At 43.8% G+C, this 108,419-nt stretch overlaps 3 protein-coding genes and 2 long non-coding RNA genes across 5 annotated transcripts; 3 read left to right on the forward strand and 2 right to left on the reverse strand.

The window, feature by feature from the left end:
- Window positions 1-6,163: 6,163 nt before the first annotated feature.
- Window positions 6,164-13,726, forward strand: LOC102456554 (uncharacterized). Its single transcript, XM_089780335.1, has 4 exons — window positions 6,164-6,554; window positions 10,202-10,273; window positions 11,766-11,837; window positions 13,659-13,726. The coding sequence occupies exons 1-4, from the start codon at window positions 6,392-6,394 to the stop codon at window positions 13,724-13,726; spliced, it is 375 nt and encodes a 124-aa protein (XP_089636461.1). The 5' UTR covers window positions 6,164-6,391.
- A 9,645-nt stretch (window positions 13,727-23,371) lies between these two features.
- Window positions 23,372-44,993, forward strand: LOC149523976 (uncharacterized). Its single transcript, XR_016350161.1, has 2 exons — window positions 23,372-23,557; window positions 40,093-44,993. It is a non-coding gene; the product is annotated as an uncharacterized LOC149523976 (long non-coding RNA).
- On the reverse strand, window positions 44,706-56,841 carry LOC149523977 (uncharacterized). The gene is made up of 5 exons (XM_089780058.1): window positions 56,682-56,841; window positions 53,038-53,097; window positions 50,206-50,318; window positions 48,771-48,885; window positions 44,706-47,775 (listed from the first exon to the last, which is right to left on the reverse strand). Exons 1-5 carry the CDS (start codon window positions 56,758-56,760, stop codon window positions 47,585-47,587), a joined length of 558 nt encoding a protein of 185 aa, XP_089636184.1. The 5' UTR covers window positions 56,761-56,841; the 3' UTR covers window positions 44,706-47,584.
- A 7,032-nt stretch (window positions 56,842-63,873) lies between these two features.
- Window positions 63,874-89,407, reverse strand: MAT1A (methionine adenosyltransferase 1A). The gene is made up of 9 exons (XM_006129927.5): window positions 89,060-89,407; window positions 81,458-81,535; window positions 80,844-80,966; window positions 78,022-78,134; window positions 74,812-74,955; window positions 72,974-73,192; window positions 68,318-68,500; window positions 67,410-67,543; window positions 63,874-66,054 (listed from the first exon to the last, which is right to left on the reverse strand). The coding sequence occupies exons 1-9, from the start codon at window positions 89,151-89,153 to the stop codon at window positions 65,952-65,954; spliced, it is 1,191 nt and encodes a 396-aa protein (XP_006129989.1). The 5' UTR covers window positions 89,154-89,407; the 3' UTR covers window positions 63,874-65,951.
- A 74-nt stretch (window positions 89,408-89,481) lies between these two features.
- Window positions 89,482-91,467, forward strand: LOC142830375 (uncharacterized). The gene is made up of 2 exons (XR_012905562.2): window positions 89,482-89,752; window positions 90,156-91,467. It is a non-coding gene; the product is annotated as an uncharacterized LOC142830375 (long non-coding RNA).
- The last annotated feature ends 16,952 nt before the right edge of the window (window positions 91,468-108,419 follow it).

The following is a 108,419-nucleotide window of genomic DNA, read 5'->3' on the forward strand; positions in this document are numbered from 1 at the left end:
AAGTCCTGTGGCCAGGGGATTAGGACAAGTATTTCTTATATTGTGTTCACCAGTCATTTCTAAACCCATTTGAAATATCAGAATCAATGGGGCCTCCACTTCTCTTGGGAGCCTATACACATTCAAATAGATTTCATCATTAATGAATGTTCCCTGATATTTAGCCTAAATTTCCTCCCTGTTCTAGACTCCATCCCATTACTTCCAGCTGGACCAGTGCTAAACAACTCTTCTTCCTCTTTGGGATAAACACCCCATCACTGATGTGATTGGAGGTCTGGGATGGGCCACTCTGAAAATGCCACATTCGGGGGAGACACTCCCCCCAAACTGGTGGTTTATTCTATTATTAGATCCATCAAACCAACACAACACATCAAACCAACAAGCTGCTTTGTCAACATGGTAGTGTAGATGCAAAGGACAGTTTACATGCAATAACACCTTCTGTCGACAGAAACTCTGTCGACAGAAGGCATTATGCCTCGTAAAATGAGGTTTACCAGCGTCGACAAAACTGCTGAGTTCTGTCGACGTTATGTCGACAGAACTCAGCGGTAGTGTAGACGCAGGTATAGTTTTGTCGACCAAAAGTCCACTTTTGTCGACAAAACTCTGTAGTCTAGACACACCCGTGGTTAGGGAAATCAAATGACTCTGCCACTCTGTTCTTCCCTCTGCCAATGGTACTGAGCAAGTCACTTACATTTAGTGGACAGCTATGAAAAGTTTAGTTTGTGTGCCTTTTGGTGTGTCCAATGGGGGATGTTTGCAGCCAGAATTGCTGAGTGATCAAAACTGCAACCAGGAGTCAATTGATACTGTGCTTTCAGCATATAAAGTTCTATAAAATCATGGCCTACTTGCACCAAGCTGGGCACTCAAATTTGACAAGCCCTTTGGAAAAGTTTAGCTTTAGTCACTCAGCATTTCATGTCCCCATCTGTAAAATAGGGAGAGCGCCAACACTTCAAGTCCATAGATGTTTGTAATAAGAGCCCCACTACAGTTTATGAAGTGCCTATATACTGTGGTGAGAGCACCATAGAAATGCCCAGTTGAAAATTAGAGGTACAAGCATAGTTCCTTTTAAGGTGCATGCCTGCGCAGCCACGGCACAAAAAGAAATCTTCCCTGGCTCACCTCCTCTGCAGAGCTGTGCAGCAGCACTCACGCAGCAGGCGGCTGCTCTGGTGGGTGGATCCGAGACATGCCAGATGGCCAGAGTTGGGAGGTAGGGTCAGCTCTGGCAGCTGTGAGTGGGATATGCTGCATGGCAGGGGACAGGGGGCATCTGCTCCAGTGTCTGGGATGTGTTTGAGGGCGGCACACATCCAAACCAGCACACATGACCTCAATATTGGTACATAAGCCAAAACGCACTCCACTCATGGTTGGAAAATCTTAAGCTATGTCTACACTGCAGCATTTGGCGCAAGAGCATATGAAAATGAAGCGCGGATTAGCATATTGCCATGCTTCATTTGCATAACTTATTAAAGCCGTTTTGAGCAAAAAATGGCTTGATTAAATTATGCAAATGAAGCATGGCAATATGCTAATCCATACTTCATTTGCATATGTTCTTGCGGAAAATGCCGCAGCGTAGTTGTAGCCTTAGAGGGAACACTGGAGACAAAGTGGGTGAGGTAATATCTTTTACTGGAGCAACTTTCAATTTGAAGAAGCATTCTGTGGCACTCAAAAGTTTGCTCGCTCACCAACAGAAGGTGGCCCAGTAAAAGAGATTACCTCACCTATGTTTTGTGTCTCACACTCTGAGACTCAGATGGCTATAAGAACACTGCAAATGGGAAATGTAACACACTTAGACCTCTTTAATCCAGCAACCTTGGGGAATACACTATACTGGATTATGAAGTTTTCTGGACCATGGGTGTTCATCTATATTTTTTGTTTTGAAGGGAAAAATTAAACATTTTTGCAAAGTAGTGAATTATGATTTCACATGTAACCTAGACAGCAATACAGACCGGTACTCGGAGGAAGGCAGGAGCCGAATTATTCTAGGAGCCTGCTGGGGGTGGGATCTGAGAGGAAAGGAGGAAGGGAGTGTGTGTGAGGCGATGGGGGTGTGGAGTCTGGGCATCAGGTGGATGGGGATGGGGTGTCCCACTCCTGGGGGCACACATGGCTCCACACCCTCTGCCATTCTTAGGCACTGTGCCCCCCACCACCACTGTGTGGGGGGGGGGATAGCGCTGGGCAAGTGCTTTGCTGTACTGCCATTCCCCCAGCATCGCCACCCTGATTAGGGAGGTTCCAGGGTATAATAAGTCAGTCGGTATCCATGGTTGGAACGACGTGTCCAAAATAAGGCCTGGAGCACACATTGACTATGGAGCATAAAAAGAAATATTGAACAAATACTCATCCCCTGAAAGGGACATGGTCGTTCAGAAAAAAAATTAGTGTCTGATCAAGTAAGCAAAGGTATAATGTATATTCACAAAGGAGCTGAATTAAGATTATACTGGCGGCATTGTATGGTACTCAGGGGTGGGCAATAATTTTTGAAAGGGGTCACTTCACAAATGTGTGAAGTGGCCCCCAGCTGCCCTAGAAGGGGCGGGACCTTGGGCGAAAGGGGTAGGGCCAGGACACATCCCATATTCTCCCTCCCACAGACCCTGATTGGCCAGCGGTGGGGAAGCACGTGAAGTCTTTGCCCTCCAACTCCTGGCACCTAGAGAGAACCGCCCGCTATTTGAACAGCTGATGGTTCCCTCTAGGAGGTGCGTACCCCTGGCAGTGGGAGGACACTTCACGTGCTTTAGGCCTGGGGGCGGGAGAGCAGAAGGGTGGCCACAGGCCAAATCAACCAGTTTGGTGGGCCAGATCCAGTCCATGGAGGCTCTCTTGCAAAGCCCTGTCCTAACTTGTGAGAGGAGGACTTTTTCTTAACATAAGACTAACCATACAGGACCAGAACAAAAGTCCATCTCTCCCAGTACCCTGTCTTCTGAAAGTGGCCAATGTCAGGTGCCCCAGAGGAAACGAAGAGAACAGGTCATCATCATGTGATCCATTCCCTGTAGAGAAAAGTCAGGGACACCAGTCTTGCCCTTCCTAGCCAGTAGCCATTGATGGATCTATCCTTCATGAATTTATCTAATTCTTATTTGAAGCCTGTTATAGTCTTGACCTTCACAACGTAGAATCATAGAACATTAAAACTGGAAGGGACCTTGACAGGTCATCAGTCCCCTACCCCCACGGCAGAACCGAGCACCTTCTAGATCACTCCTGACAAATGTCTGGCTAACCTGCTCTTAAATATCTCCAGAGATGGAGATTCCACAACCTCCCTCAGCAATTTATTCCAGTGTTGAAACACCCTTACAGTTGGTAAGTTTTTCCTAATGTCCAACTTAAACCTTCTTTGCTGCAGTTTAAGCCCATTTCTTCTTGTCCTATCATCAGAGGCCAAGGAGAACAGTTTTTCTTCCCACTCCTTGTAACATCCTTTTAGATACTTGAAAGCAGCTACATTGTCCTCTCTCAGTCTTCTCTTTTCCAAACTAAACAAGCCCAATTCTTTCAGTCTTCCTTCATAGGTCATGTTCTCTAGACCTTTCATCATTTTTGTCGCTCTTCTCTGGACCTTCTCCAATTTCTCCACATCTTTCTTGAAATGTGGTACCCAGAACTGGACACAGTACTCCAACTGAGGCCTAATCCACCTAGAGCAGAAGAATGACTTCACGTGTCTTGCTTACAATACACCTGTTAATGCATCCCAGAATCATGATTGCTTTTCTCCTTCAAGTGTCACACTGTGACCCCTAGATCCGTTTCTGCAGCACTCCTTCCTAGACAATAACTTCCCATTCTGTGTGTGTGAAACTGATTGCTCCTTCTTAAGTGGAGTACTTTGCATTTATCTTTATTAACCTTCATCCTATTTACCTCAGACCATTTCTTCAGTTTGTCCAGATCATTTTGAATTATGACCCTATCCTCCAAAGCAATTGCAACCCCCTTGGTATCATCCCAAAACTTAATAAGTGTACTCTCTATTCCAATATCTAAATCATTGATGAAGATATTGGACAGAACTGGTTCCAAAACAGACCTCTGTGGAACCCCACTTGTTATGTCTTTCCATCATGACTGCGAACCATTTTTTTATTTTAACTTCTAAACCTACCCCTTTTCCACTAGCATTCACTATGTTGGGCATCCTGTCACCATCAATCTTGTTGACGAATACCAAAACAAAATAGTCATTAAGTACCTCTGCCATTTCCAAGTTTCCTGTTATTGTTTCTCCCTCTTCACTGAGCAATGGGCCTACCCTGTCCTTGCTTCTAATATAGTTGTAGAATGTCTTCTTGTTTCCCTTTATGTTTCTAGCTAGATTGAGCTCATTCTGTACCTTTGCTTTTCTAATCTTGCCCCTGCATACTTGCGTTATTTGCTTATATTCATCCTTTGTAATTTGACTTAGTTTCCACTTGTTATATGACTCCTGGAAAAGAGTTCCACAGGATGACTGGGCAATTGTGAATATATACTTTCTTTTGTTTGCTTTAAATCTACTGCCTGGGGGGTTAAACCTCCTTGTTTCCACCACTTATAAGACCTCTTTAAATTTCTTTTACAAAGCTCTGGCAATGAAATCTCACTGAGAATCTGTCTTATTATTCATGGGTGATATTATCCTCCCCTCATATTTTCATGTTAATTGGGGGATTATGTTCTTAGTCAGATATGGAATTCCCCTTACAATATTTTGAGAAGCATACATTTTTACATTAGTGCATCAGCTAAATTCTTGCCTGGGACTTACTCTGAATAGGGTAGATGTAGAGACAGTGTTTCCTGTTTTGTATGCTTTGTCACAATTATGTAGGATTGTATTTACCCATACGCTTTCAGCTCCAATCACTGATGGGCATATAGTGCTTTTACACTATGGTATGTGAGAAAATAATATGTAGGTAATAAAAGCTGTGTTCTGGGTTGTTTGTCTTCTGTGACATTTACAATCACAATAGAGATATAATTATTTAATAGAGCGCTATGGACATGTTATATCCTGCAAACAGCTCATGATAGGCATCTCGGCAATCATCTATTCTTCTGCACCAAGACTGTTCTACCCAATTAAAATGTAATGTCTTAGTTCAACAAAATGGGAAAGCATCGGCGCATGCGGACTTTCAAGTATTCTTGTGCAATGCTTTCAACATGTAAAGAAAAAAAATGTTTTAAATCATTCAAGGTAACTTATCAAATGACTATGATGCTAGCCAAATGTATATCTAATTACACACACAATGCATTTCAATCAACACAAAAATTCATCTCAAATTATACAACCTATAAATTGGACCTGAATCACAGTCCTGTTTTCATTTCCTCTTGGAGCTGACAGGTAAGCTGAATGTCTTTATTAAAAAAAATAAATCTAGCTAAAGTATAACATAAAGTCTCGATGTCAATTTTCCATGTAGGTGTTTTTTCAGAGTTCATTTTTTTCTTCTGTGGCTGATCACCAGTCTATTTTTGCTGAGGAAATCATCACTGAAACAGAGATGTTTATAAAATGCTAAATTTATGACAATGAAGTAGGAACGGAGCAAAGGAAGAATAAAGTCTGGTTGCTTTTTCTTTCAAAATACTGTAAAACCTGTGTTATCCAGCACGCTCGGGTAGTAGGGTGTTCCGGTTATCTAAAAGTTCCAGGTATCGGAGGGTCCATCAACCTAGGAAAAACCAATGGACAATAATAGTAAAACTCAAGTTTTTAATATTGATAGTTTTGTAGTGTGAGGCAGTTGGTCTCACATTTCTATTTTGAGTTAAAGATGATTAGTACTTCTTAAATAAAAAATTGTTAAGCCAATCATGGTAAACCAAGACAGGCCTGTGCGCCTGAAGATGTGACAGTATTGTGGCTGGGGCCAATGCCGGTTAACAAAGTTTTCTGGTCAGCAGAGTGCCAGATAACAAAGGTTTCACTGTAGATTGATGGTGTACCCAGTGGATTTGTGATTGTTTTTTTCTCACTGTAGTGGATCTGCCTACCCATTGCCACATAAGTAATACAGGAGTTACACTTGCCATGCAAGAAAAAATGAGATCAGTCAATCAACAGCCTTATAAAAAGTTTTTTCTCTCTCTCTAGGCAGATGAGTATATTGTAAAACATGAATGTTTTGGTTTTGGTGCGGTCATTCAGAATCCAACCACTTTATAGCTACACTAATTATGTTAGTATCGAGGAAGCCGAAGAGATTAAGTTAAAAAGATTTTAATCCCAAGCAAAACATAAAGAATTAACAATTATCAATTGATTTTTATGTTGAAAAAAGCACTCAGCACTGGGTAGTAAATATCTTTGTTTTACAGCTGGCCTCCAACGATGTTGTCGCCCAAACAGTTCCACATTGCCGCTGCAATAGCCTTTTTGCTGGTGGTATGCTATGCTGAGCACCATACTGAAAGCAACACTGGCAAACCTGGAGTCACTGAATTTCCTGCTAAAGGAGCAAAGCCTACTGTTAAAGCAGGCCCAGGACCTCAAGGTAACTATGACATTTAACCACCCAGATTTGTCAGATGTTTGTGGCTTTTTCATTATTTGTATCTGAAAGACTGAATTCTAATTTGTTACACTTTCTGGCCCATTTTCAGGAGTGACTGACACTTAAAAGCCCAAGTCCCATTGAAAGTTAAGGGTGCTTGGGAATGTAGGTGTTCTTCAGAATGTCACTCCACCTCCTAGGTGGGCCACCAACTAATAGGATTCCAAAGGAGTCAAACTGTGTCTACAGAGTTGCTGCGGAGAAGGGATTGTTCCAAATATACTGAATTCATTTTAAAAAGTCCCACTCCTGTCGTTTAGACACAATCTTTGCATATCATACAGAAGAATGATGATCTGGAATTGTTTTCTATGTGATGTGAATCCTATAATTCCAGCTGATAAGCAGTGGTGGAAAAAGTACCCCCAAAAAGTTACTTGAGTAACAGTACTGCTACTTGGAAAAGAATGTAATTAAGTAAAAGTCAAATTATCCTTCTGGAAAACTACTTGAGTAAAAGTACAAAAGTATCTCATCTTAATTGTACTCAGGTATCCAAGAGAAAAAAATAGCTGCCCTATTGAGATCTATGGTTAACCACTTGAATTATCATAGGGCACCATTATTTGAGTCGGAGACCACTGATCTACAGAAAAATCAGTCAGGGGACACACAAGTGAGAGGCATTCCCTCCCCTCCCCCCAAAAAACCCAACAAACAAACAAAAACCCTCACTGATGTAGCTCCCAACTGAGATACCTCCCTTCCCTTGTTGCGCCAGCCCCATAGCGGGGGAAGGTGGGGAAAGGAGGCAGGAAGGACTAAGCTTCAGAACTTCCCACAGGCCAGATTAACTCTTTTGGGGTCCCAGGGTTGGTAGATTTTGTGAGCACCGTTCAGGCTCTGGGTTGAGAAAAAATGAGGGATTCAGTGTGCAGTGGCGAGGGGTTGCCAGGCAGTGGGATAGGGATGGAGGTGAGGTTCTGGTCGGGAGGGAGGTGCAGGAGAGAGCTGAGGGTGGGGTGTCTGGAAGGGTGGAAGGGTACAGAAGTGGACCGGTACTGGGAGAGCTGGGCAGGAGGAGGAGCACAGGAGAGAGATGGGGAAAAGGCTGGCCATGAAGGGAGTGGGGAGGAGCTTACCTAGCTCCATGCTTACTGCCACTCCCCGCTACTCCCACTGGCCGAAATCTGGCCAATGGGAGCAGCAGGGAAACCCTCCCACGAGTGCTTTCTGGCACCGCATTCCCCCCAAACAGGGGGAGGGTGGGCAGCATCGCTCAGCACTGTGCTTCTCCCCAGCATGCCGGATCCGGCCTGAGAGGCGCAGGGCTTCACACCCCTGCTCAGATACTGTTTTTAAACCAAAGGTGTTGATGTGGCTATTAAAAGGTTTCTTCATTGGCAGGGTCATTGAGCTTGTTGATTGTTTTTTTAATCCTCATTGCATGATGATTGGATGCTTTGCACATGCAGCTGTGCTTTAGCTAATCAGAATGCTGGCTTGCGCAACTGTCAGTGGGGTGTGGAAAGTAATGAGTAACGAAGCACTTCTGGAAATGTCAGTGGTGTAAAAAGTACAATAGTTTCTTTAAAAAGCACTTGAGTAAAACTCTAAGGCTACGTCTACACTGGCCCCTTTTCCGGAAGGGGCATGTAAATTTCACTAGTCGTCGTAGGGAAATGCGCGGGGGATTTAAATATCCCCCGCGGCATTTAAATAAAAATGTCCGCCGCTTTTTTCCGGCTTTTAAAAAAGCCGGAAAAGAGCATCTAGACTGGCCCCGATCCTCCGGAAAAAGTGCCCTTTTCCGGAGGCTCTTATTCTTACTTTGAAGTAAGAATAAGAGCCTCCGGAAAAGGGCACTTTTTCCGGAGGATCGGGGCCAGTCTAGACGCTCTTTTCCGGCTTTTTTAAAAGCCGGAAAAAAGCGGCGGACATTTTTATTTAAATGCCGCGGGGGATATTTAAATCCCCCGCGCATTTCCCTACGACGACTAGTGAAATTTACATGCCCCTTCCGGAAAAGGGGCCAGTGTAGACGTAGCCTAAGGGTATGTCTACACTGCCACCCTAGCTCGAACTAGGGTGGCTAATGTAGGCATTCGAAGTTGCAAATGAAGCCCGGGATTTAAATATCCCGGGCTTCATTTGCATCTTGCCGGGAGCCGCCATTTTTAAATCCCTGTTAGTGAGGACTCCGTGCCCGCGGCTACACGTGGCATGGAGTAGGTAGTTCGAATTAGACTCTCTAATTCGAACTACCGATACTCCTCATGGAACGAGGTATACCAGTAGTTCGAATTAGAGAGCCTAATTCGAACTACCTACTCCGTGCTGTGTGTAGCCGCTGGCACGGAGTCCTCACTAACAGGGATTTAAAAATGGCGGCGCCCGGCAAGATGCAAATGAAGCCCGGGATATTTAAATCCCGGGCTTCATTTGCAACTTCGAATGCCTACATTAGCCACCCTAGTTCGAACTAGGGTGGCAGTGTAGACGTACCCTCTGATCACAAAAATAAATTACTTGAGTAAAGTACAAATACCTCCAAAAAAGTATTGGGTAGGATAACCAAGTATTTCTACTTATTTTCCACTTCTGCTTATAGTGAACTGCACTTGCAATGCCAAATCCAACTTGCCTATAAGTTGATGGGTCTACTAGGAAAAGGGAAGTTGCGCTGTCATGCCTTAATTTCATTATAAAAGTAACTACAAGTTAGAGACTCTAGATGCCTTCTAGCCTGGTCTCTGGTGCTGGAAGTACCCATCACACATGCGTGGGGTTCATTGTTGGGAGTAAATGTTCTACGTATGACATACATCCAATCATGCTTCATCTCAATCATGCTTGGTAAGGAAAAGTTGAGGTCATGCAGTCTGTGGTTATTCTGAATTAAGTGCATCAGTTGCAAAGATGCTCAGGAAGGAGTGCGGCAAATTTTCACTCAGCCTAAGCTGCTGCCCGTGTCACTGCAGCCATACATCTATTTTCAGCACGCTAACTGGAACAGAGCTAGTGTATGCTGTCTGTGTATGCACCTTCCCAGCTGCTGCTAGGCTTACACTGAGATCAAATTATTTCACATGAAAAATGAAACCAATGCAACTCAATCAATAGCTTTTTGAAAAGCTGCTATGAATGCTACACAATGTTACCCTAATGTGGGTCTCATGTTCAACTCTGCAGGAACTCTGTCAGCAACCACGTCTCTCAGTATGTGTGTTGCCCCTCTTGTGATCCTTGTGGGGAGTTGAAAAATGGAAGGATTGCTGACAACCTTCCCAGGATCCCTCTCCACTTAGCTCTGTTGGCCTTTGTGCACTATTCCTTTGAAATTAAAGGGCAGAGGACCAACTTCCTCCTATGCAAACTCCAAGGATGCTGCAGCAGGTCAGATTTCTAGGCACTGAAAGTGCATTTGCTCTTTCAATGTAGGCAGTGCATGTTCTGTCTTTGACATGTGCCCAAACGTCATCTCAACCACTTTCAATCATGTCTGGTAAGGAAAAGCCATGGAGCTCAGGAAAGGCAATCTGTGTGCCTTTGAAGCAGTAGCGGTTATTCTGAATTCAATTGACCATTTGGGAAGAAACTCAGAGACAAGTGTAGCAAGTTTTTACTTGTGTGTTTCCCTTCAACAGCCCCACCAAAACCCATGACAACTCCAGGAAAAAATAAGATTCTTGCGACAGTGAAGCAAGTGGCTGGACAAGGTAAGATTAGACAGCCTGGGAAGTCAAGTAAAAATGAACTATCGGTGTTATTTTTATTGTGCGTGTGCAGGGTCAGCCCACAACATTTTGGCACCTGGGATAGGGAGCTCAAATCATGCTCCCATGTCCCCTTTCTTCTGCCTGCCTGTTATGTCTCTTGTGCCCTCCTTCCTCCAGCACAGCACTCCACCACCTCTGTGCGTCTAGAGCAGAGAGAATACATATGCACCAGCAGCAGACAATTTTCTACACTCTGGGTCCTAGTGGTTCCCCCCTCCTCTCCACAGTCTGGCACCTGAGGCGGCCACCTCAGTTCACCTCATGGTAAGGCCAGCCCTGTGCGCGTGTCTCCCTGCACAGAGATGCACTTTCCCAGCTGCCGGTAGGCTTACACTGAGATCGAATTATTGTCCCTAAAAAATGGAAGCAATGTAACGCAATCAAAAGCCACTACAGGTTGGACCTCTCTGGTGTGGCACCCTTGGGACCTGACCCAGACCCAGATGAGGAGATTTGCCGTACCAAGGGAGATCGCTCTCCCCATAGTCTGTCCTGAACTGCCGCCTTTTCCCACCCCCTTGCCACTTGCTAGGATTCCAGCCTGGCCATGCTACTGTCTGGGCGGCTGTAGCTGCAAGGCTGGAGCTCTGCAGCCAGGGCCAGAGCTCCCTGGCTGCTTCTGGGAGCTGGAGAGCCAGAACTGGGGGCAGACCTGGAGGTCCCTGGCTGGCTCCGGGGGCCAGACTCCACAAACGGAGCCAGAGCTGCCTGGCTGCGGCCTGGGCTTGGGCCAAAGCTCCCAGTTGTGCCACCTATCCCCTCTCCTATCGACGTGAGGCTCCTCGCTGAGTCACCAGCCCCCTCTGCCATGCTCCTGCCCCATCGCCAGACCTCCCTAGATGTGGGCTCTTTGGTCCAGGAAAATCCATGGTCCTGCTGTACCAGGGATGTTGCCAGATGGGAGAGTCCTGGGTAAGGGAGGCACAACGTACATTAATATTATACCATGTTACCAATCACATGGGTCTGTTCAACTCTTCAGGAATTCTGTCAGTGAACTCTTCTCTCTGTATGTGTATTGCCTCTCTCGTAATCCTTGTGGGGAATTGGGAACTGGCCTTTCTGACAATTTTCCCAGGCTCCCTCTCCGCTTAGCTCTGTTGGCCTTTGGGCACTATTCCTTTGAAATTAAAGGGCAGAGGACCAACTTCCTCCTATGCAAACTCCAAGGATGCTGCAGCGGGCCAGACTTCTCGGCACTGAAAGTGCATTTGCTCTTTCAATGTAGGCAGTGCATGTTCTGTCTATGACATGTGCCCAAACTTCATCTCAACCACTTTCAATCACGTCTGGTAAGGAAAAGCCATGGAGCTCAGGAAAGGCAATCTGTGCCTTTGAAGCAGTAGTGGTTGTTCTGAATTCAATGTACCATTTGGGAAGAAGCTCAGAGACAAGTGTGGCAAGTTTTTACTTGTGTGTTTCCCTTCAACAGGCCCAGCAAAACCCATGACAACTCCAGGAAAAAATAAGATTCTTGCGACAGTGAAGCAAATGGCTGGAGAAGGTGAGAGGCAGGACAGCCTGGGCAACCAAGAAACAGAACAATCAGTGTAGATTTAATCTCTGTCTGTCTGTCTTACCCTAGAGAAAAATGGCCAGAGCTGAATTTGAAAATTTCACTTAAACTCCTAACAGTGACTCAGCTGATCTGATCCCTGGGTCTATTCAGTCGTGGCTGCTGGCTTTACAGAGTAAGATAAGGTTTTGCTGTGGTTTAATCCTGGCATTGCCGCAGAAGCGACATAGAGGAAAATGAGGGAGCTGGGGCACCACTGATGTCTCTGGGTGGGTTTCAAAATCTGCAGCCATGAACTCCAGGTCAATAGACCATTGAGCTCTGACTCTGACGTTGCACGGCCTTTCTTAGCAGGCCTGTCAGAGCCTGAGCTCCAGCCAGAGCCTGAACGTCAACAGAGCTTTTATTAGCACCATAACATGAGACCCACCAGCTTCTGGGCTCTGAGATTTCCTGCTGTAGGTTTTAAAATACGGTGCAGACATATCCAACGCCAGCTACTCAGGGCTGCAGAGCCTTCACACTGAAGACAGGTCTACACCAACTCAGGTAGACAAATGTGACCCCCTCAGAACTCCTACATGCCCCCGAGATGGGTAGCCCAAGCTGCTGCTCATCTCACCACAGCCCTGCTTCTGTTTTCAGCCTGCTGACTTGAAAAGAGCTAAAGAGTCTCAGAGCGGTAGCCATGTTAGTCTGTAATTTAAAAACCTTAAATAGATAACAAGTAATCCTGTAGCACCTTAGAGACAAACAACAAATTGTACATAATGCCATGAGCTGTCGTAGGCACAACCCTGAAGAAGTGGGTTGTGTCCACAAAAGCTCGTGATCTTTTATACCTTTTTTGTTAGTCTCTAAGGCGCATCAGGGCTACTTGCTGTTTTTAAAGTTTTTTTCAACAGAGCTAGCGAGTGCTGTCTCCTGCACGGAGATGCACCTTCCCAGCTGCCGGTAGGCTTACACTGAGACTGAATTATTTTCCCTAAAAAATGGAAGCAATGTAACGCAATCAAAAGCCACGACAGGTTGGACCTCCCTGGTGTGGCACCCTCGGATCCTGACCAGTCGCAAATGAGGGGATTTACCGGACCAAGGGAGATCACTCCCCTCATAGCCTGTCATGGACTGCTGGTCTTTCTACTCCTCGCCACTTGCTAGGACTACAGCCTGGCCCTGCTGCTGCCTGGATGACTATGGTTCCAGGCCTGGAGCTACAGAGCTGGAGCTCCCTGGCTTCCTCCAGTGTTCGGAGCTCCACAAAGGGAGCCAGAGCTCCCGGGCTGCAGCCGGGGCCGTAGCTCCCCATTGTTCCACCCACCCCCTCTCCTATAGACATGGGGCTTCTGGCTGAGTCACCAGCCCCCTCTGTCATACTCCTGCCCCGTGGCCAGATCTCCCTATACGTGGGCTCTTTTGTCCAGCCACATCAGGTCCAGCCAGGTCAGGGATGTTGCTGGACCAGAGAGTCCTGGTTAAGGAAGGTACAACCTATATTAATTGGTTACACAATGTTACCAATCACATGGGTCTCGGTGTTCACCCCTGCCGGAATTCTGTCAGCGAACCCTTCTTTCTGTATGTGTGTTGACTCTCTCATGATCATTAGGGGAGTTGGAAAATGGAAAGTGTGCCACCGTTCTGACAGTTTTCCCAGGGTCCCTCTCCACTTAGCGCTGTTGGCCTTTGTGCACTATTCCCTTGTAATTAAAGGAAATTAAACAGCTATTTCCTCCTGTCCAAACTGCAAGGATGCTGCAGCAGGCCAGGTTTCTATGCACTAAACGTGCATTTGCTCTTTCAATGTAGGCAGTGCATGTTCTGCCTATGACATGCATCCAACCTTCATCTCAGCCATTTTCAGTCATGACTGGTAAAGAAAAGCTTTGAGCTCAGGAAATGCAATCTGTGCCCTGGAAACAGTAGTGGTTATTCTGAATTCTTTGCATCATTTGGGAAGAAGCTCAGGGAGAAGTGTAGGAAGATTTTTATTCATGTGTTTCTCTTCAACAGGCCCATCAAAACCCATCACAAATCCTCCTGGAAAAAATGAGATAAATGAGCCAATGTGGCCAATGGCCGGACAAGGTGAGATCAGAGAGCCAGAACATCCTGGACAGCCAAGTAAAAAAGAACAATCTGTGTTGATTTAATTGTGTGTGTGTGTGTGTGTGTGTGTGTGTGTGTGTGTGTGTGTGTGTGTGTGTGTGTCTGTCTGTGTCTGTCTGTCTGTCTGTCTAACCCTAGAGAAAAATGACCATAGTTGAGTTTGAAAATTTCACTTTTACTCTTGAAAGTGACTGAGCTGATCTTGGTCGCTGGGTCTATTCAGTCGTGGCTGCTGGCTTTACTGACTAAGAAAAGTTTTGCTGTAGGTTACTCCTGGCACTGCCACAGAAGCAACAGAGAGGAAAATGAGAGACCTGGGGCTGCACTGGTATCACTGGGGGTATGTCTATACTACAAAGTTTTGTCAGAAAAATGGCCGTTTTTCTGACAAGACTTGAGGAACATCCACACTGCCATTGCAGTCTTCCACAAGAAAATTGAAAGAACAGATGGGCTTTTCCATCACTGGTAAATCTCATTCTACAAGGAAGAAGCCTTTTTGCCAAAGAGCTCTTTCACCAAAAGGCGTGTGTGGATGGGGAAGAGGGAGTTCTTTCAGAAGAAGAGGAAAGAGGAAAAAGTACAGGTGCTCTGGTGTTTATTCCGTCCAATGCAATCACAGCTTACATGCGAGAGAGCGTCCATTCAGTCTGGATCTCTTCCAAAAAACCTTCTTCCGAAACAAGCCTGTAGTCCTGACATAGCTTACTAGGACTGCAGCCTGGCCCTGCTTTCTGCCTGGATGGCCTTGGCTTTCTCCAGGTTCTGGAGCTCCACACATGGAGAAAGAGCTCCCTGGCTGCACTTGGGGCCGGGGCCATAGCTCCCCGTTGTGTCACCCACCCCCTCTCCTACAGACATGGGGCTCCTGGCTGAGTCACCGGCCCCTTCTGCCATGCTCCTGCCCCATGGCCAGACCTCCCTACACATGGGCTCTTTGGTCCAGCAACATCCATGGTCCTGCCAGGCCAGGGATGTTGCCAGACCAGAGAGTCCTGTTAAGGAAGGTACAACCTATATTAATGTTACACAGTGTTACCAATCACGTGGGTCTCGGTGTTCACCCCTGCAGGAATTCTGTCAGCAAACCCTTCTCTCTGTATGTGTGTTGACTCTCTAGTGAGCCTTGTGGGGAGTTGGAAAATGGAAGGGGTACGGCCTTTCTCACAGTCTTCCCAGATTCCTGCACCACACAGCTCTGTTGGCCTTTGAACAACATTCCATTGTACTCAGAGGAATAAAGAGCAGCTTCCTCCTGCCCTAACTCCAAGGATATAACAGGGGGCCAGGTTTCTATGACATGCCCCAACCTTCATCTCTATCATTTCCAATCATTTCTGGCAAGGAAAAGCTATTGAGCTGAGGTAATGCAATCTGTGCCCTTGAAGGCCAGCAGCAGGGGTTATTCTGAGTTAAATACATCTCTTGGGAAGCTCAGAGAGGCAAGTTTTCACTCTTGTTTTTCCTTTCCACAGGTCCCCCAGAGCTACTAAATTTCCTTAAAAACCTTTTTGGAAAAGATGGGCCTATGGGGGCAATGGGGCCAATGGGTATACCAGGTGAGATAAGAGAGCCAACGCAGCCTGGACAACCAAGTAAAAAAGAACAATCGGTGTTGATTTAGTTGTGTCCGTCTGTCTGTCTGTCTCCCTCTAGACAAAATTGACCATAACTGAATTTTAAGAATTTCATTCCACTCCAAAAGTGACTCTGTGAAAAAGGCATCTTCTGGCTCTGCTGATCTGCTCGCTGTGCCTATTCGGTCATGTCTGCTGGCTTTACTGCCCAAGATAAGGTTTTGTTGTGGCTTACTCCTGCCATTGCAGCAGAATCAACAGAGCAGAAAATGAGAGAGCTGGGGCAGCACTAGTGTCCCTGGGTGTGTTTCAAAACCTGTAGCCATGAGGCTCAGAACCCCAGGTCAACAGACATTCGGACCCGGGTTCTGATGCCTAGGAACAGGTCTGAGCTTCAGGGCCTGAACCCCAGCCTGAGCCTGAATCGCTACAAAACTCATTTTAGCAACATAACATGAGCCCCCACAAGCCTTTGTCTGTAGACCAGGGCTCTGAGACTTCCTGCCGTAGGTTTTAAAACACAGTGTAGGCATTCCCATTGCAGGCATCTCTGGGGCTGCAGAACCTTCACGCTTCAGGTATGGCTACACCAATTCGGGTAGATACATCTGAACCCATCTGAGGCCCTAGGAACCCCCTAGACACATAGCCAAAGCTACTTTCAATGTCACAACAGCCACACTTCTATTTGTAGTATGCTAACCTGGGCAGAGCTGGTGTGGGTTGTCTGCCTGCATCGAGACGCACCCTCCTAGAGGCTGGTCAGCTCACCTTTAGAGATGATGTACCAGCAGGAAAGAAGGGGGTTGTGCCCACAAAAACCCACGGTATCACTACATGTTTTGTTAGTCTTTAAGGTGCTGCTAGACTATTCATTGTTTTTTAAGTTTTTCCATCAGGAAAGAGCTTGACTTTCAGGGCTACATCTAGTTTCCAGCACTGGAAGTGAGAAAAAAAATAGCTCTCTCTCTCTCTCTCTTTGAAAACATTTTCAGTTAATACAAACATCCCAGAGAGACTATAAACCTGAATCTCGAAAATGTCTTTGTTACAGAGTCATGAACTGTGATCACAAAAGCTCATGATATCATCTAGAGGTTTTGTTAGTCTTTAAAGGGCTACCAGATTATTTGTTGTTTTTTTAACTTTATCACAATTGTATTATGAAACTGCTGTTAATGTTACACAAATTCCACTTTGTTGGTGAAGCCTGGTTCTAACACTTTAACTCAAGTTCATAATTTTTTGGGGTCCACAGGCCTACCTCTTCCTTGCGTTCAGTTACTAGAAGCCTTCAAACAATCAATAAACAAAACTGACAAAGTGGCAAAAGGTAATCTCTCTGCTTATGCTTTCTGTCCCATTGATAACAAGTGCTGAAAAAAAAAACCCTGCTCCATAAGAATACTGTTTGTTCCATTTAGTTTTACATTCTCTATATGCAAAGGAAAACGGATCTCTGTGGATGGGCAATGATAAATTTTGTGTGGTGGTAAAGAGGATAACCTGGGTATTCTTATCGCCTCTCAATACCTGAGATGTGTTGAAATTGATGAAAACCAACCAGCGCTGGCAAACTGCAGCGACCCCTTTCTGTGCAGAAGTGCTTTCAGGGGTATCTGTCTGGGCCGCCAGTACTATGTGACTGAGATTGTTGGCCTTCAGTTAAACTGTGGCTACAAAAGTATCAGATCAAATAAGACCCACAAAGATTTATGCATATGCTTAACTTTATGCACTGTGAGTTATTCCCTTGAAGTCAGTCCTATTACTCAGTGTGGGCAAAGTGAAGCAGTCTTTAAAAGATAAGAGCCCAAGTAGCAAATTTTTCTCTTCTGTCCTTCATTTCTTCCTTTTCCTTCCACATTCCCTATCTGTCTCCTACATTTTAATTTCTCTTTCCACCTCTCTGCTCTCATCTTCATCTATTTCTCCTCCCTTTTCCATCTCTTTCCCCTTTCTCCTAACCCCTTGCAGTAATATAACAATCTACTGGATAAACATTTCTCCCCCTCACCCTTTCTCTTCCCTTTCAGCTGCCCCCATCCCTCCTTCTCTCTTCTAGAGTTCATATTCTGTTCCTTCTGAGGTCACTGGACAGGAGCAGTAGCCTGCTCAATGTCATTGATGTTCCATCCAGCAGAGGGCAGTGTTTGGAAGGATTGAATAACGTAGCCCAGGCTCATTTTGTTTTGTTGTAATTTGTTTTTCTTCTTTCATTCGGAAGAGTAATACGGGAAGTTCTGGTAGAGTAGCAATCATGAGAGCATAAAATGGTTCAAAATGGTTTAACAAGATCGTTTGCTTTACTTTGTAGCTCTTGCTTTTCTTGGAGTCTTAACAACATCTGGAGGAAAAATTTATTCAACCAATGGAGAAGAAGCTGATTTTATCACCACTGTGGAAGTGTGCAAACAGGCGGGTGGGCACATTGCAACTCCCAAGAGTAAGGGAGAAAATGATGCTATTTTAAAAATTCTGGAGGAGCATGAACAGGAATGTTCCTATCTGGGCTTTCAGGTGGATCCAATTCCAGGCAAAATCACTTGCCTGACGGGAAATCCCCTAAATTATACAAATTGGCTTCCAGATGAGCCCAGCTACAATGAGGAAGAAAAATGTGTGCAGATGTGCACTGGTGGTACCTGGAATACCACAATTTGCAACCAGCACAAATTCGTTATCTGTCAGTTTTAATCCTTGCTCCTCCATTTAATATATCAGAAATCTGTAGAGTCTCTGGAATGCTTTTTTTCATCCACAGACAAGAATCTGTTTTCTCAGCATTGTAATTAGTGGCTTCTATGGTTATTCTGTTGGAGAAAAAAATCAATAAAGTCCTCATGCATTAACTTTGTTCTTGTGTTCATTAAAGCAATGCTAACCTGCTATCCATAAATGGAGAGCTGCTTGCTACAGTGACTAATCTGAGGAATTCTGATCAACCTGGCTGGTTTCATTTGTAAGCAGCATTTACAGTGCTCAGTTACATTTATGACAGCCCTGGCTCTTCTACCAGCTTGGACTCATTTTGAGCACGAAGGAGTAACTCGTGAACCAGAAAAATTGTATTGCTATCATGAGTTAGGCTTATATCTAAGCCTATATCTAAGCTTATATCTAGGCTTATATCTAAGGTCATCATGAAAGTTGATGTCTCTGCTGGAAGTGGTGCCGTTTTTCTATATCACATAATGTTTAAATGTTATTGGGCAGCCAGTCCAAAAATAATAATAAAATCACACAAAGAGCCATCACTCATAGTAATGGTCCCAATTTATAAAGCCAGACAACAGACAGAGATGGAACTTCCTCTTACACAGGAAGTGGGCAAGACAACCTCCAGGGGCCAGATCCGACCTGCCAAGCCAGTTGATTTAGCCCATAGCCATCCTGCTGCTCCCCCGCCTTCAGGCCAGTCAAGATCATCTGGCAGTTCCCTCTAGGCACCACACACCTCTGGCAAGTTGGAGGCAGGGGACGAGAAACTTCACATGCTCCCATGCCCCCAGACCCTGCAGGACCGGATTAAGGAGGGGACTAGGGGGGGGCTAGGCGGGCAGCTGCATGGGGCGCCAACTTAAGGGGGCTCCTGATTGAAATGTTAAGGTGCATGGCACGCCCGGGGATGGGTCTACACATGCGCCACGTGCCCGGGGCTGGGCTGCACATGCGCCACGTGCCTGCTTCCCATGGTGCAACTATGGCTCCATCCGGCACTGGACCCTGATTGACTTGGGGGTGGGGGAGCACGTGAAGTCTCTTCCTGCCACCAGAAGTGCAAGGCACCTAGAGAGAACTGCCAGCTGTTTTGAACATCTGGTGGTTCTCTCTAGGCACAGGAGGCGTGGGGGGCAAAGACTTCATGAGCTCCCTCACCTCCAGGCCAATCAGGGTCTATGGGCAGGCAAGCACAGGAAGTCTCCTGGCTCCGCCCCTTCCGCCTGAGGCCCCGCCCTTTCCAGGATGTCCCAGTACCACTTCAGAAATTTGTGTAGTAGCCCCCCTTCAAAAATTATTGCCCACCCCCATCTTAGACTGTTGGATAGTCATTGCCGTGTGACTAGCTCTGAATGCCTCTGCTCTTTGGACTTAGAATCAATGAGAGCAGGCTTATAAACAACAGCATGTGGTTACTTTACTGACACACCTCAGCTAATAGCTCGTGCTTGTTCTTGTGATGGGAAGCAATCGCTTTGCTTTTGCTCCAGGCGAGGGGTGGGGGCAATAAGCAGTATTCACATAGAACATATCACACTGGCTTGCCCCTGAGGTGACCAACCGCCAGCCCCCAAAAAGCAATAATCCAGGCAGTATGTCTACCACGTCGGGCTGCTGTGAGCAAGGCATGGGCGCAAAGAGCCACACTCAGGCTGCAGTTACATGGCTGCTTAAAGTGCTCTAAAGTTCCTAGAGTCGCATTGGCTTCGACATGTCTATGCTAGTGGAAGGCTTTGCGTACCATTTGGGATCACAGTCAATAGGCACCAGAGACAATTCCCTTCCTTGCCTGTGTTTAATTTTAAAGTGCTTGCCCCTACAAATGTAGGCGTAGATTGGCGTGAGCACTGGAATGCTAGGCAAAGAGGCAGAATAGCATTAGTGGGTACAGTTTGGGGGGTCATTCGGTGAAGGGTACCTCCCCACTCCCATTTGCTTAAATGGGGCAAATGACACAGAGAGTTTTTAGTCAGAAGTACAGCAGGCCCCGATGCAGCAGGCATGCACGGCCGAGCTGGGGCTAAACTGACACTCCATGTCCTCCAGATGCACACGGAGAACCACAAAGGGCCCTGTGAGGCACCGTTGTAAGCCACAAAAAACCCTGCCTCCCAGCTGCCCGGCTCTACGTGAGCCTAACCTCACTTGGCACCTCCGTGTTACCTTACAGCCGATGCTTCTGCATGTGAGCACAGGTATCGCTAGGTGAGACGAGGCATGCGCTTGTGCCTGGACCGTGCTGAGTGCATCACCCACTTGTCCTTACATCTTAATTGGAGCCACAGGAAACATGCAAGTACTTTTGCTCCCCAGGGGCTAGGCTCTTCATCAGGCAGTTGGGCACCCCACTTCAAAGCCTTCCACTGTGCAGGAGTTTTTTAATAAAATGGAACAGCTTTAACAAGCCAGACTGAGGAATACACCCTCCTTCTCTCCTACCCCCTCCTCTCCCCAGGCATTTAGCCCACAGTTTAAGGCAAGCACCTGGCACTAAGCGAGCCCCTATTTAAACCCCATCTTACCAGGAATGTGGGGTTAGGGATTTGCCTCAGGCAGGCTGTCTATGCTTCAGGTGAGCAGTTCTCACCCATGATCCATGGATCCTGTGGGGATCCCACCTGCCCATTCGAGGGGGGGAGTGTCACGGAGGTCCTAGAGCTGAAACCCAGAGCCCAAGCCCCATTGGGGCTGAAATTGGGAGCAGCAGGGCTGAATATTAAAACCCCAGTCCCTAGTGCTCCCTGTGGGGCAGAAGCCCTGAGCCTATGGGCAGAGTCGGAAGGCACTGCCCCCCAAACTGCAGTGCAGGAGCAGGGCAATTCTCAGGGCAGCTTCCCACCCTCACCGCCCCAACCCAACCGTCTTCTCTCTGCCACCCGCACCCAGCCAGTTGGGAAACCGGACCCTGGCAATGGGGAAGCGGCTCTGGCTGGTGCCATGGGGCAGGCAGTCACAGTGTTCCTGCCTTGCCTGCTGCTTCTAGGGCCCTGGGGGTTGATGATGCTCCTCAGCTCCCAGGCTCTTTGCTCCTGCAACTAGTAAGAGCTGCCCAGGCCACAGAGGGCAAAGCCCTTTGGGAGCAGGCACCACCAGGGAACCCTCCAGGAACATAGCCCCTGGTTACCCTTAGCCCTACACCCTACCTGCACGCAGCCCATATTTACTCCCTCTCTGCACCCTGAGCTCCCCTCAGCCACCAACAGCCCCTAGCCACACCCCAGTACCCTGAGGTATTCCCTGTCTGCACCTGCCCCTACCTGCACCCTGAGCTACCTCCTCCCGGCAACCAGAGCTACCCCTTTTCCTGCACATTGCACCCTGTGCCATCACCCGCCACCTCCACACACAGCCTCTACCCACACCTCTCTCTCTGCACCCTCAGCTGTTTTCAAACTATTTGAACTGAGCCTCACACCTTTGAATTGTAATTTGTGGTTGCACCACACACACACACACACACACACACACAGCCCAGGGAAGCTGAGTGGGCAGCTGAGGTGAGTCAGGAGGTGGAAGTGGGGCTCCCTCCCTGGACCCTGCTGTGCAGAGCTGACTCAAGCCCTGCTTACCTCTGCATCCTCTCCCCAACACAGGTCAAACATCAACTATGCCCGAGGCCCCACCCACTGGATTCCTCAGGCTCCTCCACACCAGGTCTTGGAGCTTTTATAGCTTGGTGAGGGGGTTAGAAAGAAAGATGTTGGGAATCTCTCCTGTAGGCAAGCAGCCTAACCACTAGAATAGAGCCACTTAGCCTGAGGCTGGTACCAATACTAGTTAATTCGTGTGGAATAGCTTTCACGGGAAGCCAGAGGGCCTGGTAGGATCCGTACTTCAACAATAGCTCGGCAGAGTCTGGTTCAAATCCCTTTTCCACATCAGGCAGAGGAGAAAGGGAGGGAGATATGATGATACTCCCTCTTGCCTAGCCCAGAAGCAGAGGTGTGTGCCCAAACCACTGCCCCCAAGTGTATTCTCTGCATACTAAGGCAGGGAAAAGTTGAGGCTCCGTAGCAGCAAGCGGTGATCCTAAGGCCAGGGGACAACAGCTAGAAATAGCCTCTCTTGGAAAAAAGGTGGAGCGGACTCACAGGCCTGAGGCCAGAACCAGATCCAGAGAGTCCTCAGTCAGGCCAATGCCTGGACCACTGATGCCTGGCACCAGAACTGATGCGGACTGCCTGAGCCAAGAAAAAGCTGACAGTAAAAAAGGTCAATGCAGTGATGGTTAAAGTTTTATGACAGGCTACAGTGAGACACACACACACACTGGGAGGGGGAGAGTTATATTTGGGGTGCTATCCAGCAATACAAAACATACGTAAGATTCAAATATACAACTAATATTCATAGTTTCAGATACAAGGATTGTCCTGGTTAAATTCATGTATCATCAAACTTGATGGATTGCAACTTTTCCATTGATACCTCACATGATACTCTTTGTACAAGATTTATGGAAATTGTGAAACAGTGGTTGCAATAGCGATATGAATGATTGTCTTTCTTATACACCGCATTACATTGAGCATTGGTCTGAAACAGATTGTTCAACAGGCCTCATGGTAAACAGGCAAGCAAAAGACTTTTAAGCAAATGATCACTTTGTGTTTGAAATCTTCCACTGAATGCACAAGAAAATGATCATCACCAGTCAATATATTTGACAAGATTTGTGAATTGCAGGTGGAAATCTGGAACCTTAAGAGTCAGATACAGAAAACTAGCGATGTGTCTGGCATCCCCTTGGCTTCAGTGGGACTGGATCAGTCTGCAATAGGGCATATCAAGAAAAGTAAATACATAACTATGTGACTAAAAAGCAATGGTGATGATTATTTATGAGAAAGCCTCCGCATTTCCTTGCCAAGGAGGCCTTAATAATCTGTTACAAGTGACTTAAAATAAAGCTTTTGATGGCATGCAAACCAGCTGCCAATCCTTTCACTGTGTTTCAGAACAAAGCAGAGGCATGTGTGGTGAAGATAAATTAAGCCTGCTTGAATATTACTTTAAAAGGATCATGTCACTTTAAGAACATGAAAGTGGGAGGTGAAAGAGACACCTGAAGTACAAGTAATTCACTGTGTGTACTTCAGTGTCAGCCCTATTTGATCCCTTCTGTCTCACAGGCTAATCATACTCCCAGCCTGCTTCCTCTGCTTCCTCTTCCAATAGGTTGACTTGAACCTTTTAAGAAAATTTTACTCCCTTGCAGGCTGACAAGCAGGAATGGAATCCCATGCAAAGCAACTTGATGGTATCAGTGATATTTGAAAGACAAAAGACTTTAATACAAAGGTAAGATTAGAAAGAAAAGGACAGAATTGCTAATAATGATACCATGCCTCATGTTTTCTAAGCTGCATTTCAGAGTAGAAGAACAGACCTAATCAATTCAATCCAGAAAATTAGTTTATTAGCCAGCTAGCAAAAACAACAGATAGCTAATGTCAATAAGTGACAATTAGTACTGGGGTGTCTAATTTCCTTTTTTTGATCATTTTTAATTGCCAATTTTGTCATAATGCAATGGAATCTATTATAACGAATGCATGTGGAGTAGTGTTTGCAAATATATTGCTCTGATAGTCCTTTAATGTAGGTTACAGGCACTTTGTTTCAGACAAAGACTGTAGATTCGGTAGATTGTCATAGTTTCATACTGTTAACTTCAGTTCTAGACTGATTTACAATACAGCTACTGGTTTCTGTTGCTTTCATTTTAAGTGTTCTCAAGTATATGAACGATTGATTATAGATGTTCCATCATAGAAGGAGTGATGGTCCTAGATACAATACATGGTCCCTAATTACAATAAATACAGGAGACAGGTGGATAAAAGACATATGCCACAAAAATTACAAAATACACATGAAACACACCTGGGTGAAATATTAAGAAAATTTGAATTTTTCATGTTCTACAAGCTACACAAACTTTCACTAAAATGTGGGTTCCCAAATTTTAAATAGTAAGAGAAATCACAGGTCTATTTCAATTAAAACAGAGCTGCTGTTTACTTGAGACACTTGGCTAACTCATATCACAATAACAAAAAAGACATTTGTCAGTGAAGTCTCAGTAGTCGGAAATTGTCTTATTAACAGTAGTCAGTGATAAAATATACTGTGCAAGTGTATTTTTAATAATATATTCTTATATAGTTATTTTCTTTCCTACTCCTTATTTCCATTTTATCAAAATATGTCAACACCCAAACGTCATGTTGTTTAAAGAACCCCATCAAGATAAATGTACATTAGCTTACACTGTGAAATTACCAGCTTTATTATTTAGTTCTGTTCCTAAACAATGAAGTCATTTCCCTTTAACATTAAATTGAAACAATATAATATATTCAAATGGAATTACAGAAGTAGATTGAAATATGTATAAATACTGTAATGACAAAGAGTGTGATCTTATAATTAATACTTTTGCTGGATGGGAATTTTTCCACAACAGTTTTTCAATGAAAAATGCCAGTTTGCTAAAACCAAAACTTTTCATGGGATAGGATTGTTTTCAATGACACTTTTGTTGGCAATGGTTCCTCATGTCCAGGATAGAAATTCTGGAGAGACAAAGAGAAAGCTCATGTGAGATGCTGAAGAATCAGATCTCTCCCGCACACACCACATCTCTGGGCTACCAGATAATATGGGTTGGCTTTCTGATTTTCCACAAAAGGGTATCCGTGGTTTTGGGGGAGCTTCCACGCCAACTAGAAATGTTTTGAAATCTCAAATTTTCGCAGACTGGGGAAACAGTTTCCCATCCAGCTCTTTTATTACCAGATGTAGTGCTTATTATTGCAAGGACAGGTGGAACAATCTGGATTGGCAACATTCCTGGTCCAGCATAATATTAGTTAGCTAGAGATTCACCTATCATGAGGTTGGCCAAGTTTCCCTCGGTCACATAAAGTTTGTTTCCAGCCACCAGTCCTGGCTCTCATTGGTCTGTGCTGTTATTTAGCTCTAATTTACCCCTAAATGTCTAAGAGCCCAGTAAGCAGTGGAAGTGTGGGTAATTCTTCTAGACAATCTTGACCTCCCGTGATCTTGCAAATTCTCTGATTCAGCACCAATCAGGTCCTGAGGGTGTTGGAGTAGACAGGTTCAACCTGTAGTAAAAATCACTTCCAAAATAGTGGGATTTCTCATAGCAGCAAGTACTATGTCCAGTAATTAGTATTTTCAGGGTAAGAGGGTTTCTTTTATGGTGGGAGTGGATTGTTTTTGAAGAGAATAAGTTCCATCAAAAAGTTAACAAAGGTATTTAGGAACTCAAGTCTCATAGAAAGTCAGTGAGATGTAGCCACCTCCATCACTTAAGTGGTTTTTGGAAAAAAATATGTTTAGGGCTTAACTCAGTGGTTGAACATTTTGATGTTGGAAAGCGGCCTTTTTAAAAAACAGAAACTGATTACATAAAATCTCAAATCATCAACATTTCTGGCTCTCACAAAGCTTTGACTGTGATATTTGCCATTTTCTCCCCAGAGAGTTTACTCAAAAGAATTTTAACTTGCTTAATGATACATTCATCTTCCTCAGTGAAGAACCAGAACATTAACGATTTCAAAACATGTTACAAAGGTGTTCCGCTGTGTTGACTGGCTCTTGTTTATGATGTCTTGCTGTTACAGGGACTGACCAGCATCCCATCTTCTCACTGGCATATGCCACAGTGGACTTGCACATGTTCGCATAGGCCGTTTAGGAGTAATAATTTCTTTAGAGGAACAGTATAAATCTATTTGATTGTTTGTAACTGTTAAAATATAGATTTGGGAAATAATAACAAAATGGACATTTTGAACATTAAGTTTAGATAGTTAAATCGAGTGGCAATTGAATGATATGATGCAGAACCAGTACACAATTGCTTTGTTTATCTATTTTGCATTATTTTGCCATAACCTATTTTTGAACACCTATCTCCAAACAAGGAAGGATATGTGTATCCTTGCTATAAGAGACATTTCAAAATGTTACCGTTCTCCAGCTGATATCAGAGCAGAAGTGACAGATGCCAAACAAAATCATATGCATACTGAAATTCAGACTTACATTTGTTAAAAAAAAAAAAAAAAAGTAATTAGGGGACTTTGATCATTGATGAACATTCACTAAATAAAGCCCCATCTGAGTTGAGTGTCAAAAAATCTTTGCTCTCCTGATTGTTCAGGCTTCAGAAAATGTCACCTTGATGTGAATGCCTTAATTTATTATTTCCCTCTTACTGCAGGCTTTATTATGCTTTTATGTAGAATTTTATGTAGAATTTTCATGAAATATTCTAATATGATAAAGCAACAATCTACCCTAACTCATGTTTCCCGAAAGGGGATGGCCTAATGGTCTAAGTTTCAGGTTTGCAGTAGTGAGACTATGGTGATCTGTCTCGGTACTCAGGCAAAACTGTCCGCGCTCTTTGATCCCTCCGAAAACTGGCAGAACTGTGTCCCGTTCACTTTATGTGCTCTTCAACTGCCCCAATGAGGGTTTTGTTTCATTTTTTTGTAGGAGCCAGAGTTTGCATAGGTGTCCTGGGATTAAAGTTTCTCTTATTTTGGTGACCAGTGGTGGCAATTAGCTTCTGTCTGAACTGGCTACATCTCTCTAGCTGTGTCTAGACTACACCTCTCTGTCGACAGAGAGATTTAGATTAGGCATGTCGAAATTGCTAATGAAGTGGGGACTTAAATATCCCGTGCTTCATTAGCATAAACATGGCCACCACTTTTTTGAAATGGCACTTTTTCGGAAAAAAATGGCTGTCTAGACGGGGATCTTTCAAAAACTAAACTCTTTTTCGAAAGATCCTGTATTCCTCAAAAAATGAGGTTTACAAGATCTTTCAAAAAAGCGTTTATTTTTTGAAAGATCCGCATCTAGACCAGAGCTTTTTCAGAAAAAAATACCAAAAAAAACCCGGCATTTCGAAAAAAAGCAAAGGACATGTCAATGCTCATGAAGTGCGGGATATTTAAATCCTCGCTTCATTAGCAATTTCAACGTGCCTAATCTATATCTTCCTGTTGACAAAGAGGTGTAGTCTAGACACACCCTCTGTGTTCTCAGATTCACTAACCTCTAGGTTGATGCTACTGAGATGGTGAGCAGTGTTCCCTGAAAGCTGTGCTCTTGGGAAGCCCGCCCTGCCATTGATATTCAAATGCTTCCCAGTGGTGCACATCTGCACATGGCTCAGGGCACATATGAAAATTTACACTGCACCTGGATGGAAAAAATTAAAGGGAACATTGCTGGCAACCCCCCAGCTATTACTCTCCGTTACAAAAGCCTCACATGAAGCCACATCAGATGGGAGAGGTGAAATTCCGCCCTGCCACACAAAAAAGAGGAAAGAGCTCCCTAAAAAGCGAACAGCCTCGGCCAGTATTCTTAGTCCAAAAGTTACAACCTAATACAAAATATATTGAATCCATGGTGCTGTCAGCACCACACCTAGGGAAGTGAAGAAAACTCAGGATCTTGGTAAATATTGTAAAGCGTCCAGGGCAAAATCATGGGTATAGTCTGACTTCTCTATTTGGGGTGGAAGGATTCAACCAGGGCCACAGATGGCTACTGCCTAGGACCCTCATCCAGGGGAGGGGAGACTTGGAAACCAGGCGTGGCAATCACACAGGGTGCATCTACACAGCACCCTTAGCTCACAATAAGTTACGCAATTTGTGATATGGAAATTGTGCCATTTATTTTGAGTGTATTTTGAAATAGCTTATTTCCTAATTTGGTGCTGTCTACACAGCACCAAATTTTGAAATAATTTGCTAATCCAAAATGCCCCTTAACCCTCATCCCCTGAGGGTTACTGGGACGTCGGAATAAGCTGCCCATTATTTTGAAATCTATTTCAAAATAACGGGCTGCTTCAATAGACGCGGAATAGCTATTTTGGGATATTTCTGGTATGCCAAAATAGCTCTGTAGTGTCAGTGGCGTAGCAAGGGGGGGGCAGGGCAGTTTCCCCCAGTGCCACGCTAGGGGGGGCATCAATTCAGTCCCCCTCTGCTCCACCTTCATCCCTCAGCTCACCTGCTCCTCCTCTGCCCGCTGACGATGACTGGAGCCTCTTCCGTGCCTCTCTGTCCCCAGCCTGACCCTCCTTCATCTCTACCAGTGGGTTAGTGCATGCAGGGGCCCGGCCTCAAACTGGAGGGCGTGGGAGAAGGCACAGTACAAGTCTCCCCCCAACCAGGGTCGGGCTCAACTGTGCGCCAGATTTTGCCTTTGCCCCCAGGCGCATAACACCCACACTACTCCTCTGTACAGTGTAAACGTCCCCTCAGGCACCAGGGGGAGAGGAAAGAGTAGCCCCCCAACTCCTGCTCATGGGTTGCCAGGTGACTCAGAGCCTGCCCCACTCGGGCACATGGCATGAGAAGCCACATCCAAGCACTCCAGTCACCGCCAAGCTGCGGCCCATGGAGAGAGGAGATTTTATGGATTCTAAGTTAGCAGCTGTTTCCTGTACATTGGTCTTTATTTGTTTCATGGTATTCTCGTCCTGCAGCGTGTGTTTGTGTTGACTGTCAACAGGCCCACTGATGGGAGTGGGGGGAAGAGGGCAACTGCGCCAGGGCCTGGTGATTCAAAGGGGCCTGGAGCTCCTGTTGCCAGCAGGGGCCGCCAGAGCTCCGAGCCCTTTAAATACCTGCCAGGGCCCTGTGCTACATGCTGCAGAGGCCCAGGTGGCGCACTTTGGCCGACTTGGGGCAGGAATGCAGCCTGGCTAGCACTGAAGCCTGGCAGCCCTGGCTCTGCCCCTTCCACCTGATGTCCTGCCCCTTCCCGGAGCATGGAACCAGCCCTCCCCTTCCTTGCCCCGGAGCCTGGCGATTCTGTCGGCTTGCCTGGCCGTCTGCTGATGGTGTAGGCAATAGGATGTGTTCTGCTTCAGAGGAACATCGGAACAGGTGCTCTCAGTACGTTGTCCCTCACCAGCCAGGCTGCTCTGCCTACTGGCTCCCAAGGAGAGTTGATAAAGCACATTGGTGTAAATTAATCTGAGAGCAAGCATTCACGTGCTGCAAATATTTCCAGCCCAATCCTGCAGCCCCTCACTGAGGGGTACAGTGGGAGGAGTCCCACTGAGGTCAGTAGGCCGGCCTCAGTTGAGTGTGTAGACTTAGGTTCCTTCTTCTGAGAAGCCACAAACCCTTTGCTGTAAGTTCAGTGAGGAGTCTCCTGTGTGCCGGCACACCACACAGCATGAGAAGGGGCAATTCTGGCAAGCTGCACATGCCCTATGGGAGCTTAGGACCTGGCAGTTGGAAGGCAACTGCCCCATTCAGCGCACCTGGACTTTGCTCCTATTCTTGTGTCCTGGAGCAACAGCCCCTCATCCTACTGGGGATCTGCCACACCCTACAGCAGCCCAGAGCCACTGAGCAGCGGTGGTGGCTACACAACTGTAAACAGCAAACGCGGCGTCAGACAGGGCAAGTGTTGACTCATCTCTGTCCCTGCCTCCTGCCCTTCAGCAAGGGCCCACCCCAGGAAAGGTGTGTTAGGAACTCACCATCCCCCCACAGTGTCTTAGGTTTCCTGGGCCCTAGCTGGGCAGGAGCCAGGGGAAGACGATTTCAACTTTTTTAAACCGCCCTGAGTTTCTGTAGGCTACGAGGAGTCGTTCGCTATAAAAGTAAATAACACTATCGAAAAAGAAATCTGTTATAAACAGAATGGCATTAATTGAAATGATCGGAGCAAGATAACAGTCCCATGGTACATGCTGCAGCAAAGCAGCAAAGCAGGCTTTTTCGGTCAGGGCCAACAAATGTTGCGTTCTCGTTCATGAAACGAAAGAGAATCATGCAGAAAATGCAGCTAAGCAATGCAAAATCCTCTTGGATGGGAGTACAATGGTGACAGTGGGCAAGAAATAAGCGCTTCTAAGCTCTTCAGGGGAAGGACCATCCTGTAGTGTGTTTGTACATAATTTAGTAAGTTCAATGGCGTCCCACTCTCAGTTGCCCTTCAGGCACAATCATATTAATGTTTAGACTTGAACGTGAGAGGCCATTCCAAGATAAGGAGTTAAATATTACAGTCAGCTGCTTGGGCATGCTTACGGTATCCAAGGGACTGCTAGTTTCCTTGGTACCTCACTAATTCTCACTGCTAAAAACCAGACACAGGCTTCAAAGTTAAGGTGTGTCCATATTTGCTTCACAAACATTTAACAATTGATTTTCCTTACTCAATAAAACACAAAGCTAATTCGCTGGCAAGGATTTTCTATTGTTGCAATGTGTTGTGGTCTGCACCCGTGATTAAAGTTATTCAAGGGTAATATTACACTCAATCCATTTCCTCCGCAACAATGCAACTATGGGTATAAACAAAGAAGTGGCAGGTGAAGGAACTGAAGTTCTTTGTCTTAGAATTAAAGAAGAAAAGCAAGCATGTGTTTATCCATATGTTCTATTCATTTCCAGTAGACTGTAAGCTCCTAGGTGCTATTTGAGAGGCATTAGAAACTGGTTGCCAACGAGGATATCCTGGTAGAAATGGGAGCACAAACTCGGTTGTATCTGCTCTTATGAATACTTGAGATCTTACACCTCTATGGATTTTGGAGCCTTTTTTTCATTGTGTTAAGAACTTGACAACTGCCCTAATGAGAACCCTTTATTGAACTTGCTTTCAACATTTCCAGAGATTTGTACTCTTTCAACACTCCACAAATCAGCCAAATATTTTGAAGTCTAAGGAAGGACAAAATTATGAAGCACATAGCTTGGTTCTGATGAGCAGTTCCAATAGTAGGGCACTAGGGGTACGTCTACACAGCAAAATTATTTTGAAATAACTAGCGCTATTCCAAAATAACTTAGTCTGCATCTACATAGCAGCCAGTTATTTCAAAATAATGTCAAAGTACTATCAAGCTGGAGGACTGCTTACTCCGACTCCTGTAACCCTCATTGTATGGGGAGTAAGGGAAGTCAAGCTACCTAGCCTCTCTATGCACATTCCTTTTTCTTTCTCTCTCCATTTCACTTTCTGTAGCCCTATGAACCCCTTTTCCTTTTTTAAAGACAATCATTCAATTATTAGTGTATTTTTCTGATTGTAAAACAACTTTCATCTTGCTTATTGCTATTTCAACAGCCCTTTCCCACAACTTGTATCTGGTAAAAAGGGGCCTTTTAAGAAATATGGCTGTGTCAGCTAAATACATATTTTTATTTTAAAAAGCCTTTTTTCCTCCTGGCAATTTTCATGATATTTTTGGAGGTAGTGGTGATGGTAAATATTTCTACATTTTGGAAGATGTTTTTCCATACGTGAAGGCCAATGTTTTTTAAATAAAAAGTGCCCATCAAAATTGGCATTTTTGACTACCTACAATGAAGTGATTATTGCTGTGAGAGAAATAGGCAATATTAACATGCTAGGACCTGGAATGGGTGAAGAAAAGCCTTTTATATAGCTCCCACAGGGTGATGCTGGCAAGACACCACGACAGGTTTCTTGAAGGGTAACGGCGATTGGGAACTTTTTTCCTCTTTCCTCCTCTCCTCCCATATTTCTATCAAGTGTGCCTTCAATGATGATGACTAAGGGCATCAGGATCATCTATGTCATACCTGTCAAAGACTAAGTTTTCAACCCAAGTGGCCCAAACATATTCCTGTATGGTGTTTGCACACTATAAATTCATTGTCTGCAAATCTACAGCCTAAAACTACTAGTGCAACTTTATCATAAAACAAGGCTTTTCATCAGTACTTTGAGCTTCCATAGCCCTCATCAATGATCAGCTTGGAGGGAGTGACAATACATTTCCATCTGCAACTTCTTTATCTGTGAGCTCTAAAAAATTTCAGGGTTCATTGCAACTAACAGGAAATAGTGAAATGTTTCCATGTGGCTCTCCCATCATCGTAGTATCAATGCCTTATGAATGTTGCCAATAGACAAAACACTGTTGAAATGATTGGATAATCTAATTTTGAAATGAATTCAAAGATAAACTAGAATAAAAGGCTGAGGGGTAACTGTTTGAGTGTGTAAATGCAAAAACAATGAGGAGTCCTGTGGCACTTCAAGTCATGTCTCCACTAGGAAATGATTTCAGAATTACTAAATTCTACTTAATAACTCCCAATTTAACAAATTCAAAATAGCGTGTCCACACTATGGGGAAGCCTTGAAATCAGTCCAAGGCAGGCTCCATTAATGTGGATGCACTACCTTGCATTTGGAGCCCCAGAAAGCACTGGAGAGTAATTAATTAGTTTGAATTACTCTGGGGAATAATTATTTCAAACTAGCAGCACCGGAGCGTCCACACTACCGTTATTTTGAAATAACTATTTATTCCTTACATTACTATTTACTACGTTACATTATCCTTATGAAAAGCAGGAGTACACAGTTAGAATTCTGTGATCTGTTATTTCAAAATTACAGGCTTGGTAGTGTGGTCACTCTGCTTATAAATTCAACCAGGGGGGGAGGCGGTTATTTCAAAACAAAGTCGTAGTGTAGAGCAGGGCTTAGAGATTAACAGATTTATTAAGGCATAAGCTGTTGTGGGTAAAACCCACTTCATCAGATGAATTGGAGTGGAGTTTACTTTGTTTTGCTGTCATATATACCCAGGCCTCTGTAAACTCCACTCCAGTTTATCTGATGAAGTGGGTTTTACCCACCAAAGCTAATGCCCTAATAAAGCTCAGAATCTCTACGGACTCCTTGTTGTTTCTGGAATAACAGAGTGAGTTAACATGGCACCATTAATTCTCAATTTCTCCACTTCGCCCTCAAGCCCCCAATATCTTATAATCCATCTGTTTCTGCTCTATGTTGCATGGGCCATTTGAAGTAGGTAATTACTGGGGTGAATTTTTAATGTGCGCATTTCATCCCAGCCAAAATTTAAAAGAAAACATCAGTACGGCTGTTCCTGTTTCCACTGTGTAAGCAGAACTTGCTGAGGCCTGTTGCACTGGCTTTTAATTTTCTCTCCTAACTACCAGCTGAGTGAGTCTGTAGAGCATTAAATAGGAAAATAAACTTCTGGCAGAAAAGTTAACAAATGTCTGCCTGCATGGGTGAGAAAAAAATCGAAATGAAACCGAAAAAAAAGCAAGCGTCCAGATGAAGAAAGGAAAGGGAAGAAAGAAGAGAAACCAAAGGTTAAAAGACAAAAGACAAAACCCAAAGGAAAACTAAAGGCAAGAACTGAGTGAAGAAGCCCCTCAGAGGCTATGTCTACACTAAGAGTTTTTGCAGCAGAAAATATGCTAACGAGGAACTCATTAGCATAATTCACGATCTCATTTGCATATTTTCTGCCCATCCATTTTTGCACTAGGGGTTTTTGTGCAAAAACAAGCTGTGTGGACATTTTCCTTTTTGCGCAAAAACCCCTTTTTGCGCAAGATCCTAATACCTCAAAAAAGGAGGTAAACTGCAAAAACTCGTGGTGTAGACGTAGCCTCAGAGGAAGAGACAAAATAGGTCAGGAAAATAAAAGGAAAAACAGTCTGATGGAAGAGACATACCAAAGGGAAGATGAAACATAAGACAATACAGTTTAAGACAAATGCAGAGCAAATGAGGTGAAGAAACTAGAGCCCTGACTGGTGCCCTCCAAAAGCAGTCTCTGTGCTCAGGTCCCTCAGGTGTGCAGAGGCCACAAAGCCAAATTAACCAGCTCCTGGTCAAAACTCACTGTACTGCTGCTGTACTGGACTCCATGGCACGTCTAGACTACATGGCTCCATCGACGGAGCCATGTAGATTACCTTTGTAGACACAGGAAAATGAAGCGGCGATTTAAATAATTGCCGCTTCATTTAAATTAAAATGGCTGCCGCGCTGTGCCGATCAGCTGTTTGGTGGCACAGCGCAGTAGTCTGGACGCTCCGTGGTCAACATCAAAGCATTTTTCGACCTCCCCAGTAAACCTCATCCCACGAGGCATACCGGGGAGGTCGACAAATGCCTTTGATGTTGACCACGGAGCGTCCAGACTACAGCGCTGTGCCGCCAAACAGCTGATCGGCACAGCGCGATTATTTAAATCACCGCTTCATTTTCCCGTGTCTACAAAGGTAATCTACATGGCTCCGTCAACGGAGCCATGTAGTGTAGACATGCCCCCTGGCAAGTCAGAGTAGCTAAAGAGGGGAAGATCAAAGGGGAGACTCACAACCTACAAGCCAGCACATTTGTGTGAGGTGGGCCTTTTATCCAGCCAGTGACACAGGACTTGACCCAGCTAGGTCTACGGAGAGAGGAAATAGCATGATGACTATTTTTCTGCTAACATGAATCTAAGATAACAAAAAGGGTAATAATCACATTCATGCTTCAGGGCATAAGCTGATCTGCCGGAAGTCTGGGCAGAATTTCTTCTCTCCTGTGTACAGCACTGCGCAATTTAAATGGGTGACATTAATTTATCAAGCTAAATTAGTGTGACTGAAGGGGAAGGGAGCGACTTTGCTGTGCACGAGGGAGCAGCTCTCCAAATTGTCTGCCCTAGACCAGAGGAGGAAACATAACACTGGTGTTTATGCAGTTCAGGTTCACTGCCAAAATCCCTGCATGAGGGGAACAGAGTGGCTGTGTTGGCATGCCATTGCCCAAAAAGGAGGCAAAGCTCCAGCCCCCCAAAACCCATGAAAAAGCTTTTTGGGTTGTAAGCAGGGTTCAGGATCAATTCCTCAGTTAACAGGGCCTGTTTCCTTTTGTCTAATGGCAAAAGCTCCATTTGGAATCTGCTTGATAATAAATCCCCCAGATCACTAAAACTGAAACCAGAAAAATCCTGCTAGCATTCACTAGCAAGTCAGGTGTGGCAGATCCTGCTCCACCCTGAGTCTCAGGATAAGTGTCTTATTGCAGATCCTGTGCTAGCCTTCAAGGCCCTGCACAGTTTACCTCCTACCTAACTTTCTGCTCTAATCTTGTTCCTTTATTGCCCTTTGCACCACCCAAGATACCTGACTTACCATTCTTAGCACTCCACAGACAGCTTTTTCCAGTGCAAGCCCCTCAAGTGACTCTGTCCCTCTGTCCTCAAGTTTCTCCTCAAACAGCCTCCCCAAAGGTTGATCCTGCAAACTGTACAATGAAGGCAGCCCCTTGAAGACATGCATTGATCATTGCAGAAGCAAGTCCTTTCATTATAAGACCTTTGGGGTAGAGATTTCATTCCCTTTCTTGTCCATAAGTGGGCTTGCATATTTTTGTCACTGTATACCATAAGTGGAAATGGATTTTGGAGGGTTTGGAAGTTTGCTTGGAAAAAAAGAAGTTTTCTCATCAGGTAGAAAGGAAATGCCAAAAACTGTACAAAAATGGGCCTTGAGTTTTTGGACAAATCCCCAAGAAATTAAAGAAAAAGGTAAATTAAGACGGAAAAAATATTTTCATTGGGGCTGTGTCTAAACTGCATCCCTTTTCCGTAAAAGGGATGCAAATTAGACACAGCGCAATTGCAAATGAAGCGGGGATTTAAATCCCCCCCGCTTCATTTGCATAAACATGGCTGCCGCTTTTTTCCTGCTCGGAGCTTTGCCGGAAAAAAGCGCCAGTCTAGACAGGGATCTTTCAGAAAATAAAGCCTTTTCGGAAAGATCCCTTATTCCTTATTTTTATTATTGTAACAAAGGCCATGTCTACGCTGAGAGATAAGGTTGACTTTATCAACGTTGATTTTTAGCACCCGATTTTGTAAAGTCGAAGGTGCACATCTCCATGGTGTGCAAGAATTCAACATAGTGGGAAGTAGCATTTCCCCATCAGGGTAGCTACATCGACTTTGAGAGTGATGCACTGTGGGTAGCTGTCCCACAGTGCCTGCGCCCCTTAACATTCTGGGTTACTTACATCCTGGGACCAAAACTTGCAGTGGGTGGTTCTGCATACATGCACTTGATTCCTCCTTCCTCTCTGTTACTATAGAGAGGGCTTCTAGCTCCGCTGGGGATGCAGTACTTTCACAGGGAACAAGCTCACACCAAGACTTAGTATATAAACACAGCTTCCTCTGGCTGACCTTCCTTCAACTGCCCTGAGAAACAAATGCTTACCTATAGGATGTAGCTAATGCATTCTTAGCTCACTTCGTCATACTGTCTGCCATAGGTCACAGATTTATCACTCCCATCTGAGTGCACACCCAGCACTCCTGCTCTCTTCACCCCACTTCTCTTCACCCTGCCCAGGGATCTAAAAAGAGCCAAGTAGATTTTCCATGTCTACTGTTTCTGAATAGTGATAGAAATTTGATTTGTCCTTTTCATATGTGTTCATTTTTTTAATTGTATCCTTTGGTATATATGGTTGTGACAATTTTCTTCCACTATTTGATCTGAGGAAGTGGGTCTGGCCCACGAAAGCTCATTCCCTAATAAACCATCTTGTTAGTCTTTAAAGTGTTACATAGTCCTGTTATTTGTTTCAGCTACTGTTTCTGAGGTATTGGCATCTGTGCCTTTAAGGATGGGGCTAGAAAGACGGAGAGTCTGGACAAAGCTCCGAGAAGCTCTCCTTGTTCTCATTATGCAGCAAGTTGGATATTGGAATGTGCTAGAGAATAACAGGGCTCTAGCAAGAACCTCAAACCCTGCCTGATCATCACAGTTTTTTCTTGGTTTCCCCTGATATTCTAAATCCTGAAATGCATGGCCTGACTCCCAGCAAAGAGTTCGCAGCTCTGGCAACTATACCCTCTTCTCCAGGATCCTCCAATAAGCCGGGATATGTACAACAGACCTGACTCTCACACCGCATCCTTCCTGCTGTGCCAAAGCCCAGCATTAAATCAAAGCCCTGCAATGAAGCTGGAGCAATGATACCCTGCCTGAGCTGCTGCTGCTGTCTTTCTGACAGGCTGCTACACCGAGGTCTTGACTGCTTACAGACCCATACGATCTCATTGATCTTCTTGCAAGAGTACGAGGCATTAAGTCTGGCGTGGTGGATAAATTCTGCCTTTTTCTGTAATTTCCACTCTGTTTTGGATCACAGAAAGTATCTTTCCTCTTGTCCTAGATTGCTATATGGTGGCACATACAGTATCAGACACAGTATGGTATTTTATAGAAGTCTATAAAATCATGACTGGAGTGGAGAAGTAAATAAAGAAAAGTTATTTACTTTTCCCCATAACACAACAACTATGAGTCACCAAATGAAATTAATAGGCAGCAGGTTTAACACAACAAAATAAAGTATTTTGTCACACAAAGCACAGTCAACCTGTGGAACTCTTTGCCAGAGGATGTTGTGAAAACCTGGGCTTTAACAGGTTTCAGAAAAGAATCAGTCATAGATGGATCTATCCTCCATAAAATTATCTAATTGCCAGGATGGGCAGGAATAGCATTACTAGCCTCTGTTTGTCAGTAGCTGAGAATGGGCATCAGGGGAGGGATCACTTGATGATTACCCATTCTGTTCCTTCCCTCTGGGGCACCTGGCATTGGCCACTGTTGGAAGACAAGGTAGTGGGCTAGATCTGACCCTGTGCGGTCACTCTTATATTCTTATGTTCTTCATCCTGCAGAAGCAACATTTCGCTGGTGGACCACGGGATCCTTGGGCACCATTTTTGTGTCATTTCATATCCCAGACTGTAAAGTATATTGCAACCCTTTTTGCCATGGAAGGTGCTATCTGCATGTAACATTATTGTGCTAATCCCGCTCTGCTAGCAACCTGCTATTTCACTCTGGTTTACAGTCTATCTCCAAGGGCTTGTGCAATGCCTCGCACAAGGGGGCCTGATCTCAAGTGGGGTCTCTAAGCATGATCTGGTTGCACATATATCTAATAATTATTCCAAGCCAGTGTTTAGTCCCCTAGGAACTACCTGTGCTCAAGAAGTGTATGGCTACCACTGGCAAATCTTAGTGGGCTATTGAATGAATCTTGTGTATGTGACGTAAACTTGCAGCCAAACCAAGGCTGGTTGCTCAGCTGCTGCAGTGAGTAGGGTAGAGGGACACGTCAAAAGCTGCAGCAGCACAGCTGAGGCAATTAATAAAGATGCTACTGTGTGGAGAGCAGAGCTTTTCCCATCTCATCCAGCTCCATGTGAAGCGATGGCTACGTCAGTGGAAGACGCGCTCCAGGGGTTAGGTTGGTAAAACTACGTGACTCGGGAGTGGAGATTTTCACCCTCTGCCCTCAGCACCTTCCGTGCCCCCAGGCATGCAGGGCACTGAGCAGCGGCAGAGCCAGACATCAGCCCCTGCAATGCTGCAGATCAGGCTGAGCAACAAAGCTGCCTGCTCAGAAATCCTGCCGGCAACCAGTACACTGGACTCCAGTGACTGCCAGCCTCCTCCTCAGGTTTGCCTGTGCCCTGCCCTGGCCCTGCACTAGCTTCACTCTATCTTAGCTGTCGCAGGCCTGCTCCAGTCTTTTCTTAGCCAAAGGGGAAGGTGGGGGGTACATGTGGGTGTGGGTGTGGGTGTAGGGTATGGAGGCAATCTGGTTTCCAACCTTTGGCATATTTCCAGACCAGAAGCTGATATCCTCCAATTCCTGCAGAGGTGCAGGTAAACAGAGCAGCAGCGGCCCACCACGGTCTAACCCCGCAGGTTGCCATCTTTTTGTTATTCCCCTCTGCTCTGGACCTGGTTTCGGGACCATCTGGGCTTTTCTTTGACCTCTGTCCACAAGCCTTTCACCTGTGGCCTCTACCTGGATCTCGATTTCAGGTCCACCCTTGGCTCAGACCCAATCCTCTGTCTAGCTGTGAGCCACACTCCAACCACTAGGCCTTATTGTCCAGGGCAGGGCCTGACATTGTGTTTCTTTCTCTAGCCTTGTGTAAACATGTGCCAAACATTGATTTGGCTCCGCTCGTGTCAGTGACATTGGACACTATGGTCTAGACAGGCCACTGACATCCGTGCCAAGTCACACCGTTCAGAGCATGCTGTTCTGATGTACTTAGCACCAGTGGAAACTGGCTGCTTGTTAAGATCAATGAAGCTGAGCTGGTGTTGGCACCCAAGGAAAATGTTTGCATGTGTTCCTCTGTGTAGACAACACTCAAGACTCTTGTGTGCTGGGAATTGAGATCTAGGATTTCTTTATTATGCCTTTACACAGCAGGGCTTAGATCGAAATAAGCTAGGCAAATTGAGCTATGTCGAGTGCGTAGCTTATTTCAAAATGGCTGATTTCGAAAGTGGGAGCGTCTACACAGCACTTATTTCGAAACAGAGCACTCTTCCTCTGAAAGTGGCCTTACTCCTCGTATGCTGAGGGTTACAGGAGTTGGAGTAAGAAGTCCTCCAGCTTGACAGTATTTTGACGTTATTTCAAAATAACTGTCTTCTATGTAAACGCGGTCTAAGTTATTTCAAAGTGATGTTACTGTGTACACGTACCCCTAGATCTGATTTATTGTATGGGTTTGAAAAACACTAGTCTACCTCACGGGGCTGTTGTAATCACTGACTGCCCTGTATTTGATTATTTATGGGACAATAAAGATTGTTAATCTGAAATAAACTCCAGAAGATTATGAAGGTGTGATCAAGAGCTGACAGACAAGAGTTCCAGTTTCTAGACCCAGCTGGGCCATTCATTTGCTGTGAGCGTTAACCCAATCCCTACAGCACTTTGCAAAAGTGGGCAAGATCTGTGTATGAAAAGTACTAGATTTATTCCTAAACCTTCACAGGTAACACTGATTTTTTTTTGTGTTCTTTCTCCATTTCATGTCCTTGCCCCAAGGAAAGTAAGCACAATGGATACAGTACTCTTCAAGCAGATTTTTTAGAAAAAGACTGAAGTGTGTTCTCTCTTCACAGATTCACTTCTTAACAGTGAGGAAATCATGGTGGATACTGTCTTGGCACCATGGGCGATAATCCTGGTGATCTTTGCTTCGGTGCTGATAATGAGCTTTCTGATGTTTTTCCCCCCTGTTGCCGTGGTGATCTGGAAAATGAAGCATATGCCCCAGATCTCTTTGCATGGAATGGTATAACCGGGCCTAATGGACAGTGTGATGCTCTGGAACCCCTCAAAGAGTCCTGTAACTAAGCAAGCTACAAAAAACTCGTTCACAAACAGCAACTATTTCATAGGATCCATCACAAAAACTGAGCTTTTCCCAAGCCTATTGCTGCTGAAGTCCTGCAAGACACTGCATATAACTTTATATTAACTTGCTGCCATTCCTATCACTCTTCTTGTATCGAATCGGCTGCACTGTAATTTAGATGATTTGTTTCTTGGATTGCACTTCTCCTTATGACCCCAACTGACAAAAAAAGAAAAACAAGTAGCACAGACTGTACTAAGATACTCTTTACCTCCTCTGTATTGAACATGCCTTTGTCATTATGACTGTTTGCAAACAGTGCCCAAAAGACACATGGTACCTATATTCGTTTGAAAAGCAAATGGTAAGCCCTGATAGATATATAGATAATCTGATAAAAGCTGACTGCAGTAAAACTTGTGTTATCCGCCACGCTCATGGATTAGGGCATTCCAGTTATCTAAAAATTCCAGTTATCTGAGGATCTCAGCTGCCTGGCCCAGCTTCCACGGTGTCTGGCCAGGAGGGAGGGTACAAGAGGGGACTTGGAGATGCTTACGTGGCTTGGCACCCTGCTGTTGCAGGGAAAGCCTCTGGGCAGCATGCTCTTGTTCCTCGGGAGGGGGAGTTCAGTCCCCCCCTCCATGCAGTGGGGAACCCAGTGCAGCTGCAGCACCAGGTCAGCCTTCCCGCTGGCAGGGCATGGGTGGGGGGTGTAGAAACCCCAACTTTCCAGACCAAATCCCCAGCATGGGGAGGGGCGTGAGGGAGAGAGAGCAGCAGCGCACGGGAAGCAGCAGAGCCTGAGCACGCCCCAGGGGGAGGGGAGGGTAACAGAGTCCGAGCCGAGTTCCGCACAGGCAGCAGTTTAAAAACACCGAGGTCCAAGAGCGGCTACTCGACGCCTCGGACCCGGCCAGCTCCCCCCTCCCAGCAGCAGCGGCCACTGTAAAAGCTGCTGCCTGCACTCATGGAGGAGGAGGAGGAGGCTGTGTGGCACCAGAGGCCTTGTGGGACAAAGGCAGTCCTGCGGCTTGGGGAGAGGGTCTGAGTTGTACGCAGTGGTGGGGCAACCGCAGTGGTGGTGGATTGGCCAGAGCTGCGTGCCACCAGAAGCCCCCCTCCCCTCGCTGGCAAAGCTCCAATAGGAGTTGCCTACGGGCTCTGCAGGGGGCGGGGGAGTCGAATTTTTTCACACAACCCTTAGTTCCACTTCCCGAGAAACACTACCCTAGGAAATTTGACGGTTTCTAAAGTGTTCCGGATAGCTAAGTGCCAGATAGCGCAGGTTTTACTATATATTCTCCCTCAAAGGGATCAGTGCAATAAATGGCATAGTCATTGCTATTAACTAATCACAGCCTTATGTCTGTTTGGCTTTCAAACTCATTCTTCTGTTTGGATGGATGGATGGCTGGTTGGTTGGTTTTTTATTTTATTTTTTCCTCAAAATTCTAAGTGTCGGGACACCAAGCTATTCCCCATCTGGAACTTTTTTGTGCTTTATAACCTGGTGCTCCTGGGCGTTCAAGCACACATGCCACAGGTATTGCCCCTGAATTATAGTTATTTTACTATGGGAAACAGAATGTGATTATTTAGGCTTAAGCATGTTCTGTAATCAGGTTGCTCAATGTGCTTCGGCACTTCCCATTTTGAATATTTTGGAGAAGGGAGATTAGAACAATTAAAAGCTTACCAGCACTCCTATTGGTAAAGCGGCCTCCAGTATTTTGTCAACATACCCAATGTCATATGAGACTGTGGGCCTGATTCTGTCCCCATGCTGTGTTGAATAGTATGATTTGTGCTATATGTGGTTAGTGCTTTCCACTACCATGCAGGTTTGATTCTCTGAGCCACTGTCTGTTCTGTGTAAATCTGGTATAAACACAGGAGCGGCCCAAGATTAGCTGCCAGCAACTGGTGCCCTAGGAAAACCATGCAATCGGCACCCCAAACGCCTCAACGATATTGCACCACCATTTGGTGCCCCATTGTGCCCCATTTAACTTGGTGCCCTAGGCAACCACCTAGTTTGCCTATATGGACAGGACGCCTCTGCATAAACCTATGCCACCCATCAGACTTTGTAGTTTGTCCCTTTATTGCTCATTGCTACAGCAACTGCATAGAAACTACTCCTCAAGAGGTTAAGTCCTGCTGCTCTTACTTAGGCAAAAGTCTAGAGGTGTTTTGCCTGAACAAGGTTCAAGAACTACATTGCTTTATTTTGGTGGGTTATAGCACAGTGTGATTCACCACCATAGTGCCTCCTACTGGTCACTCAGGAATTAGCACACCAGTGCTAGAGCACCCCCTTCTGGCTGGTATCATGCCTACTGTTAGCTGTTATTGTCTGCCACTTTATATTAGGACTCACATCCCTCCCAGACCGTGGTGTTGCCCCACTGGGTACAGCTCTGCCACAGTGCCCCCCCCCCCCCACTTTGGAGTACTCCTCCTCTGGGAACCCCAACCCCCTATGCCCACCTTGCCTCAGTGACCCACTGCCAGTCTTCATCTAGCCCCCACCTTAGGGGCAAACTGCAGTCTAAAATGGCCACTCCTCTTTGGCAAGGGGGCATATACCTGCTGCCTTCACCAGTCCTGGCTGCCTCCTGGCAGCCCTAATAGCCTCAGGCCTTGCTTCAGACCCTGCAGCCTGGGAGTTTACTTGGCCAGAGCTTCCCCAGCCCGGCCTGCCTTTCCCCAACCCTGCTCTAAGTCAGGAAGCCTCCAGATTCCCTGACAGCCAAGTCCCTCCTGCTCTATGACTGGAGCAAGAATAAGTTGTCTCTTTCCTTGCCTCCAGGACCCTTTATTTATACTGCCTTCAGCTGGGCCCTAATTGGCTGAGACCTGCCACAGCTGCTGGCTCCAGGGCTCCATAGTTTCAGCCCTCTCCCAGGGCCAGTGCAGGGAAGACACCCTATCACAGTGGGGAAAAAGATAAACAAATCTGCTTCTTTTGAAAGGAAACCGCAATACTTTTTGCCTCACATATAGGGAATTCAGCTATTGCCTGCATGGTAACTGACAGAACCAGAAGACTTTATTCTTTTTTCCTTTTCCACTTCCATCTAATAAATGAAGGAGTGTGGCTGTCTTTTTCAGTTAGTAGGCTGAAATCAAACATTCTGGATATTTCTGCCAGGTGGCTTGTAATTACGGCCTTTTTAAAGCTGTAACTTCACTTCTCAGAGGCACAGAGTACAGACGCCCTAAAATGACTTTCATGATCCTTGGTGATAATGGCTAATGAGAGGGAAGCTACTGAGGATCAAGTGCTGCATAACAACTCTCTTTCTTTGTGACTTCCCTTCATCGTCATAAGGACTGGAAAAAGGACCTGATGTGAGAAAGAACACAAACAGTGAAGGTGTGTGTAATCAGATCTGGGGACACCAGATAGTGTACTGTAAACAAAAAATAGTGTACAGTAAACAAAAAATAGAACAAAAACCCTCCATGCAGATTACTGGGAAACTAAGTAGCCACCAAACCCTCTGTTTATTTTTTTACAGTTGTTTGCTTTCATGATCTGTAATGATGTCACCCAACATAGAGTTATACCATCTTTGAAAAGGATCTGGGATTGTTTTCTTGCCTTCAGCTCCAGGTGACCAACAGTGAAGTGTTGTTTTCCTCTTCATGTTCCTCATTTCACTTGCTAAACAGTGATATTGCAAAATGGACTTAGCCTCCATCTTCCTCCAAATTTAAATGACAGACCAAATCATTATGCATCTCTGCTACCAAACCTGCCTCAGTATTGGTTTGGAATCAGACAAGGGAGTACAGAAGGGATGTGATTGGAAACTCTTGAAATCTTTCACACAGCTGATGGCTCTGTATTCTCTTTGAAGGTGATGCAAAGGATGGGCTACTGCAAACTGAAGGCAAAGTGTCTCAAAACTCTTACAAGTGACATCATCAAAGGCACCTACAAATGTTCCGTGCTAGCAGCCACCTATGGTTAAGTCCTCTGAAGAGGATTTAGCACTTTAGTGAAGGGTCAAGGTACTTCGTGATTCTAATAGGGTATGTGAAAGTAGGACATACCCTCCTGCCGAGCCTTTGCAGGAGGTGAAAGTGACTTATACTGCTTACTTCTTATCATCAGCTGAGCTTATTACACAGTTCATTGCTAAGGCCAGCTAAATAATAGGAAAAAAATATCATGGCATTTTTTTCCTATGCAAAACTCAGAACTTCCATACATTTCCAGCGAGGCATATCCATGTGCATTTAAAGCATGTAATCTCTCCACTGTTCTTGGCTATTGAGTATCATGTTCTTGCTCTGTTAAAAAAGTAGGCAGGAGTTGGAAGGTTTGTGTGACATTGGACCTAGACTAAAAGTTAGTGCAAGATGTCAGTGTGTAGCTCATCTGTTTAATGGAATAACTTTCATTATAATTGCAAAGTGAATCTTTACTGAAAACATATACTTGCATATAAACATATACTGAAAACATATACTTTTTTAATCAGTTTTTCATTAGCTCTGCTATGTTGCAATACGTCTTCATTGGCAATGAATTTGAAAAACCTACCTCCTCTCATTTTATCCATTAATCAAACAGTCTGCTAGACTAGACCAAACTGAGTAAATAGCTTTTGCCACAGTGGTGCGTGACACATCTTGAAACTGTTAACACAATATTTCCAAGGTTTCATTTAATCAGACTTGCTGTTGATGGGACTCAGGGTACTGTAATACCCTCACTTTTCTATGGCAAATAGAATGCAAAAAAACCTGAAAAGTGTTTCAAAATTGGACTGTTTGGAAACCAGGCTATTTTACGCACAAAGAGGGGATAGCTTTCTGACTCTGTTGTGTGTGTGTGTTTGTGTGTGTGTGTATTATATAAAAAAAATTAACAAATTGTTCTTTTGAAAAATGTGTCTGCTTTAAAAATATAATGAATATCTCCTTCCTAATATTCAGTGTTCACTAAGTTGTCTTAGATTTGACACCCAACTGGTCTCACAATCTTCATGTAGATGGCCTTTGTTTTGTCATTTGGGTGGAGTGAGATTTGCACTTTAAGGATATTATATACTACAGGACACAGTCACATTAAGATATGCAACTTCAGCGACGTTAATTGTGTAGCTGAAGTCAAAGTAGCTTAACTTGGCTTTTGGCGCTGTCTACACTGCAGGAAGTCGGAGGAAGAACATGCTTCCTTCAACTTCTCTTACTCCTCATGAAAGCAGAGTTACCTGCATCGACTGGAGTGGCCCTCTCACTTCAAATTAGCCGTCTTAACTAAACTGGCTAATTCAAACCCTGGAATATTGACAGTGGCAGCTTCGATCTTCCTCTGTAGTGTAGATGTACTCTAAGGCTATTTCTAGGCTGCATTTCTCTCTCAAAAGAGGAATGCAACTGAAGCAGATTGAAAATTCAAATGAGGCATGGATTTGCAAATCGTGAGCTTAATTTGCATAATTGCATGAGAGCGCTTTTTCAAAAAAACCCTCAGTCTAGACAGGGTTCTTTTTTAAAAAAAACCCTTTTTCGAAAGAACCCGTACACCTAATTTTTTCAGGAGTACATGTTCTTTCGAAAAAGGGTTTTTTTTCCCAAAAGAACTCCATCTAGACTGCGGGGAGAGGGGAGTTCGAAAAAGTGCTCTCACGCAATTATGCAAATGAAGCGTGAGATTTGCAAATCCGCACTTCATTTGAATTTTCAATCTGCTTCATTTGCATTCCTCTTTGAAGAGAGAAATGCAGTCTAGACGATTCCTCAGAGGACTCAAGAGAGATTTTCCCCAGTTAAGTGGTTTCAATTTTTGCCACTTTAGTAGGGTGATTTTGGTATTTAAATGGCTGCAGGAGTAACTTTTCCCATGAAAGTCATACCAACTGTGCCACTTAAATGCCAAAATCACCCCACTAATTGGTAAAATTGAGATTGTTTAAGTGAAAAGTCACCACACACTGCAAAACGAAGTACTTAAGTGAACTTAATCAACATTTGTCACTTAAATGGGATGACTTTTACCTCTAAGTGGTCCCAGTTTTTGTCTCTTATGTGCCAAGTCCCCTCTGTGGCAAAACTGAGATTATTCAGGTACTAAAATTGTTATATTTCAAGTAGCAGTCACCTCAGACACAGCACCAAAATTCCACATGTAAAATAACTAATGGGAAAAACAGCCTCCCATGTCCAGTTAAATAACAACCACATCTGAGACCACAAATGTGGAAAAAATGGAACTCTTTAAAGTTGCAAAAAACACCTCTTTGATGTTCCCAGTTTTACCTCTTTACTAGTCTAAGGCTATGTCTACACTACACTGATGGCAGGGAACTGGACTTCATGACCTCTCAAGGTCCCTTCCAATTCTAGTGTTTTATGTAATCAGAAAAAGGTACACAAATTTTTCAGAAGAGGTTTTTCCTACACTGGACTTGTGGGATGAGGAAGACAGGGTATCTGAAAGAGTGCATCTGCTCTTCCGCATCTTCTCTTAGGCTATCTCTATACTAAGAGTACTTCCAAGAGACCACTAAAGGGACAACTAATGGCAAAGACCACTTAAACAGTAAAGTCGGGTCACTTGGGCCATGTCTACACTAGGAAAGTATTTCAAAATTACTAAATTCAGCTTAACTCCTGATTTAACAAATTTAAACTAGCATGTCCACATTATGGGAAGCCTCAAAATTAGTCCGAGGCAGGCTCTGATACTGCTCTGATACTGATGCTACTTCAGACTTAGAGTTCCAGAAAGCACTGGGAAGTAATTAGTTTGAATTACTCTGTGGAATAATTATTTTGAATTAATGGTACTGGAGCATCCACACTACCGTTATTTCGAAATAAATATTTTGGAATTATCATTACGCCTGATGAAAAACAGGAGTACAAATTTTGAATTATGCGGATTGTTATTTTGAATTAACAGGCTTGGTAGAGTGGAAACTCGGCTTATAAATTCAACCTGAGGGAGGGGGAAGTTATTTCGAAATAAAGTCCTAGTGTTAACAAGGGCTTAGGTGGCAAAACTCATGAAACCACTAAAGTAGATGACACCAAACGGGAAGGGGTTGTAAGCAGGTTGCAGGACAGGATTAAATTTCAAAATGTCCTTATAAAAACACCACATGCTCACTGATCTGGCAACTATCTCATTCGATTGGGCTGAGTTGACATGCCTTTGGCTTTTAAAATAGTCTCTGGAAATTACAAATATAGGAACCCTCTTGCCTGCACTACATAGTTGTTGACCCCTACACCTAGTTACCACACAATATACAAGCAAACTCCATGTCATGCTTCTGAACGACATCCTTCTCAGCTTCAGCAAGTTCTTTGAGAAAGAGTTCTATCTGCTCTCTTTCAGCCGTGGCATTGGCTACTGTTTCTTGACAGCTCATGTGAGTGGGGAAGTACGCCGACTTGACTCCACTGACAGCAATTGGCGAGACTGTAAAGACAAAAGGAGATTAATTACTAATCAGAAACCAGTGGATTAGGCGTGGCAAGTGAGTGTGGATAGTGGCTGCAGAGAAACTATATTCTGTCCTACTTAGTCAAGATCAGGAAGAACATTTGCTGTCTGAAATAAAACTGCACCTCTTTTTGGACCCTAAAAGTTGTTTCAACCTGATATTATTTGGGGCACTATGTTTATTTGCAATTGCTGCAAGTAAGAGTGAAAGGAGTCTTCATAGTCAAGAGTGGAAAACTTCTACCAAACTCAAGAAGGCTGGCCTTGTGGGAAAGGCACTGAACTAAGTCTCAAAAAGCTCCTTAGTGTTCAACTCCTTACTTTCCCACAGACATTGGGTTAGATGTCCCTTCTGCTGGACTTCATCTTTATAGGGGGATGTTAATGCTTTGATCCTATCTTTATCTTTTTTATTTAGACTCTATGGGGAAAGAATTGCCTTTTATAATGACTTGTATAACAAATCCCCAATTTCACTTGGATTCTTCATGCACTACTGTAATGGCAATCCCTCCTAATATTGTTCCATGCATTGATATAGACACACTATCTATGGAAGGTGTTAGAATCCACACATTGGATATCAAGAACATGTGAACAATGTAGACTATATATATGTTCAAGTATAATGTCATAAAAGGTATACACACTCCAAGATGATTATTGGATAATAAATGTGAAAAAGATCAAAGTTGAAACACAATAACTTTCACATGACTTTGGGTTTAAAACTAACAGTATTTCTAAACCTGCAATAAATAAAACAGTGTATTCCCCATATTGGAATAATTGCTTATTGGAATTTTCAAGAGTTTTCTTAAAACAGTGCTTTTCAATCCATGGTCTGCACTCACAATCTCTAAGATGTTCAAAGAGCTTTGCACCTTCATTTGAAAATTTTTAAGGGTCCGCAAATGAAAAATAAAGTTGAAAAACCATGGTTCTAAATAACAGGTTTCAGCAATACTCACAGAAACAATCAGCCAGCCTGTTGCCACCAACCAATTGGGTTGTCCAGGAGTAACCAGTAGAAGTGCCACATGTCTCATATATCCTGCTTCGTCTCAGAAATGCAAAGTCATAACCCTTGTGCAACACACACAGAAGAAATTCTATGAACTAGATGACATCACTGAATCATGTTTATTACAAAACACTGTAAAGCCAGTCCTCTGGATTTTAGTGAGAGTATGTGTGTTAATAAATGTACACATGTATTCAGGCTTTCATTTGTATACATGTGCAGTGATGTATCCATAATTACTATATTAATTAGCAAACTGGAGGGAGCCAGAAGAAAGCCAAAAAGAAGGAATTTTAAACAATCTGAAACTATGATGACAAGAAACGGAAATATAATCAGATTATAATTATAGGATAACAAATTTGGGAAGGAAATAACATTAAAGAGGCAAAATCTGAAATGTTAAATTAAGAAATATTGACTTAGAACTAAAGCAGGGGGGACAAGTTAAGTATCAGGGCTCTAGAAGATAACAAAGGAGGTGAGAGATGCATTTACAGTCCAGTAAATCCAATACAACCAAGCATAATCTGAAGTCATAATGTAATTGTCCTCCAGACAGGTTTCAAAAATACAGCTTGATTTGGTTCTGTAAAAGCCTCATTCTCCCCAGACAATCATTGCACAGAAATATGTGGACATGTGTTCATACAAAGACGAGGCTAAGGCTAGCGATCAAACTTAAAACATCATAGGAGTAGCCAAGTTAGTCTGTAACTGGAAAAACTTAAAAAACAACAAATAGTCTAGCAGCACCTTAGAGACTAACATGTAAATGGTATCATGAGCTTTCCTGGGTACAACCTCACTTCTTCAGATGAAGACTTAACACTGTGGTTTAAGCATTCAGACATGTCTGTGATGGATGCAGGAAAGAGAAACCCAAGAAGAGGGCTATGTCTACACAGCTTCCCTCTTGTGCAAAAGCCTATGCAAATGAAGCACAGATTAACATATTGCCATGCTTCAATTGCATAATTAATTAGGGGCCGTTTTTGTGCAAGAGGTTTTTGTGCAAAAAGGCGCTGTCTACACAGTGCCTTTTTGCACAAGAAAGCCTTCTTGCACAAGAGCCATTCTTCCTGAAAAAATGAGGAAGAACGGCTCTTTTGCGAGAGGGGGTTTTTGTGCAAAAAGGAGCTGTGTAGATGGTGCATTTTTGCGCAAATCCTCTTGCGTAAAAATGGCCCCTAATTAATTATGCAAATGAAGTGTGACAGCATGCTAATCCGTACTTCATTTGCATAGGCTTTTGTGCAAGAGGGATGCTATGTAGACAAAGCCGAGGAGAGACGATTTCGACACATGCCTTGCAGGGAAGAAAGGCTAATGTATTAATGCACTGAGTTCCTAGAATACTAACTGTAAAATGTGTACAATACCTGATTACACATCGGCTTGCAGTAATGGGCACTGTCAATGTTGACACACACCAGACCACCATTTTTGGGAGCCTCTGGGAAAGGGCAAGTCTTTAGCATGAAGTCCTTGCAATCTTAAGAAAGAGAAAATAATTCAGAGCATCGGAAATGTGGCAACTGGGATTGAATTACGCCAGGATTGAAACAAGTCATATGTCTGAGGGCCACCTTCTCTTCCATGGTGCTGTCTCAATGTCTTGCTCGGGAATCTCAAAGCATACACTTTTCACAAAAATATGAGTGTTGTCAAAACACAATTTTCCATCAAAAACTGTTTGGCCAGAAAATTCTCAACGAGCCTTAGCTGATATTTTTGAAAAATTCATCATGTCGCGTATGGCTCAGGGCTGGCCTTTATACATACAGTGCTCAGAAATTTGAAAATGTCACATTTAAAATAATTCACATTACACATTTTTATGGAAAATATGAAAAACTGCACAATCCTCGGTGCTACGGATTTAATAGACCTACTTAATGCAGCTATTTACATTCTGTAACACCAAAGACAAAAAACATTTTATTTTGTCTCCACTTGAGTTTAGACAATTCAATTCAAGATCTCTCACTTCCAGGGTAGAAACTGAGGAAAGGGCCTTTCTGAGGTTACTGGATCTACACCTCTGGCTTTCTGGTTTGATTTCACGGCGTAGGCCTGTGTGATGTCATTGACTAACCACATCTAAGATGCCATGAGATCACTGGTTCAGGCCTCTATAAAGTTTCTTAGGCCCAAATCCTAAAAAAGTGCTTAAGCGTCTCACTCCTATTGATTTCAATAGAAATGAGGCACCTAAGTACCTTTGAGGAACTGGGACTTCATCATGGGTTTTCTTCCTGCTGCTTCCACTTCAGATCTGATCAGTTCTAATTTTGTCAACCAGCAAAGTGCAGGAGAGGGAGGTTTTCAGGGGGACTGGATCTGACATTCAGGTTCAAGTCCATCATTAATGATGCCCAAAGAATTTCTCCATCTGGTGCACTAGAACATAAGAACAGCCATACGAGGTCAGACCAACAGTCCATCTAGCCCAGTATCCTGTCTGCCGAGAGTGGTCACTATGAGATTGATTTCCCTTTGGGTAAAAAGGAAGAGTTTTTCCAGTAAAAGGGGTAAGAACTTCACCTTTCCCTTGACCCTCTGTTAGGCAATCAAGTGCCCGTGGCAATGACCACGCAAGGGAATTGATTTCAGTTCTGTTACTATTGGAAGGCATTTCAAGGAAGCACTGAGAAAACCTCTGTGGAGGGAAGAAAGATTGGATCGTTTGTGTGGGAAAGGCTTGTGAAATTCAGAGAACAGAACCATCTCATGGTGCTTTTCATTAGCTTAACAGAGATCGTTCTTCTTAAATTAATTAACCTAAACCTGACATTTGTGAACTTATAAATAAATGTAGACACTAGTATGCTTTTGCCAGTGAGTGCTGGGATATTGACCTTGGTTGTTTAATTTATCTGCTATATATTTGAGAGAGTTTGTCAGTGCGTGTCTCTCTGTTCAAGAACTCCTCATAAATGGGAAGAACTAGGACCACCAAATTTGGGATACAGCTTCCTCTTATAACTTGAAGGAAGGTGAGGATTTGGGTGTGCCAGGACAATGGGATGTGCCTGGAATGGGATTGCTTCTCATGAAACTGTGAAAAGGGACATAATCACCAGACAAGCAAAAGGGGATGGCTAGAGGTGCCCCCCGCATTCAGGACTGCCGCAGGCCTGAGCCTCCCCTCCCCTGGCACCTTTTAAGGAAGACAGGAATGGGGGGCAACAAAGCTCCTCACCTCCCCCCTGAATCACACAAGAACTTTACTGGCTGTTGCCCTTCATCAGGGAGTGAGAGGAAAGTTCAGCTTCTTGCATTCCTCGCTCTGGCTGGGGAGCGCAGGAGGCAGCTGAACCTGGACCCACTCCAGCTGGGGGACATGGACCTCTCCCCCAGCTGTGCCTGCTGGGGCTGCAGGAGCCATGGAGAAGTGTTTCTCAAATGTCCGCAAGCTGCTGCAGTGAGAGGGCTGGGGTTGTCCACTCTCCCTGGGGCAGACTGCCTACTGAACCCTCATCCCTTGCGCCATCCCAGAACAAATGAAGAAAAACAAAAATTAATGAAGGGCCAAGCTTGTGTAAGGAGCTGTGTGAAAGTGATTTTAAGCACGATTAACCCCATTTCTACCACACACCACTTCTGACTCCCTCAAATTTACTAAGAATTTGCCAAAAGATGTTCCCTCCTCCCATTCCCCCCGGCCAGCCCCACTCCCCAGTGGCCAGTTCCCTCCGGCCAGCCCCGCTCACCCCAACCCCCTCCCAGCCAGCCCTGCTTCCCACCAGCTGGTTCCCACCTGCCAAATCTCCAGCCAGCTCCACTCTGCTCAATCTCCTCCCGGCCAGCCCCACTCCGCCTTGCCCCCTCCCAGCCAGCCCCGCTCCCCTCCCAGCCGGTTCCTCCCCCCATATCTGAGATCAAATATGTCCAGTATTTTTTTTAAACCATCTGGTGACCCTATCCCCCACCCACAGACCCAACATGGCTGTTGGCCCCCCTGCATGGGCATGAGCAGAGTCCTTTGGAGGATGGCTACATTCATGCTTATCTTGTACAGTATTATAGCTGAGGTGTAAACTCCCATCTGCTTGATAACTAAGCAAAAGCTCTACCAGCTGAATTAAAAGGTCCAGCCGGAAGGAGTTGTTGCAGAGTAGTGTGCAATGTAAGCCCCTTTCCTTTGTACATCTTAAACACCATCAGCTCCAGCCCTGAATAAACATGGAGCTATGAAACCAGGCCTTTACCTTCACGTAATGCATTGATAACAGTATGGTTCCTGTTGGCAGTTCCAGCTTCAATAACATCTAAAACCAAACAGACATATTTATATGTTAGTGTTTCTGAAAGTGAAAAAAAAAGTACATTTTTCTCTGCCTGTTGGAATGTCAGAGTGGAGCACTAAATAAAGGTGAAGCGGGGATGTTTTCTTATTATGTTCATTATTACAAAGCAGAGTAGAGGGCAGCTACTCCTCAGAGACTTACTAGCATCTGTCCTCAATGTTATCACAACTAAAGAGACACTCAAAGGGTATGTCTACACAGCAAAGTTATTTCAAAATAACAGCCATTATTTAGAAATAACTTTACTAGCATCTACACAGCCAAACCGCTATTTTGAAATCAATTCTAAATAGCGGAGCACTTATTTCGAATTTGGTAAACTTCATTCCATGAAGAATAATGCCAACTTTGAAATAGCTATTTCGAAATAAGTGCTGTGTAGACACTTATATCGAAATAGGGGGCCTCCAGCCTTCCCAGGGTGCCCTGGTGGCCACTGCAGCCTCAACCAAGAACACTCCTCTCCCTCCCCCCTCCCTGGAGCCCTTAAAGGGTTGACTCTGGCCACAGTGCCTGTGCTAGCTCCAAGCCTGCCAGCCCAGAGCCAGCAGTCACTGCCCCTGACCCAGTGGCCTCAAAACATAAGCCAGCAAGCCACTGGCAGCCAGCCCTCCACCGCTCCCCAGGAGCAGTCTGCCAGCTCCCAGGAGCCTGCCAGGGCCTGGAGAAGGCGGGTGCCTTCCTAGTCCAGGGTGGAGATCATGAACCTTATTCAGGTTTGGGGGGATGCCCCCAACATCCATGATCTCTGCACTAGATGGAGGAACGCAGCCATCTATGGCAGGATATCTGCCAGCCTGGCCACCAAAGGTCACATGCAAACCCAGGAGCAGGTTTGCATGAAAATCAAGTTGGTCCACTGAGACCCCCAACCCTGATCCCTGAACTTCCCCTCACTTCCCCCTTCCAGCTCCCTTCTCCCAGGTTTCCCCCGCCCCTATCCGACTCTCTCCAGCCTCCTTTCCCCATCTCACCAGAGTTTCATTCCCATTTTGTTAAATAAAGAGACTTTGTGTTCATGAAAATACACGTATTTTATTTGACATCAGGAAGGGCGATTAGAGAGGGGTAAGTGGAAGGACGTGAGGGAGGAATGAGGCACAAGTCCCCGGTGGGACAGATCAGGGAGGCTCTTAGTGATCCTCAGGGTGGAAGCTCTCCCGCATGGCCTCCTGGATGCTGACAGCCCCCAATGGACCTCCTGCATGGCCGCCTGCAGAAAGTGCAGCCAGGCTCACAGCAACGCGTCCACAAGAAGCACCAGAGTTCCCAGGTGCAGCTCTGGCTCCATGTTGCAGAGTGTTGTGGTATCCCAAGTTAGGGCAACCAGAGCACGCAGAGACAAAATGCTTTTCTGTCCCTCATCAAGGTAGTCAAGCAAGCAGAGAAAGCTGAGAACCAGCTGTCCAGTGAAGGTCCCTTTAAGCACAGGCCTCAGATAGCCTCAGGCAGCAGCCACACAAAGTAACTCCTGACCTGATGCCCTGCCAGACCTGGTTCCAGCTGGTCTTAAATGCGATTCAGCATCCACTCAGTGTGGACGAGCTATTTCGAAATGCATTTTGTGTGTAGACGTGTTATTTCAAAATATCTTATTTCAAATTAACTATTTCAAAATAAGATATTTTGAAATAATGCTGTAGTGTAGACATACCCAAACAGTGTAGGCTACACAATGCACTATTTCTAAAAGGAAGTTAACTCCAAAGAAATGCCTTTAGTAGAGGACCACACCCTGAGGCAATCAATTATTTTGCTCAGCCCATTCAGGAACAATTCATGACATTTGGCAGGGTGGAAGCATAATTTTGACACCTGAACAGGTAAACTGTGTTTTTTCACCACATGGGCCCAAATTCTGCTCTCAGTGACAGGGGTGTAAATCTGGAGAGAGACTGTTAATTTCAGAGGCATTATTGTAGAATTACACAGGTGTAACTAAAATCATAATCCGGCCTATAAAGTCCATTGAAAGGAGAGATTTACTACTGCAATGGAGTGGCTACTAGACTTTTGTCTTTAGAAAACTTTATTTAAATCCTGGTTTAGATCACAGGTAAAACAGCTTTGTTGGTTTAATTCAAATGTCTCTTCTGAGGAAGGCCTTTCAGCCCTCCACCATTGTGTATGCCAATATGTTTGTTAGGCTAGTGAAAGGTATCACAATACCTGGAGTCTCCAGGATTTAAAGATTAAACTTTAAATAATAATAATTTCATATGATGAAATCTCCAGGAATTCATCCAACCAAATTTGGCAACCCTATTTACCTTGTCACTAGTTTTATTATCACCAATATTGTCTTTAGCTACAGGGTGAAATTTGCCTCAGTGCCGACAGACTGCACAAAGCCCCCTGCACCATCTAGTTAAGAGTCCTAATGATGCCCTGAGCTCCGTATAGTGCCCTCAGCATTGGTGTGAACTCGATCCTGAGTGGTTAAGCATGGTTAGACCATTGTAGGGCTTACCCCCATGTAAAATAAGCCCCATATAGTCACCACAGCTAATCCTACCTCATCCCCTGAGCCGAGTCCCTATCTTAAGGTGTATCTACACTGTACCCATAGCTCAAAATAATTATGCAATTTGAGCTATGCAAATAGCGTAGCTTATTTTGAGTTAATTTTGAAATAGCTTATTTCGTAATTTGGCTCGGTCTACACAGCATCAAATTTTGAAACAAACCGCTATTCCAAAATGTCCCTTAATCCTTGTGGAACAAAGTTTACAGGGACGTCAGAATAGCGAGCCCATTATATTTCGAAACAACAGGTGTGCTCAAAAGACATGGAATAGCTATTTCCAATAGCGCTGCAGTGTAGATGTAGCCTAATTAGGGAGCATGTTTGAGAGAAAGGAGGTCAAGCTAGAGAATTTCTCTCCTCTTCCCTCCCCCCCCAGCCCCCAGTCCCCACCACCAAACATGCCCAGCAATCTCTGGCTGCTTTATCCAGCTTTATGCATCTAGGTGTAGATTAGACAGAAGCTGCTTAAACTTATGCTGAGGACTGATCTTGTCTCTGGCTGTCCTACGTTTGGATGGGGAGGGGTACAGGTTGCTTAAAGCCACCTTTGCCCACCTCCCTCACAGGACTCCACAAAGAGCAGCTCAGAGAGCCCCAAAGCATGGTCTTGTTAATTCTTCTCTTCGTGCACGACAAAGGAATGTGCCTTTGAGATTACTGCTAGGTCACCCACTACTTCCGCTGAAAAGAAACAATAAACTTGAAGATATGTTTTCCCCCTGATGATTCGGGGATCATAAAATCCCACTGTGAAGAGGTTTAAGACAAAGGGTGTCAAATAAAGAATCTCTATGAGCACAAGCAAAGCACAAGTGCAGGGATGCCGTTGTGTGTATTTTTGCGAGTTCAGACAGGTATAGTTTCAATTCTAGCAAGGAGAACAGACACCAAATTTCAGATTCAAGCGAACTGCAGGAAGTGCTCAAATACCCAATTTAAACACAGCAGGTAAAAGTAGCTGCCTACCTTAGGTTGAACGTTGTTTTCTGTGAGGTATTAAAGAATGGCTATAACTTACCTGTCATAAGCCACACTACACTAATGAAAAGCAGCATTCTCCAGAGAAGGTGACAGTTGTACTTCCCCTCTGCAGCCATGGAGCCAGCAGTTGTTACTCTTTCCTTGTGAAGTCAAAAGCAGAGGGGTAGGAAGCACAGAGGTGCTGTGTTTGCACTGAATGCCTGGTTATTTACCTTGTGCTTTGTCCTAAGATAGCAGGGTCTGGTCTGACAGAGTATACACATTACCCAAGCTTCTAGGAACCCACAGGAGACCTTGCCAAGAATGTACCCAGGAAAGATGTTTATTTTCATGGGGTTGGATGAGCCTACCGACCCTGCCACTGCTGCCATGACTGGGAAACCCGCCAATGAATTAACTAGTTTGCTTCAACATCTTGATCACTTATTATTTTCTAACTTTCAAATGCAGCTGGATTTGTCACCTTTAAAAAGAAAAATCTCAAAAATAATTGTCTCGCATCACTAGTTTTCACCCACTTTAGCAAAAATGGACCAGACTCACCATTGGTTTTAGGATACTGCGGTTAGCTAAGAAAGTGAGGGCAAGAGGTAGCTGAATCAATCATTAACCTTTTGGTGCCTGACCTCTTACTGCTTTCAGCCTTAGGTAGCTAGCTGCAACAGTGCAAAATAAGTGCAAAACAGCTGTAAATGCTGCCATTGTGTAGACAAGTGGAGAATTCTGACTTGTTAGCATTTTGCACCTGTTTTGCACATATGTAAATGGCCACACATGTTGCAATACAATTGAGAATCAGACCCTTTCTCTGGAAATCCCTCACAAATTATTCCTGATTTCTGCTATTTGCTGGTAAGTTTTGTGAAATACAGTAGTTCAGACCGTTTTCAGCCTAAACTTTGTTAACAAATGGCTTGTTTTGACTATTTGCTATTCATGATTTACTTTGTCTGGTTGGTCACAGAAGGTTGATTCTGCTCCCTCACTGAAGGACTTTATAAAGAAGTGAACAATTGCTGCTGGACTGCATGTAACATACCCCGTCTTTCCATGAGAAAACAGGTAATTGTGCCAAAAACAAAAAAACACAAACTTGCACAGAGTATCCAACTCTAGACATTCCCAAAATGTTCATGCAAAGAAAAATCTGATCACATTAATGAATGTGAGTAGCAAATTAAAAGGAACCCAGCCGGGGAGACCAGAGACCACTTGCCATTTCAAGGGATCTTTGAGCACATTGCTTTTGCAGGACTCTGCCTGCTTTTTGTGAATTACTCTGGAAAGTAGGATGTGTAGAAAGTCCATGCGGTTGTCTCTTCTGGGGCTAAAGAAAGGATGGTGTCTGCCTGCCAGTCAGCCCCTTTCACTGGCTGACTGATAAGAGCACAGCTTTATCAAGATGGCTCTCTTCTTTTGCTTCCATGACCTCCTGAAGCCCAGATCTTCCAAAAGTATTTAGGTGCCTAACTCCCATTGATTTCAGTGGGAGTTAGGCACCTAAAGCCCTTTGAGGATCTGCATCTGAGTGTCTGACTTTCACATCTCATGGGGAAACAAATACAGAAGCAACCTGTTAAAATGTTGACAGTGGTTTTGCTATATTACATGATTTCCGCCTGTGGGTTTCCAGCCTGACGTAACAAAGCAAGGGGCTATTGTTTGCACTTTTATGGGAGCTTTGCAACTGACTTCCATGCTCTCAGGTTTGAATGCGAGCAGGCCCCCAGCCAGAAGGAAGAAGTAAGAACCTTATCAAGGCATATGCCTCAGGCCAGATACTTTCAGGAATTAGGCACCGACAGACTAGGTGTCAAATCCTTCCTCTAGTTCTAGCTGCTTTCTGCTCATCCAACAACTTAAGCCAGCCACAATGCTAATTGAACTAGTCAGCTGAGGCTTCCTGGAGAGTAGGGGGAGTCGTGGATTCTCCATGAGACTATTTCTCCCTTGGGTGTTCTGTCTGTGCAATGTCTATGTCTTAGCAATCCTCCTTGAGGCCATAGGCAACTGGTATAAGCTAAAGCAGCCCTGAGGCTGCTCTGATTTAAGCCAGAGGCTGAGCTGGAGGTGGGAAGGTAAAGTTGGTACATAATCACCTTTGCTCCTCTCCCTTTCCTGTGTTGACCCAACTACAGCTTGAAACCAGGCCAGGGCTGATGGAGTACAATTTTCATAAATGCCTACAGGCTAGATGTTAAAAGATGTAACATAAGTGGAATTTAGTCACCTCACCTGATGAGGTTTTCAGGGGGAAAATCCCTTGAGTTGTTTACCCGCACCTTAGGTATCTAAATACATTTGTAAATTTAACCCTGGGATGAAATTTTCTGACATGATAAAGAAAAGTAGAAGCTCAATTCTCACTGTCTTTCAAAAGAAGCTGGGTACCCAATACTCTTAAGTGCATTTAAAAATCCCACATTTACTGATTTATGGCCAGATTTGTAAAAGTTATTTAAATTCCTAGTGGGATTTTTGACAAAGGCTTATGAATAGAACACCCATGGAACCTAGGAGTCTTAAAACTCCCAATGGGTGCTCATCTTCATATTGGGACTGTCCATAAATTAAGTAATACATTGGGATGGGTGGGTCCTTCATTTTGCACATTTGTTTCAGCGTTATAAGGGAAGAGTAAGTTTTGAAAAAATCACCCACAAATGTGGAATTTGTGGAAAGCCTTTTAAATGCCCACATTCCTTCACAATTCTGGCCCTTAAGACCTATTTTCAAAAGTGACTTATTCCTTTAGACCTGAGTGAATAACTGATTTTTTTAATACGCTAGCAATTCCGAAAAAGTTTAAAAAAAACTAAAAATGAAGGGTTTTAGAAATTTTAGAAATTTTTGGAGAATTAAGAAGTCCAACAAAAATTCTTTTCAGGTCAAACAGAAAGTTTTGTTATGATAAAAACTGAAATGGTTTATTTCAACCTGGCTCATTTTAAAATATTTTGGATTTTTTAAAATAACATTAAAGAAAAATATACACCAAAAAATCTTCTGAACCAAGAAATTGAAACATTTGATTTTCAACATGTAAAAATGAAACATTTAAAGTTTCTCTGAATTTTTTTGAAAGGAAACATTTTGGCAAAATCAATATAAATTTCCGAAAGGATGTTGGAGATAAGGGTCACCATATCTCCATTGTTTACTGAAAAAAATATAGCTTTCTGGCAAAAAAAAAAATGCCTCTTCTAATTAGAAGTCTAAGTTTGATTGAAAAATCAATGGGTCTTAGGTGCCTAAGTTACAAGTTCCTTTGAAAATGTTACCCCGTATGTTTAGCAATTGTTTTCCCACAAATAATATTAACAGGAAATAGGATCTAGTTTATGACATGGGTTTTATTGATTCTAAACTGCAGTACATTAAAACATGAAGAAATAGAAATTAAATAGAGAGACCCTTTGCTGTCTATATATGTTTTATAAACAGAACTAACAGGAAACAGATAAGGAAAGATGTTGGCAGCACATGAAGATGTCAATAAATAAGACTCTCCCTTGGCAGAGAAAGCAGAAAAACACTTTCATCACAAACATGCTTGGAGATGGATTTACACTTAAATGTCACTAGTGTAATAATGTCATACAGACAGGCAGCTCCCTGGCCAGCTAGACCAGGGGGCTTTGCAGCATTCCTGATGCCCTCACTGCTGCTCTGCAGATGCCAATTGCATAGGCTTGGCCAGGAATATAAACTCCACCCCGAGCCAGACTCTCCACTGGTGTAGATCAATGTAGTTTCACATTGGACCCATCCAGAATCTTTCTGGCTATCTCTGACCAGCTGACATCAGTGGTGCTTTGGTGATTTACAAACACTGAGGGTCTGACTCTACATATTGTTAAACTGTAAGACCTTCTCTTTCTATACTTGGATATAAAATTAGGTGCTTGGTGAGGATGCCCTCGCTGAAAGCAGAGGTGGTATTTTAAGCCAACACAGGTTATACCTTTTGGCTACGTCTAGACTGGCATGATTTTCCGAAAATGCATTTAATGGAAAAGTTTTCCGTTAAAAGCATTTCCAGAAAAGAGCGTCTAGATTGGCACAGATGCTTTTCTGCAAAAGCACTTTTTGCGGAAAAGTGTCCGGAGCCAATCTAGACGCGCTTTTGCGCAAAAAAGCCCCGATCACCATTTTCGCAATCGGGGCTTTTTTGTGCAAAACAAATCTCAGCTGTCCCTTTTGCTCAAAAGGGACTTTTGCCCGAACGGGAGCAGCATAGTATTTCCGCAAAAAGCACTGATTTCTTACAGTAGGAAGTCAGTGCTTTTGCAGAAATTCAAGCGGCCAGTGTAGACAGCTGGCAAGTTTTTCCAGAAAAGTGGCTGATTTTCTGGAAAAACTGGCCAGTCTAGATACAGCCTTAGAGTCAGAAAAAAGGCTTGGGGCTCTCTGATGAGAAGACACTACCCTGGATTTCATGGGGTCAGTCTCATTAGCTGGTCTGTTTTATTCCATCACATAATATTCATTCGTATATGCTGAGTTTTAATGCTTCCCAGTAAATGAAGCCGGGAGAACTGAGGGCAGCTATTTCATCACTGCAGTGGCCAACATTATGCTGGATTTTTTTAATACTACAGGAGAGGGCGGGCAAACCCTACCCTGAAAAATGCCTCTCTACGGAAAACTGAGCCAGTTTTGAGCCATTGTGTTCACACTCTTTGGCTGCCCCCGCATGAGCTGTCATGGTTTAGAGCACTGGAAGACAGGTGGAAACCAGAAAGCTGGTTGGTGGGGTCCTCTTGGCTGGTGGTTATGCTGTGAGTCAGCAAGGTTGGGACATTGGTCAGGAGTTGGGTCATTTGGCAAAAGAGTGTATGTTGGGGATGACAGGGGTGGCACTCAGGTTAGGAGGCTGATGTGGGGTATTGCAGGAGGGTTTGGCACCTGAAGAGTAGGAAAAATTGCAGCTGGAACATGTAGGGAGGCTGTCTCATCTGGGAATATTCATGGAAGTCTCAGTGTCAGACATTGGAAGAAGTGGAGGGAGTTTGGTCAAAGTGCCTATGGGAATGGTGGGCAGGCTTGGCAGCAGGAAGTCAGGTGGCTGGGCACACGGAAAGGTTTGGCATCTGGGAAAGCAGACTTAGGTTGGGACCTGGTGACAAGGATAAATTGTGAACACTAATGCTGATCTGCAGTACTGGTTACTGGGGACTGCAGTGTTAATACTAGTGTTTCCACAGCACCTTTCACCCACAGATCTCAAACCACTTCCCAGTCACAAGTTAACTCAGTCCCCTCATAATGCCCCAGTGAAGTAGGAACATATTATCCTATTTCCCGGACAGCAGACATGATCCTTGACTTGGCCGGGATCACGCAGGTAGGGCCAAGAACAGACCCTGGGATTCCTGAGGCTCACATTCCTCACTCAAAGTACTAAACTCTCTGGCAGAACATCTGTGACAAAAGGAGCCTTATGCCCATTCCATGCTCAAATAACAGTAGAAAGAAGCATGAGCATAGCGAGTAACCTCCACTACGTAGTTTTAAATCACACATAGAGACTGGAAGCCCGAAACTCAATCACACCGCCTCCAGCTGTACTGGAAACAATTTTCTCCGGTCTGTACTAGCAGTTAAACTGTTCCTCATGGTTTCTGATGGGTCCTTAGCACCAGATCAGTGTCTTACAGGTACTTCGATGTGTTCTTAAGTCACATATGTAAAAGCAGCAATGATAAGATATGCCAAAGAACGAAAGGCAATTGTAAATGCAATTTAGAATATAAAGCACCATTTTCTGGCCTGCTGACCATTTTTTTTCATGCAAACCCTGCTAGGTATGATATATCATTGCTCAGTGTTTCTATGTACCCAACATAAAACTATTTTTATTTCTATGTGTAATGAGCTTCCCTTGCCCAGAACTGTGGCTACCATTTCCTGTGCAGCAGCTTGAGTTGCTCATGATGTGATCATGGCACTTTTATATGAAGCTCTACAAGGTTCTCAAGATCGCTGAGTTCTTTCTAGGATGCAGGGGGGGGGGAGGTTGTTTGGTGGCTTACTCCTCCTCCAAGTGGGAAATGAAGCTAATGCTCAATGAAGGCAGTGGAAAGATCACCACTAGCCTACCTGGAGCCTCCTGGTGGAGTTCCTGGAGGAAGGAAAGGTGTAGAACTGCAATCTGGTTTTGCATCCTAATCCTGAGGCCAAAAGATCAGTGCACACTCACTTGTTACCAGTAGCCTATATTTGGGTGCAGAAAAGAGTTGATTAGGTAGCCTTTGAAAAACTATAGCACCTTCTTTTTGTAGTAACTAAGCAGCAAAGCCTGGCTTTTTTTTTTTATCAACAAAAGTCATTTTGCAAAAATTGGCCTGTGTTCATTAGTATGGAAATCAATAAAGGGCCAGACTCTATAATGCAGATCACTGTGTATTGCACTGTTCGGGTAATCTGGCTCCATGCCAAAACCATCCAGGGAAGATCAACTCAAGGTAAAGATGGTCCCCCTACTGCAGAACCAACGTAGAGGCTCTTATGACACTTACTCCTCTCCCCCATGTTCCCAACATAGCAATAGCAAGGAAGAGAGATAGCAACTGGTGGAAAAGGGACACACCCAGGGGGTTATCACCAATCTTTAGCCCATTTTTGGACCCTCAGGGCCATTTGTAGATAGCATAAGTTAAAACAGCCTTTGGATTCTTCCAACCCAGCACAGAGAATGGACTTCGCAGGGTTGCAACATAACAAACCCTGAAATCTTACCCTGTCCCCTAACAGTCAGTCTGGAGTCCTTCCTGGGTATCATAACTAGCCATAGGGCATCTGAAGTTCAAATTATGCCAGCAAATTCATGGTGTGAGCCCTTGGTTTTCAAATGATGCCTTCAGTTACACCTGCACAGCCCCATTAATCCTGAGAGGATTTTTGGGAGGAAGTTAGGGAATAACATGAAGGCAATGGAGCAGCACAAGTGTATTTCATTTGGCCTCTTCACCCCATGTATCATCACTAGTAATAGAGGGTCCAAAGAAACCAGCTTGCCTCTCTGAGCCTAGGTAGAATTTGTGGGCTGGCAGTTACAAATAACGTAATTAACAAACTATGCAACTCTGGTCTGGATATCAGTGAGTCAAAAGGACTATAGAGCTGCACTGTGGGTTTTTTTCCTAAAATGATTCTTTTACGTGCAGCTGCATTTTGATATTTTCCTGTTGTGGGCAAGCATTTGGGAGGCTAGAGGACGCAGTGGATTGATGTTCCAGGTTCTCTTTTCTGGAGGTATGAGTTGCAAGCCACGCACACAAAAACAAACTTAAACATACAGCAATGAGTCAGGCATTAGATTATTCCAACTCCTCCCATGTTCAGAACAAGTCAGGAAATATGCAAAGAAACTGCATTTTCTAGGAGCAAAATTTCTCCAGTGCAGAAGTCCTCTGAACCCTTAATCCACATGTGATTTTTGAGTGGCAACCCTTGCAGCAGGATTAATTTCACTCTTGGGGTGCATCTGCACAGCACCCGTAGGTCGAAATAAGATATGTAATTGAGCTAAGTGAATTGCGTAGCTTATTTCGATCTAATTTCAAAATAGCTTATTTCAAAATTTGGCACTGTCTACACAAAATCAGATTTTGAAATAAACCACTGTTCTGAAACATCCCATAACTGCATGGAATGAGGAGTACAGGGATGTTGGACTAGCGAATCCTTTATTTCAAAATCTATTTTGAATTAATGGGCTGGTTCAAAAGACACAGAATAGCTATTTCGGGAAACCTCCGGTATCCCGAAATAGCACCATAGTCTAGATGTACTCTTGGTGACAAAGTACCAGAGCCTGGTTTCAGTTAGTCAAGGAGAAAAGCCACCCTGACTCCAATATAATCAAGACTGGCCCAAAGTCCTCTGCAGAACTGGATTAATCCCATCTCCTTTCACTGGCTCAGACTTGAAGACAACACAATATGTGAGCGCACAAACTACATGCTGCCCCTCAACAAACTATTGCCTAGATCACAGAGATCCCTCGACCATATTTTGCAATCAGAGTTGCTAAACTAAGAAGTTGGTGCTTTTAACTTTGGTAGTAACATGTACCAAACTCAAGCTATGCCTAGAGACCCAAGATGTTAGACCTCTGAAGCAAGAACAAGTCACACTGCCATCTAGTGGATGATTCAATTGTTGACTTTCAGGCAAAGGTGCTGTCAAATCTGGTCGCTCCAATTTTAAAACAGGGACCTTTCATTTTTATTTCTGATGCCTTCAGGTTATTTTTGTGGGCCTATTTTGTCCCCCTATAACGTTCGATGCCAACAATCAAAGGCTTGCACCTTTCAGTACTGAGCAGCCCTTGAATTACAAGCCACTGTTTGCATAAAAATAATGGGCAGCACAGTTCAATTAATCAAAAGGTTTCAGCATCATTCTCCCAGAGGGTTGTTGTTATACAGACTCCAGAGAGAAAAATAACCACAACAAATTGTGGATGATACCTTGACAGCATGCCTTTGAACAACCTATGAAAATGGGATTCCGGCAGGACTTTGCTGTACAGTGTTTAGAACCACTAGGCAACGTTCATTTTAGCACCCACCTCAAGAAGTCAATAGGGCTCTAATGTGTCATACCTTGAGGTGAGCCAGTGACTCCAAATTTTGATGTGTTAATATGTAAAGTTATAGAAAAGAAGGACCTATAGGAACATAGCAGTGAAAAGCTTTCTGTTGCAAGGTCAGTAGAAAAGAAGAAGGTTGAGTCACAAAATCACAGCTGATTGGAACACTGTGGTAAGTGGAGGTATCTAGTAAAAGAGTCTAAGTACCTAACAACAGTCTTTAAAGGAACAGCTATTTTGCAGTTACACAATAACAAGCCTGCAATCAAAATGCCATATTTCTGTAGGTAATACTAGCGCCTCTAAGAAAATTTGGCTCCCCATATTTCCTAGTGTCCAGTAGTGTGAGAAGACCTTAGAGTCATGGGGGACATCATTCTTTTTGAATGTAAGATCATATTATCACAGCGTTGAGGCCCAGACATTGTTTGTATGTCCTAGTCAGCTTTTGCCTTTGACCAAGATAGCAGCAGTAAAATAAACTGTATTTTCTCTTCTTCTGGTGATAAAAACTCTGCCCTTGATGTCTTTGACAAAGAAATAGGATAAGGCACTGAGATTAAGAATTAATTTCCATGAAAATATCTTATCCATTTAAAATCTGCAGTTTCTTGAGCTGGATAAAGATTAGTCATTCCTGCTTTCTGCCAGCATCTTATTGATTAGGAGATCCTCTTGCTTTCTGCTTTGGGGATGGACTCATTATTACTAAAACACAAGTGTCTTTGGCACCTCCCATGAAAATTCATTTCTTCCAAAGTGACCATAGCAGGCAGTCTTCTGATAAATGGGCTTCTTTAAATCCAAATCCCTAAGTGTTCAAGAAAAAGAAAAGAAAATGCTTTACTCTGAAGCGTGACACAATAAATCATTGATGTTCTGCGGACTAGGGCTAGTTCCTGCTTCCAGCCCAGCAAATGGACTGAATTTTGGAAGCACGAATGTCCCAGTTAACTTCTGGTATGGCATAATGACCATGCAAGTGGAGCTAAGGTTTAGTATGAAGCTTTTTCAGGATAGACTCAGAGCCCATTGCAGTTAATGGAAATGTTGACCCAATTTTCAGTAAAATGTCTGTGGAAAATAGTCTCCATTTCTCAAACAACTCTAGTAAAAATGACTCAGAGGGGTAGCTCCTGACCTAATAAATTTGCCTCAGGCCTGCTCCTAGTAAAAATGAGTTAACATTACTGGGATCCAAAACTATTTCAATTACATGTAATACAAAACATGCACATGTACCTTTAGTAACCTCTTATGCAGGGCTAAATTTTGAGAGGGGGAATAAGTTGTTTGCTAATGTAACACTGACAGGCAGACCCAAACCTGGGACTTCTGGAGCTTAGTGCATGTGCCTCTACCGCATGTGCTAAAAGCCACCTGGTTGTCAGGTGAGGCTGTTGAACACACTCATTATTTCGCCATAGTAGTGGCCTATGTACTACTGCATGGGACGACAATATGTCACACTCAGGTTTGTGGGTTATACTAACAATACAAAACTCTGACTGAAACCATTGGAACTTACATCTGGCTTTTTCTAAGATCTGGTATACTATTAGGTCCAGAAATAGTTCCAGTTTATGAACACAAGTAAAACATCTTTTTTGTGCGATAGGGACCAATACTATATTAGCACAGGAGATTGTACAGGCTTCGGTAAGATTTATATATCTTTGAGAGAAGTTACAGGAGGGCTACGTCTAGACTGGCATGATTTTCCGGAAATGTTTTTAACAGAAAAGTTTTTGGAAAAGAGCATGTAGATTGGCACGGATGCTTTTCCGCAAAAGCACTTTTTGCGGAAAAGGGTCCGTGGCCAATCTAGACGCGCTTTTGCGCAAAAAAAGCCCCGATCGCCATTTTTGCGATCGGGGCTTTTTTGCGCAAAACAAATCTGAGCTGTCTACACTGGCCCTTTTGCGCAAAAGTTTTGCGCAAAAGGGACTTTTGCCCGAACGGGAGCAGCATAGTATTTCCGCAAAAAGCACTGATTTCTTACAGCAGGAAGTCAGTGCTTTTGCAGAAATTCAAGTGGCCAGTGTAGACAGCTGGCACGTTTTTCCAGAAAAGCAGCTGATTTTCCGGAAAAACTGGCCAGTCTAGACACAGCTGAGGTATTCACTGTGGCTGTTTCATATAAGTGTGCTCCTGCAACATGCTTACCTGACAATGACTCCGGGTCGAAGGTCAAAGTTCTTGTGCACAATGTCCAGGAGCTCTTTCTCGGTTTTCTGAGAGGTTCCATAAGTGAACAGTGAAATGGAGAGAGGCTGAGCCACTCCAATGGCATAAGATACCTTGGGCAGACAAAAGCATTAGTCAGAAAAAAAGGATGGAGCCTCGTATGACCAGCAGGACACGCGACAGAACCAACATTTTTACAGAGCCTGGATGAACCAGCTCAGAGGAAATAAAGGCTCTTCTTTCACTTCCCATCTCTACCTACCTTTTGTCTGAACGCTAACAGCTCCATTTGGAGCTTCTGAACTTTAATGCCCCCTTTTCCTGGGACTTTGTGTCTCTCCTATCCAATAATGGGACAATTCCAGATGATCTCTAAACCCTCTGACATGCCCCACTCTCAATGATGGCAAAAGATGAGGGCAAAGCATCACACACCTCTCTTGATCAAACCATCACCTGCTAGCTGGAACTTATCTATGCAACTATTCCATATTCTGTCATATCCGAACACCCTCCTCCTGAACCTGATGGACCCCGTAAATATCCAGATTAATCTCCAGCAGAATGCAAACTACCCAAAAAAGCCTAGCCCTGGAAGAGCTAACGTGCTGAAAGTCCCAGTGACAATGATCTTGAATTAAACAGAACCAGACCTTTCTCCTGTTCACCCTTGAACGCTCAGTCCAGGTCTAAGTTAAGCTTCCAGAGTTCCATAAACTTCTGATTTCTCTCCACCTGCCCCCTTGCAGACATAACCAAGGTAAGGATAGCTTGAGAAGTGCCAGCCACCACACCAGCTCTCTCCCTCACAAACCCATTTTTTTAAGGCAGATTTTTCAGGGAGAACAGAAACATGAAAAGGTTCAACCTTCAAAAATGGAACATACTTGCACCAGCACACGACGACACAGCCCGGCTTTCACCAAAGACTTGGCCACCCACCGGGCTGCGTATGCTGCCGACCGGTCCACCTTTGTATAATCTTTGCCTGAAAAGGCACCACCTCCGTGGGCTCCCCATCCTCCATACGTGTCCACAATGATCTTTCGACCAGTCACGCCAGCATCACCCTGTGATAGTCAAACAAGTATCACCTCTCATGCTTTCATTCGCAAATAGCCTTTTTGTGAACAAAGAACTCCACTATTTCTCTCTCATTTTATTGAAATGGCTCCGGGTTGTGAGCCCTTAAAATGTCTGATGACTACAGTCATTTCCTCCCAGAGAAAGCAACTTCCAGAAAGCAAGACTATGCTTTGTGTGTTCTTCTGGTGCACCAGCAGCTGTGAGCTTATCTCACTGAATTACCATACCAATGGCTATATAAGTTCTTTTAGGGCCAGACTCCAAGCCCACTGGAATGAATGGAAAACTCCCACTGATTTCACTGAGAGTTGGATCAGACATTAATGAGGAGCATTTAGTGAGATGCCTATTGCTCCCAGAAATATTTCCTAATGCCTTTTCCAAAGGCAGATATTCTAAGCTTTCTTAGCTGCCACCACATCCCAAAAATCAGCTTTCAAAATGACTCTTGTATGGGAACCACACTGAAAACAGATCTATTTGCTTGACATCAATAGGTATTCTTCCATGGACTGACTAGGGTTGCCAGATGGTTGAAACAAAAATATCGAACACTCCTTCTTACCCCCAAAAAAATACTGGGAAAAAATTCTGTTGAAGGGAGAAAAAGGGGAGGGGGAGACCAAAGTTGTTGAGCAAAAAGAAAAAGGACTCCAAGCACTAAAACAACATGTTGAGCACTAAGACCGCTCTAAGAGCACTAAGGAGAAGCATTGGCAGCCATTTTGTGCTGGAAGCCTTGCAGAACCAGGTAAGCATGGGAGACGAGGGTGTTTGGGGCTCAGGGGGGACTCGGGGTGGAGGGAAGCTGAGCGCTGAGTGTTTGTAGGGTTGCCAGGTGCAGGGCATTTCGCCTCCTGGCCGGGGGAAAAAAATCAGAAAATACCGGACATTTTAAGTGTCCGGTATTCTCTGAATTTTTTTACCAGACAGGATGCGAAAATACCAGGCTGTCCAGGTGAATACCGGACACCTGGCAACCTTAGGACTGACTAGAAGCAGGATCAGGCTCTATTACTTTGGATACTTTCTGAAGGGGGCGTAATCCCTTTATGGAGTGGGGCGTAATCCCATTGCTGGCTGTTCCTCTTTGTCAGGGAGCAAAGGGAAAGTGCACAGTGTGCTGTTTTCCTCACTCTGGCTGGGGAGCACAGGGGACAGCTGAGCTGTGCACTTGCTCTTGCTCCTGACAGGAACAGAAAGAGGAAGAACAAGTATCCGTGGTATGAATCTCGGGGGAGAGGCCTCACCTCCTCTGTCCTTCCCACTCCACTACACACACACACACACACAAAGTTCCCTTCACATAGCCCCTCCTCACACCCCACCCCTGACTCCTGCACCCGCCACACCTCTATCCTGCTATCCTGAGCCCTCCTTAAAGACCCAAGCAAAGCTGGGTTAATGTGCTAGTTAATAATAATTTGCATTTTGGCAGCCCCCACAAGTCTTAATCATGACCACATTATCCTGGGTGCTCTATAGGAAAACACAATCCTTGCCCCCATGGAGTTCACAGTCTGTTTTAAGACAAGAAATGGCAACAGATGGGTGTAATAGAGATAACTGGGGAAGGAGGAGGAGGCTATCTGTGATAGGAAGATGAGGCTGCCTAAATTAGTTATGCACATGACTTGAGGGTTCTTCGTCACTTACATTTTAGGATTATTATAAATTCTCTTTGTAGAGAATTCATGGCAATAAAACTCAATCACTGGGAGGTTTGCAGATAGTAAATAAACAGAGAGGCAGAGCTTTACTTAGGAAATATTCACAGAAAATGTTTGGCCAGTTCTGCTAAGAAAATTCTGAATGACAGAAAATGGAATTTCAGCTGTCTGATCTTGAATATAATCTGAGCTCTCTCCCCTGGGAATCTTCTGTTTGATCTGCAGTGCATTCAGAATTTAGGCTTGTGTAGCGCCGCCTGTTGCAGTGGGAATGATTGGGATGTCATGAACTTAGCATTATTATGACTTAACTGAAGGATCCTATAAGAGAGCATCAGATGTATGAGTGAGAGACAAGATATTCACACAGAGATCACTTTTAAGGTGATTAAAAAAAAGAGCTCACATTATGGAGTCACGCTTTTAAGGGAGACGGTATATAATTAAGGAGCCATTAGGTGCTGCTGCTGCTGGGAAGATGCTCTACAGAAGTTTCATTATAACTTGGCATTCACCATAGCTCTCAAATTGCCAAAGCCAAAATGCAAGTCATCATTAGCTTTGGAAATGGGATGCCAAGAGCCCAAATGAGATATGACTTTGGCTAGGTCTACACTGCAAAGATAAACTGGAAAAAGAAACACAATTTGCAGTATGTGAATTGCATATCTTTTTCTGCTTCATTGTCGAAAGAGGCTTTTCCGAAATTTAGCATGTCTAGTGCTGCAGTGTAGATGTAGCCTACATAGTAACTGCAGAGGCAGCGTGAACAGGTGTTTGATTCCCTATAAATCTGACTTCCATAGCTACCCATTTCTAGGCTACCTCTAGACGGCACACCTGACAGATACTGTTGACAAAGCCTCTGTCAAAAAAGAACATCTATCTAGACTACGATCAGTATTGTCAAAAAAGCCAGCCACTTTTTCGAAAGAGAATCTAGATTCTCTCTTTCGAAAAAGCAGTTTCCATGCAATAGTGCCTTTTTTTGAAAGAGTAATTTCAAAAAAAGGCGTTATTTCTCGTAAAATGAGGTTTACCGCTGTCGACAAAACCGCCGCATTCTGTCAACTTACTGTCAACAGAATGCGGCGGTAATGTAGACGCAGGTATAGTTTTGTCGACAAAAGCCAACTTTTGTTGACAAAACCCTGTAGTCTAGACACACCCCTACTTTTGTTGCCATGGTCTTTTCTGTGTGTTCTGTGTATGAGAAGGTACACAGAACAGAGTAAGACATGGAAGAAATTAGTATTGTTGTAGCCATGTTGGGAGGGAACAGGAAAAGGGGGAGGAGGGGAAGAAAGCAAGCAAGCAAGCAGTCCTGTGGGGCTCAAAAACTTATCTCTGTCACCAACAGAAGATGGTCCAATAAAATATATTCCCTCACTCACCTTGTCTCCCTAATAGAAAAAAGTCATACGCTACTCAGTATTATTTATAAAGCCAATATTTGTCAATGCTGATGGTGTTTCTTAGATTGGTAATACTGCACAGATTTGTTTATTACTAATATTACTATTAACTGACCATTTCTAGTCTACATTTCTAGTATAGGTCATAATACAATGACAAACTAACTTTAGCAACATGCTTTATACCCCAGCATGCCAGTACCTAGATATTATGGTAACAGCCTTTCTAGAAATACCTGAGAGAGACTTCAGTAAAGTTAGAGAATTTAAAAAAAAAAAAAAAAAAAGAAGAAGAAGGGTAAACAAGGATAGACAAAAAATAGCCCCGAGAGTCAGGAGTGCCCCGATAAGAGGGCATTGTGCTGGCTAGTTCTGCAAGGAAGCATCATAGGGGGAGAGGAACAAAGAATGATCTAAGAGGATGTTTTTACAAAATGTGAACTAAAGGCCTGGTCCTGCAGTAGTGAAGTAAATGGGAATTCTGCCATTCATTTCACTGAGTGTCAAATCAAACTCCAAATCCTGGCCCCTACTCCTTAGCCAGGCAAAACTCTCACTCCTATTCCCCTCTTGAGCAATCCTGGCTTCAGCTTGTGCTGCTGTGTTCAGCACCTCTGAAAAGCAGGCCCCCAGTCATCAGCTGCTAAATGTTGGACTGTCCCTTTTGCTTCTCTGGATGTTTTGCCTGAGAAAGGATTGAGGGTCTGCTCTTGTGAGATGCTAAACTCAATGGGATCTGAGCATGCCCAGCCCCTTGGGGGGCTAGAAATATTCAAAGTAGGATTGGCCCAACTTGCTTATCTGCATAGGACATAACCATGCTCTCAGAAGGTCCTTTGGAACACTGTACAGGTTGGACCCCCTGCTCCAGCACCCTCAGGACCTGGCTGGTCCCAGATGAGGAATTTTGCCAGACCAGAGTAGGTTAGGCTCCCATGCTATCGGCTCCCTCTAGCCCTGACCAGCCACTGCCTCCTGGCTGACTCCCCCTTGCCACCAGCCTGGCAGCCCTGCTGGGTTGTGCCAGGCTGCCCAGATGCAGTGCACCAGGTAGCCCAGCAGTGGGGAGCCCAGCCACCTGCCCTCCACCAGAATAATTTGGTCCTGGAACATCTGTGGCAACAGACGTTGCCGGACCAGGGAATCCCGGATTACACAGGTTCAACCTGTATATTAAGGCCTAGGTCTGGATCCCATGTAAATCAGTGGTGAAATTCCCACTGGCTCCAAAGTTGCAGGACCGGTCTCTTAACACGTGTTCAGTCTGTGCCCTTCTGTTAGAAATGCAGGCTGAGGACACAAGTTCATCTGCAGAGCAATGCGATGGGGAAAGGCAGATTAGTAGAAGGATGAAAAGAATAAGAAAACACACCTGTGGCCCTCCAATGACAAAGCGCCCACTGGGCTGGAGGTGATAAATTGTTTTCTCATCCAAGTATTTGGGAGGAACTACAGCTTTAATGACACGGTCTCTCAGGGTTTTGCGCATGTGCTCCAGCGAGATAGTTTCATCGTGCTGCACAGATATCACAATGGTGTGAACACGGACCGGGATGACAGCTCCATTTTTCTGGGTGTACTGAACAGTGACCTGAAGAGGAATGAGGGGGGAAAGAAACCGCTGTATGATAATGTTGAGAGAAAGAGAGAGCAGGCCATACACCATGCTGTGCTGTACCAGATCCGCAGGCAGGCAACAAAATATGAGGAGACAACTGTTTAATGGGTGTGAGGCATAAAGTGGATGGTTTTCCCATTTGCTAAATATACTGGTGAGCAAAGAGGCCCCAAATTCAAAAGGCTCCTGTACAAATCAAATAAGTTATCCCTAAGCACCATGCACTCCCCAGTGACACTCTTAGAAATACATACTAAGATTATGATTTTCAACTAGGGATGTTAAATTTAGATTAATCGGCTAATCGAATCGTTGATGCAAATTGCATCGACAATTCGATTAGTCAATAAGGGCATCTCCGCCTTTGAAATGTAGCAACAGCCCCAAGGCTGTTGGTACACTTCGAAGGAGAAAGTGCTGCAAAGATCAGTCCACAGCCGGTCCCATGCTTCCCGCTGCATTACAAAGTGGCAGTGCCACATAGAGCTCAGGGTCGACCCTAGGTTCCATGCAGCACTGCCACTTTGAAACACCGCATGCAGCCCGGGGTCAGCTGTGGACTGACCCCAGGCTGCACGTGGCACTGCTGCTTTGAAGCACACCCTCTTCTTTCCCCCTCCTTCCTACCTCTTTCTGATAGAAGCAACAAGGGGGCAGGGAAGCAACTAGTCGACTAGTGTGTTGACTATCCGATAAGCATTTGCTTATTGGATAGTCGACTAGTCATTCACATCCCTATTTTCAACTGCGCCTAAATCAATTAGGGTCTCAAATCGTATTGAAATTCAAATCCTTAGGATTCTATGGAAACCACAGCCTTAATTCATAGGTACTGATGAATCAGATTTGCACGTTAGGTTTTTTTGTACATATTTTTGGACAGCAGGGAGCACCCGTCTCCTGGTACAAAAGAGTTAAATGTTTTGTCAAAGCTGTGCAGTACCCTGTGCAAGAGCCAGATGCATGCTACCAGTTTTTGTGACACTCAAGAGATTGCATCCTGAGCAGAGGAACTGCTTTATATGCAGTCAGTAAGAAGCTGAAATCAAACTAACTACAAAATCAGCTTCTGCTCTCTTGGAATTCACACCTCCAGATCAACTGCTAGAAGTGGGCCTCATCCTCCTTGATTGGATCCACCTGGTCATCTCCAGCCTGATCCTGGCCTGCATATTTATTCCTGCCTCTGGAAATTTCCACTACATGCATCTGACGAAGTGGGTCTTTGCCCACGAAAGCTTATGCTCCTACACTTCAGTTAGTCTATAAGGTGCCACAGGACTCCTCGTCGCTTTTGCAGATTCACACTAACACGGCTACCCCTCTGATACTTGAAATCAAACTGCGTGTTATAAAGTGGACATTCTGCCCACTTGAAGTGACACCCTGAACTAGACAAATAGCAGTTCCAATTGAAAACCAGGAAAAGACAGCTGTGATTTTTTTGGAGAGTAAAATGGTGACTTTACTGATCTAGATAGATCAGTGATCTTTACTGATCTAGCCTGCAAGTGATCAGGACTTGAAAGGATCCTTCCTAAAGCTACTGTATTGAGCAGAGGAGAAAAACAGACTGAGAAAGCAATATTTACCTGTGTCTTAGAGTCAGGTCTTAGCCAAGGGAGATCACCGTTGTGTCTCAGCTCAGCTAACTTGGTGTTCAGTTTGTGAGCAAGGATGATAGTGAGAGGCATACATTCTTCTGTCTCGTCTGTTGCATAACCAAACATCAAGCCCTGCCATCGAAGGGGAGGGTTAGATGTTAAATCGCTGGGACATGCAGAGTTTGCAATTCTGTTAAATTATTAATACGAGCATTGCAGAAGTGCCCAGAGACCCCACCATCTCACCTGAAGCAAACATCAAACAGGGCCTTACAATTACTTTTGATTGTTGTTATTGTTGGTGTTACAATAGCATCTGAGAGCCCTCCGCCGAAAGCAGGCCTCTGCTGTGCTAGTCACCGCACAGACACGTCATCAGAGACAGTCCCTGCCCCAGTAGTTTTCAGTTTTTGTTCAAAACGCTTTCAGTTTTTGGCTGAAAAGTCAATGACAGAACCCCAGAATTGTCGGTAGAAATCAGACATTTCTGGAGGCAATTTGTGTTTTATTAAATAACAGCTTGGATGGAAAAATTTCCACCCACCCTATTGGCAAGGACTATCCCCAGATAACACAAGTGATTTATCTCCTTGGAAAAATGGAAAGAAAATATTCAGCCACATTTTGGAACTAACTCTGCTTTGTTCCTAGGCAGAGTTTCACAGTGAGGAAGGTGGCCTGGTTAGGGTTAGAAATACAACTTGAGACACGGGCTGCCACCTACCTGTCCAGGCTTTCCCAACAGCCCCCAATTTTTTGAGGTAGCTGCTCTGGGAAATCTATACTGATGCTCAGTACATACTTCCAGCTGCCTGTTTCATGTGCTCAGGAGCACCCCAGATGTCCCAGTTTTTTGTTCTCAGACCTGGCAACCCCTATAAGAGACACAGTATACCTGAACAGGCCAATGGTGTGTGTTAGCAGAGGTATTCCCTTAGTCTTACTGCTTCTTCCTCAGCATTCCTGTGGAATGACACCTCATAAATGGAATTAGAGAAATACTGCAGCGAGGAAGCAGGACCAAGCGCTTTGGACCTGTTTGCTGTGACCTGGTAAAAGTCATTTTGTTTCTCCCTTCCATGCCTGTTACCTGGGGATAACAGCACTGCCCTCTCGCTCCCGGGTGCTACAAGAATAAATACATTGTGGAAGGTGTTCAGCTACTGCTGTGATGGGAGCTAGGACAAATGCATTTCTATTGGGTCCCTTTGCTGATAGAAATGCAAGTTAATTTAGTCCTCATGAGGACTTGGGGGTACAATTACTTTGATTCCCAGCCTCTATGATGATACCATTACAATTCTCAACAACATTACCATAAACTAGCTCTTACCGCTAATGAGAACTACTGTAAATGTTAAACACGCGCTCGCATTGGCTTCAATTGGAGTTGCAGGATTTTTAGGCTGGTATCTATCTCTTGGGGAGAGACTGTAATTATCTACATGTGCTATTCAGCTCACAGAAATATGCCTTGGACAGTCTTAATTATATGGAACGCCAATTATATTAAAACTGATCCCTGCCTCTGGGAAATAAATGAGAGTTACAAATGTTCTGGCTGAATTGCCTTCGTTTTACAAATGTTGTCTTCTTGCTTGTGCTTGAAACACTGATCATGAACACCTTTTTACAATGTACAGTCTCAAGAGGCATGTAAATGTGGCAATATCTTGAACGATCTTGTTTGTTTATTATTTATTTACTTAATCTTATGGGGCAAGCGCTGCTCTGATTAATGTAAGCCTGCTAAGACAGAAATATGAAGCATGTTTGAAAAAGCTAACTTTGCTAGGCTTTAGGGCCCAGATCCTTAGCTGGTGTGTAAATTGCCACCGCTCCATGCTACGACAATTTAAACTAGCCAAGCATCTACAGCATGATCTCCTGTGAGGAATAAAATTATCCTCAATGTAACTCCACTGAAGTCAAAGAAGTTTCACCAGTGATAAACTTGGCCTCCTGGCAGCTCCATCAATGTATTCACATAGACGTGCATTTTATTTTGTGTTAGCACAGGGCGAGATTGTACAAATTCTCATTAACTATGACCGTGCTGGGTTTGATTTAGAACAGTGGTTCCCAACCTGTGGTCCATGATGGTACTGCAGAGGTTCCGGGGAAAGTTTAAAAATGAGGATTGGGCCCACCGCCATGGGCTTGATCTTTCCTTTTTTTTTCTCCCCCAGTGATGGGGGGTGTCTGTGAAATTGTAATAGATTGAAAAGGGGTCCATATGCTCAAAAAGGTTGGGAACCACTGATTTAGAAAAAGTGATGTCTTTGTGGGAAGGGATTAAGCCCTCACTTTCTATCCCTGACCTTTTCTGAAGAAATGTGTTCCTTTTAAGGAGATTCAGTGATCCTATCTATCCCAGCCCTGAGAGTAAAGCAGAGCTTGGAGTGTACTAGTGGATTGTCCTATAAACTGATACTGTAATTTGGATTTCCCTAGTCTGGAAACATACCTGGTCCAGCATTATCAGTGACCCTCTGCGTGCTCTGGGGATCGAACACTCATAGGCTACATCTACACTGCAATACTACTTCGGATACCGGAGTATCGTGAAATAGCTATCCCACGTCTTCACAGCAAGCCCATAATTACAGGTCACTATTCTGATGTCCCTGTAAACCTCATTCCATGAGGAGTAAGGGACATTTTGGAATAGTGGGTTATTTTGAAATTTGGCACTGGGTAGACAGCACCAAATTCTGAAATAAACTCTTTCAAAAAAGAAGCTTATGTTTCAAGCTATGGTGCAATGTAGATGCACCCTCTTGGGGAAAAAATGGGGGGCTAGGACCAGAAGCATTGCCAGACCTGGAAAGAATGGAGACCTGGTAATTTGAGGCGCTGCCCTGAGGGAGTGGAGCAGCAGAGCGGTGGTACCCCAACGGCTGGAGCAGGGGAGCTCCAAGGGCTGGCAGCCGGAATAGGAGAGTCCTGTCACCCCAGGACCGGGAATAGGGGGTAACAGCACTCTAGGGGACAGAGCAGGAGAGCCCCAGTGGCCAGTGGCCAGATGCAGAGCTAGGTCGGCCTCCAAGAGCAAAGGGGCTGACATTGAGCTCCCCGGTCTATCAAATTCCCCGGTTCAGAACCAGTCAGGTCCCAAGGGTTCCAGACCAGAGAGTTCAACCTGTAGAGTGTTTCACTTTACTACTCTTTGTGTAAACATGGATCTTTTCTGATTACCTGGTCACCAGCACCAACATCCTCTTCATTCCTGTCCAGATGAACACCTTGGGCAATATCCGGCGACTGTTGCTCAAGTGCCACCAGAACATTGCAAGTCTTGTAGTCGAAGCCTGTTTAGAGGATGACACCAGGAGCAAATGAACTTCCCCGCACAACTAAGCACAGCAACACGGAACCGCATGCCCGGAATCCCAACCCTGGACCACGCTGCCCCAAAACTCACGATCTGCCTGCACTTTGCTCTTGGCATTTTTGTCAGTGTCGCCATTCTAATGTATTTTTCTCTGCCTAGCCTCACAGCGAGGTGTCATCTCTTAGCCACAGGCTTTTCATCTAAAACAGGGCTCAGGAAAGTCCCAACATTAGGAACAATAAGAAATCATGCATGAGCACAGTTGCTGTGGTCCTTCCCCATTAGAGTTTATACATGCTATGTCATCACTGCATTTAGTATAAACACCAAGGAGGACAAGTCTAAGGAAATACCACTAGGGACAATGAATGAAATGAAATGAAGTAAAGGACCATCTGAATATGAAGAATATTTCTTCTCAGGGTTATGTCAGACAGGAATATTCTCCCAAGGTAAATGGCAGAAGCCTCCCCACATAAGCTAAGTGAAGCTGAAGTAGACCAAATAAGCAATAGAACATGTTAGGGTACAATCGTGTTGGCAGGAGCATAAAGAAAACAACACTATACAATTCCCCTTTAGTTTCTCTGATTCTGGAAAATCAACCCAAGCTGCAGCACCAGAGCCATTAGCATTGCTAATAGTTTCTTTCCAACCGCTATATCTAATGTCCCTGGGAAACTAGCCAACAGCAAAGCACCTCCTGAAGATTAGCATGATCTGAATACAGTTGGAATTAATATTTTAGGACTCTCTATGACATTACTGAACAACATGAAAGGCCCACTGTATTTTCTGTCAAACGGGCATTTTCAGTAAAATTCTCCTCTTGGTGGAACTCTGCTCTGACATTCTGTTTTCCATGCATATAAGAGTCTCATATGGGGAGGGGGATTCAATGGGAGATCCACACATGTAAGGAAAGCAGATTTCAGACTTGCCATCCAGATCTTAAAGGAGAGCTTTGCCTTCAAAGGCCAAGTGAAAAGGATTTAAAAAAAAACCTGTCAAGGCCTTGCAGAATATTTTGGCAGAATTTCCCATTTTCATCCCCAGTTAAGTAGAAATTAATCAACTTTTCCCTATACTCATCTCTCCCAAAATTTCAGCTACTGGGAGCTAGCCAACTATAGGATCAAACTCCTGTACATTCAATATGCATATCCAGACAACTGTCTACCTGAAAAACACTCCACGCCTTCTTTCCTTTAAATAAGCTGTGATGGGAAAGAACTCCGCAAGGGAAAAATCCTGACCCTTTTAGCTTTTCTTTGATAGTTTCTGCAGGGGAAGGATTTTGACTGGATTCGCTATGTCATATTGCTTTGGTGGTGAGATGGTACAAGAAGAGATTTCTACCCTACTGAATGTGGCAATACTTTCTGAGAGCAATAATGTTACACAATGTTCTGCTTTTGGAGCCAACTAGCGTATGTGCTTATACAGCATTTTCCCACCATTCTCTCTTCAGAAGTCTTGTACCAACATGATTATCTCAACCAGGAAATATTACAAACAAACGTTTTTAAAAAAAACCTTAATCTTCATGGCAACTGAAAAACATTTGCTATATATAAATAATATGATTGATAAGTTTACAGAGACTGAATGTTGAAATATATCTCGAATCTAAGACCCTCTGCTCTTTGCATCATTAATACAATTTATGGTGCTACGAAATATACCCCTCTGAGCTGGGGCTGTTTCTTTGTTCTATGTTTGTACGGTGCCATTGGGCACAGTCTACGGATGCAGTCCAAGGTTCCGTGATTTGAATTCAACAAGTCTTCTCTTTCCAGTCCATCTCACCAATTGACATGAGTCGGGTTGGTCATTTGAATAACATACAAGTTACAGGGAGTTAGACTGAGAACTAGATTCTATAGCACAAGTTTACAGCTAGTACTACTCTGCCAATATGCTACAGTTCAAAAGATTTTCCTAGCTGCCTTTTTCTGCTATGAGCTTTAACCATACAGTGAATGGTTTCTCCTTGGGACCAAGTCAGAATGTTTCTCTCGTGGCAGTGTCTGAGCAGCTCAAGCCCAAATATAGCACAAGTATGTACATGGAGATATACCTGTTCTGCAAGGTTAAGATAAGGGCAACAAATATGATTAGGGGTTTGGAATGAGTCCCATGTGAAGAAAGATTAAAAAGACCTTTTCATCTTAGAAAAGAGGAGACTAAGGGGGGATATGATAGAAGTCTATACAGTCATGACTGGTGTGGAAAATTGAATAAGGAAAGTTATTTACTTACTCCCACAATATAAGAACTAGGGGTCACCAAATGAAATTAATAGGCAACAGGTTCAAAACAAATAAAAGGAAGTTTTTCTTCACTCAGCACAGTTGACCTGTGGAACTCCTTGTCAGAGGATGTGGTGAAGACTAGGACTTTAACAGGATTCAAAAAAGAGCTAAATAGATTCATGGATGGTTAGGAATGGTGTCCCTAGCCTCTGTTTGTTTGGAAATGGGTGACAGGCGAAGGATCACATGAGGGTTAGCTGTTGTGTTCCCTACCTCTGGGGCACCTGGCATTGGCCACTGTCAGCAGACAGGATACTGGACCAGATGGACCTTTGGTCTGACCCAGTAGAGCAGTTCTTATGTTTTTAACTATTCACTGACCAGCACACCATGCTGGCAAGAAACAGGATTCCTGGAATTTTTCCACCAACCTTTGGCTGAATCATCATAGCCGATGTGCTTAATTGTGTCTCGAACTACTCGTTGATAATCGACAACGGCGAGGGATGTGATCTCCCCACAGAGCAGCACCATGCCTGTCTTACACACTGTCTCTACAGAAAGAAGGAAATTGGGATAAAGGAGGATAATTTAACATGCTATTGCAAATAATTTCACTGCTGGTAATGGAGCTCTGAGCAGCCCCTACTGAACACAAATAATAAATGGAGTTATTAGTCCCATCTCCATAGTACTAGTTCCTGGCACATATGAAACCATTTATCCTCATAATATGCCTTGAGGAAGGGAAGGACTAGCAGGCTAAAAAGTTATTCTCCTTAACATCTGAGGATAGGACAAGAAACAGTGGGCTTAAACTGCAGCAAGGGATGTTTAGGTTGTACGTTAGGAAAAGCTTCCTGGCTGTCAGGACGGCTAAACACTGGAATAAATAAACGTGATAATTAGAAAAAAATGAGTGGGCGCCTATTGCTATCAACCTCCTACACGTATATATGCTAAAGGGGGAACAGCAAACAGGTGGTAATGGAATAGTCATTTTTCATCTAGTCTAAGTGAAAAAAGAAAAAGTGCATGGCCTTACCACAAGCAACTTTGGCATCTGGATCTTGTTGAAGATGAGCATCTAGTACAGCATCGCTGATCTGATCACAGATCTTATCTGAAAAAGAATAGAGCTGTGTATCTAAAACAGCATTCTCTACAGAAAATATGGACTGGTAGCATCACGGTGAAGTAAAAACCGTTTGTGGGAGCAGTTTTTTGCTTAATTCTTTGTCTATCTGTCTAGTAACCTAGCTATCATACTTATATGGTCCCCATTACTGCAGTCTCTAAGCTTATCTAGATTTTAAAAGCCATATGACACATCTTGCAGGCAAAGAAGATACACAGTGATGATGCCTCAACCCATTCAACATCAGATTCAGGGTAGCATTTGACTGGTGATGTACATTACCTCTGAATACAACTTTACCCACCTGTTTTTCCTGTCGACTTCTGAGTGAAAAATGAAAGGGATACACAACAGTCTTTCTAAAAAAGACAACATTCAGCTATTAAGATAACCTCCTCGAGCCCAATAGAGAGTGCAATACATTTCTGGGGAATACAGCAGATAAAGCTAAGAAAGAAGCTGAAAAGAACTTTAAACTTTATAAACATCCATAGATATTTTCTTGATTGTTTTTAAGAACAAATATTCAATGACTCCTATTGTCCTACCCAGCCTTCTCCCACAATCCCCACACTCTACTAGGCGTGGAAGAGAGGTGGAGTAGAACAGAGGGGGGAAATCAGGAGGGGATTACAAATTGAAGTCCACTGAAGGCACAAAATACCCAAGGCCAATCCCTAGGTCTCTCTGAGGTGATGCATCAAGTACAAAGACCCCAGCTCCTTCTCTCTCAGGACAGAGATATTTTTGTTTGGATTTTGGTTTTTCAGCTCTCCAAATAAATAAATTGTATTAATAAAAGATGTATCCACTGTAAAAAAAAAAAACAGAAAGGGCAGCATCTGGAACAGCCAGCTCCCCACAGCCAGAAAATAGTAGTTCAACTCATCTTATTCAATAGCATATTAACAAGTTCAGTTATTGAATGCAATCCAACATGATCCAAGTGACAACACAAGTGAAATCCTCCATGACACCTGAATGGACAGTATGAATTGGTGTGAAATCAGAGTTCTGCTGAGGAGCATAATTTGGAACTCTGAGATATTTATTTTATAGCCAGTGGATGGTGTACATTTGTAGAGTGACAAATGAAGGCCCAGATAAAGGTGTCATTGGTGAGAGGGTAATTTTATGTCCAGTATCAGCCACGTTAAAATGAAAAATGCGTGTCAAAAATTGGATCTGGATTTAAATTGCCGGCCCTCTCAGAACTGGAGGAGCTTGGTAAGAGAGCTATGATACCCTTACAAAGTCAGCTAATGTGCTTGTTTCAAATAATTTATGATCCACTCAGATAGATAGATTAGATAGATAAAGTGGATGAGAATAGGTAGATTGAGTGGACGAGGATGGATGGATGGATAGATTAGATTAGATAGGATCAGGTCTGAGGCATACCACATTGAGAAACAACATTGAAGCTATCACATTGAAAGACTTCCTGATTCTTCATGGAAAACTCTTACAGACATTCTGTTTGCAGGCAATTCTACTTAAGGTTGCATCAGCCATTTCAGCTGGAGAGGAGGGCTTAAGTTTTAAAGGCCAAAGGTGTGGGACTTGGGAGGCACTGCGACTCAGGAGACACAATGCCTTCCAAAACACAATGCACCATTTTCAAAGAGGATGCAGCATGGTTTCCCTTTCTCAGGCGGTCAGTTCTCCTGGACAATTCAATGTAGAACAAATCTTAAATGACTTGAGACCTGCTGACCTGAGAAACTATCTGGCTTCCCATATGCAGTTGTGATTAGAAGAGCTGCTTAAAGTGGGATGTGGAATTCACTCTCCTCTTTAGTCTAACAGCACCCAGGTTTATCAACCTTCTAAGAGCAATATCCCACTTTTGACAGCCCACCTGTATTCTGAGATGTTTGTGAAGAGATTGAGCTACTAAGGTGGAAGCCAGGGAGTTATTATATAATGTTAACTTGTCAGGCTTGTGTAACGGCAGTTCATTAATTATTGTCAGATCTCAACAGTTTGTGCTGAATCTGGTCTTTTTAGTACCTGTAATGCACACAGCATGTTACTGGAGGTCATTACGTCTCAATAGAAATGTATTCCCTGTATTTTCCCTGCCTCGCTTGTTAAGAGGGGCATTTATATGAAAATAGCAGATCGGATCACTGCAGCTCAGAAATGGATCTAGTCCAGGAGATTTACTTCTTGGAGTAATCTTAGAAATTATTCTAATATCCAGAGAGGAGAGGGATAATCACTTGTCACAAATGAAATGCCTTTTCAAACAAATATCTCCATGGTATCCAACAGGGGAAGAAAAATGTGAATATGTAAATGCTGTGAGTGTTCTCTGTTTCTAAACAGACTCTTCTAATAATTTTCCACCAACTGTTAGATTATCTGTAATATGTGAACGCTAATGAATATTAATATCATCATAGTATTTAGAATATCAATTAACCCTTTTAAAAAGGGGCTATAACTCTGATACAATCCCACCCCTTCAACTACAGGATCCACCAATAGCAAACCATGCTGCTAGATTTATTAATATCGTGCATGTGACATTAACTTGTGTAGGATGTTCCAGCCTTTTGCTTTGCCCGATTGCTTCAATTTCTGTAAAGAGTCCATGGTATAGAGAACATCATGGAGACAGTATGGTTCTGTAAGTGGTCAATTCTTGTAAATTTCAGCAGTATACCCATTTTAAAGTTTGCAAAGATGGTGTGTCCATCACCATGCACAGCTACAACAAAAGCCAGGTCATTGAGTGCAATATCCAGAAAATATTTTTCTGTCCTCCTTGATGGGAACTTTGGTACAACTGACATAGTAATGTCCCCCTAAAGCATCCATTCTAGATTTTACACCCAAAACTGGGAGTGCTTTTAAAAAGTACTGAACTATCTCCCACCAGTCACTGCACAGAACACACTGGCATTCTTATGCACCTCTTTTTCCAGAAGAAATGTTGCCGAAACTTTATATTCCAAGAGGCGTCAAGAGAAATATTGGGCATTTAGACATTCCACTGACTGGAGGGGCTAATTACAAATTAAAAAGGAAATCGCAGAGAAATGTTTCCAATTAAACCAGAAACCAAGCAAGAGTCAACTGGTGTCAGTTTTAGTTACAAATGCAAAAACTGAAAACTCAGGATGAAATCCTGACCCTGTTGAAAACTAGCTCCTCTCTGAGTTATATTTCAGCCTCTGCCTCTGAACTGAACCTAGTTTTGAAAAAATCTAAGATGATTTGTGGTTTTGAGCTGCCACCTACAGCAATTTGTGGTTTCATACAATTTTGCAGCTGAATGCCAGGTTCCACCTTATATATTTACTGATTTAGATTTCTACAACACTTTGACTTTTTCTCCCTGGAAACTCAGAGGAAACCTCACGAGTAATTCCATGTTAGACAATACGGGTCCATCAGTGTAAGTGACAGAAGGATGAGGGCCACAAACCCATGTGAGTGTAAGCCAAAATAAACATTGGCTTCAACCCCAGTGACTCACATGTTAGATTTTTCATAGTTTTACTATTTAGTGTTAAATTAACGTTTCAAATAAAAATTAGCTTTGTTCAAATCTGGATCCAGTCTCTAACATCTTGAGAGGCTGTGGACATTCAAAGCTGTTATTTAGTTTGGCTCATCTTTAATTAAAATTGTGTAACCAATTCCTCTTCTTCACTGATCACAAAATTAAATGTGTGTACAGGTAACAAATGCTCATCTGTTTCAGTGTTCTACAATGTATGAGCATTTCCCTGCCTGCTTCTGTCTTCTGTTACAAAGTGCTCTCTCTTGCTGTTTGCTCAACTCCAGCCTGGCAGTATTTGATATCTCCTAATAGTGCCTGGGAATTTTACCATATACATTACTTCAGTCAGTTCTATGCAGACACCAAGTCAGAACCAATGTACTCAGGGACGCTTATGTTGTAACATTAACACGCAGCAAACTTGGGATCCCATTCTTGTGACTATGCCATGAGTCTATTGCAGTGTATATTACTTCTGTGTAACCAATTGAGTCGTCTATGAAAATAGACTAAGGGAGAATCCTGGATTCAAGTTCAATAGGTTGAGCAATTAAGCCATTTAACAAGAACACAGTCACAAAAGGTAGCATTTAAGAATTTAGACTTACATATATTCAATAGTGTTCTCCCAAAGGACGCGTCCTACAGACCTTAGGGTAGCACCTCAGCCCTGTTAAGTCTGCTTTGCACCACACACACATCTGATTCAAGTCAGTTTCACTGCACAGTAAAATTTGCACAAAGCAGACTTCAGTCTAACATAAATGGCCAGCTGCTACAGGCCAGTGTTGCAGTTCCTACATCACCTGTCCCTGGGCCTCATGGAGCTAGGGAGAAGAGAGTTTTAGCTAGGATGCAACTGCATCCCAGTGAACTCCAGCAGCCAGAACAGCCATTAGAGGCCACTGAGGCTTGTCTACATCACACCAGGGACTGGTACAGCAGCAACCATTCCACCGGCCATTGATTTTTCATGTCTGCTGTAGACACAATAAATTGATCTCCAAGCGTGCTCCCATCGATGCTATCATTCCAACAAGACCAGAAGAGTAGCCAGTGTTGACGAGAGAGCAGCCCCCACTGACCTTAATGAATGCAAGACACCACGGTTTGTATGTCAGCTTCAGCTACACTATTTGCATAGCTGAAGTAGATCAACAAGTGTAGACAAGGCCTGATAGAAGGAGTATGATAGAGCAAAGGGTGCATGGGTGCCACCCTTGCCTGCCCCAATCTGAAAGACTTTTGACTTCTATTTGGGAGGAATGGCTGTTTTTTTCACATTGTTATGCATGAGAAAGGGTCTATTGTTTTGAAAACCACCAACATTAGATCATACATTAGCTCAACAATTGACTTGATCCAAATAAACCCAAATATTTTTACGTAGCAGAATTCAAAAAGCTCTGCCATGTTTTACCTTCCTTCTCTCCTTATTTTTAATCTACAACAAGCCTCTTTTCTTCCCTGAAATATCATTTGAGACTTCAGAGGATCTGGCCATCTCTACTGTGGGTGATACTATCCCACAAATCTTGTAAATCCCTAAATTTTCTTAAGGCCAGGGGGAGGAGGGGAAGTTCCATTTAAGGATGCCATGACATGTGGGAGTTTTAAATAATACAGACAGAGAGTTCAGCAGGGAGTGAGAAAAGCCTGAATACTCAATGAAAAATCACCAGTGATGCAACTAGTCCACTTGTTGGTGATCAGAAAGGGAACGGGGGGGGGGGGGGGCTAAGCAGCTGCTGGGAATTGCAAAGAGGGAGCCGGACATCAATGAAGCTCTTGAGAGTTGAAAGAGGAACTTTTGGAGGTGAGGAAAGGAATTTGGGGGCCAGCTAAGCTAAAAGGTGGATCAGGACAAAGAATGGGAGATGGAGTAAATGGGGAAAGAGTGGAGAGGAAAAGACACTAAATCAGTGGTCTCCAACCTTTTAAAGCACGAGGTCGCTTTTTTAATTTAAGTGCAATCCAAGATCTACATCACACCCAAATACCCTTGCCCCACCTCCTTTGTGCCCCTGCTCCTAGGCCCCGCCCCCTGCTCACTTTCACCCTCACTTTCACCAGTCTGGGGCAGAAGGTTGGGGTGCAGGCTCTGGACTTCAATTAAGGGATTTGGAGTGTGAAAGGGGCTCTGAGCTGAGCTTGGGGCAGGCAGTTGGGGTGCTGGAAAGGGTTCTAGGTGCAGGCTCCGGCAGGGCATTTGAATGCAGGGGTGCTCGGGGCTAGGGCAGGAGCTTGGGGTGCAGAAGGGGGTTGATGATGGGGGCAGGATTTCAGGATGTGGACTCCAGCTGGGGTGCAGTTTACCTCAGGTGGCTCCTGGGTGGTGGTGCAGTGGGGCTAAGATAAGCTCACCCCTGCCCTGACCCTGCTCTGCTCCCAAAAGCAGCCAGCAAACTCCATCCCAAGACCTGCTGTGCCCCCTCTCTGCTCTTGGAGATAGGACACAGAGTGGGAGAGGGGACACCCTCACATAAGCATCCTCCTCTCCCTCTCCTGCCTAGTAAGCAGGAGGCTCTTGAGGGGACAGGTCCAAGACAAAGGACAGGAGAAGCGCAGCAGTGGGTGGCGGGCAGCTGAAGAGCCAGCACTTGATAGCTTCTTGGCCAAACCTGTCAGGATCACCTTAGCAGAGGCTCCAAGACCTACCAGTAGATCCCGATCTACTGGTTGGTGACTACTGCACTAAATGAAGCAGTTAAACTACTGGCTATTTATCTGAACCAAGCCTCCAAATGCTTGCAGGCTCACCCTCACTGACCAAGGGAATTAAAAAACAATGAAGAGACATTTCAGACACATCATCCTTGAGAGTGATGGTTTAAATTAAAAAGCCATTTGGAATGATGTAAGACACTTTCTGCTAATAATCACCTGTGCTCTATATTTTCATAATACACACTAAGGTGGAAGCCTTCCTTCCGCTGGGTGTGATTGTTTCTTGGTGTTGTTACATCAGTCCCTGACAGCTGATGTAAGATCACTCGCCTCTGTAACATGAGAGAGCTCCACTGAAGTTAAGAGAGATACACCTGTTTGTATCAGCTGTGGATTTGACCCATAGAAGTCAATTAATAGTGTGGAGGTGAGCAAAAATTGGAGAGGCATAAAAGCAGAGATGGTTTTGGTTTTACCATTGATTTCTTTTTTAATCTTTTTCAGATAGGTCTTTTTCCCACTGCACCCCATTTGATTAATCACCCAGGTGAGACCATAGACCTGGCATACATTGTGATGGCAAAAGTAACGGAAGGCAAAACGGTTTTCTACAATACACCTGGAAGGACATCAGATAGGTCATTGGCCTCTAGTCTCAATTGTGGGAATACTTTCTCTTGGCACATGATTGTTTTTTGTTTTTTTTTCAAATTAAATTAAGTTCTGCTGACAATACATATGTTTTAGTAAATAAATGATCACTGCATGCTTAAGCAATTCCAAATTCCATATGTTTCAACAAAAAACAGACCATGGGGGAGTATTAGAAGGGGGGAAGCTTCCTTGCATAGGTGATGGGGCTTGTGTTTTTTAATGCTTTAAAATAGCCTGATAGTCTTGTCACTGGGGACTGAGAGTTTTATGGCAGAACATGGATGCAGGAGAGTTTCACAAAACTTCAAGGTTATGGAACTCAGCATGTGTGTAACCTGAGGCTCTCAGAGATGCAGTATGCTCCCAAGTGTAATCCACTGAAAGAAAGATGGAAAACAAATAAGCAGCAGCAAGAGCAAATTGCCACATGGTAGGAACACACAGCCAGTTCCCGGAGGTGAATTAGAGTGGCAACATTCACTGTGTTGATACAGCATCATAACCACCAGCATTCTGAAGTCTCAATGGATCAACAATGAATAGAAAATACTCCACTATCAGCATCACCCCATATGATAATACTGACAGTGACTGGACGCGTCACCAGCCTTCCTTAAACAGACTTCAACTGAAAATATTCTGACTTGTCTGTACCCCCACAACCAGTTACTTACCTGGATGTCCTTCTCCCACAGACTCTGATGTGAACATGAAACCACCTTCACCATCTAGGGTGTGGTCACATAAGCCATCCACCGGTCCATTCATGATTTTGAAACTTTTCCTGATGGGTAAATCAATGCAGTCGTTCAAGAGCTCTGTCCTTAGTGCCTTTCCCTGGCTGAATAGAAGGGCTAAACGTCTGTATTAGCAGGGCTGACACTTCACTCAGTTACTACTGTCCAAAAAACTTGAGCGTGTGAAGTGTGTGTGTGTACGTGTACGTGTACGTGAACACCGATTAGGCATCTGACTGAGATCTATACCTCTACCTAGTTTGTCTGTCACTGTGTGAGTTGCTCCTATATATGGAAAAGTGAAAGTGCCGGGATAATCATGTGAGGAAACTGGGAGAGCCCATTTCCTGGGAGGGGAAGCAAGTTAATACTTGGCTATTTCACGTATTAACTCACGGTTCACTTTTTCAGTAACGTTCAGGATTCAGCCTGTGCTAGATCAAAAGCCATAAAGATTCAATTCAGCAGGTGTTAGTACAGGAGTTCTAGCTTCAGTTCCATTCAGCAGTTCTTTTGGTTTAGCTCTCCCCTAGTTTGGGGCTGTGTGCTGTGAGTGTTCTCTAGCATGTGTTGTGATCTGCACAGAAATAGAAGAAAGTTGTGTAAGCTGGTTCCTTTCTTCTCAATAGAGTGAGTGGTGTGAAATGTGTTAAGCACAATGTGAGCTTATTTCCTGCTTTTCAGTTTCACCTAAAAGTGTCAGAGGGTAGCCGTGTTAATCTGTAACTTTAAAAACAAAACAAGTAGTCCTGTGGCACCTTATTAGTCTCTAAGGTGTCACAGGACTATTAATTATTTTCACCTACATGTAATTCTCTCCTGGAAGGTCTTGTACATTTGATTTCTTTGTGTGCTCTTATGAAAGGAAATATTGTACTAATACCTGAGTAATCTAGATTCTGATTATCGTATTTTCTAAACAATCTCTATTCAGCGGTCTCTTTCTAACTTGCCTGCTAATTAGAGTCCATCTTAAAATTCTATTAGTGTCTCACAATTAGACATACACTGAGTGTCACACTTTTCATTTCAGGGAGCTGGAAAATGCCACTATTTTTCTAAAAAGGAAATCGCAGGTTTGGAAATCGTCATGGTTGAGTTTGGAGTGCTTTGGAATGTAGCCAACCTCAGCCTAAGCCTTCGGGGGAGAAACAAGATATTTATATGTAGCTGAGATACTGAGATCTAGTTACAAATGGATCAAAGGAAGCTATTGCACAGACTGGCTATTGAAACCTTTTTTTGACATGAAGTGTAGTTGTAGCCCTGTTGGTCACAGGATATTTGAGAGACAAGGTGGATAATATCTTGTATTGGATCAACTTCTGTAGATCAGAGAGAGACGCTTTCAAGCCACACAGAGCTCTTCTTCAGGTCTGGAAAAGGTACTCTGGGCGTCAGGTAGCCCGCGTTTGGTGAAGGATGAGAAAGAGATTGTAGCATGCATGTATGTGTGCACATGCATGTTCACAGAGCAAATTGCACCAAACGCAAACAAACTGTGCTGCAAGCAGTTACAAAGTCCCTAGCAGCTACGGTAGCACTGCTAAAGGGAATCATAAAGATTAAATTCATTCAAAAATGAATGATTGATTCAAGCCAGTGCCCACTGAAACAGGAAAATTCTCCTGGACTTCAGAAAGGATTGGTTTAAGCACCTTAATGCAGTGTTTCCCAAATGGTGTTTCGCAGAACCCCGGGGTTCCGTGAAGTGAAAATAAGGGTTCCGCGAGAAAATTCCATTACAACAACCCATTTATGATTTTAAAAAAATTGTACACATTCAATGTCATTTTTGTTTTTTAAATATGTGCAATTAAACTAAATGTTGATCTCATGACCTTGTTTAGCATTTGTCTAGTAGTATCCTTACTTACTTATTTGTGGTCTACTTTTTCAGCTCCATATATAAGACTATTATTAGGGGGTCCGTAAAATTCTTTTGAATTTAAAAGGGTTCTGTTGCCAAATAAAATTGGGAAACACTGCCTTAATGTATTTGTCATCCAATTGCAATGGTGATATCCCTAATACATGTATTGGTCCTGGCTAGATCGTTTTTGCCTGCATATGTTGCCAGTTACTTTTTGTCACTTTCCAGTTTGACCTCTGACTATATACTTCTGCCCCAATTATTATTACTAGCATTACCCGTCCCTTTCTGACAGTAGATGTACATGTGGCCTCCTCTCTCCTAGCTGCTCCCAGGGGTGGGGATAGGGGTAGGGACCATGCATCCTCTTTCCTCCTTGCTGCTCTGGAGATGCTGGGGCATGCACATGCTCAGTGCACTGCTCTTCCTCCCCTCCCTGCCTGCCCCATGAAACTTCTCAAGTCTTCTCAAATGTTCTCTATGGCTACATCTAGACTGCACGCCTTTTTCGACAGAGGCTTTGTTGACAGATACTGTTGACAAAGCCTCTGTCGAAAAAGAGCGTCTAGACTACAACCAGTTCTGTCGAAAAAGCAAGCCACATTTTCATAGGAGACTGTAGACGCTCTCTTTCGAAAAAGCACAATTTGCATGCAATAGCGCCTTTTTTCGAAAGAGTACTTTCGAAAAAAAGTGTTATTCCTCGTAAAATGAGGTTTACCGCCGTCGACAAAATTGCCACGTTCTGTCGACTTACTGTCGATAGAACACGGCGATAGTGTAGACGCAGGTATAGTTTTGTCGACAAAAGTTGCCTTTTGTCAACAAAACCCTGTAGTCTAGACACACCCAAAGACAGACGGCGTGACGGACACCTCTCTTTCTATAATAGTATATAGATGATTATTTTACAAGTAAGAGGAGAACGTGATAAGTCACTTCTGCTTCAAACCCTTGCTTATTTGTGAAAGTATTCCTGAGACTTTCATTTTCTGCATCCCTTCCCAAGAACAATTTACACTGTTCATTTTGTGCGTTATTTGCCCATTTCTAATCACTATGGACATGCAGAGCGGCAGCTGTTAACTCGGTATCTGTTGTCGTTGTTTCATTGGCATAGGGTCAGCCCCAGTCTGTTTGCAATTCAGGTAAATGCGGCCTTGATATCATTGAGGAGAAAATGGTATGTTCAAAAGAAAAGTTCGTCATTTTTAGAGGACCAAAGAGTAACATCAACCTAAATGGGTAATTATATTAACTTATGTTAATGATTAACATTCAAAGTTCATATTAACTTTTAAAGTTACATAAAACCAAGAGGCAAACATTCCTCTGTTAAATGTAGACTTTTTTCTGTATGTCAGAACACAGACACCTGAGAGAACATCTTCCTTTGTAAAAGTTTTAGGACTTTTTTCTCTTCAGTAGAGGGCAGACAAAGGTTCCACTCTAGTTCTCTAGTCCTCCAAGGAAACCTCCAGCAAAAACAGAGCGTACAAGATTTGACATTCTAAATATTTATAATGTAAAACACAAACAGAACAAATCAAAACCCAGGCACAAACCTACCAGGCATTCGTCATATACTGTAAAGAGGCAATAAGAACTCCAAAATCCTACTGCCAATCCTGCAAACACTAAGGCTGTGTCTAGACTGGCAAGTTTTTCCAGAAAATCAGCTGCTTTTCCAGAAAAAATTGCCAGCTGTCTACACTGGCCGCTTGAATTTCCGCAAAAGCACTGACTTCCTACTGTAAGAAATCAGTGCTTCTTGCGGAAATACTATTCTGCTCCCGTTCAGGCAAAAGGGCCAGTGTAGACAGGTGAGATTTGTTTTCGCAAAAAAGCCCCGATTGTGAAAATGGCGATCGGGGCTTTTTTGCAGAAAAGTGCGTCTAGATTGGCACAGACGCTTTTCCGCAAAAAGTGTTTTTGCAGAAAAGCGTCCATGCCAATCTAGACACTCTTTTCCAAAAATGATTTTGACGGAAAACTTTTCTGTTAAAAGCATTTCCAGAAAATCATGCCAATCTAGACACAGCCTTGAGATGTAAGTAATTAAGGGCACATCTACATAGCAGGGCTAAAGCCAAAATAAGCTACACGATTTGAGCTATGTCAATTGCGTAGCATAAGTCGAAATAGCTTATTTCAGCTTTTGGTGCTGTCTACACAGCAGGAAGTCCAAGTTAGAGCACTCTTCCTCCAACTTCCCTTACTCCTCATAAAATAAGGGTTACAGAAGTAGGAATAAGAAGTCCTCTAATTCGACATTATTTCGACATTATGTCAAAATAATGCTGCTGTGTAGACATAGCCTACAGAGGAACTTCCATTGAGCTTTCAGGGACTACTTTTGTTTGGCCTTTGCAGCTCCCTTTTAGGAATCCACATTTCTGAGGACTTGATCTAATCTTGCGGACCTTTCAAGTGCCATCCATTCTCTATTGCCTATGTTATGCAAGCGATCAGACCAAATCACCCTGTTCCTTTCTATTCCCTTTGTTGGAACCTATGAATCATTGTGTACAATGGAAGTGCCTATGGAGATAATGGTCTAGAAATACTGGTTAGCTACATGTCACATGATTCATGTAAGACGTCCAGCTTGAACTGCTTCCATGTATAATTTTACTACTAGCAGTAGTGCAATCAGAAATATTTGTTTGTGGAAATATTGCATGGCCGGGGCTCCCTTGACATGTTGTTTTTCAGCCATGTTTTTGCAACCATGAGCCATTATAGGTTGCAATGGTATTTAATTTGGCTTCTCTTCGCAAACTCATGAATTTGTTAAATATTTGTAAAATGGCACAACTGAGCTCCTATCGCGCACCTGGCAATCCTCTAGCATAAAAGAAACACAATAAAGAACAGAATAAAGATCACCTCATCTCAAAAAAGATATCTTGGCACTGGAAAAGTTCAGAAAAGGGCAACAAAATGATTAGGTTTGGAAACCCTGCTATATGAAGTGAGATTAATAGGACTGGGACTTTTCAGTTTAGAAAAGAGGTTACTAAGGGAGGATTTGCTAGAAGTCTATAAAATCCTGACTGGCGTGGAGAAAGTAAATTAAAAAATGTGATGTACTTGTTCCCATAACACAAGAATTAGGGGCCACCAAATGAAATGAATAGGTAACACGTTTAAAGCAAACACAAGGAAGTATTTTTTCACACAGTGCACAGCCAACCTGTGGAACTCCTTGCCAGAGGATGTTTGTGAAGACCAGGATTTTAAAAAGGCTCAAAAAAGAACTAAATAAATCCATGGAGGTTAGGTCCATCAATGGCTATTAGCCAGGATGGGCAGAAATGATGTCCCTACTCTCTGTTTGTCAGAAACTGGATATGGGCAATAGGGGAAGGAATCACTTGAGGATTACCAGTTCTGTTCATTCCTTCTGGGGCACCTGGCATTGACCACTGTCAGAAGACAGGATGCTGGGCTAGATGGACCATTATGGCTATTCTCAGGGCTCGACAAATCATGTAATCTACTCGCCTATGGCGAGTAGATTACAAGCCGGCACAGCCAGCGCCACGTGATCTGCACATGCGCAGCTCGCAGAACTGTTCGACTGGTGAGCGGGGCTCGCTGCCGCTTGGCGAGCCCTGGCTATTCTTATATTCTAACTGCATGTGCCCCATTTTCCCATTTCCTGCCCTTGTGATAGAGTGCTTGATGCTGCAAATCTACTCAATCTGGATGTCTCCCGTGATCTGAATGTACAGTCGGGAAAGTTATTACATAAAAATAGCAAACCACTGCCCATCAGATTGGCTCCCTGTGTGCAGTCACATCATCTGACATTAGGGGCTACAATATCCAAAGCCAATGAATCCAGAGTGAGTCTTTACTTTGAATTCAATGGTCTTTGGTTTGAAGCCCAACAATGAGCTTTTACTACTTTTTACTCTTGGTGGCCCTGCAGAGCCCACCCAGCAATGGGTGAGTGCCGTGTGCTCTCTTCTGTCTCACACAGCATCAACAGAACCCTTCATTTATGTCAAAATGTAGGGCCAAGTCCTGCTCTCAGCGAGCCCTGTGGGATCTCTTTGATGACAATACACTGGCACAGATGTTAATGAGGACAGTGTTGTGCACAAACATTCAGTTGCTGGCAACAGTGCAATGGCCAGAAAGATGTTAGGTCCCAGGGTAGGCATCAAGAAAAAAAGTTCTGACATCATAAAGTCTACACTATATAAACAGCAATTAAGTAATCATCCTAATGCTTAGGAAAATTTATGGCACAAATATCAGTATTATTGCTCTACCAAGAAAGGAGAAAGGAACTGCCAAGGAAATGCCATGATTTTCTTAGCTGCTTTATGCTCATGCAAATACTTCCAGCACTGGTTGGAGTGCCAAGGTTACATTGTGCACAGCGTATGCACAGTTTTTCCTGTCAATGCACCTCATCGCTGGCATGATGCAATAATCTCTTCTCTTGCAGGTCAGGGTAGGGCTTAAGAAAAGTCTCCCTCGGTGTGCACATAGGCCAGGGCTGGGCAAAAGGGCATCTGGGCCGCCAAGAGGGTTGGTCCGGCCCGTGGTGGCCCTGCCGCTCCCCCACCCATTAGGGTCTGGGGCAGGGGAAGTGCACAAAGTTTCCTCCACCCTACCCCCATCCTGCGAGGAATTCGGGGCACTTCAAAGTGCTACGTGCTCCTGGCAGGGCGAAGGAAACTGTGCACTTCTCCCGCCCTAAGGCCCTAATTGGCCTGGGGGTGGGGGAGCGTGCGAAGCCTCTTCCTGCCCTGCCAGGGGCATGGGTGCTTAGTGGGGGGGGGCTCCCCCACCCCCAGACCAATCATGGTCTGGGGGTGGGGAAGCCCGGAAGCATCCTGGCCCTGCCCCTTCAATTTTAGGCCTGAGGCTCTTGCTACACTTCAAAGGCGGAGATGCTCTTACAGACTAATATAATAGTCAATGGAAATCCCATCACCCATTTGATTAGTTAATTAATCCAAATTTAATGTCCCGAGTCATTACAAATACCTCTTTGCAACAACATGAACCGTGACAGGCATCAAGACACCATTTGTGCAGAGCCAGGAATGACAAACTATAGTGTCTCCATTTCCTAAATCAGTTTTTATATACAATTGGAGCTGGCTGGCTGAGGGAGAGAGAACGAGAATGAGATTCGTCACTGAAGCAGAGAGTAGGAGGCTTCTCTTACGCAAGGCTCTGTAATGCCTCCAAATCCTACAAACAGCTCGGATCAGGCTGCAGTCCCTTGGCCTCTGAGTAGTACAGCACCAAATGCTCCATTTCCTTTCATTCTTTCTGGAGCGCTGGGCCAATCTGAGACACTTGCAAGTGTCCCTCTGCAACAGACAGAAAGACAAGGATGCAGGATTGTCCCACTTTGATTCCCAACCTATCCGTCACAGCTGAAGTTGGGCATACCCCACACTCAGTGGCACCCACAGCCACATGGTGCTTACCATGGGCCGAGGCAGAGCTGGGGAAGACAGCGGCTTCAGCTGTTCCTTGGCCCATTCAGACCTCTTGGACGTACTCAGTGGCTGTAAGAGAACTCAGGGATGGGGAGTGACAGCTGCCAGGCTGCAAGGCAGGGGCTGAGCATGGCTTGGGTTTGGTGACTTTGTCTCTCTTTCCCTCAGGTTTGCGGTGGGTCCTCTGGCTGTCTTTCTATTTGCAGTATGAGGACCTGTGTACAGGAGCTGGCCAAAACAGCTGAAAACAGGGAAGACCCCACACCCCTACCCCCTCATCATGGATGGTTGGCTGGTGGTCTGCATTGACCAGGGTTGGCTATGGGACAAAAAGTTTGAGAACCACTGCTCTACCTCTACCAGCCTCTGCAAACACAAAAAAAACCAGCAAGCAAAGCCACTCTCAACAACTCGTTTCCTGTCTCTAAGGCCCAGGGGCTTGCCCTCCTTCTCCTCCTACAGATCTCAAACCAGTGGGGTAGCTGGAACAGGAACACTGGGTGGGCTTCAGCTGTTGGATGGGTGGATAGGAAGGGTGGGGGCCTGCCTCCTGCAACCCTGCCTTAATGTTCAGCAGCCACCTGGGGTTCACAGGCTGCCAGGTGCACCCAGGGCCTCAAGGGGGGCCCCACAGGGGCTCAAGCTCTGCTCACCCCTCCCTAACCAAGCTCAGGGTCGGTCAACCTGGACGTGTCCCTTTCCTGCTTGTCCACATTTTGCTAGCCCCAATGCTAGCTTTGCCCAGACCTGCCACCAAAGGCACCACCCCTTAGAGCTAGTGTTGGGGCCGGAGACCGGGACAGTAGCTTACAGCGCTGGCAAGAAGGGAACACAGCTAAGCTGATGGACACAGAGCTGAAGTTGGGAGTCCAACCCTGCAGATAGGATGCAGAGAGAAAATTTATTGATACCTTAAATGACTGCTTCTTGGAGCAACAGGTTCTGGATCCCACAATGGGAGAGGCTATTCCTGATTTAGTCCTAAGTGAAGCGCAGAATCCGGTACAAGAGATAGATATAACTGGACCACTGGAAAATAGTGACCATAATGTCACTATTCAACAATCCTGTGGTGGGAAAAACACCTCAGCAGATTAATGTAGTTAATCAGAAAGTAAAGGGTACAGTGACAGAAGTAAAATCCCTACAAGCTGCATGGAAACTTTTCAAAGACACCATAATAGAGGCCCAACTTAAATGTATACTCCAAAATAAAAAGCACAGTAAGAGAATCAAAAAAGTGCCGCCATGGCTTAACAACAAGTAAAGAATCAGTGACAGCTAAAAAGACATCTTTTAAAAAGTGGAAGTCAAATCCTAGTGAGAAAAATAGAAAAGAGCATAAATTCTGTGACATTAAGTATAAAAATATAATAAGAAAATCCAAAAAGGAGTTTGAAGAACAGCAATCCAAAACCTCAAAAAATAATAACAAAATGTTTTTAAGTACATCAGAAGCAGGAAGCCGGCTAAACAACCAGTGGAGCCCCTGGACAATCAAGATGCTAAAGGAGCACTAAATGAATTATTTGCTTCGGTTTTCACGGCTGAGGATATTAGGGAGATTCCCAAACCTGAGCCATTCTTTTTAGGTGAAAAATATGAGGAATTGTTCCAGATTGAGATGTTATTAGAGGAGATTTTGGAACAAATTGATAAACTTAATAGTAACAAGTCACTGGGACCAGATGGCACTTACCCTAGAGTTCTGAAAGAACTCAAATGGGAAATTGTGGTTTGTAACCTAGACTTTAAATCAGTTTCTGTACCTAATGACTGGAAGATAGCTAATGTGACGCCAATATTTAAAAAGGGCGCTAGAGGTGATCCTGGCAATTACAGACCAGTAAGTCTAACATCAATACCGGGAAAATTAGTTGAAACTATAGTAAAGAATAAACTTGTCAGACACATAGATGAACATAATTTGTTGGGGAAAAGTCAACATGGTTTCTCTAAAATGATTTCCCTTTTAATAAGGAAATCATGCCTTATTAATCTACTAGAGTTCTTTGAGGGGGTCAACAAACAGGTGGACAAGGGGGATCCAGTGGATATAGTGTACTTAGATTTTCAGAAAGCCTTTGACAAAGACCCTCACCAAAGGCTCTTAAGTAAAGTAAGTTGTCATGAGATAAGAGGGAAGGTCCTCTCATGGGCTGATAACTGTTTAAAATACAGGAAACAAAGGGTAGGAATAAGTGTTAAGTTTTCAAAATGGAGAGAGGTAACTTACTAGTGGTGTCTCCCAAGAGTTTGTACAGGGCCCAATCCTATGCAATTTATTTATAAATGATCTAGAGAAAGGAGTAAACCGTGAGATGGCCATATTTGCTCATGATACTAAACTGCTCAAGATAGTTAAGATCAAACAGCTTCAAAAAGATCTCACCAAACTAAGTGATTGGGCAACAAAATGGCAAATTCAGTGTTGATAACTGTAAAGTAATGCACATTGGAAAAAATAATCCCAACTATATGTACAATATGATTGGCACTAATTTATCTATAACCACTCAAGAGAGAGATTTTAAAGTCATTGTGGCTACTTCTCTGAAAACATCCACGCAATATACAGCGGCAGTCAAAAAAACAAACACAATGGCTGTGTCTAGACTGACCAGTTTTTCCGGAAAATCAGCCGCTTTTCTGGAAAAATTTGCCATCTGTCTACACTGGCTGCTTGAATTTCCGCAAAAGCACTGACTTCCTACTGTAAGAAATCAGTGCTTTTTGTGGAAATACTATGCTGCTCCCGTTCGGGCAAAAGTCAGTGCCGTCAGCTGAGATTTGTTTTGCGCAAAAAAGCCTAGATCGCGAAAATGGCGATTGGGGCTTTTTTGCGCAAAAGCGCATCTAGATTGGCACAGACGCTTTTCTGCAAAAAGTGCTTTTGCAGAAAAGCATCCTTGCCAATCTAGATGCTCTTTTCCGAAAATGCTTTTAACAGAAAACTTTTCCGTTAAAAGCATTTCCGGAAAATCATGCCAGTCTAGACATAGCCAATGTTAGGAATCATTTAAAAAGGGATAGAGAATGAGACAGGGAATATCTTATTGCCTCTATATAAAACCATATTTGAAGATGATACTAAATTGAAAATTTTAGTATGCCCACATCTTGAATACTACATACAGATGTGTTTGCCTCATCTCAAAAAAGATATATTGGCATTGGAAAAGGTTCAGAAAAGGGCAACAAAAATTATTAGTGGTTTGGAATGAGTCCCATATGAAGAAAGATTAAAAAGACTTGGGACTTTTCAGCTTAGAAAAGAGGAGACTAAAGGGGGAGGGATATAATAGAGGTCTATAAAATCATGACTGATGTGAAAAAGTGAATAAGGAAAAGTTATTTGCTTGATCTTATAAGAACTAAGGGTCACGAAATGAAATTAATAGGTAGCAGGTTTAAAACAAACAAAAGGAAGTTTTTCTTCACTCAGTGCACAGTCAACCTCTTGCCAGAAAATGTTGTGAAGACCAGGGCTTTAACAGGGTTCAAAAAATAACTCGATACATTCATGGAGGTTAGGTCTATCAATAGCTATCAACCAAGATGGGTAGGAATGGTGTCCCTAGCTTCTTTTTGTCAGAGACTGGAAATGGATGACCGGAGAAGGATTCCCTGTTCTGTTCACTCCCTCTGGGGCATCTGGCATTGGCCACTGGTGGAAGACAGGATACTGGGCTAGATGGACCTTTGGTCTGACTCAGTATGGCCCTTACTTCTGTTCTCAATACTCCCATTTAGTATCAAAGATAATATTCTTGTATTTAACTCCTTGTTGGTACTTATCTATTTTAATGGTAATTCTGTCAGGTCACCTGCCAATTTTGTGTCATACCTAATAGGTCAGTGAATTTCAATCCAGAATAGAAGTAGTTCTGAGAACCTTGGCACTCTTCCAAGAGCTCAGAATCTGAACAATCTCATCTGTTCGCATTGCTGAATATATTAGTAGCATAAATAAATAAGATGCTCTGACCTCCCACCTCAAAACACAGAGCCTTGTATCAGGGGTTCTCAAACTGGGGCTTGTGACCCCTCAGATCTCTGCAAGATGTTGCATGAGAGTCTTGACCTGTCAGCTTAATGGGGCTGACAATCCTGAGATCTCATTACATTAAATTCCCCCTATTTTTATGTATAAGGGGGAGTCACTGTGAGGCTTGATACATGAAAGAGGTCACCAATACAAGAAGCTTTGGGTATGTCTACACTAGCTCATTAATTCAAGCTAGGTAGGCAAATCAGGCAACCGGAGTTGCAAATGAAGCCCGGGATTTAAATATCCTGGGCTTTATTTGCATGTTCCTGGCTGGACGCCATTTTTAAATCCCCCTTAGTTCAAATGAACTGCCCACGACTACACGCGGCAGTTTAAAGTTAATCCGAACTAAGTCCTTAGTTTGGATTAACTGTTACTCCTTGTGGAATGAGGTGTAACAGTTAATCCGAACTAAGGATTTAGTTCGGATTAACTTTAAACTGCCACGTATAGCCACAGGCAATTTGTTTGAACTAAGGGGGATTTAAAAATGGCGGCCGGATAGAAATGTACAAACAAAGCCCGGGATATTTAAATCCCGGGCTTCATTTGCAACTCTGGTTGCCTGATTTGCCTACCTAGTTCGAATTAACAAGTTAGTGTAGACATACCCTTGGAAACCACTACCTAACATGCTTCAATAGCCGTCCTCTAAGAGATGCATCTCCAGCTTCTGCTACAAGATTGGTAGATGTTTATAATATTGTAAGTTAGACTTTGGACTGACACACAAATATTGACTCTCACACTTGAATTCAGGATTTCATGAACATCAGAAACCTACCCAAAGAGTGATGGAGAAACAGTTTCCATAAATCCAGGCAGGCTGGCTTCCTGACAAGGAGCATTAGGTTAAATTCAGACACTTTGGACTTTGTCCAGGATATGAAACTCCACCAAACTCTTTCTTTCATGTGGCGCACAAATGTATTTGCATTACTTAATATGTATTTAATTACTTACAGGTCAAAAAGCATATATGAGAAAAAAACATAGTTTCTCTAAAAAACTGTATTTTCAATTGTGCCTCATTTGCATGTAAAAAAGCTGAGCCTTATGCTCCCCAGATAAATATGTACAACTGCCTGACATAAATGTGCAAATGTCCATTTACACACACAGATGTGGGGATTTCCCCACACACGTGTCTAGTATCATGGAGGAGTATTTGGAGGCAGCTTGAAAAGCTCTTTCCATTACATGAGGAGGATCATAGGCCTGGTTTACACTACAGGTTTAGGTCAATGTAAACTGCCTCCTGTCAAACCTAGCAGTAGAAGCATCTTAAATTCGGCTCCCACCAATGCAAATGCCTCTCTATGCCAATTTAATAACATCACCTCCCTGAGCAGCACAGGGTCACAATCAATGTAATTAAATCAATGCAGTGTCAGTGTAGACACCGTGCCACTTACATACTGATTTGGCTTTGAGTTGCCAGCTCTCAATGCCAGATACTGGCAATACAATCAATACAGGTTGGACCTCCCTGGTCCGGCATCCAGGAATTTGCTGGACCGGGGAGGTCAGGTTTCAGGCTGTCTCAGGGCTTCCATCCTAGCTGCAGCTCTGGCCTGTGTGCTGGCCCTCACCTGCCTTCTGGACTCTGCTACCTCCAGCCCTCTGCTGGGGCTCCCTTCTGGGCCACCAGTCCCACTCTAGCCAGCGGGATTTCCTTCCCCCAGCTAGACTCTTCTCTGGGTTGCCAGCCCAGCTCGCTGGCCATCGAGTCTTTTCTCTGAGCCAGCTTCACTCCAGCCACAGCAGGATTCCGTGCCCCTGGCTGGCACAGCTCCCTGCCCTCAGCTGCTGGCCCCACTCTGGCCAGGCTTCTTGCCCACAGACCAGTGGCATCCTCCACAGCTGGGACTTTCTGGACTGACAGGACCACAGATGTTGCCGGACCAGAGAGTCCAGTAACAGAGAAATTAAAGCTGTACAAGCATTCCTGATACGGATGCCCATGGCTAACACAAGGAGCCAACTCAGCCCATGCAACACAAACTGTTTTATAACTGTAGTGGCTGTATGCTGAGGGATGCTAGGTTGACATAATTTTGTAGTGTAGGCAGAGCCGTAGCATTTCCAATCCCTCTGGTGTAAAATGACAGAGAATAGTTTAGATTGATAAAAACAGCAGAAAAGTAATTTTTACACTGACATTCTGGGCTTGCAGGATCACCCTTTTAGCAGACAGAAAAAACATGGGTATTTTTGTATGAGCTACATGAACTTATTAAGGAAAATTTCTAAAATGTCACATACATGGAATCCTGGAGGAAGCCAATGAATTCTTGATATCTTTTTATATTAATTGTTAATCTTTTCCTTCTATTCCTGTTCTGGTGCGAGACATCAACCTGCTGGAGGAGTGGACTTGCCAATTCTCGCTTGACTGAAGTGATTCTCTTACATTCTGCACAAATTTAAAAGCCATTTTTTATAGCAGAGTCCCTTGTACCCATGATGATGGATTTTATGTATTTTTCAACCTGACTTTTAATAATTCACTGAATCTTTTTTTAGATAAGGTTGATAGCTCAGAACACATTGGTAAAAAGCTCGAGAGCCTTTCAACTTCCCTGTTGCCTTAAATAACTAATGAATTTCCCTTCTCTCCAGTGTCTTCAGCATTGCTGAGGTATTCCCTGGCGTAAATATAGGAAATATTATACTCTGTGAGCAAGAGTGACAAGTTCTTAAGGGAGATTGCTGCAACAGTTGTTGGTTCCAATGTGCACCAGAGTACCAGTGAATGAAAATTCTCTTCAGATTTCTCATCAGAGACCTATATGAAGGGATTTTGTTGATCTTGGTCCACTGTCCTGTAGATAGGTGACCACACCACCACAACAACACTATCATTGTGATTACCAAGATTCTTATTGGTGGACTAAACAGAAAGGCTAAGGACTGAAAGAACAGAGATAGTTGGATTCCCTGGCATACAGAGCTAGAAATGCTGGTAACTTGAGGAAAGGAAGAAAACTGCTTAGACAAAGATTATTACTTGGTAAAATTAAATTTTAGTCACTAGAAAGCGTGTTTTTGTCTGGTTTTTGTAATGGTCTCTTTTTCTTGTGTTGAGTATCTCTTAAATCTCTGTTCTTTTGTAACAGACAATCCTGTTTTATTACAAAACCATCTCAGTGCTATGTATTCAAGTGAAGTGCGTGCCTTCTGCAAATAGGCTCACTAGATACAGAGTTGATACAATTTCACAAGTACAAAAATGAAAAAGCAGATCAACTCTTTATTTTAAGCAACTTTGTCAATTTCCCATCGGAATGATTTGTAGTAAAAATAACTGGTTCTTGTTTCTTGAATATAGCTGTTTCTTATGTCCTATATTGTTTGTTGCTCTCCTGGAGTGAGTACGTAATTGTTTACACATCACGAATATGTTATTTTAATTTTGGAAAGTAAATAGGAACTACCATACAAGTTTTAAGAAAAACTTAAAAAACAATGAATAGTCTAGTAACACCTTAAAGACTAACAAAACGTGTAGACTATTCATTGTTTTTCTGGTTACAGACTAACTCGGCTACCCCTCTGAAGCTGTGGAACATACAATCCTAGATTGACCTGCATGCTTCCACTAGAAATAGTAAATCACAATCTGGTCTCTTCTTTGTAGATAAAAGTCACTCCTAAGCAAGCCTGGCTTGAGAATTTAAGTTGAATTTAGGTGGTGCACTCACCTTATTCTGGCCTTCATCAAAGGGGGCAATTTCAACCAAAGAAGAGCCACATATGGAGAGTGCCCCTGCTAACTCAGGGCACATCCACAAAGCAGGGCAAAAGTCAAATTCATCTACGCAATTTCAGTTACATCAATTGCGTAGCTTACATCAAAATAACTTAATTTGGCTTTTGGCGCTGTCTACATAGCAGGAAGTCAAGGGAAGAGCACTCTTCCTTTGACTTCCCTTACTCCTTGTAAAATGAGGGTTACAGGAGTCAGAGTAAAAAGTCCCCCAGCTCGACATTATTTCAAAATAATGGCTTGCAGGGTAGAAGCGCTCTTTGTCATTTCCGAATAGCATCAGTTATTCTGAAATAACGCTGCTGTGTAGACATAGGCTCAGTGCTGGGAAAATGTATGAAAGATTAGTAAAAACATGAACATACCTTGGTATCACTCCTTGCGATATGAATTAAGACTGAACAAGATTTTTGTTAGCTGATTTGGAATTGGCCTAAAATACAGCACAGCTCACATTCTGCTTTGACTTACACTCTGTGCAACTCACTTGGCATCAGAGGGATTGTTTGAGTTGAACTGTGGGCTGCCTATGTTCTCATGTGTTATACTTATAAGTATGTGTGATGTTTTCAGAAAGGTTGCAATATTCACTCCTCTAGTTCCACTGGCAGTAAGTTAAATACAAGGAGGAGAAGCAAACTGACACAGCAGTTATAGTAACTGTTGGGTACGTCTACACCGCACGGCTATTTCGGGATTCGGGAGGTATCCTGAAATAGCTACCCCACGTCTACACCAGCCACCCATTATTTCGAAATATTTTTCAAAATAACAGGCGCACTGTTTCGCCATCCTGGTAAACCTTGTTGCATGAGAGATAAGGAATGGCTTGAAATAGCGTGTTATTTTGAAATTTGGCATGGTGTAGACATACCAAATTTCAAAATACGCTATTTTGAAATATATTCAAAATAAGATATGCAATTTGCATAGTGCAAATTGCGTATCTTATTCAAGTTTAGGGTGCTGTGTAGATGCACCCTAAGAGAATACAAATGTTTATTCCCTTCCCTATTCATTTTTAAATAATGTAACTTATTAAATTCTTTGAAGATGAGAATTTTACAGAGTAGAACCATCTGCATATAGCAAAACGGAAAGCCAAAGTGTATTTAACTAGCTGATGTGTGATTAAACAGAGGGGAACAGATTAGCAGAGGGCATGTCACATTTCAGTGCTGCACAATGTTCAGAAAGATAAACAAGTTCATTTTCTCAACACCCTGCAAAAATATCAATATTTTCCTACAGACAAAGAGATTTGCAGTAATGCCAACTCCAGATGTTCACAAATCATAAGTCAGACTCCAAAAATCATGAGATTGGCTTAAAAATTATGAGATTTTTTAAGAAGTATTGGGATCTTTTTCTTAATCTTGTAATTTATGAGCTGTTATGATTCTTGTTTTCAAGTTTACTGTGCAATTGTGAGGTCTAGAAACCTACATGTGTATTTAAATATTAAAAGTGATAGTTTCACTAAATAATTACTATCACCATTAGGATGATGATGTTTATTGGGGGAGTGCGGAGAGGCACTAGAGTGAAATGCAATAACATCCCTCCAGAAGCTGGAGTTTTAAGAAACCTACCAATAATGAAACTCATAATACAATTGTGAGCTGCCAGCTCTGCGTGTAGGCTTTCGTTGTGCCTCTGAGGCCCTGCCATGTTGAAGGCGCCGCAGAGCTGCACTGCCTCAGGGGAGTCATAGAAATCATCATGCTTCAAAAAGGAACAATGCCTTCCAGGATAATTAGGGCACCAGGAAGTATACTCGCTCATTTGACCTTTAAAGGGGCACATCCTTCCTCGCTTGGATGTATTCCTACCACCATGCATTCCCCCTCTTTTGTGGTTTGAGGTTTTTTGCCTTTCTCAGTGTGGTGTTGCTGAAAGTGTGCCTCAGTTTGCCCCTATAATACCTCCTCTCTTCTCCCCACCAGGGTTTCTAAAGATGGTGAGCTAGCTTCATGCTGCTTCTTCTCACTGCCTGACATGCACGTTTCTTGCACATGATGTATCTACTCCATTATAATGGCCCCTACCCCACGTGGCCAGATACCACCTTGACAGCTCAGCAGGGGAGCAGAAGTCAGCCAGGAGGGAGCACGCAGCAGCTTGAGCAGAGCCACACCTGCTGTTTGCTCCTTGGACCTCTGAAAAAGCTAGTCCATGGGGCCCATGGCTCTGCCTACAATGCTGGGCCAGACCAGGACAAATGAGCCCATGACCCACTTGCAACCTCAGCAGTTTGTTTCCATTTCAAAGGATAGCTCAGAAATGGAAAAGCCTTGAAACTTGCTATTTCTATAAAGGAATGTTACAGACATTAGCACTGGGCCTTAACATCAGGAGGCCCATGGTCCTCTGCTACCTCCTGGCTGTCCCTGTGCCTTTGCATTCCTGGAGCAGAAGCAGAACTCAGGCCATGACTACCCCAGAATTTGTTGGCAAACTTTTCCCAGCATTGCTCCCACAGCCGAAGCAACATCATAGTTTGCAGTGGTGGGAGCACACATTGGAATAAGGCAACATGGCTGCAATGGTTTTCAGTGGCAGGAGCTCTTAGCCATTCCATTTTGATGCCTTTGAGCCACTCTGACAGCACAGAGGGTCTGTAAAGTGAGTGGAAGTGTCTCCCAGCTAATATCTTCAATATATAGGGGCTGCTCTGACCTAGGTGCACCTTGGAAGTGTGGTTCACTGTTGGAATGGCCATTTGAAGTCAATGTTCTATGTAAAATAGAGAAGTTCTAATGTATACCAAAAATCTGGTTAAAATACAGGGAGAAACAAAGGTGGCTTATTTCCAGCTTTGCCTTTACTCCTAGGCATGGGAACTAGGGGGCTACGTCTACACTGGCACCCTTTTCCGGAAATGCTTAAAACGGAACAGTTTTCCATTATAAGTATTTCCGGAAAAAGCGCGTCTACATTGGCAGGATGCTTTTCCGGAAAAGCACTTTTTCCGGAAAAGTGTCCATGCCAATGTAGACGCGCTTTTCTGCAAAAAAGCCCCGATAGTCATTTTCGCGATCGGGGCTTTTTTGCGGAAAAGAAATCTGTGCCGGACCTTTTCCGGAACAGTTTTCCGGAAAAGGACTTTTTCCCGAATGGGAGCAGCATAGTTTTTCCGGAAAAGCACTGATGATTTTACAGTAGATCATCAGTGCTTTTCCGGAAATTCAAGGGGCCAGTGTAGACAGCTGGCAAGTTATTCCGGAAAAGCGGCTGATTTTCCAGAATAAGTGGCCAGTGGTGTGTCTAGACTACAGCCTTTTTTCGAAAAAACTTCTCCTGCGTCTAGACTGTTGCCATGTTCTTTCGAAAGTAAATTGAAAGAAAACGGCAGTTTTTTCGACTGCGGAAAACCTCGTTTTACGAGGAATAGTGCCTTTTTTCAAAAGTGCTCTTTCGAAAAAAGGCACTACATAATGCAAACTGTGCTTTTTCGAAAGAGAGCATCCGGACTGCCTGGGTGCTCTTTCAAAAGAGCGGCTTGCTTTTTCGAAAAAACTGGTTGTAGTCTAGATGCTCTTTTTTCGAAAGAGGCTTTTTTTCTAAAGTATGATTCAAAAAAGCCACTTTCAAAAGAGGCTTGTAGTCTAGACATAGCCTAGAGGTGCAGAGGATGCTGTAGCACCGTCACATTTTACTCAGGGCTCCACTGCCACCCTGTGCCTTGGGTCCCAGATGTAGCCCCATGCTTGGGGCTCTGCTCCTGCCCCATACCCACTGTTCCAGCTTCTGACCACACACCAGTGTTTCCTGTAAGCTGAGCTTTTGTGCAGGTGCCCAAGTGAGATTCAAATGCCGCCCAGCTGAAGAGCAGAGCGCCCACAGTGCCCAAAGCCAGAAGCATGTTTCACCTGGTGGTGCACATCTGCACATGTCTTTGTTCACATGACAAAATTTATTCAGCACACGGATGGAAAAGCTTAGAGGGAACATTGCCACACACCCAGAACTCCACTGCCAAAATCCTGGCTGCTACCCTGCACCCAGGGCTCTGAGGCTGGCCCCTGCCTGCCCCCCACTATGGCCCAATCTCAGCCCTGTACCCTTGGGGAGGTCTCTCTTCTGAAGACATGGCCCTGCTCCCAGCTCTGAGAGGTGTGGATGGGGCAAAG

The sequence above is a fragment of the Pelodiscus sinensis genome, chromosome 8 (assembly GCF_052426305.1).
Source record: "Pelodiscus sinensis isolate ZL-2025 chromosome 8, ASM5242630v1, whole genome shotgun sequence".
Taxonomy (NCBI): Eukaryota; Metazoa; Chordata; order Testudines; family Trionychidae; genus Pelodiscus; species Pelodiscus sinensis.

What these genes read in the sequence shown, in the direction of transcription:
- LOC149523977 (XM_089780058.1), bottom strand. Translation starts at nt 56,760, where the DNA reads ATGGCTGCAGAGGGGAAGTACAACTGTCACCTTCTCTGGAGAATGCTG. An exon ending in TGTAGTGTGGCTTATGACAG is followed by an intron (nt 53,098 to 56,681) that starts GTAAGTTATAGC and finishes GTTTGGTTTTAG; the next exon opens with ATGTTATTGAAGCTGGAACT. An exon ending in GCAAGCCGATGTGTAATCAG is followed by an intron (nt 48,886 to 50,205) that starts GTATTGTACACA and finishes GTGTTGCACAAG; the next exon opens with GGTTATGACTTTGCATTTCT.
- LOC102456554 (XM_089780335.1), top strand. Translation starts at nt 6,392, where the DNA reads ATGTTGTCGCCCAAACAGTTCCACATTGCCGCTGCAATAGCCTTTTTG. An exon ending in GAAGCAAGTGGCTGGACAAG is followed by an intron (nt 10,274 to 11,765) that starts GTAAGATTAGAC and finishes TCCCTTCAACAG; the next exon opens with GCCCAGCAAAACCCATGACA. An exon ending in GAAGCAAATGGCTGGAGAAG is followed by an intron (nt 11,838 to 13,658) that starts GTGAGAGGCAGG and finishes CTTTCAATGTAG; the next exon opens with GCAGTGCATGTTCTGCCTAT.
- MAT1A (XM_006129927.5), bottom strand. Translation starts at nt 89,153, where the DNA reads ATGAATGGACCGGTGGATGGCTTATGTGACCACACCCTAGATGGTGAA. An exon ending in CTATGATGATTCAGCCAAAG is followed by an intron (nt 78,135 to 80,843) that starts GTTGGTGGAAAA and finishes TCCTCTAAACAG; the next exon opens with GCTTCGACTACAAGACTTGC. An exon ending in TTGTCATTGGAGGGCCACAG is followed by an intron (nt 68,501 to 72,973) that starts GTGTGTTTTCTT and finishes TGACTATCACAG; the next exon opens with GGTGATGCTGGCGTGACTGG.